The sequence below is a fragment of the Thamnophis elegans genome, chromosome 14, assembly GCF_009769535.1.
Source record: "Thamnophis elegans isolate rThaEle1 chromosome 14, rThaEle1.pri, whole genome shotgun sequence".
In the NCBI taxonomy this organism is placed as follows: Eukaryota; Metazoa; Chordata; class Lepidosauria; order Squamata; family Colubridae; genus Thamnophis; species Thamnophis elegans.
This window is the reverse complement of record NC_045554.1, coordinates 12339664-12483842: the sequence shown is the minus strand read 5'-3', so window position 1 is coordinate 12483842 and position 144179 is coordinate 12339664. Positions and strand designations below refer to the sequence as shown.

General features: G+C 43.4%; 3 protein-coding genes across 4 annotated transcripts in view; 2 read left to right on the top strand and 1 right to left on the bottom strand.

Moving 5' to 3' along the window:
- Positions 1 to 10906, top strand: part of LUC7L (LUC7 like) — a 21979-nt gene extending 11073 nt beyond the window's left edge. Inside the window, 5 exon segments of the mRNA XM_032231429.1 lie at positions 1624 to 1712; positions 2856 to 2885; positions 3592 to 3762; positions 9139 to 9189; positions 9191 to 10906. Coding sequence (XP_032087320.1) covers positions 1624 to 1712; positions 2856 to 2885; positions 3592 to 3762; positions 9139 to 9189; positions 9191 to 9374 — 525 coding nt within the window. The 3' untranslated portion in view covers positions 9375 to 10906.
- A 12989-nt stretch (positions 10907 to 23895) lies between these two features.
- Positions 23896 to 60795, top strand: NLRC3 (NLR family CARD domain containing 3). The gene is given in 26 exon segments (XM_032231029.1): positions 23896 to 23963; positions 27953 to 28077; positions 28080 to 28219; positions 28221 to 28287; positions 28290 to 28333; positions 28336 to 28459; positions 28462 to 28515; positions 28518 to 28589; positions 28592 to 29122; positions 29125 to 29330; positions 29332 to 29693; positions 32727 to 32813; positions 35756 to 35839; positions 37735 to 37818; positions 39206 to 39289; positions 40767 to 40850; positions 42094 to 42177; positions 43844 to 43927; positions 45459 to 45542; positions 47407 to 47490; positions 50503 to 50586; positions 52525 to 52608; positions 54102 to 54185; positions 56961 to 57044; positions 59847 to 59930; positions 60267 to 60795. Coding segments are annotated over 26 exon segments (3063 nt in total). The 3' UTR covers positions 60358 to 60795.
- A 1051-nt stretch (positions 60796 to 61846) lies between these two features.
- Positions 61847 to 119430, bottom strand: CLUAP1 (clusterin associated protein 1). 2 transcript variants are annotated; one of them, XM_032231233.1, is made up of 13 exons: positions 119275 to 119430; positions 114927 to 115038; positions 112134 to 112218; positions 107557 to 107736; positions 104367 to 104462; positions 94366 to 94449; positions 91625 to 91758; positions 89330 to 89471; positions 78679 to 78751; positions 68758 to 68865; positions 67008 to 67063; positions 63956 to 64012; positions 61847 to 62116 (listed from the first exon to the last, which is right to left on the bottom strand). In XM_032231233.1, the coding sequence occupies exons 1-13, from the start codon at positions 119294 to 119296 to the stop codon at positions 61964 to 61966; spliced, it is 1302 nt and encodes a 433-aa protein (XP_032087124.1). In that variant the 5' UTR covers positions 119297 to 119430; the 3' UTR covers positions 61847 to 61963. The 2 variants fall into 2 exon arrangements, with proteins under 2 accessions (XP_032087124.1, XP_032087123.1); XM_032231232.1 differs by lacking the exon at positions 63956 to 64012 and having other exon boundaries at positions 119275 to 119429.
- Positions 119431 to 144179: the final 24749 nt, after the last annotated feature.

Sequence of the window (144179 nt, the reverse complement as noted above, 5' to 3'; positions counted from 1 at the left end):
AAGATTAATAGTAATGCAGACTTAGTAATAGTTTGACAGTGTTGAGGGAATTAGGTTTTAGCAGAGTGATGGCATTTGGGGAAAAACTGTCCTTGTGTCTAGTTCTGGTGTGCAGTGCCCTATAGTGTCGTTTTGAGGGTAGGAGTTGAAACAATTTATGTCCAGGATGTGAAGGGTCTGTAAATATTTACAGCCCTCTTTTGACTCTTGCAGTGTACAGATTCCAATGGAGGGCAGTTTGGTAGTTTTTTTCTGCAGTTCTGATTATTCTCTGAAGTCTGTGTCTGGTTTGGTTGCAGAACCAAACCAGGCAATTATAGAGGTGCAGATGACACTCAATAATTTCTTTAAAACTTACAATGGCTGACTAGCCATGCCAGACAATCCTACAGAGTAGGGAGAATTTTACATACACAAGATTAAGTTCACGGGTGTGTACCTTGATTTTTCTCTGCCAAGTAAAATTCTTAATACTGTAACGGACAGATCGATAGCTCTTTCTCGATTCTGTGGGTGGTGATGCATGGCCGTTCTTCGTTGATGGAGTGATTTGTCTGGTTAATTCCGATAATGAACGAGACTCTGACATGCTAACTAGTTATACGACCCTCCATTTTTTTAAAATACTGTAACGTATGTGTGAATTGACCTCATTGATACGAGATGCTCTATGTAGTTCCATGGTTGTCATCAAGTAAAGGTGAGTCAGAGCTGTTTATTGGAATTAGCGAATTTGTCCCTCCTGTTTAATTATTGTTGCCTTTTTCCATGGGATAAATCTGTAGGTTGAAATCAGAATCTTTATCATTATCAACAGGGAAGTCTTATCTATTATTATTCTAAATAAACACTTCCGGTTCGTCTCATTTTGAGGGGATGCTTTTAAGGTACTGTATATTATACCAACCCTTTGTCAGGCAATAAACTTGTAAAATCAGTGTGTGGTTGATGCATCTGTCACTGTTTTGCCTCCAGTTTTGGACTCTACAAGCTGAGAGTGAGACGCATTATGTTCTTTGGTAAAGAAATTAAAGATTAATCAAGGTTACATTAATGTTGGTATCAAAATGCTAGTCTCTAGCAGAGGATTCTGAGGTTTTTGGGTGCCTCAAAAACTGAGGAGTTTTTCATGGGTCATTTTCTTCATGCTTGAGTATTTGATATTTTGGCAAATTATTCTCACATGGGTGCTTTTTTCTCCCATTACTTCCTGCCTTGATATTAATACGTTGCCGTTTTCAAATTAATCTCGGCAACTCTCCTAATTTGCTTATTGGTTGTTAGGTAAAGGTGTTAGTCTGAAGGTTTGATGAGAACATTATCTTACTTATTGAGATTTATGGACTCAATATATTAGAAATACATCAGGTATATAATGTCGCAATGTACTGAGATAATGATGTGTATTCAGGGAGCAATCTTAAATAGTTTTTACATACTAATTTTTGGTGCTATTTTTAAGTAGCTGAATTACTTTTCTAACCCTTCCTTTTGCTACTGCTTTTAAGTTTAATGTGTCACTTATTATTTGGGGGACAGAGGATGATGTCACCAATTGTCTTTGAATGACTCCTCCTTGCTATCTGTGGGAAACATTTGACGACGTTTCTTGTCTCGTTCTAGAAAACCGTAGCTGAAAAACAGGAGAAGAGGAATCAAGACCGGTTGAGAAGGAGAGAAGAAAGAGACCGAGAAGAACGTGTGGGACAACGGTGAGGAACTCACAGGAGAAGCATGCAGCTTCCTGACACAGTGAAATAATACAATAAAATCAGAGTTGGAAGGGACCTTGGAGGTCTTCTAGTCCAACCCCCTGCCTAAGCAGGAAACCTATACCGTTTCAGACAAATGGCTATCCAACATCTTCTTAAAAACTTCCAGTGTTGGAGCATTCACAACTTCTGGAGGCAACTTCTGTTCCACTGATTAATTGTTCTCACTGTCAGGAAGTTTCACCTTAGTTCTAGGTTGCTTCTCTCCTTGATTAGTTTCCACCCATTGCTTCTTGTCCTGCCCTTGGGTGCTTTGGAGAATAGCTTAACTCCCTCTTCTTTGTGGCAGTCCCTGAAATATTGGAACACTGCTATCATGTCTCCCCTAGTCCTTCTTTTCATTAAACTAGACATACCCAGTTCCTGCAACCGTTCTTCATATGAACCCTTCTTCATAAGAAAGAGGTCTTCTGCTGTGCTAAGAACTCAAAGAAGCAACACAGTAGAAAATGGAGCTATGTTTGGTCCCCAGGCAGTGCAGATCTATGTTGGAACCTTTGGCCCTATGAAATCATTAGAATTTGGAAGTAGAAGGAAGAACATAAAAGTTCAAGCAGATGTCAAAGTAACATCTTCTTGACAGAAAATGTTGATAGAAGTAATAGGGCTGCTTAATAGAAGATGAAAAGTATTGATTAAACATGTCTTTCTCTGCTATTTAGAATTTACTTTATCATGATAATTCACTATTATCATAGAGCCTCGGTGGTGCAGTGGTTAGAGTGCAGTACTGCAGGCTACTTCTGCTGACTGCCGGCTGCCTGCAGTTTGGCAGCTCGAAATCTCACCAGGCTCAAGGTTGACTGAGCCTTCCATCCTTCCGAGGTGGGTAAAATGAAGATCCAGATTGTTGGGGGTCAGAGGCTGATTCTGAAACCACCTAGAGAGGGCTGTAAAGCACTATGAAGCAGTATTTAAGTCTAATCCTATACTATTGCTATCCTTTGCCAAATTCATTCTCAACCTTTTCAGTGTTACCTTCTGGGGTCTTAAGAGTGTTTGATGCTTTTTAGAGTAAAGAATCCTGCTTGCATACTCCTCCAGCCCCTTTTTTTAAAATCAGTGTTGCTCCTTTTTTTCTAGATCTGGATCAAGAAATCGAGATCGCAGAAGGTAAGAGAGCTTGTATGTGTATGAGTGAGGGTTACGTATGTTCGTGTGTGTGTGTGTGTGTATATGTGTGTGTGTGTACGTATACACACACACACACACACACACACACACACACACACACATTAAGGTGATGGTCCTTCATTCCATTTGTACCAAACAACTTTTCTCATAAGGAATAATGTAGGGAGTCACAAGGCAGTAAAACCATCAAGATCTCACTTTTGTGTTGAGTACCAAACAACGAGTACCAGGACAAAATGTGTTGAATACCATACTCAATGCATTTCAAAGCCGTTGAGTACCAAGGCACCACTGTACTTGGTGCTTTGGTACACAATGTACAACATTGACTAGTTCCTTGTGTGATAAAATACAGGCAAGCACTTGTTAGAGAAAACTCAGGCATCCGCACGAGTTCGCCCAACCTGTAGCGGAAATTGGTGGGTGGCCCTGCCTATCCGCCCTGGGTCTTTGGCATCCCATTCAGGCCCTTTTTTAGACAAAAGCCAATGCGTGGAAGGCTGCGTGGAGGTGGTGTGCACGCTCACATTTGCAAACTGGTAGGGAAGGTAACTGAATACCACCCCTGGGCATAAATAATATGGCACTGTATATGAAAAGAAACTGAGGTCCTCCGGTCACTCTTAATGGAAAACTGATGTGGGTGGATTTACATCTCCCCCCCTCCCCCAATCTTCCCGCGCAGATCGCGATCCCGAGAGCGGAGACGACGACGTTCCCGCTCCCTTTCCCGCGAGAAGCGAAAATCCCGTTCTAAGTCTCGGGAACGGGAGAGGCACCGGCGCCACCGCAGCCGTTCCGGAAGTCACAGTCGGGGTCACCGACGTGGATCCAGAGACCGGAGCTCCAAGCATAAGTATGGCCAGCATTACTTACTGCCGCTTTTTTCTGGGAAGGCTTGTTTCGCTTGGAGTTTAGCTAGAGGAAACACTTTAAAGCTGAAAGGAAACCAGGATACGTTTAGAAATAATAGTGACTTTCCAAGGCCCCCCATGGAATAGGTTGAAAGAAGCAGGAAAGGATGGGCTCTTGTTTCTTCCTTCGTGAATAAGAAAGAATAGAATATTGTAATGAAGGATAGGATAGGATAGGATATGGAATGAATAGAACAGAACAGAACGAGATTCCATCCACTTCAAAGACTGCAAACTCCAGCAGCCATTTTGAACTCTTTGTAAGTCCTGTAAGTCCTGTTTTCCCCAGTGTAAGGGAAGACTTTCCTGCTTCTTCCAAGCACTTTTGCTTCTGCTAATGGCATGCTGCTCACTTAGGGAATAATTGACATATTGCAATGGGAAGATAATTGCAATATGCATTTCTAAAAATGTTCAGAGAGGCATGTACATGGATGCACAAAAGTAGCCCAAATTGGCAGTCTCTTGCACAGAAAGACGCTACTAATTTGATAATCCAAAGTTTAATCCAAATTAGGAACAAAAAGATTCTTATATTTTGAGAGGGACAGGGTGCCTCAGTAGCTAAGACGGTGAGCTTGTCGATTAGAAAGGTTGGGGTTTTGGAATCCCTAGTGCTGCGTAATGGAGTGAGCTCCCATTACTTGTCCCAGCTTCTGCCAACCTAGCAGTTCGAAAGCACGTAAAAAATGCAAGTAGAAAAATAGGGACCACTTTGGTGGGAAGGTAACAGCACTCAGTGCACCTTCGGCAGTTAGTCATGCTGGCCACATGACCACATGAGATGTCTTTGGAAAGTAGAAAAATAGGAACCTTTACCTATTGTTTTTAGAGATAATGTTGGAAAGGATCTAGTTTGTAGTTTGCTCCTAATAATTCCGTTTAATACTTACCATTCTATCCCTTAACAGAAGGAAAAGTTTAAGAGAAGTAATTTATTTCCCAGCATACAAGTTAACCCCACTCCTTTGAAAATCTTGTTGACCTAATGATAAGTGGATTTATAACCTCACCCATTAGAAGCGTGAGTGAAAATATAGGGTATTTATATCCCTTTTCTTTGCACAGGAAAGGAGGATTGAAAACTAGGGATATTATAAAATGTGTGGAAACGGTTAACTCGTGGTTGAGATACTAAATTCATTTTTTAAATCTGTCTTAAACATGAACAATAAAAAAGAAGTTTGGACAATTAGGAAATGAGGAAGACCCTGTAATTACTATTACTCTAAAGAGCAGGTAAGGGAAGACTTCAGAAAACATGAATGTACTATAGCTCATAAAGAAGAATTGCATGGAGAATATTTTCTGAAAAAAATGGGAAATGCCAGAAACCTGGAGAGAAATAACAGATTGCAAATACTCTCTGTTTCTTCTAAATAATCATCTGCTCCAATTTCTTAAAATTCAGCATCTTCGAAAGAAACAGTATCTGGCAGATGCAAAAGTACATGTATATAAATCATTATATTTATGGATGTGGAACTGTTCATGTCCTTTTTTTGCTTTTGCAATAGAGATGTAAGTCGATTTTGCATTCCAGAATCCGAAAGCTTTAGTCAAGGACTGGAGTTGTTTGTCGGGAGGAGAACTTTGTTTTAATTTTATGGGACAAAGTTATGCCCAAGTCTTAAAGACTGCTTTTCAGGTAAAGCTTTGAGAGCAGAATACCTTTGTTTTCAGCTTAGGTCCTCAGTTTCAATGTAATGAGACACTGGAATAATTCAAAACGTGTGAGAATTCTGTATCCTGTAAGGTCATCTTCCCCTTTAGATACCTTCATATCATCATCTTTTAAGGACCCCATCATCCCTTGCATCGGGTGGAGTCTGGGCAACTGAATGGCTGAGTGCTTACTGGCCAGATGCCCTTCCTGTCACCAATGCAGAGTTGTATTCAGCAGTTATATTCTCATTGTGCCCAGAGAGAGAAAGAATCTGCCTCTACCTAGGATCAACTCACAGCCTCCTGATTGTGAGGGGAGAGCTCCACCTCTAGGCCCCCTTTTAGATACTTCATATGCTAGCTAGAAATGATGGGATTTATCCTAATTCATTTGGAGACCCATCCTGCTGGAGAAGTCATCGATGATCTTTGAATTAAGACTATCCCGCAGTCACAAAGGAACAATTTCCATTTGAAGTAATCCTCCATTTAACAACCCAGCACTCAAAAGAGGGACTCCTCGGAGTGTCAACATCCCCCCCCCCCCAAATCCTGTGATCCAAATTGGTGCCCTTGGCAAGCAGGATGTGTTTCCAAAGGTGGCAGCAGCATCCCAGGATCATGTGATATCCTGTGACCGTATCAGGCACTTTCCGACAAGCAAAGCCAATGGGGGAAGTTGGATTTGCTTAACACCCCCGCATTCACTTAGCAACTGCAGTGATTTGTTAAAAAACTTGGTAGAACTGTGGTTGTAATATTGGGTATGGCTCACTTAATGGCCACCTTACTTAGCAGTGGAAAACCTGGCTCCAGTGGTTGTCGTAAGTTGAAGACTACCTGTAACTTCATACTTTGTGTCCTCCCACCTTTTAGAGGGATGCGGTGGCTCAGTGGCTAAGATGCTGATTTTGTTGATCAGAAAGGCAGTTCAGTGGTTCGAATCCCTAGCGCCGCATAACGGAGTGAGCTCCCATTACTTGTCCCAGCTTCTGCCAACCTAGCAGTTCGAAAGCACGTAAAAAATGCAAGTAGAAAAATAGGGGCCATCTTTGGTGGGAAGGTAACAGCGTGTCTGTGCCTTCGGCGTTTAGTCATGCCGGCCACATGGCCACGGAGACGTCTTCGGACAGCGCTGGCTTTTCGGCTTTGAAACGGAGATGAGCACCGCCCCGTAGAGTCGGGAGCTACTAGCACATATGCAAGGGGAACCCTTACCCATCTTTTAGCAGTGGACAGGTGGCACATTCCAATCCCAAGGGGTAAGCCAGGATTGAGAGAAAAGGGAGATTGCTGACTTGGGTGAGGTTCATGGAATCAGTCCAGGTCAGGGGTGTCCGACTCAGGCCCGGGGGCGGATCCAGCCTCTGGGGTGCTTAGATCTGGCCCAGGGGGGTCATCCTGTAAACAGCGAAGGACTGGCCTGCGGAGCTCCGTTTTCACTGGGTGTAGGAGGCCGTCACGGCCGAAAATGAAGCTCATGAGCCCGTTTTCGCTGGCAGAGCGCTTGGGCCACCACAGGAGCCCCCAACACAAGTAACGTCAAGCTGGCCACACCCACCCTAGCCATGCCCACCCCCCGCCCCAAGGTCAAACACAACCCTGATGCGGTCCTCAATGAAATCGAGTTTGACACCCCTGATCCAGGTTTTATCATCTGCTTCTCCTATCGATTGAAACTGTAGCAATCAGGCCGGCATTGAAGTCAGCCAGCGCTAGCCGTTAGCCAGTTCACATCGGCTGAAGAAGGAATCTTAACCACCTTCGGAATTATTTTTCTTCCTGTTGTTCCCTCCTCCCCCCTTCCTCTATTTGAACACTAACATCATTGTGCTTTTCTCTGGGTGGCAGTATGGATTGGACTCAGAAGGAGAGGGCAAGTGGCTTTATTATCGTAAGGGGAGAGAGAGAGAGTTGGGTCATTCATAAAATGGCTTACCTAACCATTCCTTGACCGAGCCAACCTTGGAGAGCTCCTTTGGTAAGCTGGGTTTTAGGGTCAAGAGGGGGAAGCTGCTTATCTATTATAGCACTGGTTCAGTGGTAAAATCCAATTTCTTTTACTACCAATTCTGTAGGCATGGCTTGGCGGGCGTGGCAGGGGAAGGATACTGTAAAATCCCCATTTCCTCCCAATCACCTGGGACTCGGGAGGCAGAGTATAGATGGGGGTAGGCCAGCCAGAGATGGTATTTGCCGGTTCTCCGAACTACTCAAAATTTCCGCTACCAGTTCTCCAGAACTGGTCAGAACCTGCTGAATTTCTATGGAGAACAGGAACCTTCAACAGGAGATTGAAGGAGAACAGTGTCTCACTATGGAGATTCTCAGTCATCCAGGGGTCTCCAACCTGGTAACTTTAAGACTTGTTGACTTCCACTCCAAGAATTCTGGGAGTTGAAATCCACAAGTCTTGAAAGTTGCCAAGGTTGGAGACCCCTGATGCAGGTCCTAGTTGCCACAAAGGTGTCTCTCTCTTTTTTTTGGTCTTCAAAAGGCAACTGGACTGTGTTTTTGAGGAATAGGACAATATTTTGCTTTTCATCCAGAAAGCTTCAGTTGAACTGATGAAGCTTCTTGGATGAAAAGCAAAAAGCCTTCCTCAAAAACAGTCCAGTTGCCTTTTGAAACACACCCCCCCCCCCAAAAAAAGGGCACCTTTGAGACAGTGTCTGGTACAGATTGAACGAAACGGAATCTAAAATGTGGTAGCAAAGAACAAATTATAGTATGGTCGGGACCAGAGAAGTTGAAGAATGGGTCATAATCTTTAGAACTTCATAACATTCCTCTGTTTGATGTGATGCAGAGAAAGGGGGAGGGAATCTCCTTGGTGCTAAATCGCCATTAAATCTTAGGATATGAATGAATTAAAACAAGATTGAATTGTGTTTAGTTCTTCAGCAAGGCTGGCTGGTAATCCCAACAGTCTTGGGAACAACATTAATTGCCAAATCTCACTTTGGAAAGGATTATGATGCTCCCTTCTGTTCAGATTCTTTTTTTTTTTCATGCTTCTCCTTATCGCCACTTTTTTAAATTTCCTGGACAGTGACTGGTTCCTTGATAAAAGCAAAATAAGATTTATGTCTTAACTTTTCAGTGAACGTTTTAAGGAATTTGCTTTTGACTTCCTGAAATAAAGAAATTGCTTTTGACTCCATCCGTGGCTACAAAGTTGGAGGGTTAATTTATAGCCCAATAAATCCCTGTCCCGGAGAATGTCATCATTTAAGAATTGGCGTCCTCTTAAATCTTGATTTTGAGGCATCCTTGTTGATGCACAAAAGCCGACCAAATGTAGAGAGCCTGAATTATTTGGGAGCGTTCTTCTATGATTCACCTATTCTTTTGCGATGCTTGGCCATTCCTTTGGGGATGATGTGCTACAAAACCAGCCTTTGGATTCCTACATCCTTTTGAGACCAATTTACATAGCTTGTGTGCTCACTATGGATTCATCACCCCTTCCCACCTGTCCATAAAAATGTGATTTTCCCCCCTCCCTCCCCCTCAACTAGCCAGATCCAGAAAGGAGAATGGACAGAGAAATCTACAGCCCCTTCTCTTGGCCACCTTTGGTATATATTTAGATTGAACTGCATTGCCTTTGTAGCGGATCCTTTTATGACGTTGCTCGCTTTGTACTTCAGATCCTCCAGGGATCGGTCTTCCAGAGAGAAATCGCGGGACCGGGAGAAGAAAGAAGAGCGCGTCTGAACGGCGGCACGAGAGCACCAATGGCAAATCTCACTCCAAGAGGTCGGAGGAGAGGGAAGCCGGAGATCTGAATTTCCCTTCTTGTACTGTAAATAGTCTTGGAGAAGCATTCTACACAGCCCAAAATCTCTCATTTATATTAACGGAAGACAGCACATCCTTTTTGTAGTTCTGAATTTCTATCGTTTCCGCAGCTAGCAATGACAGTTCCCTGCCATTGACCGAAGCTTTGTTTTTATTAAGCCTATAAACAAACCCAGCAGCCAGGAGGGGGTCCATCCAGATTAATACTTTAAGCAGAACGCAGCTGCTGCTGGGAAGCGATCCTATCAGAAGGATTGCGGTCTGCTTTTAAAGGGGGGGGGGAATGTACCTGCTCACTTTAAAGCATCACTTGCATTTCTGTTGCAAAGTTTTAAGTTTATACCCAAATTGAAAGACCCTCAGAAATGGTGGTGCCTTTGGCCTCTCTTCCAAAACCCCTTCATTTGGGGGACCTCCACTCCTGTATTTCAAACATCCCACCTCTCTGTAAATAAGTCAGCGGTTTAATGGGCATGCACCCTTTGTCATTTGAGGGGCAATTGCTCCCAGCTGGATAAGGCTTTCGTTTTGGGGTTATTCTATCTCTAGTCTGGTGAAGTTTAACATGGCATTCTAATTTAATTGAACCTTTAACTGGATGATTTGACCCCTGCTCTGTTCTTTGGTGTAGTTTTCTCAGCTTGCCTACGTTTCAGCCTGTTCACTTACTGAATTTGATTCGCGTGTCCTAATTTGTCACTTAACAAGGAGAGCCTCATCCATGGCCCTGTCAAGAGGTGCCCTCGCTGGGCAGGGGATTCCCCCCCTCCCCCCAGAAATGTATTCAGTTGGTGAACAAATTGTGTAGTGCTACAACTTAGGAGCTGCGCTTTCCATGATAAATTTAAGCGTTGGTTGGAATAAATCGGTGGGATAATGGACCATAATCTATCGCTCTGCTTTGCTTGAGAGTTACAAACACTTGAATTTTGACAAATGACCACTGCAAGCAGAGAAAAGTTAATAAGCAGTCGCCCCCTGGTCAACTGGGGAAAACGTGTGTTCCATTTCTGTACCTCCTCCCCTTCGCCCCTTTTTTTGGCTTCCCCCCCAAAATTGCAGAGATGAAATGGGATTCTCCTAACCCTAATGCACAATTTAGAGTTTTATTTGCTGTCGCTGCCGCTTTTTCCTGATAGAGCCACCCAGGCGTGGATCTTCTTCGTGCATAGCGTATCGATCGGATACAAGAAGCAGCAAGCAGAGGTAGATCGACTGTGCGGAGAGGACCTCCACCTCTGATGAAAGGCTCCCAGAGCCACAGAGAGATGCCACTGGGATTTTAATCTTTTTTTTTTCCCAATGCCATTGGGATTTTTTAAAATCTTAAATGCACCCCCCCCCTCCCCGGAAAGGTTGATGGGTCCAGGAAAAAAACCGGCAAGACAAATCACGTTAAATGTACAAAGCATTAGGAATCCTCCACCCCCCCACCTCAGGATTTTTATCTTCGGTATTTGAGCAGTTTGATCTGTAACAGCACTTTCCCCTTCCCTGCCCCCTAAGTCCTTCCCCTCCCCGTGTCTTTTGAGGAGTTTTGGTCTTAGTGACAAAGATGTAATTCAAGTGCTGATGTCCTGCCAGTCTGATTCACATTAAAAGCTTACCTTTGTGGCTTGGCGTGGTCAGTGATCTATTTGAGGGTTACATCGACGTTCAAAACGTCTTGGGAAAAACAAAAGCCCTAATGGCATCAGCACAGAGTAAGAGTAATGCGCCAAAGCACATACGATGAGTGTCTCTAGCCCATAAGATGCTCTCTTTGTATTTATACATTCCTGAATTGTGACTGTTAAGTAAGCTCCCAATTGAGAGCGTACGTTCAGAGAAGTGTTGTGAGAGTTCGGTTGGAGAACACACAAACCAGCATACAGAGACACTGCAGTTTAAATAGGCTTTTACTTTTGTGGAAATAGAGGTATCAGAGTCCATCAAACAGTCCAAGTCATACACGGATAAGACAGTCAGTCATCAATGTCTTTCAGTTAAGGGATAATCCAAATAACATAGTCCATAATCATACAAACAGTCCGGTACTAGTTTGCTAGCAGTTGCAAAACTTACAATAGCTCACAGCACTTTCTAACAGCCAGCTTCCAAAACACTCAAATCAGATCAGCCCAGCATTTAACATTACAGACAGCTAACAGTCATTCTGGCTCCCTCTTATGGCCGATTGAGGAAAACAGCAACCAATCACATTTTAAAGTATGATTTAAAGAAACAAGTGTAGCATTGTTACATGATTTTATATTGCCACCCCCGTTAGATTATATTCCTAGCAATGACCACTTGGTAGAAGGCTGGCTCAGTATTTTTGTTGTGTTATAACAAAGACCAGCTGTTAAAATGGGCTGTTGGTCTGCCGTACCACATAGAACGGGGGTCAGCAACTGGTGGCTCTGGAGCCGCATGTGGCTCTTTCATTCCTCTGCTGTGGCTCCCTGTCACTGGTTGGCTCCACAATTGATAGAGCTTTTGGTTAGGACAGGTAGAGGAAAAAGGATGCTGCACTAGGAGGAGACTCTGGTGGGGGAACCAGACCTCCAGTCAGCAGAGGAAAAAGGATGCCACACTAGGAGGAGACTGTGTGGGAAACCAGACTTCCGGTTGCCTCCAGAATTGAATAGGGAGCTTCCAGTTAGGACATTTGTAGCTCTTTGAGTGTTTAAGGTTGCTGACCCCTGACGTAGAACATCTGTATTAGAGCTCTCTGTCCTTGGCAACTTGAAGATCTATGGACTTCAACTTCCAGAACTCGCCAGCCAGCCAGCATAGCTTGCTGGGGAATTCTGGGAGTTGAAGTCCACAGGTTTTAAAAGTCGCCAAGGTCAGATCCATATAAAAAGAGTTTTGAGAGTTGGAAGTAGATTGGAAGGAGAAAGCTACCACTTCAACTGAAAAACATAAAAATTCCACTTATCTTGGTTCCTGCCGAAACACACACCTAACACAAGCTTTATGTGCTTTTCTTTTGTTCAGAGGATGAATTAATCATTCCACTTCCATTAGATTGGCAAGCATCCTGGCATGTTAAATTTCAATTAAATTCTCTTTGAAAAGGAATCCTTTCCTTTGTATTGTTGCTCATCACGGGCATCGCCCAGGTCTGCTAAACTCTGCATTAGCAGCTCTTGATCTTTGGCCCCAGTGATGATCTCACGGCTCCATACTACGTATTTACTACAAGGCTCCTGAAAATAACCAATGCTCCGAATTGATTTGGGCAATATTCCGAGCAGATTGGTTCGTCTTGATTTTGGTGACTCGCCTGTTTTTCCAGATGAGATTGGGGCTGATTTAGATATTCCAAACAAGACAATCAATTTTTTAAACCATTTCACGTAATGGAATCTGACTGATTTGTCAAACGCCAAAATTTTTGTCTGGGCTTCATCAGCTCTGTTACTACGCATTCGATCAAGGGTTTAAGCGCCTGGTTTCCTAAAATTACCAAACTAGTGTGTTCAATATGGAAGTAAACCTGAATACTTTCGGTTTTCATTTTGTGTTTTAACTACTGAGTCACTGTTATTACGAAGTTCCAGAAACAACATAGTGTAACCTTCCTTTAAACTCTAAGAAGGTGTAATAAAAATTGGTGTAATGTACTTACATAGATCCTCTAAAGTTCGTAAATTTTGTTATCAACTATATCCTCTTTTTTAAGGCAAAGAATCTGTATCAACATTCTGGGGTGTTGTGGCCATGGATCTGACAGCAGATTCAGACAGTTGAGGATTTGTGGGGAACATGGGCATCCTGGAGTCTGGGGAAGGCTCTGATAGGGCTTTGCGGCCAAGTAGAGATGGGGCCAGGGCCGTGACAGTTATCAGCTGCCTTCAGAGTCAGACATCAGTGAGGCAGACGACAGCTGGAGCCTGTTCCCAGTGTGTGCATGTGCAGAGTTGCCAGACAAAGGAAACAGCTAAGGAACAAGGGTCAACTTGGAGTAAGGCCACAGGTGGATGAGATGCCCCTCCCAGAGGAAATAAAAGAGGAGCAAAGGGAGTGGAGTTTGCAGGAGGCAATTAGTTTGCTTAATTAGTGTGAAGATTTGTCCGAGACTCTTGTACAGGTTTGTGTTTGGAAGATATCAGCCTGGCAGCTCTCCAAGCCTGATAAGTCTGTGTTTGAAATTCATCCTTGAAAGACTGTTTGCCGGACTTTGCTGGATGTGAATAGAGGAATTCACATTAGCTTATAAACGGGTTTTGTCAGGACACAGAGTCTGCTTCATGATTTGGTGAAGCCTAAGTCAGAACAGACACACAGGAACCAAGTTGTGTCTATTATAAAAGGAAGCCTCTCATCAGATGAAATCAGATCCGGAGTCCTTTGAGTTTGGGATTCTGGATTGACCCAGGCTACTCCTCACATTTAGATGTTCCATCACAGTCTCCTACTTTAAATCCAAAGGATGGGAAACAGATTAGACAAGAAATAGAATATTTCACCTAAGAAATATTGGACACTAGCCGATAAACTGGTGTTGCCCCACGTATTTGTTCAAAAGGGTAAACATCTGCTTACCAAGTTTGGTTGAAATTGCTTGAGGCATTCCGAGTTATGCTGGAATATACACTCATACAAACACAGGCATTTGGAAGTTCCTTGAGCTCTTAACTCGGTGCCCGCCACCCTTTAATGCCCAGTGTGGTATATTGGATTTCTAGTGTGCCCCTTGCCTTCTTGGCTAGAGATGACTTAGAACAGCTCAAGGCATCTCAGATCCGATGTGTCAGTGATTTGCAGCAACAAATTGCTCTCTAGCGTTCCAGCAGGTGGCATTCAAGCCTTGGCATGTCTACCAAGTGCAAAGTGGCATTCTTAGTTTTAATATGCCTTATCATAGCCCTATGTGGGCCTGCTATGTCTTATTACATAATAAATATATTTGAAAAGGTAGTATTAAAGATTGTTCTGATCAGCCCAGATATGGAGACATAACATGTGACCTTCACCCTAGTCTTGACTTCTCAATAGTTTCCTGGATAGACCATGGTTGGCTGGACTTGACCTGATAAACCAAGACACTGCTAATTGTGACAAGTATCAATGACCTGTTTATTTATGGCAAGCAACCAAAATTATAGAGCTTTGTTTGCTGATGACCTTGTTCATCCAGTCACTGGGGAAAATAGCATAGTATACAGTATTTTTGGAGTATAGACGCACCAAGGTTTTGAAGAGACAATTTTTTAAAAAAGTTTTGGCACTCTGCAAACCTCCCAAAATGGCCCATTTTTTTCCAAAAACGGGCATGAATAGCCTTTAGGAGCTTGTAAGTGTTCCTGGGGTGTGGTGTCAAATCGAGAAAAAAGCCCGTTTTTTGATTTTTAAAAAGGGCATTAAGAAGCTTATAGAGTGCTCCTGGGGGCTGGGGGGGGGACAAAATTGAGCAAAACACGCCCCATTTTTTGCTCATTTCTGCCCACCCCAACCCCGAGGAGCTCTCTGAAAGCTTCCTACAAGCTATGCACGGCCATTTTGGTGAAGGCAGAGTTTTGGGAGGCCAAAAATGCTGTATTCAGTGTATAAGACACACCCAGATTTTCAGCCTCTCTTTTGAGGAAAAAGGTTTTTACTCCGAAAAATATGGTATATAAGGTAAAGGTTCCCATCGAATATGTGCCAGTCGTTCCCACTCTAGAGGGCAGTGCTCATCTATTTTCAAAGCCAAAGAGCCACCACTGTCTGAATCTCCGTGGTCATGTGCCAGCATGACTAATGCCGAAGGCGCACGGAACACTGTTACCTTCCACCAAGGTGGTTTCTATTTTTCTACTTGCATTTTTATGTGCTTTCGAACTGCTAGGTTGGCAGAAGCTGGGACAAGTAACGCGGAGCTCACTCCATTACACGGTGCTAGGGTTTTGAACTGCTGAACTGCCGACTTTTTTAATTATTTTTATTTTTATATAACAATCTATTTTCCATTAACCAGTGTGTCGTCTGGGTATACATATTTTGTGCCAACATTCAAATATACAATCTTTCATAATTTAATCTCATTTTAGCTTTTTCCAATTCCTTAAAGTCTAATATTATAATAATCCCATTGTAATTTTTAAAATCTATTAGTTATATTGACTATAGTACATTTTCTATACTTTAGATAACTAAAGTAAAGCAAACTACTTTTACTATTAATCCTTATTATTCTCTAACCCCCGGTAAAACTGCCAACTTTTGATTGACAAGCTGAACGTCTTAGCCTCTGAGCCACCGTGGCCAAATAGGTAGTACTTGGTGGCCTGTGTCGCTGAATCTGCAGTGACCCTGGTCTGCCATGCCCGCAAACTGGTTCTTTTGGTGCCATAGGCGCTGCTATCTTGTTTGGCATTTGCGCATGCCAGAAGCATTTTTTTAGTACTGCGCATGTGCGCGTGGCGCATCCCTGAGCGAACTAGCAGTAGCAGCAGCTGAAACCCACCTGCCTGGTCCCTCTAGTGCAGTGTTTCTCAACCTTGGCAACTTGAAGATGTACGGACTTCAACTCCCAGAATTCCCCAGCCAGCGAATGCTGGCTGGGGAATTCTGGGAATTGAAGTCCGGACATCTTCAAATTGCCAAGGTTGAGAAACACTGCTCTAGTGGACTGACAACTGCTTTCTCTCGTAACCCACCCTCCCCCCCCAAAAAAGAGAAGAAACCCCACTCTTGGTTTACTCCATGATTATTTTTTCCAAGCCTCTGTTCTGATCTAGGCTTCCCAAAAGCATGAAGCCGACTCCTCGTCCTGATAAAAACCCTTTTATTTAGTTTAAAGTGAATTCCTCTCCAGCAAAGTCCCAGCAAACAGTCTTTCGAGAGATTCACAACTGCAGGCTGTGATCAGGCTTGGAGAGCTGCCAGGCCGATATCTTCCAAACGCCACGCTGTAGCAGCAATTACTTGGCAAGGAGCCAGGAATAGATCTTCACCCTAATGAATTGAATTGTCTCCTGCAAACTCCCCTCCCCTTTCGTTCCTCTTTAATCCCCTATGGGAGGGGCCATTCACTGTCCACCTGTGCCTTTACTCCCAAGTTGACCCCTGCTCTTTAGCTGTTCCCTTTTCCTGGCAGCTCTGCGCATGCGCACAGTGGGAACAGGCTCCAGCTGTTCATCTGCCCCACTGATCTCCGACTCTGAAGGCAGCTGATGACTGTCGAACGGCCTTGGCCTCATCTCTGCCTCTGACGCAGAGCCTTCATCAGAGCCTTCCCCAGATTCCAGGACTGGCCCAGGTTCCCACACAACCTCCTCACTGTCTGAATCTGCTGCCAGATCCACTGATTGCTGGCTGGCCGCAACAGCCTCCAGCGCCTGCACATCGAACAGCTAAATCTATTTTCACCCTTTTAATATCTGAGTTGTTTGGGTTTTCCCCACATTCACAACAGTCCTAATTTTTAGAGATATCACACTTGGCATGTTAATAAGGTTTTTCTAACTGGCAGCTGTCAGTTTACCTGATTGGAGACCTTGTCATGACACTTCATTTCTTACCTTTCCTAAGCTCAGATGAATCAAATTGGGTGGCTGATTTGAAGTATTCAGGGTTTTTTGTTTTTTTTTACCCCTTGCTTGGTTATAGAATTGAAAATGTCCGTGCCTCCCCCTTCTTCTTCTTCTTCTTTGAATGTGGTTTTCTGCATCCTGTCTGCAGGCTGATTTGATGCAAGGACTCTCATGCCACAAGTCTGTAACCATCTGAGCAAAGTGACAAGGAGACAAAATAGTTGACGTAGGCTGCATGGATGGATGGGAAAAAGAGAAAGAAAGAAAAGAAAGAAAGAAAGAAAGAAGGGAGGGTTAGATAAGTAAAGAAAGAAAGAGAAGGAGGGAGGGATAAGAAAAGAAGGAAGGAGGGAGGAATAAGAAAGAAAAAGAAAGGAGGGGAGGGATAGATGAAAGGAAGAGGGAGAGATAAGAAAAATAAAAAGAAGAAAAAGGGAGGGAGGGATAGATGAGAAAAAGGAGGGAGGGGTAAGAAAAGAGAAAAGAAAGAAAGAAAAGAAAAAGGGTGGGATAAGAAAAGAAAGGACAGATGGATAAGAAAAAGAAAAAGGAAGGAAGGAAGAAAAAAGAAGGAGGAAGGAAGGCAGGAAGGATAAAGAAAGAAGGATTAAAAGAAAGTGAGAGAAAGTCCTAGGATGAGCAAACATTTTCAGAGTACACAATATTCAACATAATTTGACTTCAAACTCATTGCTTTTTAATGCTCAATGCTAGCCTTAAATTGAGTGATGTTTATCAGTTCAATTGAGGACTGGGCATGCTACAAACTCCCCTTTTTTTCCACATATGAATGCATTCTCACTGTTGAAAACGGAAGAAGCCATTTTAAAACAAGAAGGACGGTGGAAACCACAGCATAAGTTCTAAAATCAATTTACAGCCATATTTTTTTAAAAAACCCAAATAAACTACTTCACCCTCTTGGGAGACGTAGCTTCAGCTACTTTGTGGCCTTCAACAATTGCTGACCAAAGATTGACACCCTGGTTGAGCCCAGAATTATTTGGTTAAAGGGGTGGCCATACACAGTTGCAGAATAAATAAATAAAATTTCTAGCATTCCTATCACTGGGTGTTGAAGCACTAGCACATCTGGAGAATGCCAGAGAGGATAGCAATAGCAATAGCAGTTAGACTTATATACCGCTTCATAGGGCTTTCAGCCCTCTCTAAGCGGTTTACAGAGTCAGCATATTGCCCCCAACAACAATCCGGTCCTCATTTTACCCACCTCGGAAGGATGGAGGCTGAGTCAACCCTGAGCCGGTGAGATTTGAACAGCCGAACTGCAGAACTGCAGTCAGCTGAAGTAGCCTGCAGTGCTGCATTTAACCACTGCGCCACCTCGGCTCAAGGAAGCCGATTGAACGTTATTAGTCACAAAGTCATGTCTGGCCCATCGCGACCCCATGGACAACATTCCTCCAGGAGCTTCCTGTCCTCTACCATCCTTTGGAATCCATTTAAGCTCACGCCAACTGCTTCGGTGACTCCATCCAGCCACCTCATTCTCTGCCGTCTCTTCTTCTTTTGCCCTCCATCGTTCCCAGCATGAGGCTCTTCCCCAGGGAGTCCTTCCTTCTCATTAGATGGCCAAAGTCTTTGAGTTGCTGATTAAATACCCAATATCTAATACCTACTGTGTTTCCCCGAAAATAAGACAGGGTATTATTATTTTTCAGGTGCAGGAGCCCTCTTAACCTCGGCCCGCAGATCAGCTGATCCAGAGAGGGCTGGAAGTTCTGCCTCTGTTTCTGGCACACTCTTGCCAGCCCTAGCAGTGCTGGGCCTGCTGCTCTTTTGTGGGCTCCACTAAGAGAAGGGGTGCAGTAAGTAGGGTTTGTGGTAGTGGCCTATGTGAGATGGATGGCAGGTGCATGTGGGGCGCATGAAGCACATTCCCACCCCTTTCCCCTGCAGGAAATACACCATATTGCCAAAAGTATTTGCTCACCCATCGAAATAATCAGAATCAGGTGTTCCAATCACTTCCATGGCCACAGGGGTATAAAATTAAGTACCTAGGCATGCAGACTGTTTTTACAAACATTTGTGAAAGAAGGGGTCGCTCTCAGGAGCTCAGTGAATTCCAGTGTGGAACTGTGACAGGATGCCACCTGTGCAACAAATCCAGTCGTGAAATTTCCTCGCTCCTAAATATCCCACAGTAAACTGTCAGCTGTATTATAAGAACGTGGAAGTGTTTGGGAATGACAGCAACTCAGCCACGAAGGAGTAGGCCACGTAAACTCGTCCAACATCAGTGTGTGACCTCACAAATGCGCTCCTGGAAGAATGGTCAAAAATTCCCATAAACACACTCCCGAACCTTGTGGACAGCCTTCCCAGAAGAGTTGAAGCTCTTATAGCTGCCAAGGGTGGACCAACGTCATATTGAACCCTATGGATTCGGAATGGGATGTCACTTACAGTAAGTTCATATGCGAGTAAAGGCAGGGGAGCGAATACTTTTGGCAATACAGTGTAGCTGGGACCAGCTGCGCAAGTGTTTAAATATTTTAGGGGAGGGCTTATCTTCAGGGGAGGGCTTATTTTAGCGCATGCACTCAAAAGCCCGATTGGGCTTATTATCCAGGGAGGTCTTATTTTTGGGGAAGCAGAGTATTTCTCTGAAGCATGTCTGATGATTACCAAATAACAGGAAAGTAGAGGTTAGGTTGGGGTAGCCAAACCATGTAGCTGAACTTCGACATCTTGTTGGTAACATCTGGTTCCCGCACAATTATGTATCATCAGGCCAAACTGATTGGCCTTCTGTGTCTGAACCTAGGGTCACCAATTCCTTAAAAAAATGTGAATTTTAAAATAATAGCAATAGCAGTTAGACTTATATACCGCTTCATAAGGCTTTCAGCCCTCTCTAAGCGGTTTACAGAGTCAGCATATCGCCCCCACATCTGGGTCCTCATTTTACCCACCTCGGAAGGATGGAAGGCTGAGTCAATCTTGACCCGGTGAGATTTGAACCGCTGAACTGCAGATAACAGCTGAAGTGGCCTGCAGTACTGCACCCTAACCACTGCACCACCTCGGCTCTTAACCAGATAGCCATCCATTCATTATACCAACCTGAAAGGAATTGAGTAGTTTTTAGCCCATGGAGGAGATGATTTTTTCCTTGTTCCAAAAGACAACTGGGACTGGTTTCACCATACTAACTCGCTCTGGATGGATACGGTTGTGAAATGAAAAAAAGGAAACTGGATAAAATTAAAAACAAAAAACTTTGGCATGAAATTCAAGAAAAAAATAGTATTTCCAACCTATTAGATAGATAAAGATAAAGGTTCCCCTCACACATCGGTGTTGATTGTTCCTGACTCTAGGGGGCGATGCTCATCTCTGTTTTAAAGCCAAGAGCCAGCACTGTCCGACGTCTCCGTGGTCATGTGGCGGCCATGACTCAACACCGAAGGCGCACAGACGCTGTTCCCTTCCCACTAAAGGTGGTTCCTATTTTTCTACTTGCCTTTTTTACGTGCTTTCAAACTGCCAGGTTGGCAGAAGCTGGGACAAGTCACAGGAGCTCACTCCATTACGTGGTGCTAGGGATTCGAACTGCCGGCCTTTCTGACTGACAAGTTTCACCGAGCCACTGCGTCCCTAGATAAAGATAACAGCGTGTTAGCAACTTCCTAAGATCCTTTCCATAAATGGAAAAAAAGAACCTGTTTCAAATAATAGAGGGTTGTTTTTATTAAGAGTAAAATGTCTTGACCTGCACATGTCAAAACCACTGGAAATGCTCTTGCAAATATGAAATGGGTGTAAGCTGTGCCAAAAAATATTTTTTTTAAAAAAAATTGAGCAATACCCCTTCAAAATGAATGCGCTACACTGATGATGTTACATATTTGGGTAATGAAACATCTGCAAGAAAACCACCAAGCTCAGAGAGCATTAAGGATTCCAGAGTTCAGTCTTGAATTACAAATATTATCTCCTATGGGCACTGGTACTATATATAACAGAGAACAAACCTCACTCTCTCTAGCACTGATGAGGTTATCTAGTTGGAGAGTGAAATGTCTGCAGGAAAACCACCAATTTGATATTATCAATGGATGATAGATAAAAGTGAACAGAGGGCCCAATCAAACAATGTAAAATTCTTAATAAGTGAAGATGAAGATGAATAGGTAAAAGATAGAAATCATAAATGGGGAAAAGATTACTTTCTTAACTTGGGAACTATTCTAAAAATGGGTATAAAATAGCAGCAGAAGTTAGAAATCTAGATGTATAAACAAAGATGAAATAATTTGTGTAATTGAGTAAGGAACATTGAATAAGTAGATAAGTAAACTGTATAATTATTTTGAAATTAATGGCTGCAAATCTGATGTTTCCTTGATGTTTGCAATGTTAGATATTATTAATAGATTATAGATAAAACCGAACAGAGGGCTTAATCAAATAATGCAACATTTTCAACAAGGATAAGGGAAGATGAATAGGTATTGAGAATAATAGTCACAACTATTGTGTATATGATTTACTATCTGTATCAGAGGTGCGTTGCTTCTGGTTCAGCCCAGAACGGGCAAACCAGCAGTGGCGGTGGCGGGAGGCTCCGCCCACACACCCACACAAGCAGAGAACCAGTAGCATCGGGATTTGCAACACGCCTCTTATCTGTATTCAATAGTGATTGTTGAGGTGTACCCAGACAGTATACTGTTATTGTGAATATAGAGATTTTATACATAGCCAAGAAAATCATACAATAAAAATATATTTTAAAAAAGAAGAAAACCACCAATTCTGGAGAGCACTACAGAATGACAGAATTGGAAGGGACCTTGGAGGTCTTCTAGTCCAACCCTCTGCTTAGGCAGGAAACCCTACACCACTTCAGACAAATGGTTGTCCAGCATCTTCTTAAAAACTTCCAGTGTTGGAGCATTCACAACCTCTGGAGGCAAGTTGTTCCACTGGTTAATTGTTCTCACTGTCAAGAAATGTCTCCTTTGTTCTAGGTTGCTTCTCTCCTTGATTAGGTTTCCATCTGTTGCTTCGTCCTGCCTTCAGGTGCTTTGGAGACTAGCTTGACTCCCTCTTCTTTGTGGCAGCCCTTGAGATATTGAAAGACTGCTATCATTCTCCCCTCATTTTTTCATCACACTCGACATACCTAGTTCCTGCAACCATTCTTCATATGTTTTAGCCCCTAATCCTCTTGGTTGCTCTTCTCTGCGCTCTTTCTAGAGTCTCAAATCTTTTTTTTACATCGTGGTGACCAAAACTGAATGCAGGATTTCCAGTGTGGCTGAAGACCTCCCCATTCAATTCCGAGCCACAAATATTCTCTGCTATCGGAATCATGGCTCTGTTTCAATTGATTGGAGGTTGATTTTTCACATTTTTAAAAAAAGGTGGTTTCTCTTCTCTTTTTGTTTTTTTGTTTTGTTTTTGGCCACGGTCTGCTAGCATCCACCAAGACAGACCTGTGGTTCGCTCTCTGTCACGTTGCTCTTCGGAAGCCACCTCACTGCACCAGGTTGTCTTGTAGCCTATGCAGCAAACAGGAAGGAAGATCGAATTAGACCCCGCAGCACAGGAAGAGGTGAAGAAGAGTGAAACTCTGAACTGAACCAAAAAATAAAAAAATCATTAAAAAGAGATAATGCAACGTTGCTGGAATCATGTCGGCAATCCAGTGACAAGAAAAGCTGTCATTTGCAACACGAGTTAGTCTCGTCATAATTTTATTCTTGGACCGAGAACATCCCAAAAGAGACCTAGATCTACCTTTTATCATAAAACTCTCGGCCGTTGGAAGCCGCTGATCCAGACAAGATATCTCTGTTCAAAACCAGATCTTCTAAACAAGGAACTTGTATGCAAAAGTGAAGCACTCAAATACAGAAGTTTGGCTCTCCATAAGCTGGAAGTTGGATTTAAAATGAAAGTTTTGGGGAGTCCCAGAGGAATTTCAAGAAATGTAAGTATTTAAGGGGACTGGGAAATTAAGTGTCTGTGCCTATATGTACCAGTAGTCCTCAATTTACGGCATTTCATTTAATGACCATTCAAAGCTACAACAGCACTGAAAAAAGTAGACCAGCTTTATGATCTTCACACACAGGATGGTTGCAGCATCCCCATTAATCATGGGATCAAAATGTAGAAGCTTGGCCACTGACTCATATTAATAACGGTTGCAACATCCGGGGGGTCATGGTCTCCTTTTGCGACCTTCTGACAAGCCAAGTCAATGGGGAAGCCAGATTCGTTTAACAACTGTGTCACCAACTCAACAACTGCCGTGTTTTTCACTTAACAACTGTAGCCAGGAATGGTGGTAAAATGAGGCAAGATTCTCACGGTGCTGTTGGCCAGACAGTGTCGGCTAGTGACCCCCAGGGGGAGACCCTTCCCTGTGGGAGCGCCTTCCCTCTGGAATGAGCTGCCCCTGGAGCTTCGTATAATCCCCGACCTCTGGTCCTTCCGACGCGCCCTAAAAAGTTGGCTTTTCCAGCAAGCCAGCCTGGCCTGAACAAAACAAAATAAATTATTGATCACTTTTAATTTGAATTTGAATTTTTTTTTAAAAAAAATGTCATTGTCAATTTTAATTGGGTTTGGGATATTCTATTTAATTTTTTTTTAACTTTTGTATTATGTGTTTATTTTAATGTTGTACACCACCCTGAGTCCTTGGGAGAAGGGCGGCATATAAATCTAATAAACCTAAACCTAAACTTAATGAGCGTCTCACTTAACAACAGAAATTTCGTGGTCATTCGTGGTCATAACCTGTATTTTGGAGATGGGTTTTTAAAGAAAAGAACAGGAGGAAGCAAAAACTATTTTAAATTTGTCTGCTGATAAGGTAGCCAAAAGTCACAAGAAGAAGAAGCTAGGCCTGACAATGGTGTAGCCAAGACTTGGCCTGTTCCTTCAAAGCTTAAAACAGTTGTGCATCTTCTGACAGCAGTCACACCGTAGTATCTTGTGGCCCCTGATGTGCAGATGGGACCTATGGGATGGACAACCAGTGAGGGACACTTTTGTTAGGTTTTGAATGTCATACGACAGCAAGGGAAGTGGCTGAAAGATGTTTGCCAGGAAACCTTCATGGCTTTGACTCAGCATCACAAGAATCAAATCCTGGGGAAGCCTCACAAAATGGAGAACGAGAATCGGTAACGGTGTTTATGATACAAAAATGCAAATTCGTTTTCGTTTTGGGAGATCTGAATCCTGTCCTGCCACCATTTGGGTTGACGGGCAGAGCTTTTCAGCGGAGGAGTTTTTATTTTTAATCCCCCCACCCAGAAGAGATGGGACTATCTGAGTCATCATCCTTTTGCAGACGTGGGTTTTTTCCCCCCTCTTTCGTAGGAAAGTTTAATCCTACACATTCAGGCCATTTTTCAAGATGATAGCAAAGCACGCAGAGGACCGATGCAGAAAAGAGGGACATTGCATCAAAATGAAAAAAAAGAGAAACAATACAATATAATAATTTTCAATAGCTCATTTTTCTTTTTCCTTTCACTCTCCCGAGCCACTAGTGACGGAAGCATTTTGCTTTGCTTGAAATATTAGAGATTGTTGTCCCAAAGGGGCTTTTTTTTCAAGAGGCAACTAGACTTTCCCTGTTTTTTTTCTTTGAAGACAATTCACTTCTCATCCAAGAAGCTTTTTCAGCTTTAAAAGATAGGGAGGAATGGAAGGATTTATTCTCCTTGCAGACAGCTGGTCATTTGCATCCTTTTAGAGCAGTGTTTCTCAACCTTTGCAACTTGAAGATGTCCGGACTTCAACTCCCAGAATTCCCCAGCCAGCATTCGCTGGCTGGGGAATTCTGGGTGTTGAAGTCCAGACAACCTCAAGTTGCCAAGGTTGAGAAATACTGTTTTAGAGGGTCCTTGAAGCACTTGGAGGTTTATCTGTGTACTGAGAGTCACCTGAGTTAATGCTCCTGGTTCCCCGGTTCTCTGAAACGTTAGTCCAGATGAAGGGAAATGGCCTGAAAACTATTGTTTACTAGAGATGGCAAATGTGAGTTTAGGAGACAGGGAAGGAGTGGAAATTGGTATGAAACAATGGGAGGTGATTAGAAAAGCAAGTAAGGTCATTGGGAGGAAAAATGAAAGGCGTTTTCCAGCCAATTCTGCTCAGTGGAGCATTTTGCCAATTTATTGTCCAACAGGGTAATGATTTAAAATAATCCAACTTCTCAACATAGGTGTCCCACAACTAAGCAGCGCAATGAGGATGTTGCATCAGCAATTGCTGAGCATTAGGACAAGGCTGTTTTAGTATGAAGATGGCAATCCTGAATATTTTTCCATCTCACGAGTAAGGCCCAGAGGTAGCTGACATACATCTTGTCTTTGTTCCTGGAGGCAACCTTGATAGATAAAGATGGGCAGCTGGGATTGATCAAGTCCTTTTGTTCTCTCAATGTTTTGATTTCTTCCCATAAGGCACCACCCAGATGATAAATTTGGGTGCTGCTATTAGGACAACAGTAGGACATACAACAATAGAAATGTTGTTGTTAGTTGCAAAGTCGTGTCCAACACATTGTGACCCCATGGACAACATTCCTCCAGGCCTTCCTGTCCTCTACCATCTCTGGAGTCCATTTAAGCTCACACCGACTGCTTCGGTCCATCCATCCATCTCATTCTCTGCTGTCCCCTTTCTTTTGCCCTCCTTTTTTCCCAGCATGAGGCTCTTCTCCAGTGAGTCCTTCCTTCTCATTAGGTGGCCAAAGTCTTTGAGTTTGCTCTTCAGGATCTGGCTTTCTAAAGAGCAGTTGGGGTTGATCTCATCTAGGACTGACCGGTTGGATCGCCTTGCAGTCCAAGGGACTCGCAGGAGTCGTCACCAACACCAGAGTTTAAAGGCCTCCATTCTTTGGCGCTCGGCCTTTATAAAAATAGAGAGAAGAAATGGTGATGTATTGAAACGGTTGATTGTTTTCCCTCCTGCCTTAGCAATAATCTTTTTTTTTCCTCCTTCAGAATCATGGATAAAGTAAGACTTCCCACAGGATCCATCAAGTAGACAGTTTTGAAGGGTGAACATGGTGGAATTTGTCTGCTACATGCAGTCAACACTCTATTGCAGCTAATGATCCCAGCAAATCCCTGATGGATGGTGAGTCTTACCAGGGGATACAGTCTTGCTCTATTTTATTACAGTTGGGTGCACAGTCGGCCAGATGTTTAGGCTGGATTTGGCATTTTTGCCCAATTGTTGAGTTTTCCCCAAAGATCTGGGATAGGCAGAAGTTTTTGATGGTGTTAAAGATATCCTCGCAGGACATGAGCTGTTCCAGATAAAGCTGCCTTTTGTAATTGACTAACAGGATTTTGTCAATTGCAAAAAAACAGCTTGGAATCCTCCTCCTCCTCCTCCTTTTCCTACTTCTCCTTCTCCTTCTCCTTCTTTCTCCTTCTCCTTCCTCCTCCCTCCTCCTCAGTGGTGGGATTCAGCCAGTTCACACCACTTCGGGAGAACCGGTTGTTAACTTTCTGAACAGTTTGGTGAACTGATCATTGGAAGAAATCATTAGGGCAGAGAACCGATTGTTAAATTATTTGAATCCCACCACTGCTCCTCCTCCTCCTCCTCTGCCTGTTATGAAAAATACTTTTGTATATGAGTCATCTGGACAGTTTTTCATCTGAACAACTTTTAGCAAAAAAAAAAGGAAAAGACTTTACTCCATGGGACCACATTCAAGATGCTTCAACCACTCCTGGCCTTGTATGGATATTGGTTAGGGTTCTTCCCCATATGGGAGATTCTAAATATAAAGAAAAAAATAACCAGAACTTTCATTTCCCTTTGAAGCCAACACTGATACAATTGTCTTCAGTCCCTTCAGTTGAGAATTTTGGATGGGATTACTATTATACTTGGAACATGGTGGCTCAGTGGCTAAGACACTGAGCTTGTCCATCAGAAAGTCAGCAGTTTGGTGGTTCAAATCCCTAGTGCTGCGTAACAGAGTGAGCTCCTGTTACTTGTCCCAGCTTCTGCCAACCTAGCAGTTCAAAGCATGTAACAATGCAAGTAGGAAAAACAGGGACCACCTTTGGTGGGAAGGTAACAGCGTTCCATGAGTCTTTGGCATTGAGTCATGCCGGCCACATGACCATGGAGATGTCTACGGATAGCGCTGGCTTTCGGCTTTGAAACAGAGATGAGCACCGCCTCCTAGAGTCAGAATGACTCAGCACATATGTGCGCGGGGAACCTTTATCTTTACTTTACTATTACACCTTTCAAAGCCTTAAATATCAGGTGACTTAATCTGCACTTTCAGTGCTGAGCATCATACTATTTGATCCATAAAAAAGAAGGAAGCATTTAGAAGAGAGCACTCTCTTGAGCCTTATTGAACTATAGCAGTGATGGCAAATCTTTTCTGTACAAGTGCCCCAATCAGAAAAATGCCTGCATGCTTGTGCATATGCGTGCGCCAGAGCCGAGGTGGCGCAGTGGTTAGAATACAGCACTGCAGGCTACTTCAGCTGACGCAGTTCTGCAGTTCGGCTGTTCAAATCTCACTGGCTCAGGGTTGACTCAGCCTTCCATCCTTCCGAGGTGGGTGAAATGAGGACCCGGATTGTTGTTGGGGGCAATATGCTGACTCTGTAAACCACTTAGAGAGGGCTGAAGCCCTATGAAGCGGTATATAAGTCTAACTGCTATTGCTATTGCTAGAATGCCAGAATTTGAAGACCAGCTGCCACTGCGGGCCATGCCTGTTTCTTGGCCATTTTTCAGGCCCCGGACAACATCTGCGGAAAATGGTCCAGAAAACAACCGAAAGAGGCCTGAAAATAGCCCCGGAACATGCCCAAAAACGGCCTGAAAAAAAACCAGTTTTGGGGGCATTCTTCGGGCCATTTTCATGCCATTTTCCAGGCCACAGTGAAGACCAGCTGCCTGGTGTGCTGTGTGAAACCAGACAGATCAGTGTGCCCATAGAGAGGGCTCTGCGTGCCACCTCTGGCAGTCGTGCCATACGTTCATCACCATGGAACTATAGGAAGGTTTTCAACTTAGGGAAGGTCATTTGTGGCCAATTAGACAAATACTCCAATTCCTGACATGACATTCCTGAATCTCTGGTCACTTGATCATCTTCTTCCTTCTTTCTTCACAGAACCAATGTCCAAAAGCACACTGAGGGTCTTCAGACCTGGTGTGGCACTAATCCAGAACTTATCCCTTTGGAGAGGGTGACCGATCTCCTCCTCGTGGAAGGGCTGAGCGATCTCCAGCAGAAGCAACTGATTTCATCCAGATCGAAACCACCAACGGCTTGAGGAACATCTCCAAAAAGATCTCCCTAGAGAAGCTCTTCCTGCCTCTCTCCAAGCTCAGCATGCCTCCACGGGTCTTGATGACAATTGGTGTGGCGGGGATCGGCCAAGAGCACCTTGGTCAAATTATTTGTCCACGCTTGGGCCAAGAGAGAGATAAGCAAAAAGTTCACATTTGTTTGCCTCTCACTTTTCGGGAACTGAACGCTTACGGAAAAGCTCTCGGCCCGAGAAGCTGGTCAGGCTGGCAGCCCCCCACTTAATGGACCTCAGCCTTCTTCCCGTGAGCAGTGCCAGAGTCCTTCTGATCCTGGATGGACTAGACGAATTCAAGACCCTCCTGGATTTTCCAATGCAACGGTTTGCACGGACCCCCAGAAGGAGATCCAAGTGGACAACCTACTCACAACATCATCCGAGGCCACCTGTTGCAAAAGATGTCCATCTGGATTACTTCCCGGCCAACGGCAACCAGCCAAATCCCGGGGGTCTGGTGGACCGGTTGACTGAGATGCAAGGTTTCGGAGAGACTGAAATAAAAAACTATTTAGGTCACATGTTCGGTGAAAACCAAAGCTTAGCGGACAGTGTGATGCAACATCTCAAAAGCAACAAGTCCTTGTATGCCCTCTGCACTGTGCCAGCGTTTTGCTGCATCTGCGGCTCGTCGATGGGCTATTTCCTAACGAGTGCTGCTGATCGGCCTCCAGAAACTTCAGCCATCCCTAAGACGTTGTCAGAAATCTATTCCTATTACTTTAAAATATTGCTGTGCAGTGATTGGCAAGGGAAACAGAAGGAAGTCCTCCGGATTGAACCAATGGTGAACAATGGCAAGAAGATGATGAATGGGCTGGGGCGATTGGCCTTCTACAGTCTGATCAAGAGAAAGTAAATGTTTGTTGAGCAGGATATGAAAGCTTATGGAGTTGACCTCTCTTCCCTTCACTTCAGCTTATCCAGTAGGATCCTGCTTAAGGAAGAGATCTCGTTTTCTAGCATCTACTATTTTCCCACTTAACGTTTCAGGAATATCTAGCGGCTACTTATTATTATTCCGTGGCCAAGCGTGCCCTCTTTGACCTCTTCGTTGAAAGTGGCATGTCTTGGCCCAAGCTGGGCTTTGTCAACCATGTTAAAAATGCCATCCAGAGATCCTTACAATCCGAGGATGGGCACCTGGACATTTTTATACGCTTCCTTGTTGGTCTCCTTTCCCTCGCCGGTAAACAAAGTCTTGTCCGATTGGTTCCTGGTGAGGGACGAACACCACAGCTACCAGAGTCATGTGGTGGGCCTCTTCCAGAATTTCCTGGCCGTGGACCAAGTTGTCTCCTGCAGGACTGTGAACCTCGTGCGGTGCTTACACGAGCTTCAATACACAGAGGTAGCTGCCAACATTGAGGAGGCCATGAAAACCGAGAACCTAGCTGGAATGTTGACCCCAATGAATTGCTCTGCCTTGGCTTACGTTCTCCAGACATCAGAGGCGTGTGTGGAAGAAGCCAATCTCTCCAATTGTCTCACTTATCACATCTTGCAAAGTCTTCTCTCCCAGCTGCTTTATTGTCGCAGTCTCAGGTAGGTCTTATCCAGGGTTGAAATGAGATGAGGCTCACCAGAGCTTGATTATTTAGACAGTTATTAGAAATCAGGGGTGGGATTCTGCCGGTTCAGCCTGGTTCGGGCAAACTGGTATCTCCGAAGATCCGAACCGGTTTGCTCCCATGAGCAAGTGGGCTCGCCCATCTGCCGACCTGCCCCTGCACTTTACTTACCTTTCTCTTCTCAACTGTCTAGGGATGGGGTGACTAAGATGCTGAGCTTGTCGATCAGAAAGGTTGGCAGTTCGGCAGTTCGAATCCCTAGCGCCACGTAACAGAGTGAGCTCCCATTACTTGTCCCAGCTTCTGCCAACCTAGCAGTTTGAAAGCATGTAAAAATGCAAGTAGAAAAACAGGGACCACCTTTGGTGGGAAGGGAACAACATTCCGTACATCTTTGGTGTTGAGTCATGCGGCCACATGACCACGGAGATGTCTTCAGACAGCACTGGCTCTTCTGCTTTGAAATGGAGATGAGCACTACCCCCTACAGTCGGGAATGACTAACACATATGTGCAAGGAGAACCTTTTACATATCTTCTCAACTGCGTTGCACGGAAGAGTAGATTGCCATGCCTCAGCTGTTTTCTTTCCCAAACAGTAATCTGGAAGTTAAGTCTTCTCTACACTGTGCATGCAAAGCGCATGCTCAGCAAACCAGTTGTTAAACCAGTAGGATCCCAGCCCTGTAAATAAGAGGCACATCCTGTTTTTCATTCAGGAGTCCAATGGTGGTTGCACAAAGTTCTCCCCCCCCACCTTGTGTTTTCTCCCACAACAGAAACCTGTCAGCATTCCAAATACCATCCAGGATCAAAACAGAATTCAAGGCATAGCTTTCATCAAAGTTCCAATTTAATAAGAGAGACATGTTGGTACAAACTGTGGAAACCCGAATCTGAAAGCTTCCTAAGTTTTCCACCCAGTTCAAAGTTCAAGACCTTGCCCCCGCACCCACAAGTCCATCACATAGTCCAATCTTCCTCTGCCACGCTGGCATTCTACCTATCTAGTTCCGGTCAGGTGCAGAGGTGCAGAGACAAAAGATGACCTTGGGCTTCTCGAAAGGAATGTTTTATTTGATAGCAACACATTCTGCTCCTTACTATTCCCCCAGCCCTATTCCCCACTAAGAAACTGCATAGTCAAATAATAGAAAGTGTGACAGGCCAAAGATCCTAAAAGGAATATGACTGGAGGCCTGACAGAACTTTCGCCACGACACCATCACAATGGAAATGGCCCAACGTCCCCATGGACCTTCCATGGTTGGGTGAATTAGGACTTGGACCTCCCCTCTTCTCATTCAGTACTTTACTCCCTTCCCCATAACGCTGTCAGTGCATCCAATTGAAAGCAGAACTCCGAGGCAAGGAAATTCCTCAAAGAACAATTATGGGATACATCATTTTGGCGCAATTGGTGAAAACCTCCTCTGAAGGTTCCCACGGTTTTCATCCAATTCAAAAGTGAAAGTTTCCCCTCCCCACTCCAAGTCCTCGGTCGCATGGTTCAATGGAACTGCTGGCCGGTTGCTTGGATACTTTGTTCTTTCTCTCCCCAGCCACCTGTTGGAATGACCTTGGTTCCCACAAGAAAATCTTTTGCTTTGACTGCAAATCCCCAGTTAACGGTTTCCCTCCCCCCTCCCATCTAAGGGCAACCCTGAGCCGCAAAGATGGCCCCATCCAGGTTCGCTTCAGGGCTGCTAACAGCTTTTTGGATTGTTTCTGGGAATTTCTATAGCTCGAGGTCCAAAAGTGCATTTTTTTTTTCCAAAAGAGAACTGGACTTGTTTTTTTTTTGTTGTTGTTTTTTTGCTTGAAAACATTTCACTTCTCACCCAAGAAGCTACTTTGGTTTTTTAGTTCAGAAGCAGCTTCTTGTATAAGAAGCGAAACATTTTCAGATAAAAAAAACTAAGAGAGTCTAGTTACCTTTTCGGGGGCGGGTGGGAAATATTTAGGACAACCATGACCTGGATGATGGAGAATCTCTGTAGACATCTGGCTGAAGACAACTAGAATTTCAATCTCCCTGCTCTGTCCAGTCTTCATCTTCCTTTCAAACCAACAATTCAAGATAGGTTCAAGACAGATTATCGCCTAGGTTCACACCAGTGGTGGGAATCAAAGTTTTTTTACTGCCAGTTCTGTGGGCATTGTGTGGCATTCATGGCTTGATGGGAATGGCAGGAAAGGATACTGCAAAATTCCAATTCCCTCCCCATTCCAAGGGAAGGATACTGCAAAATCTTCATCTCACTCCACTCAAGGGAAGGATACAGCAAAATCCCCATTCCCTCCCCACTCCAGGGGAAGGCTACTGCAAAATCCCCATTCCCTCCAACTCCAGGGAAAGGATACTACAAAACTCCCCATTACTCCCAACTCCAGGGAAAGAATACTACAAAATCCCCATTCCCTCCCACTCCAGGGAAAGGATACTGCAAAATCCCCCTTCCCTCCCCACTCCAGGGAAAGAATACTACAAAATCCCCATTCCCTCCCCCCCACTCCAGGGAAAGGATACTGCAAAATACCCATTCCCTCCCCACTCCAGGGAAAGGATACTGCAAAATCCCCATTCCCCTCCCCACTCCAGGGAAAGGATACTGCAAAATCCCCATTCCCTCCCCACTCCAGGGAAGGATACTGCAAAATCCCCATCCCTCCCAACTCCAGGGGAAGGATACTGCAAAATTCCCATTCCATCCCGATCAGCTGGGACTGGGAGGCAGAGAATAGATGGGGGGGGGCCAGCCAGAGGTGGATTTACTGGTTCTCCAACTACTCAAAATTTCCGCTACCGATTCTCCAGAACTGGTCAGAACCTGTTGAATACCACTCTGGCTCACACCCACCCCAGCCGCCTTTGGTCAAATGTTCTCACAGCCACTGGGAACACTCCACCATTTCTCATCATGGGCCTAAATAACCCACCCATTTCTTTCTTCTCCCCACTAATGAAAAATGCTTTGGTCCCCCCCCCTTTTTTTCTTCCCTGCAGGTTGGATTGCAACCAGTTGAAGGACCGTGACAGGACCTTCTCAGCCAGCATGCTGAGTGTTAAAGACTGTCAAATTCAGAGAATCAGGTATTTCTCATCGAGAGGACAATTTTCTCTCTGTCTCCCTCTCTCTTTCTCCTTCTCCTCCTCTTCTTTTTCTCTTTCTCTTTCTCTCTCTTTCTCATTCTTTATATTCCTTTCTCTTTCTCCTCTCGCTACCTTCTTCTTTTCTTCTCTCTCGTTCTTTTTTCTCTCTCTATCTTTCTCTTCCTTCTCTTCTCCTTCTGCTCTTCTTTTTCTTTCTCTCTCGTCTTTTTCTCTCTCTCTCTCATTCTTTCTCTTCCTTTCTCCTTCTCCCCTTCTCCTTCTTTTCTTTCTCTCTCTTTCCTTCTCTCTCATTCTCTCTCTTTCCCCTCCTCCCTTCTCCTTTTCTCTTTCTCGTCTCTTTCTCATTCTTCTCTTCCTCCTTTCTTCTTCTCTTCTCTCTCTTTTCTCTTCTCTTCCTTTCCTTTCTCTTTCTCTTTCTCATCCTTTCTTTCCTTCTTCTCTCATTTTCTCTTCCTTTCTCTTTCTATTCTGCTCCTTTCTTTTTCTTTCCTTCTCGTTTTTTCTTTCTCTCTCTCATTTTTTCTCTTCCTTTCTCCTTCCCCTTCCTTTCCCTTCTCCTCCTTCTCTTCTCTCTCATTCTCCCTCTTCCTCTTTCTCCTTCTCCTCCCTTCTCCTTCTTTTTCTCTTTCTCTCTCTTTCTCTCTCATCCTTTCTTCCCCCCCCCCCGATTGAACACGAGCATTTTATATTTCTGTTTCCATTCTTGGACATTATTAGCAGCTGTCATAATTATCCCCTTCGTGGGGAAGAAATTATCCTTGTTTTGGGATGAAAAAATCATAGTCTCACCCCCCCCCCCCAACATCTGACAATAAGACTGCAACCTCATAACAGAGATGGAGGAGATGGATCGTTTCCTGCTTCTCCTTCCTTGGTCTTTCAGAGATCCTATCTCTGTTGATTTCTAGCAGTGTCAAATTGAGACAGGACACATTTTTTGCAGCTGTCACTTTTCTTGATGTTCCAAGGTTTTTATTACTTGTAAGACAATAAAGAACAAATATTTAATAATGCAGTTTCCTTATGATTGATGACAATTGATATCTCCTCTGACATGATAATTTGAAGGAGAAGACTATATTTTTAGGAATAATTTCTTATAGATAGGACCGAGCGATGGGGGATCGAAAATGACTTACAAACAATTGCGTTGCAGTTGCCTCAACTGAGGGCGACATTCTTTTAGATGGGGTGGGAAGAAATATCCAACTGGTTCCATTCCAAGCTGGGAGAAAAGGCCTTGGAGACAAAATGGAGGGTAAAAGATGATTGGAAATAGGGTCCATTTATTGATGAAGCAGATTCTGGGCAGCTGACCACATGGAGTTGCGAGTGTGAGGGGTTTTGTACCTTCTCTTGGCTTTTGCACTTGAGCTTCCTGTTCCTGTGCAAGAACACACATTCTATTGGCTGTTGACAGACTCCCATGGGGCCATGCATGGGTTATGTAGAGGTCATAGCTGATTCTATAGGCAAAGTACAAAGCCCAGGTGTTTTTGTCTGAGCTAAGTTTGGTTGACGTTTCTATGGGTGATGCAATGACTGAAATACCCTTTGCAGATTGCGCAATGTAGTGAGCTCTGTATCTTCTGCAAAACGGTAGTGGGCTAATGCTATTATGCCCTGAAGGCCTATGGCCGAAGATCTTTTGTTTTGTAGATAGGCTGGCACACTCTTTCTTAATGGGCACAAAATATCTGCTTGGGGGGAGGATAACCATTTGTCTGAAGTGGTGTAGGGTTTCCTGCCTAAGCAGGGGGTTGGGCTGGAAGACCTCCAAGGTCCCTTCCGAGTCTGTCGTTCTATATCATTCTATTCTATCAATTTTCCTCTTGCATTTTTTTCTTTTCTTTTTTACATTAACTATAAAAGGGAATTTAAGCTAAGAATCGGGGTTTCCTCTTTGCATGAGAGGAATCCTTTTGTCTGAATATTCTGATAAATTGTAATAAAATGATCTTCCTGCCCTGATTTGTCTCATTGGAAAATATGCATGCCTAGGCACCAGACTAAAAAGCTCTATTTGGCCTTCACTAGTGAACTGGTGATCTATATCTATATCTATATCTATATCTATATCTATATCTATATATATATCTATATCTATATCTATATCTATATCTATATCTATATCTATATCTATATCTATATCTATATCTATATCTATATCTATATCTATATCTATCTAATCTATATCTATATCTATATCTATATCTATATCTATATCTATAATCTATATCTATATCTATATCTATATCTATATCTATATCTATATCTATATCTATAATCTATATCTATATCATCTATATCTATATATCATCTATATCTCTATATCTATATGTCTATATCTATATCATCTATATCTATATCTATATCTATATCTATATCTATATCTATATCTATATCTATATCTGTCTGTCTGTCTGTCTATCTATCTATCTATCTATCTATCTATCTATCTATCTATCTATCTATCTATCTATCTCACCAGTTCACTAGTTAAAGGGAATGTGTGTCTGTGTGTGTGTGTGTGTGTGTGTGTTGTATTTGTGCTGATAAATAAATAAAGGGAGACTAGTATAGATCTATTTCAAGCTATTTAGCTCTCATCAGCTAGCCATACCCTTACTGGGATTTGAACCTGGGCTGTGTTACATATTAGGCAGTTGTGTTAGCCACTCTTTATTTATCAGCACAAATACAACACAAATGTAACAAAAAAGGCAACATTAAAAATAATGGCTTTCTGTCTGGATGAGCCGATAGACAGAGAAAGGAAGCAGTATGCTTCCTCCCATATTTGGGCATACCAGGGGTTGTGACACAATAATAAATATATTGGATATATTATATATAATATATCACCAGTTCACTAGTTAAAGGGATTTTAACTATGTTTTAAATTACTTGTTTTTTCACAGCTTAGCAGAAAACCAGATTGGTACCAAAGGAGCCAAAGCTCTGGCTAAATCCCTGAAGGTCAACAGGAGCCTTTTAGCTCTGGAGTAAGTATTTGGTGGGATTAAAAAAACACCGTGGTGCTATGAAGGGTCGGCAACTGGCTGCCATTGAGTTGAGCCTGCCCCAACAGAGAAACCTCTATCATCACCATAATCCCTCGCAGGGCAAAATCTGGGCAACTGAATAGAGCTGAGTGTTTACTGGCAGTATGCCCTTCCCTGTCACCAATGCGGAGTTTCATTCAGCAGATATATTCCCATTGTGCCCAGAGAGAGAGAAATATCTGCCTCTAACTAGGATCGAACTCACAGCCCCCCTGATTGTGAGGGGAGAGCTCCACCTCTAGGCCACCACACCATTCAACAGGGAAACCTCTGTCCCTGCTTAATATTTGTCATATTTTTTTTAAAGTATTTTAAATTTTAAATACTTCCAAGCAATATTCCCTCTAATTTTTTTTCAGTGTGAGCAGAAAAGTATAGTGTTTGAGTGGCACATTTTCATGCCTGAGCACCTGAATTTTTTTCACAGATGTCACCTAAGACAACAATGAAATCAGTATTATTTGAAACTCAAAGTTATGTTTATTCAAGGTACCTGCTTGTGTTATATAATATCAGTATCACTTAACAACGCTCCTGCTTAGCAACCAAAATGTTGGCTCAGAAACTCTGGCATTTGAAGCACAAAGTCTTAAAGCTGTGTTACAAGAGCCTTTGCACCCCTAACCCTTTAGGGAAAAAAACCCCAGGGGTCTTCAAACCTGACAGCTTTAAGACTTGTGGACTTCAACTCCCAGAATTCCTCCTCCAGTCATGTTGTGGCGATGTCATCTGCATAGATCTGCTCCATCTTCGGGGGCAGGGCTGCCGCTGAAGATGGCAATGAGCCCCCGCCACTACTAGAATAACTGTTGCTGCCTCCTCCTCCTCCTCAAACAGCACCACCACATTTGCTGCCCGGCGCTGCAGCTGAGATGAAGCCGCCAAAGCTCCCGCTGGTGCCCACACCCATGGCAGTGGCGGTGGTGCCTCCCCCTCTGCTCGGAGTACCTTAGCTGGGCTCTGCGTTACCCCTGACGCTGCCTCCACCTCCGCCGTGCTTTTGAGAAGCCATGAGGCCTTTTTTTTCCTGCTCCCGCCCCCTCCACCGCCTTCCTACTAGCTCCCACGGCCTCATGGCTCCTCAAAAGCATGGCGGAGGAGGAAGGGGGAGGGATAATGCGGGGCCCAGCTCAGGTGCTCCGCGTGGAGGGGGAGGCATCACTGCCATGAGCGGGGGTGCCGGCGGGAGCTTTGGCGGCTTTACCTCAGCTGCAGCTTCGTGCGGCAAATCCGGCAGTGCTATTGGAGGAGGAGGAGGAGGAGGAGGCAGCAGATATTCTGGTGGCGGCAGGGGCTTTGGGGGTTCATTTCAGCTGCAGCGCCGGGCTAGGATTGACTGCCCACAAAGGACCTCCCCGGGCTTGTTTTGCTGAACACGGGGCGACTGATGCCAGTTTGAGCGGCCGTGGCCAGCGCAAACTACCGTCAGTCGCTCCGTGTTCAGCAAAGCAAGTCTGGAGAAGTCCTTTGAGGGCGGCCAGTTCTAGCCGCCTGCAAAGGACTTGCCCGCGTTTGCTTTGCTGAACACAGGGCGACTGACGGTAATAAGCGGCGCAGCCGGAGCCTAGGAGGTCCTAGGAGACAAGCTGTGCCGTGTAAGCTCCTGCCACCATCCCCGCACCTGTGGTAACCCTCAATTTTCTGAGGCCCCTCAGCTTCCGGAGCCTGTGACTGAAATCACTGCATGGCAGTTAGAAATTGCTGCGCGGTGCTTTATTGCCACGTGCGCGGCCACGCAGCCGCGCACCTTAGAGGGAACAGTGCTTCCAAGATGATAGCAGAATCCGGAGATGATCAGTGTGTGCCGCTAATTTTCCTCTCTTTCCCTCTGTTAGTCTCCGGAGCAACGCCATCGGGCCCAATGGAGCGAAGGCGCTGGCTGATGCCTTGAAAAACAACCAACACTTGCTTTCCCTAAAGTAAGGTCAACTCCTATTTTCTTGGTCTTGAACCCTCAAGCCTTGAGTAGGTGGTCCTCAACATATGACCACATCTGGGAGCAGAATTTCCATTGCCAACCAAGGCAGATGTTAAATGAGGATGCCCATTTTTTTTATTTTTTTGTGCCATGGTTGTTGTGAATCCTTCAGTTGTTAAGTGAATCCAACTTGCTCCCTTGACTTTGCTTGTCGGGAGCTGCGGGCTGGGAAGGTCACAAATGACGTGACCCCAGGAGGATGTGGCAACCATCAAAAATAGAGGCTGGTTGTCCGGTTTGATTGGAGGACCATGGGAGGCTATAGCAATAGCAGTTAGACTTATATACCACTTCACAGTGCTTTACAGCCCTCTCTAAGCGGTTTACAGAGTCAGCCTCTTTTCCCCAACAATCTGGGTCCTCATTTTACCAACCTCGGAAGGATGGAAGGCTGAGTCAATCTTGAGCCAGTCAGGATCGAACTGCTGGCAATTGGAAGCCTGCAATACTGCATTGTAACCACTGGGAGGGAGGGAGGGAGGGAGGGAGGGAGGGAAGGAAGGAAGGAAGAAGTAGCAATAGCACCTAGACTTATATACTGCTTCACAGTGCTTTACAGCCCTCTCTAAGCAGTTTACAGGGTCAGCACATTGACCTCAACGATCTGAGTCCTCCATTTTATCCACCTTGGAAGGATGGAAGGCTGAGTCAACCTTGAGCCAGTCAGGATCGAACTGCTGACAGTGAGCAGTGAGTTAGCCTGCAATACTGCGCCACCACAGCTTCACAGCTCCATGACGGTTGTAGGTGGGAGGACTGGTCATAAGCCACTCTTTTCAGCAGAGTTGTGACTTTGCATGGTTCCTAATTTAGAATTTAGAGGGGACGCGGTGGCTCAGTGGCTAAGATGCTGATGCTCGTTGATCAGAAGGTCAGCAGTTCAGCAGTTCGAATCCATGCCCCATATAACGGAGTGAGCTCCCGTGACTTCTCCCAGCTTCTGCCAACCTAGCAGTTCGAAAGCATTTAAAAAATGCAAGTAGAAAAATAGAAACCACCTTTGGTGGGAAGGTCACAGCGTTCCATGGCCCTTCGGCGTTTAGTCATGCCGGCCACATGACCACGGAGATGTCTTCAGACAGCGCTGGCTCTTCGGCTTTGAAACGGAGATGAGCACCGCCCCCTAGAGTTGGGAACAACCAGCACATATGTGTGAGGGGAACCTTTACCTTTATCTAATTTAGAATTTAGAATAGAGCTGGAAGGGACCTTGGAGGTTTTCTAGTCCAGCCCCCTGCTCGAGCAGGAGAACCTATACCACTGAATGGCTGTGTGTTGAGGGCTACTTTGATGCTTGACCTTCTAACCAGGCCGTTCTCTTCCTCCAGCCTCCAAAGCAACATGATCAAGGACAAAGGAGCAGCAGGCCTGGCCGAGGTGCTCGCCAGCAACCAAACACTGACGACGCTGCAGTGAGTTTGTCCCATCGTTGACCCCATGGCATCGTTCCCACCCTGTCCCTTCCTGGGCAACATCCGTTGGCTGAGGAATTCTGGGAGTTGAAGTCCACAAGTTGTAAAGTCCCCTGCTCTGAAGTAGGGCTGAGAGGTCCTGATTCCCCCCTCTGGCTCTTTCTGGCAGTGATGGATGAATGACGTTAGCTGGCTGGGCTGCTTGTTGCTATCCAAAGCAGCAATTCTGCAGAGAGGCCCCTTAATCTGCTTTTCTCCTCCTTGACACCATGTTGAAAGAGCCGGTTTTGGTCTAATGGTTTAAGGCAGCAGGCTAGAAAGCGAGAGACCATGAAAGGTGGTTAGGTAGGTTAGATGACTTTGGGCCATTCTCTCCCTCTCGGCCAGAGCCACTTTACCGGTTTGCTGTTGTAGGGAAAATAGGAGGACGGAGGATTAGGTATGTTAATGGAAAAATAATAAAACTGGGATACAGATAAATGCATAGGGATGGATGGATGGACTGACAGACAGAAATATATAGATGATAGACAGATAAATCAAAGAGATAGATGGATAACCATTTGTCTGAAATGCTGTAGGGTTTCTTGCCTCAGCAGGGGGTAGGCCTAGAAGACCTCCAAGGTCTCTTCCAACTCTGCTATTCTATTCTATTCTATTCTATTCTATTCTATTCTATTCCTGATTCTTTATTCTAATATTCTATTCTATTCCTGATTCTTTATTCTATTCTATTCTATTCTTCATTCCAATATTCTATTCTATTCCTGATTCTTATTCTATTCTATTCTATTCTATTCTTCATTCCAATATTCTATTCTATTCCTGATTCTTTATTCTATTCCTGATTCTTTATTCTATTCTATTTTATTCTATTCTATTCTATTCTTCATTCCAATATTCTATTCTATTCCTGATTCTTTTTTCTAATATTCTATTCTATTCCTGATTCTTTATTCCTGATTCTTATTCTATTCTATTCTATTCTATTCTTCATTCCAATATTCTATTCTATTCCTGATTCTTTATTCTAATATTCTATTCTATTCTATTCCTGATTCTTTATTCTAATATTCTATTCCTGATTCTTTATTCTATTCCTGATTCTTTATTCTATTCTATTCTATTCTATTGATAGATAGAGATGGATAGACAGACAGAAACAGACATATAGATGACAGATAAATAGAAGGGATAGATGGATAGCTAGCTATTTAGAGGTGGGTGGGTGGGTGAATGGATGCATGGACGGACTGACAGAGACAGACAGACAGACAGACAGAGAAATGATAGAGTGAAAGCAAGAGAGAAACAGAGTTGATGACATGCCCTCCTCAAATTAGAAAAGACCCCCTCGTGACCCTAAATATCTATGGCCCTCCCTTCAAATTGGCCCTCTTCTGATGTAGAGAGTCCCTATTTAGGACAGTGCCCCATCTCTGGATCCATTCACGGTGTTCTCCTTCTCCTTTCCCAGCATCCAGAAGAACGAGGTAGGACCGCAAGGCTCAAAGCAGCTGGCCGAAGCCCTGAAGAGGAACTGGGGGCTCAAGGACCTCAAGTGAGGAGTGAGAAACAAAATGCTTCCCCTCAGCCATGGATGTGGCAAGAGAGTCGGGGCGGGGGTAGTTAACCATAGAGGTCGGCCATTTGTAAGATGGCTGACTGGTCCATGGGGATTTGTAGAGGGAGAAAATCATGACAGATGCCTTTGATGGGGATCAGGACATCACACACCTGTTGTAGGAATCAGACCACACATGAAGACATCAGAAGGGCTGTGTTTTGGAAACAGGATGTGCTGAGATTGAATCCACTCAGTCAAGCACCATCTTCTGCCTTTTGCTGGTCAAATCTACCCAACTCACTGGAGCAGGGAAGCAGGGAGTACCACAGATCCCTTTTCCTAAGCAGGCCCCTCTCATATGACCAAGAGGAAGGGCCTTCTCCGTAGTGGCTCCCTCCCTGTGGAACATCCTCCCTGTGGAGAAAATATTGCCCCCCATTTTCACACTCTTTCACAGGCCCTGAAGCCATGGCTCTACATGCTTGTATGTGTGTGTGTGTCAAGGGTGGGTTTCCAATTTTTTTTTACTACCGGTTCACTTGTGTGTGGGCATGCGTGCTCGTGCGACGCTTCTGTGCATGCACAGAAGTGTCTGGGTGGGTGGGCGAAGCTTCCCGGCGCTATTACCAATCTGGGCTGACCCGGTAGCAACTCACCTCTGGTGTGTGTGTGTGTGTGTGTGTGTACATACACATACTAGGCAAAATCAATCTTCAACTATAACGCGGAAGCACACATGGAGAGAGAGACAGGGCCTCTCTTATATAGACAGCTTCTTAAAGTGACAGTAACCCTGCTGACTCATTCTCACTGCATCATCTCATTTTACAGCCTTACAGCAGCTATTAAATCATCATTACCTTAACAGCAATATATATGTATACATGCTAGCTGTCAACAGACCTGGAGACTCCAGGGAGGGATGGAGCCCATCAAGTGGCTTATTTGATTGATTGTTGTTGCCGAAGGGGTTGGGGGTGGGTTGTTGCTTTTTTAAATTGTATTTTTATTGAGTTTTTATCTTTGTAAACTGCCCGGAGATACTAAGAGTTAGTTGATTTTCTTAAATCAATCAATCCCTTTCTCCCTTTGCGGGAGAATAACTCTATCCATCAGATGGAATGGAAAAATCAAGCTTATGAGAACTTAAATTTATAATCATTTTTTAAAGTGTCCTCCTACAGGTTTAAATCAACCGGTGTCTTATTAGCTTCCATTCATTGCTCTTCTTTTATAGTTTGTCGGGAAATTGTGTTGGCGACCTGGGTGCGGCGGCTTTGGCTGAAGGACTAAGGTTGAATCACACCCTTCTAACCTTGGAGTAAGTGGCTCACCCTGCTGGTCTCTATCTGATGGGGTGACATTTTTCTCTGGCTTGGAAAGAGACTACAATTTTGTCTAGTGGTTAAGGCACCAACCTAGAAAGCAGGAGACAGTGAGTTCTAGTCCCATCTTAGCCATGAAAGCCATCTGGGTGATTTTGGGCCAATCGCCAGGCGACCAGGAGTTCTAGTCCCACATTAGCCATGAAAGTCAACAGGGTGACTTTGGGCCAGTCACCAGGCAACCAGGAGTTCTAGTCCCACTTTAGCCATGGTGGGGTTTCTACCTGGTGGGGTGACTTTTTCTCTGGCTTGGAAAGAGACTACAGTTTTGTCTAGTGGTTAAGGCACCAACCTAGAAAGCAGGAGACAGTGAGTTCTAGTCCCACCTTAGCCATGAAAGCCAGCTAGATAATTTTGGGCTGATCACCAGGAGACTGGGCATTGTAGTCCCACCTTTGCCATGAAATCCAGCTGGGTGACTTTAGGACAATCGCCAGGCGACTGGAAGTTCTAGTCCCACCTTAGCCATGAAAGCCAACAGGGTGACTTTGGGCCAATCACCAGGAGGTTGGGCATTGTAGTCCCACCTTAGCCCTGAAAGCCAACTGGGTGACTTTGGGCCAATCACCAGGAGACCGGGAGTTCTAGTCCCACCTTATCCCTGAAAGCCAGCTTAGTGAGTTTGGGGCAATTACCAGGAGACCAGAAGTTCTAGTTCCACCTTAGCCATGAAAGCCAGATGGGTGATTTCGGGTCAGTCATTCTCTCTCATCCCAACTCACCTCACAGGATTGTTGTTGTTGTGGGGAAAATAGGAAGAGGAAGATGTGTTGAGTACGTTTGCCCCTTCAGGTTGTTTGTAAAAATAAAGGTGGGATATCAATAAATATATATAATTGGGACTAGAATTTCCATTGCTAAGCAAGGCTGCAGTGAAACATGCTCAATTTTAAGCCCCCTCCTTTTGCCAGGCTTATTAATCACTGCGGTCTTAGGTGAAAAAAACATCAAGTAGAACATGAAGAATACGAGTAAGAAGTGATCTAGCTAGCACACCTTTCTCGTTTTCTGTTGTGGCACGCCAGTGGAGCTGGCAGCAGATTCAGACAGTGAGGAGGTTGGGGAGGAGCATGGGCCAGTCCTGGAGTCTGGGGAAAGGCTCTGATGAGGGCTTTGTGTTGGAGGCAGAGAGGAGGCCAGGACCGTATGCCAGTTATCAGCTGCCTTCGGAGTCGGAGATCAGTGAGGCAGACGAACAGCTGGAGCCAGTTCCCAGTGTGCGCATGTGCATAATTGCCAGACAAAGGGAACAGCTAAAAAACAGGGGTCGACTTGGGAGTAAGGCCACAGGTGGACGGTGAATGGCCCCTCCCAGAGGAAATAAAAGAGGAGTGAAAGGGGAGTGGAGTTTGCAGGAGACAAATAGTTCATTCCTGCACTCTTGTCAAGTATTACGGCGTCTGAAAGATATCGGCCTAGCCACTCTCCAAGCCTGATAAAAGTCAGTAATTGTGAACTATCTTGAAAGACCGAGGAAAGGACTTTGCTGTAGAGGAATTCATTGTAAATGAAATAAAAGGGGTTTATCAGGATGAGGACTCGGCTTCATGCTGCTGGGGAAGCCTAGTCAGAACATTTTCCCATGATTCGTGTCTATTTCAGCCTCCAGAGCAATTCCATCAGCGACACCGGAGTGACAGCGCTCACACGGGCTCTCTGCTGCAACCAAGGTCTCACCAGCCTCAAGTAGGTCCATACTGGGATGCGCCCATCTCTAGCTCCCACGAAGCCTTCTGACCTTTCCCTACAATTCTAAAAGGAGGGATATTTAGAATATATCACTGGCTCTGACTGTTTACCACATTGGTCCAAGTCAGCAGTGATGCATTTGTGAGGTCCTTGGTGCTCTCTGAGTTTGATGGGCACTGATGATGTTAGCTAGCTTGGTAATGAAACGTCTGCAAGAAAACCACCAAGCTCAGAGAGCACCAAAGACCCCACAGTTAAATCCTGAACTATAAATCTTCCCTTCTTTTGGCACACTTACACTTATAATATTATACCTTCCCAAAGAGAGGGGTGGGAAATTTTCGGTGTGTGAGTATGGTGGGGGGATTGTCATGTGTGTTGGGCCTGGTCTCTGGGCATTATGTGAATTTTGTTGTATGGGTATAAGGTGTATGTCAGGGGTGGATTCTGGGTTGTGTTACTCCCGGTTTGCTTTGTGTGCACATGCACAGTAGCAAAAACCAAGATGGCGGCATCTATGGGGCCACCGATAGAACTGGTTTTGGGGGGGATGTCTAGCCGAGTTACTACCTATTCAGCCGAACTGGTCCGAATCGGTAGGAACCCATCTCGGGTGTATATACGTGCAGTGCAGTAGTGGGTTTCAATTTTTTTTAGAACCTCTTCTGTAGGTGTGGCCTGCTTTGTGGGAGTGGCTTGCTGGCCACGTGACTGGGTGGGATTGGCTTGCTGGCCATGTGACCGAGTGGGAGTGGCTTGGCAGTCATGTGACTGGATGGGTGTGGCCAACTTGTAAAATGTGGTGAAACTTACTTAACAACACTCTTGCTTAGCAACCAAAATGTTGACTTAGAAACTCTGGCATTTGAAGCACACAAGTTTTAAAGCTGTCCAGTTACAAGACCCTTGCACCCCTAGCCCTTTAGAAAAAGTACCCCAGGGATGTTCAAACTTGACAGCTGTAAGACTTGTGGATTTCAACTCCCAGAATTCCTCCTCCAGTCATGTTGGCTCAGGAACTCTGGCAATGAAGTGTGCAAGTCTTAAAGCTGTCAACTTACAAGACCCTTGCACCCCTAACCCTTTGGGGAAAAAACCCCCAGGGGTGTAGAAACTTGACAGCTTTAAGAGTTGTGGACTTCAACTCCCAGAATTCCTCCTCTCGCTCTTCATCTTGATGATGTGCGGACGGGCGGGGGGAGGGAGCTGGAACCGGTTCTAAACGGCACTGTAGATTTGTGGAACCTCTTCTATAGAAGAGGTTAGAAGTGGCAGGAACCCACCCCTGTTACAGTGACACTAAAGTATTCTAGGAGATTATCAGATGCTCAGGATATCTGGATGATTCATGCCTACTTCTTCATACCCTTGTTGGGGGCGTGTAAATAAAACAATTAGCTTTTAAATCATCACAAAAGGGAATCGTAAGGATGCAGATTTCCCTATCCTCTTCTACGTTCTTAAGTCAGACTGGAGTGTCATACCAAACAGAGGTAATAATGGTTTTCTCTTCCATTTTTTAAAACAGTCTGCGGGAAAACTCCATAAGCCAAGAGGGAGCGCAAGCCATTGCCCATGGTCTGAGGACTAATTGTACCCTGAAGAATCTGGAGTGAGTTCCTTCTGTGTTCAACTTTACATGTCTATTTGTAATGAAGGTTACATCCAACTCACTGCGCAACAAGAGTTACACTAATATCAGAGAAATGGCAGAATAGAATCATTAAAGAAAGGACACAAAAGAAGGAACAGAATGAAATGTGAATGGCAGAAATTAAAATAGTATTTTATTTATTTTAATTCTCCTTTTAATGATCCCATAACCCCTTGCATCGGGGTGGAGTCTGGGCAACTGAATGGAGCGGAGTGTTTACTGGCCAGATGCCTTTCCTGTCACCAATGCGGAGTTTTATTCAGCAGATATATTCTCATTGTGCCCAGAGAGAGAAATATCTGCCTGTACCTAGGATTGAACTCACAGTCCCCCTGATTGTGAGGCGAGAGCTCCACCTCTAAGTCACCACATTGCTCATTTTATTTATTTTAAATAATTAAATTGAATTGTAGAATTGTCCTCCAGCGAGTTGCCCCATGAGAAGTTGGCTGTGAGTTATCCTGCAGTGAGTTGGCCATGGCGAGGTGGCTGTAGAAAGTTGGCCATGGCGAGTTGGTTGTAGAAAGCTGGCCATGGCGAGTTGGTTGTAGAAAGCTGGCCATGGCGAGTTGGCTGTAGAAAGCTGGCCATGGTGAGTTGGTTGTAGAAAGCTGGCCATGGCGAGTTGGCTGTAGAAAGTTGACCATGGCGAGTTGTCTGTAGAAAGTTGGCCATGGCGAGTTGGCTGTAGAAAGTTGGCCATGGTGAGTTGGCTGTAGAAAGTTGGCCATGGCGAGTTGGCTGTAGAAAGTTGGCCATAGTGAGTTGGCTGTAGAAAGTTGGCCATGGCGAGTTGGCTGTAGAAAGCTGGCCATGGCGAGTTGGCTGTAGAAAGTTGGCCATGGTGAGTTGGCTGTAGAAAGTTGGCCATGGCGAGTTGTCCTATTCTGTGCACCGTAACTCGCTATTTGTACTGAGGATGTGTTTTATTGGCTTATTGGGACACTTGATCTTAGGGGGAGGCATTGTTCAAAAAGTTCTATTGTGGGCCCAAATGCAAAGAGCAAAACCTTTTGTAACAGCACCATATTAAAACTTTTGGATGCTGGCTATTTAATGATTACTTTGATAGTGTTGGAAGAAATATCTGTCTGGTTCATTTCCAAGCAGGAGAAAGATATTGGAGACAAAATGGAGGCTGGAGGTTGATTGGAAAGAGGGTCCATTATTTATTGAGGAAACAGAACCACGTTTGTGGCTCTGGGTCAGCTGGCCACATGGAGTTGAGTGGAGGGGTATTTATACCTTCTCCTGGGCTTTGCACTTGAGCTTCCTGTTCCTGTGCAAGAATGTGTATTCTATCGGCTGTTGTCCCATAGGGCCATGCACAAAACCTAGAAGTTTGTCTGAGCTAAATTTGATTGAAGTTTGGCTGATGCAATGAAAGAGGCAATTGCTATTGTGGCAGAGGGCTAACCCTACCTTCGTTCAGACCTTGCTGCAGGGACTTTGCTTATGAATAGAACTACCCAGATCTCAATAAGCACTTTCTCTCTTAAGTGCTGGCATCTGCTGAGGGCCATCAAGGGGGGCTGCTTTCTGTCTCCAAGGGCATGTTTCTCTATTTCTCATTCAGGGAAATATAATATTCTGCCTTTTAAAAAATATTTCTCAAAATATTTCATTCTTCTAGGAGAGGCGTGGGTGCTAACTTTCTACTATAGTTTTGAGAGCCATGTTGGTGTTGCAATTAAAGGCATGGGGCTAGAAACCAGGGAGCCATAAGTATATTACATTATTTTGAAATAACCCCCGTGAAGCTAAATCTTCAATGGGATCCGTACATCTTTCTAACCCTCCTTTCTTTGGGTGTTTCTTCCAGCTTGGCAGCCAACTTGCTTCATGACGAGGGGATCCACGCCATTGCCCAGGCGTTGAAGGAGAACCAAGCCCTCACTTCTCTGCAGTGAGTTATGGCATTTATGCCAGGGTGGCATTTGCGGTCTTTCTTGGCCTGGCCTCATCCTGGCTTTCAGGGCCTTGGCATCTTCCGAAATGAAAAACCCAAGTGCAGGACATCAAGCAGGGATGGAAGCCCCCGAGCAGCTCTTGAGTTTCCTACTCCAGGGGAGTATACAAATAGTGCGGTGGGGATGAGATCCCCAGCATAATCTCTGCCTATTACAAAAAGGTGGGAGTTATCCATAATCTCTTGCAGTTTGAAGCTCGTTGCCCACTTGCAAAGTTGCTTCCTCAAAATAGTTTGTTGTGAAAGCGACTGCTTGTGAAGGCTCCTGGATTGGGGCTCAAAAGCGGAATCAATATGCTCCGTCCCATATTTGGGTAGAACAGATTGCCTGATTAAAAAAACACTTACAGCATTTTTCGGAGTATAAGACGCACCTTAGTTTTGGGGAAGGAAAATAGGGTGGGGGGGAATCCTGCCTACCAGGTATTCATCTGGCTAGTCCTTGGCCTGGTCAGCTTCAGCACATTAATTCGCTTGCTGGTTTTGAGGTTGGGGGTGATGGGGGCTGTCTGTCTAAAGCACAGCTGATATAAAAATAAAAAGTTTTACAAAAAAAATAAAATGAAGCACAGCTGATTGTCAGAGGGAGCAGCAATTAGAAAAGCAGGCAAAGCAGAGAAGATCAGTGTTTGGGCTGAAAAACAGCTTCAAAAGCACAGCTGTTCCTCTTTTTTTACAATTTTTTTATTTTTACTAAACAAATACACACATCTCATGCATCTCTTCCACAGTCATTACTTACATTCATATCAAATGTCAAAGTTCTTGATGAGTCTTACTTTCAACATATCATAGTTCTCATTTGACTGAAATTGTTTTAGTGTCCTTTTGCCCAGAATAATCCATAGTTAAAAACACAACCACCTAATGGCATTTCATTAATTATTACAGAGTCATCCAGTAGCTTTAAACCTTTACAACATATTCTAAACAAAAATTAGTTGACAAAATTTCTAAGCCCTTTCCCCCCACCACAAATCACTGTTTACAATTTGTGTCCAGGTTCCTTTTGTTATGGTAGTACGTACATACATACATACATACATACATACATACATACATACATACATACATACACACATACACACACACACACACACACACACATATATATATATATATATGTGTGTGTTTTTATTTGTGCTGATAAATAAATAAAGGGAGACTAGTATAGATCTATTTATATATATATATTTTATATATATATATATATATATATATATATATATATATATATATATATATATATATCTGTATCCCTTATCCTTATCATTCCATTGTTAGTTGTTATAATTAATATTGGTTAACAAAAATCCTTTACTGTTATACCTATTTTCTTCTCATCAAACCAACATATATGTATACCTTATTGCCCTTATCAATTATTTATTTAACATAACCATCTATAAGTTACTAAATTACTACTTACTAATTATAAAACTTAGTTAATTTTTTTGTTATCTACTTTCATATATCCAATAACATTACACCTTTATAACATATTCAAAGTAAGAATTAATTAATTAAATTTCTAAACCTTTTTTTCCCAAATCACTGTTTGCAATTTATATCCAAATTCCTTATATTAAACCAGTACATATATATGTTGTTAACTATATCTCTTATCATTTCATTATTATTGTTATCATTAATATTTGTTAACGAAATCATTTATTACTTATATCCAGCTTCCTCACCTCCAGCCAACATAGAAATTATACCTTGTTACCATTATCAACTATTTATTTAAGCAAGCAATCTAAAAATTACTAAATTCCTACTTACTGATCATCAAACAGCTATTTTTTTATTATCATTTTTCATATATGTTTCTGATAAAACTTTTCTCTTTAAAACCATTTTTTCTCTTTTTTCTTCTTTTGTGCCTTGAAATTTGGGGCAGAGCTCCGGACCATCGAATTCACCCCTCCAAACTCCCATTTTTTCGCTTTCAACCACTTTCATTTCAGAAATCAAATCATTAGTTTTCTTATCTTTGTGTTCATTTTTCTCTTCAGTTTTTGGAGCTCCATCTCCCTCATTTTTTTCTGGTATAAACTCTATCTTCTTGCCAATTCTCCAAGTTACCTCCAATAACTTTTGAATTGCATCCCAAATCTTTTGCAAAATTAAAGTTTCCTCTTCTGAAAATTGCTCCATGTTTCAAATTGAAAATTACTGCCGCTGATCCTCTGAGGGAGCTCCAGAGACTAAAGCAGGCAAAGCGGGGAAGGGGTAAGAGAAGGCAGCAGCTGTTCCGGGTAGCCATTTTGGGCACCACGCGTCGAGCATTTGGAGGCTGAAAACGCAATGAGCAGAGCCCAAAAACACAAGCCATTGTTGGTGGCAATCTCTTTTATTTCCTCTGGGAGGGGCCATTTACCTTCCACCTGTGGCCTTACTCCCAAGTCGACCCCTGTTCTTTAGCTGTTCCCTTTGTCTGGCAGCTCTGCACAGGGGTACACTTGGAATAGGCTCCAGCTGTTCTTCTGCCTCACTGATGCCTGAGTCTGAAGGCAGCTGATAACTGTCAGACGGCCCTGGCCCCCTCTCTGCCTCTGACACAGAGCCCTCATCTGAGCCTTCCCCAGACTCCAGGACTGGCCCATCTTCCTCCCCAACCTCCTCACCCTCCGAATCTGCTGCCAGATCCACTGGCTACTGGTGGCCCACAACAGTCCAAGGAATATTGGTTAAGAGACAAAAAGTTGTTTTGGCTCTAATATCTCCCCCCACCCCGCCAAAAAACAATATTTCCTTCATTTTAAATAACTGTAATTCCAAACTTCACTCAAGGGAGGATTTGAGGAAAGGACTTTAGAAAAAAATATGGGGCAGTCACCCTCTCCCTTTCCATGCCAGGGGACCAATTCAGACCCACAGCATCCCTATTCTGAACTGACACGCTCCAGAATTTGCCTTCTTTCTGATTTTTCTCTCTTCTTTTAGCTTGCAGTGGAATTTCATCCAGGCCAAAGCTGCTAAGGCCCTGAATCTAGCTTTGCAATGCAACAGGAGCCTGACCATCTTGGAGTAAGTTTTCATCTAAATTCAGATGAACCATTTTTGCAATGACTGGGGTGGGCGGGGTGGGTGGGAATCCACTTTTCTAAAATATCGGGATTGATGTAAACATGTGAGAATTGGGTTGCTGCAGGATACTTTGCGATGACTCTGCTTTAATTACATATTTACTATTTTTAATCTCTATATAAAAGGCAAGTAACACTCACTCAACACAAAATCTCCAGAACCATAAAGCCTACAAACTTGAAATTTGGCACGTATGTTCCTCTTGGCTTCTAGGTGCTTGCTAAGAAAGGATTTTTTGAAATGACCATCAGATCATTAGTGTATCTAATATGGTAATTAACACTCTCTGATGCTAAGGAGTTCTACTCCTCCTCCCTACCTGAAAAGAACTCTGTTCAACTGCCAGTTGCCTTATATTAACACGCTCTAATGCTAAGGAGTTAGAAATTCTACTCCCCCTCCCCACCTGAAATGAACTCTGTTCCAACTGCCAGTTGCCTCATATTCTGTTACCTCAGTTCAAACTGGCAAACATTCCACTCCTTCACTCAGGAGCGGTCTGGGGCTCCTTACAGTACTAAATGTCAGTACCTCACCAAAATGTCCATGCCTTCCACCTATGGAACTGCTTCCGAACTCAAGGCGGCGAGAGCAATATTCCCTTATGTGTTTCAATCACCAACCATCCCTGAGCCAACAGATTGTGAACCAAATTTCTCCTGTACAGCCTGATCACAAAGTTTCATCGCAAAGCACAGGTATCCAGCTAGCATTAAATATTACATATGCCATCAATGCCACATTCAAGCCTGCAACCATCTTTTCCACATTGAGAAAGCCTCATCTGGACCGAGTCAATACACCCAACCATAAACCAATGAAACAGGCAGGGGGTTGCACAGCATATTAATCCACAAAGCAAACTAGCCAAGGTTAAAACTCACCCAAGTTCAGCTTGGTGTGAAGGCAGCCATTAGAGCATGAATGAGTCTGGGTAACCGTCAACTAAGTTGGTGCTTCCACGTTGAATCCTCACCAAAGGCCTACGTTGAACAGAAATGAACAGAAGTGGATTTGATTTGGTTCAAAAGAATTTTTGGCTGGCCAGGTAGGTATATATGGACTCTCCCATACGCATACTTTATGCAAAAATAGTTTCCAGTCAACCCTCAACGTAGCGTTTTTTCCTCTAATCCAAAAGAAGTCATCGCCGCAATCTTCATCTGCTTCAAAACTGTTCTTCCATTGCGGGTATTATCAAACTTTTGAGCCTATAATAAGTCGAATCTCCACCACCCTTGAGCTGTGACGTAAACTAGTCCTTTGCATTTGAAAAAGTTTTTTTTTTAATTTCATATATCTAACCACAAGTATGCCATTACATTTAACCAAAGGTGATTTTGCATTATTCCGTATTATATCATTCCCTCTTGCCATCAACCCACAACAGCTATCATTTGCTCTTCTGCCTTCCATGCACTATATTATACCCGATTTCATTGCCGCCCTATCACCTCTCCCTCTCTTCTCCTCCCTACCTCCTTTCTTCCCTCTGCCATCCCTCTCTTCTCTACTTCCCCTTCCTCTCTCTCTCCTCTTTCCACTCCTTCTCTCTCTCCTACTTCTCCTCCCCCTTCTATTTCCCTCTCTCCTATCCCTTCTTCTTCCCTACCTCCTTTCTTCCCTCTGCCTTCCCTCTCTTCTCTACTTCCCCTTCCTGTGTCTCCTCTTTCCACTCCTTCTTTCTCTCCTACTTCTCCTCCCCCTTTTATTTCCCCCTCTCCTATCCCCTCTCTTCCTCCTTGCCTCTACTTTTCTCCTTTCCACTCTCTCCAATTAATTTGCATGGTGTATTTCAGCGTCTGAGCACACTTTATTTAATATTGCTGGTATTGATAATTACATTCCAATAAACATTTTGCATTTATTGTCTCTCAGTTTGCAAGAAAATGCCATTGGGGATGAAGGAACGGTTGCTTTGGCCTCTGCCCTACGGGTGAACTCAACGCTGGAAGCTCTTTAGTAAGTTTCTTTGCTACCTAGGAGGGCAGCACATCAGTTAAAAGAGAGGCAGGCGGAAGCATTGGGTGGATGAGATCAGCTCCTGATGGCCCAACTTCTGGGCTCAATTGTGATCTTAATTCAAGGACTCCTTGTATGTTTAATGGCTGTGTTGTGGCCCGCCAGCGGCCAGCAGAGCTAGCAGCAGACTCAGACAGTGAGGAGGTTGGGGAGGAACATGGGACAATCCTGGATTCTGGGGAAGGCTCTGATGAGGGCTCTGTGTTGGAGGCAGAGAGGGGGCCAGGGCCATCCAACAGTTATCAGCTGCCTTTGGAGTCGGAGATCAATAGGGCAGAAGAACAGCTGGAGCCTGTTCCCGAGGTACGCATGCACAGAGCTGCCAGGAGAAGGGAACAGTTAAAGAACATGGGCCGAGGTGGACAGTGAATGGCCCCTCCCATAGGGAATAAAGAGGAGCAAAAGGGGAGTGGAGTTTGCAGGAGACAAATAGTTTGCTTAATTGGTTCGTGAGTCTAAAAGACTTCTTGCCAAGTATAGCATTGCGTTTTGAAGATATCGGCTGGCAGCTCTCCAAGCCAGATAAGGAATTCACAGTAGCTTAATAAAAAGGGGTTTTGTAGGGACAAGGAGTCTGTTTCATGGTTGAGGTTAGAACAGGCTGATGATTTATCTGTTATTTTGTTATTTCCAACACCAGAAGAGTTTAATGAACTACAATTAGATTCCTTCTCTAAACTTGAGGTCATCAAATCCCAGAAAACTGGCAGTTCTTTTGTGAGTGGAAAAACATCACATTAAAATATTAGACTAGAATAGAATAACAGAGTTGGAAGGGACTTTAGAGGACTTCTATTCCAACCTCCTGCTTAGGCAGGAAACCCTACACAACTTCAGACAAGTCTAATTTAATTATCTATTGAATCTAATTCTATTATCTTTTGAATAGGGCTTTCATTTTCCGCAGGAATTTTATAAGTGAAAAGACCAGCCAGGAACAGTTTTGATCTCACAAGCTTCTCCTATGTGTTTCATCTTGTTTATATGGAAAGCAGAGAGGACAGAGGTCCAAATCATGTTGACATCAAAATTCAGAATCATGAACATTCTAACCTTTCCTTCTTTTGACCATTGATCCCACCTGAGTTCCTGGATGCTCTGGTGAAAGGTAGAACCTTGGTACTCTCTGATCTTGATTGTTTTCCTGAAGATGTTTCCTTACCCAACTAGGTAACATCATCAGTACTAGGGAGTTTGGGGTTTCCCCTTGTTTATATACAACAGCTTGACCCGGCATATCTCCACCAACCCGTGCTTCCTCATACTGACAACATTACCTAATTCGGTAATGCAACATCTTCAAACCAACCACCAAGCTCAGGGAACATCAAGGACCCTGAGCTACAAATCTTCTCTTATACTGAATTGGTGCTTTGCCAAATGGCAGGCTGGCATAGTTCGAGCCCTCTTAAAAGGTGCTGATCTGTTTGCAGCCTGCAGGTGGCAGCAATCGGGGTGAGTGGAGCCACAGCCTTGGCCGAAGCATTGGTCGTTAACAAGAACCTTGCCATCTTGGAGTAAGTAATCTCATGTTATTTCCCACGAGGGATATCGTCTTGTGTGAACAACGCAGGAACTAGAAAGGGGGAAATTATTACTGTATTTTTTGGAGTATAAGATGCACCTCCCCCCTCCCCCCCAAAAGAGGGTGAAAATTTGGGTGCTGAATGTAGCACCACCCACCCCCACCAGAGGCAAAAAACGGGAGGCATGGAGGCAGCAATGGTCTGTGGCAATCCCTGCAGCCTGGAACAGCTGATTGGGGGAGGATTGGATTGGATTGGATTGGATTTATTCGATTTGTAAGCCGCCCTATTCCCCGAAGGGACTCAGGGCGGCTGAACAAAAACCAAGGGAAGGGGAACAAATACGATCCACCCACCAATCCGTTGTGTTGAATCAGGCTACAATAAGTGCTGAAGCTGTCCTGGCTTGCTCAGGGTTTACAGCAGCAATCACATTCAGAAAGCACACACAAGTAACTGATTCAGCAGGATTCAAAATAATAATAATATACTGTTGTGGCCTGGCAGGAGCCGTTGGAGTTGCTGCCAGACTCTGACAGCGAGGGGTCTTATGAGTCGGCCTTGGAGGAGGTGGAGGACCCTGGACAGGGTGTCAACTCTGAGCAGGGTGAGGAGAGACTGGTTGGCCACCAGGTGGCGGCAGAACATTGGATCAGAGGGAGTGTTCAGGAAAACACTTGGAAGTTGTTTCAGGATGCACCCCGTTGAAAGGTTACTCAACGGAAGAAACAATTGCGTAATTGTAGGAGATGATTGTGCTTAGCTGATGCTGATTAAGATCCTCTCCTGATTATAAAAGGGACTGTTTGTGCCATGCCCTGGTTGCAGGAGTCAACGTACTCGTTCACATTAACGAATTAAGAGAAACCAACTTGGAGAAATAGGTTTGCTGTGAGAAGCCTGTTTGCAGTGCGACGTATGTTTATAGGACTTTTTGCCAGAGTGATTATCTCTTTGTTTATTTTGGGCTTGCAGTCAACAAGAGTCTGAACTGATTAAAACATTCTTTCGTATGTCTGTTTTGGCTTTCGTTCCTGGACGGAGAAGGGGGGGGGGGTCAAAACAATATACCATACAGGTTTTCCATGGTAGAAGTCAATACAAGCAAAACACAAGCAGTTTCACTTTCAGTTCTCGGCTAAGCCAGGCTCCATCCTGTCCCCTTGTTGCAAATTTCAGAGTCCATATAGCTCCCATTGGCTGACTTAGCTGCTCTGCCTATTTGTTGGCTGATCTGTTGACCATGTGTCAGCTGAACACCAGGGATGCTGGTAGGCAGAGGTAGAATTTTTCTTATTATTATTTTCCTCCCCAAAAACTAAGGTGCGTCTTATCCTCTGAAAAATACGGTAATTTCAATTTTAAAAGATTAAAAACGTTCATGGCAGGAGATATGTCCCGCCAGTGTGATCTTCGGTGTGCATGTTGGTCCGAGGGTGCGTGTTCGGTGTGCATGTTAGAGCCGAGGTGGCGCAGTGGTTAGAGTGCAGCACTGCAGGCTACTTCAGCTGACTGTTAGCTGCAGTTCAGCGGTTCTAATCTCACCGGCTGAAGGTTGACTCAGCCTTCCATCCTTCCGAGGTGGGTAAAATAAGGACCCAGATTGTTGGGGGCGATATGCTGACTCTGTAAACCTCTTAGAGAGGGCTGAAAGCCCTATGAAGCAGTATATAAGTCTAACTGCTATTGCTATTAGTGAAAAAGACAGAGAGTTGTTTGAATGGGTGCCGGCATTCACAGTTAATAGGGAGAGACCCCTATTTTTTTCCATAGGGTCTTTATTTCTAGCCAAACCAGTGCTCTAAACATCTCCAAACTTCCTTCGAATCTCCAGGCAACTCCTCGTGCTGTTCTAGCCAATGATGAAGTTGTTGAACATGAAGTTTCCATCTTTTTATTTGTGCTCTTTGAGGTGTAGTGACCATCTCCTTGACTCGATCTAAAAATCTGCTTGATTTCAATAAGGTGCAGAGTGGGAATGGGGGATTCTGCTCATATATCTCAGACCCTAGCACAGTGATGGCAAACCTTTCTGAATGCCCAAACCAGAATGCCTGTTTTTTGGCCATTTTTCCAGGCTGGTTTTGGCCAGAAAAGGACGCAGAAATCGGCACTTTTTCGGGCTCCAGCACCCGCAAAGACCAAAAACTGGCCAGTGTGCATGTGTGCGCTAGGGACCTGAAGAGCAATTGGCAATGGCGCGCATGCCCACAAAGGGCACTCATCACAGCCTTAACAGGTTGGCTGAGTCCATCTTCACCAATCTGCTGCTCACCCAAATGTGATGGGTTGCAGTTCCCATCATCCAACTGGGAATTGCTGAGATGGCTGAGCATTCCTTGGAAGTACCCTTAAGAAAGAACCAGGTTTCTCAACCTCAGCAAATTTTAAGGTGGGTGAGGAATCCTGGGAGTTGAAGTCTACGTATCTTAAAATTGCTGAGGCACACCACTAGAGTCTGTGCCAGCCTTGCCCAATTCAAGAGTTCGGTCTTAGAACCCTCTGAAAATCTCTGAAACCTATTTAGATTTCAGCTGTCCTAACTTCTCACAAGATTCATTTATTTATTCATTCATATATATTTAATGGTGTTTCTTGGATACCACCTGGGAACATTGGGGAAGGGGATCATTCCCTGCCTGGATTATGGGGATGGGGTCTCTCACTCTCCCTTTCTATCTCAGAGATGGGTGAATTGCTCCATCGAGCTGTAGCCTCCTCCTCCTCCTCCTCCTCCTCACGGTTCTTCCTTACTTCTGATTTCAGCCTTAGAGGAAACTCCATTGGTTTGATGGGAGCCAAAGCCATGGCCCACTCCTTGAAAGTTAACAGCACCCTCCGCAGATTGAAGTAAGTAGCACATGTGGGAAAGGCTGCTTGTGAAGAATACTTACTGTAGGCGAGGGGTGTCCAACCCTTGGCAACTTTAAAGAATTAGGGATTTCAACTTCCGGAATTCCAGAATTTTTAAGACTGATTGATGACTTGTGAGCTTCAACTCCCAGAATTCCCCACCAGCATGGCTGGCTGGGGAATTCTGGGTGATGAAGTCCACAAGTCTTCATATTGCCAAGGTTGATGTATGCTATTGCTCAAAATGGAAGCAACCTCTTCTGTATCTCAAAGAATTGGGCTTCCTAGCTTTGACGGCAAGTTTCAGCTACTTTAGGGTGTGTATCCTAAGAAAATGAGTTCCAGGTGTAGCGATAAAGGAAGAGACAGACATTGCTATTTCTGGAACTTAAAATATATTATCCATTTAGTTTTAATTAGCTTCTGTTAACATTGTGTAAAAACTACCATTGAAAAGACAAATCTCTCTTCAATGGTAGTTTTTACACTCTGACAATGGTAGCGGAGGCTAATGAAAGCTAAGTGGATAATACATTTTAAGTTCCGGAGATCGCAAAGTCTGTCTGTCTGTCTGTCTCCCTCTTTCTGTCTGGATGGTCTCCTGGGGTGAGCCGATAGACAGAGAAAGGAAGCAGTATGCTCCCTCCCATATTTGGGCATACCAAGGATTGTGACATAATACATACATACATACATACATACATACATGTTTGTATGTACGTATGTATGTATCTGTCTCTATATCTATATCTCTATATCTCTCTATATCTCTCTATCTCTCTATTTCTCTCTATATGTATTTATATCTATCTATCTATCTATCTATCTATCTATCTATCTATCTATCTATCTATCTATCTATCTATCTATCTACCTACCTACCTACCTACCTACCTACCTACCTACCTACCTACCTACCTACCTATCTATTCTATTCTATTAGGGACGCAGTGACTCTGGCTAAAGACACTGAACTTGTCGCTTGAAAGGCCAGCAGTTTGGCAGTTCGAATCCATAGCACTGCATAACGGAGTGAGCTCCCATTACTTGTCTCAGCTTCTGCGTGCGCCTTCGGCGTTTAGTCATGTGGCCACATGACCACGGAGTTGCCTTCGGACAGCGTTGGCTCTTTGGCTGTGAAACAGAGATGAATACCATCCCCTAGTGTCAGGAATGACTAGCACATATGTACAAGGGGAACCTTTACCTTTACCTATATATATTCTGCTTGGGTCAGACTGAAATGGTTTTGCATTTATTATCCAGACAAAGAAGCAGACAGAGCCTACTCTAACCAATAAGGTACCTATCATCTACATGAAACCGCTGGGCGAGATCATTCGGCGGCACGGGATAAAATACCATCAGTATGCGGACGATACCCAGCTGTATCTGTCCGCCCCGTGCCAACTCAATGAAGCGGTGGACGTGATGAACCAGGGACTCAAAGCCGTTAGGGACTGGATGAGGGCCAACAAACTCGTGCTCAACCCGGATAAGACCGAGTGGCTGTTGTGTTTCCCTCCCACTAATTTGGCAAATATTCCATCTCTCAGGCTGGGGGGGTCAAACATTATACCCCTCAGACAGGGTCCGCAACTTGGGAGTCCTCCTGGACCCACAGCTGACTTTCGAACACCATTTATCAGCTGTGACCAGGGGGGCATTTGCCCAGGTTCGCCTGGTGCACCAGTTGCGCCCCCACCTGAACCGGGAGGCTCTCACAACAGTCACTCGTGCCCTTGTGACCTCTAGGCTGGAGTACTGCAATGTGCTCTACATGGGGCTGCCCTTGAGGAGTATTCGGCGACTTCAGCTGGTCCAGAATGCAGCCGCGCGAGCGATTGTGGGTGCACCCCGTTTCACCCACGTAACACCTATCCTCCGCGAGCTGCACTGGCTACCTGTCGATCTCCGGATACGCTTCAAGGTGCTACTCGCCACCTATAAAGCCCTCCATGGTAGTGGGTCTGGGTACTTGAGAGACCGCCTACTGCCGATCACCTCCACACGACCCATTAGATCTCATCGTTTAGGCCTCCTCCGAGTTCCATCTGCTGGCCAATGCCGACTGGCCACCACGCGGAGGAGAGCCTTCTCGGTGGTAGCCCCGACCCAATGGAACGATCTCCCCGTGGAGATTCGTACCCTCACCACCCTCCAGACCTTCCGCACAGCCCTTAGAATCTGGCTATCCCGTCAGGCCTGGGGCTAAAAATTGTAACCCGCCCGAATGGTATGAATGTTGCGTTTTAATCATGTATTGTCTTATATGTAAAAGTTTGTCTTTCCCCCCCCCTTGGATTGTGAGCCGCCCTGAGTCCCCCCAGGGAAAAGGGCGGCATACAAATAAACAATTACAATTACAATCATCAGGAAGCTGTTACATTTGTAAAGTACAAGACTTATCAATATTTCAAGAGTGTCGTATCTTTGCTCCTAAACCAACTGGCTGCCTTGAAATGTCTTAAGCTTAAGGAAGTGCCTTAAGCTGAAAGAAAGACCTTAAGCTCAAGGAAATGCAAAACAGGACTGGTGCATTGGTGATTTTTTCAAACACGGCTTTAGAGTTGCATTAGACTTTCCTTCAGGCGTAAGTCTTGATCAGTTCTTAGTATTGGTTTGGTGCTCCTCAGGATCTTTCTTAGAAAATAAAGCTACGTGTCAGATCAAAGACTAAAACACAAATAGAAAATGGCGAGACATGGGTTCTCTCCGCATGCTGAGCAAGACCCAAACCATGTTAGAACTTCCTACCTGTGCATAGACAGAGCCAGATGTTTCCCGGTTCTCGTTCAGCCTCCAGGAGAACTCCTTGGGCATGGATGGGGCGATCTGCATTGCCACGGCACTGACAGGAAGACACAACCTCACCTACATCAAGTAAGTACCTTTGGTGAACTAGAACAGCCTTTCCCAAGGGGGTCCCTACTGGAGAGGTTGGTCCAGAAGCTCCAGAAGTAACTACTGCCATGCTTATGGTGAAGTGAAGGTCATGTGGAGTTAGGCTTTCTGAAATGATGGGTTTGGTCAAGATGGGGCAGAAGGGACTGAATGACAACCACCTTAAGCCAATGGCAGAAAGCAAGCACTGAAGGTACAACCCACTCCTCATTCCAACCTGATGCAATTGGATAGCTGGTCAATCTGACCTCAAGCGGAGTTTTTGTGTTGGAGTGGCCCCCTCTAAAGCTTCCTTCTTTTTTGTTTCTCCCACAGCTTACTGGGAAATAAAATCGGCGAGTCGGGAGCGAAGGTGATTTCCGAGGCCATCCGAGCAAAAAACCCTAGCTGCGTGGTAGAGATATAAAGCACCATTGGGACTACGTTGGAGGAAGAAGGTGGCGTTTCGCGTGCCTGGATGGACACCTTCCCTGTGCCCATTTGACTGAAGGCATGGTGAAAGGATGGGTGTCCTTGAAGGCCCGGGATAGACCTGAAGGGGAGATGCAGCCATGAAACTGAGATCAAAGAGAAGCCCGACTCACTCTCAACCAATCATGAGCATCCTTGATTTTTTGCTCTTGAGGAGGATGCTTGGATGAAACAGCATGACCAAAGCTGATTTGAGAGAGGCCGGTAGATTGATTTTGGAATTATGGTATTTTTTGGAGTATAAGATGCACCTTCCCCCCCCCCCCCCAAAAAAAGAGGGTGAAAATCTGGGTGTGTCTTATATTTTTTTATCGTTTTTGCCACCACCACCCTCCAGCCTCCAGGAGCACTCTACAAGCCTCCCAAAGCCTATGCATGCCCTGTTCTTTTGCAAAAAATGGGCCCATTTTCATGAAAAATGGGCAATTTTTTTGCTCCCCCCCCCCTGGAGCACTTTGCAGGCCTCTCAAACTCTCTGCATGTCCCATTTTTCACAAAAAAACGAGGCGTGCGGAGAGTTTGGAGAGTCTGCAGAGTGCAAACACAGTTTTTTTTAAAAATTGCCTCTTCAAAATCTTGGTGTATCTTACAGTCTGAAAAAGACGGTACGTTTTCTTGACTTTGTCAACTTCGCGCAAAGATAACAGAGTAAAGACAAGGGAGAGGAAGTGAAGAGCATTTACTGGCAAAATACAGGAACGTTACAGTCAAAATCAGAAGGAAAGAAGACGGTCATTGCCAATCTAAGAGTTGCGAATCAATGCATATGTCAGTACAGAACAAAGTTCACACTTCCTGGCTTGAGCAAAATGGTCTATCAAATGCTTCCATGAATCTGAAGAGAGACGCTTCTACAGACGGACCAGGGATGGGATTGTATATGATTAATTCAGTTAAAATAAACTCTTATTTTTCCTAGAGCTATTTTCCCTCTCCCTCTGATGAGAGTTTCCTCAATGGACCAACTTGGAATTGGATGGATCAATTAGCTTCAAGGACAAATGGGAGTTCAAACAACTGGAGAAGCTCAAAACCCTTCAGCTTCTTCTCCTCGGAGGGAGTTTTCTCCACTTAGCTCAACTGACAATTTTGCCTTGATCTTTTGACCAAAAAATAATAAATATTATTTTTCATCTGTCCCAGACAGTTGGCTTCTTGAGGGCTCAACTGCAATCTGTAAAGTAGAGACAAATTCAGGCTCATCCTAAGTCATCCTAAACTGCTCTTTGATACAAAATTTTGTTTCTAGACTGTTTCTAGAAGGGACTTCCATGGTGTGTGTGTGTGTGTTGCATTTGTGCTGATAAGGCAACAAGGCAACATAAAAAACTGGCTGTCTGCCTGGATGGCTCCTAGGGTGAGCCGATAAACAGAAAAGGGAAGCAGTATGCTCCCTCCCATATTTAGGTATACCAGGGTTTGTGACACAATACATATATATATCTCATCACTCTCTTGGACAGCTTGCCCTGCCTCAACATAGCCTCATCACACAGATAAGTCATGGGCAAGTTGTCATTCGTCATCCCGGTTGAGGTTCCTCAGAAATCATTATCGCTCTCCTCCAGTGGCTCCGGCTTCCTGACCCTCCGATTGGCCTTGGTGGGGGAGATGTCCATGCTGTCATCTTCCAAATCATCATCGTCATCATCGTCATCATCATCCAGGTCAATTTCACTTTCCTCTGAGTCTTCCTGTAGGAAAAAGTGTGCTTGGTTATCTGATATTTAAAAAAATACACACCCTGGTCTTGAAGAATTAATATAGATAATATTTATCCATTAAGAATGAATAAACACAGTTGCTACCCAGTTAAATAATCTATGGTCGCTTTAGTTTATTGGGAATAAAAGCTGCAATTTTAAGGAATGTAGTGCTCTGTTGATGTGTTTGAGAGAGACACAGCGAGGCCTGGAGGAGGATCCTTGTCCCCTCTAAGGTAACCTTGCCATCCTCTGAAAATTACAGTTCTACGGGGAAGTACAATGGAAAAAAGGAAGCTTTTGATGGGAAAGAAACAGATTTATACTGCCAAACTTGTCTTTCCATTTTTTTAAAAAAAAAACAGAAACAAGAATATTACACTTCCTGATTCTCACATCCTCTAGTACAAGGGTGTCAAACTTGATTTTATTGAGGGCCGCATCAGGGTTGTGCTTGACCTTGGGGATCATGTGGGGGCGTGGCCAGCTTGTGTCAGGGGCACCTGTGTTGGCTCGAGCACTCTGCCAGCAAAAATGGAGCTCCATTTTCACTGGCAGAGGGCTGCACGAGGCTGGAGCAGCCAAAAATGGCTCCATTTTCACTGGCAGAGGCACCTCGGGAGGATCCTTCACTGTTCCCAGGGTGGCCCCAAGGGCCAGATCTAAGGATTCCGCGGGCCAGGTTTGGCCCACGGGGCCTTGAGTTTTGACACCCCTGGCTCTAGTGGGTTTCACCAAAACACAATTGAAACCTTAATAGGTTGCGACAACCCAGGAAAATTAGGGCTAAATATGGTTTGACAAAAGTACTCCCGAGAAAGTACACTTGCTTCTTAGTTCTGGGATGACTTCCTTTCATGAGCCCCAGTGGCACAGTGATTAGAGTGCAGTACTGCAGGCTATTTATGATGCCTGCTGGTTGCCTGCAATTTGGCAGTTCAAATCTCACCAGACTCAAGGTTGACTCAGCCTTCTATCCTTCTGAGGTGGATTAAAACGAGGAGCCAGATTGTTGGGGGCAAGAGGCTGACTCTAAACTGCGCTGTAGAGGGCTGTAAAGCACTGTGAAGTGGTATATAAATCTAAGTGCTATTGCTCTTTTCCCCTTCCTTCCTTCCTTCCTTCCTTCCCTCCCTCCCTCCCTCCCTCCCTTGGTGCACAGTGGTTAGAATGCAGCATTTCAGGCTAACTGACCATTGCCAGCAGTTCAATCCTGACCGGCTCAAGGTTTATTCAGCCGAGGTGGGTAAAATGAGGACCCAGATTGTTGTGGGCAAGAGGCTGACTCTGTAAACTGCTTAGAGAAGGCTGGGAAGCACTGTGAAGCGGTGTAAAAGTCTAAGGGCTATTGCTATTAGATCAAAGTGTCTCAATCTTGGTGAGCTGAAGATGGATGGACTTCAACTCCCAGAAGTCCACCCATCTTCAGCTCACCAAGATTGAGACACTTTGATTTAATAGCAATAGCATTCGATCAATAGATCTAATAGCAACAGAATTCTGAGAGTTGAAGTCCACTCATCTTGCAAGTTTGCCAAGGTTGAAACACACTGCATTCGATCCAAACCCACCACCACCACTACCTCCCTTGCTGGTGGTCTCCAGACACAAGGTGAAGTTGGGGAGAAGCTGCTGTGGCTGTCCTCCATCCCTAGCAGATGGCATGCCAGCTCTCGCGTCTTACCTTCATCCCTGTCCTCCCATCGCCAAGGGCTTCTGATGGTGAGCCAGGACCCCAGGAGCAGAGAAGAGAGGCAAGGGGTATTGTGGGCAAGGGAGGAGGAGGAGGAGGCGGCACAGGGTGTTTGGCGGGTCGGAGAGACAACGCACCTTCGCCTTGGCTCGGGAAGCTTTGCGCATTTTGGTTCGGGCTTGGGCTGCCCCGATCTTTGGGAGCAGCAGAATGCGAGGCCACGCAAGATGGAGGTAGGAAGAAATTAAGAGGAACGACACCAGAGAGGGTTAAAAAAAAGTGTGAGTGCAAAAGGCAGCAAATAGAAAAGAGAATTCACATCCGAACAAGGCGGGAGGAGACAGCTTTAGCAGAGTGATTGGCTCAAGCAGGACGGGACCAAGCTCTAGAGCCTCTTCCCTAGGCCTTTCTCCCCTCCTCCACTCCACTTCCCATTCTCCCTTCATCTCTCCCACCTCCACTTTTGCTGGCAGAGGCACCTCGGCTGATCATTTGCTGTTCCCAGGGAGGTCCCGTGGGCCAGATCTTAGCATCCCAGGGGCCGGATCCAGCCCCAGAATCTTGAGTTTGAGACCCCTGCTTTCTGCAGAGTCTGCTATTTGTGGGTAGTTGCTGATTTTACAGACCTGTGCTTGCTAAGCAAAGTGGCGAACCGCAGCCAATTCTACGAATATTTTTTTTGCCATGCTTGTTAAATGAATCACTGCAGTTTTTAAGTGAATCAGGCAATCGTTAAGCAGATCTGGCTTCCCCCATTGACTGCTTCTCGGTGATGAAGGGAATAGAATAGAATAATACAGTTGGAAGGGACCATGGAGGTTTTCTAGTAAAACCCCCTGCCTAGGGAGGAAACCCTACACCACTTCAGACAAATGGATATCCAATATCTTCTTAAAGACTTCCAGTGTTGGGGCATTCACAGTTGTTCCACTGATTAATTGTTCTGTCAGGAAATTTCTCCTTAGTTCTAAGTTGCTTCTCTCCTTGATTAGTTTCCATCCATTGCTCCTTGTCCTGCCTTCAGGTGCTTTGGAGAATAGCTTGACTCCCTCTTCTTTGCGGCAACCCCTGAGATATTGGAAGACTGCTATCATGTCTCCCCTGGTCCTTCTTTTCATCAAACTAGACATGCCCAGTTCCTGTAACCATTCTTCATATGTTTTAGCCTCCAGTCCCCTAATCATCTTTGTTGGTCTTCTCTGCACTCTTTCCAGAGTCTCCACATCATTTATACATCGTGGTGACCAAAACTGGATGCCATATTCCAAGTGTGGCCTTACCAAGGCATTATAAAGTGGTATTAACACTTCACGTGACCTTGATTGTATCCCTCTGTTTATTCATCCTGGAACTGTGTTGGCTTTTTTGGCAGCTGCTGCACACGGCTGGCTCACATTTAAACTTTGGAGTATTGCAACCGTCACAAATACTTGTTGGTTGCCAAGTGCCTGAATTCGGATCTTGTGACCACAGAGATGGAGCGATGGTTTTAAGTGGGAGGACTGGATGTAAGTCCCTTTTTTTTAGTGCTGTTGTAACTGTGAACAGCCGCTAATGGATTGGTTGCAAGGACTTTCCGTATTGTAGAGCAGCCAATGATAAGGGCCATGTTTCTCATTTCTATTCACATTGGAGTCAAAAGGGCATCTTATACAAATATAAATTGGTATAAATATAAAAATTCAGCCCAATCCTGAATGCCCGGAGCAAAATAAAAGCCATGGGACTAAGGAGTAAATTGCAAAATTTAAGTATTAAAATAAATTCAGGCCCATGCTATTAATTCTGGGAAATAGGTAGTTAGTGGTCTTTGAAGATATTATACTGCAAAAGCAGTTTATTCTCAGTATTCATGAGCACTTTTAATCAGAGCGAATTATATAAATCATCCAAAAGTTCATTCACAATCCCAGATGCTTTTAGTATGCGGAACACACGTTTATTTTGAGTAGACAGGTAGTCCTCGACTTACGACCACAATTGAGCCCAACCTTTCTGTTGTTAAGCGAGACATTTTTTTTCAAGGAGCGTCGCCCCATTTTACAACCTTTCTTGTCACGGTTGTTAAGTGGCTCGCTGCTGTCGTTAGAGTAGTAACACGATTGTTAAGTGAATCTGGCTACCCCCATGGACTTCGCTTATCAGAAGGTTGCAACGGGGGAACGCGTGACCCTGGGACGCTGCAGCCATCATAAATATGAACCGGTTGCCAAGCCTCTGCACAAGTCGTAACTGTGAACAACGGCCATCAGTCACCTTCATCAGTGCCGTTGTAACTTTGAACGGTCACTAAGCGAATCGTTGTAAGTTGAGGACTACTGTGCTATACAGATGAAGCATCAGCTACAGAAATCATAAGATTTATAGTGGAACACACTGTCTTCAGATTATTCGCAATCCTAGTTTACCCTCCCCAGCCTCTGATTTAAATAAGAAGGTTCAACCTTGCCCAATTTAAGTAATTAATGAATCCAATTTAGAAACCACCCACCTGCCTTAAAGAGGGACTCGGTGGGTGTACAAATAAAACAGTCAAACATAAAAACAACTACCATATTTTTCGGACTATAAGACGCACCGGTGTATAAGGCGCACCAAGATTTCGAAGAGGTAAGTAAGAAAAAAATGTTTTGGCCTCTCTGGCCCCCAGGAGCACTTCGCAGGCTTCAGCAGGGCTGGGGGAAGGCAAAAACGGGGGCATTTCCCCCTTCCCCCAGTCCTGGGGAAGCCTGCAGAGTCCTTCTGGGGGCTGAAAGGGGGGGGAACGCCTCCATTTTTGCGAAAAATGGCTTCGAGAGACCAAAAATGGCTGTATTCATTGTATAAGATGCACCAACATTTCCACACTCTTTGAGGGGAGGGGAGAAGGTGCGTCTTATAGTCCGAAAAATACGGTATATACATTTTAAACAAGAGACACTGAAAAGCCAACATTCAAAAGTTCATTAAATAATGGTTACTTTAAACCCGGTAGTAACTATGTGCATAAGATTTTAAATGGGTTTTGGTTTAAGGATAAATAAACGCAAAACTGCAGTGGTGGGAAATGAGCGGAAACCTTTTCCCGCTTTCCTTCACACAGGGAAACCATTAAAATAACCTTTGCTTCTAATTTGCAAAAAAAAAAAAAATGCATGTGAACTTATGTTTCAACATTAGCGTGGGATTTCAGCCACAGCCACGACTTACCTCGTCCTCCGTGTCACCCCCGTGCATGGTTCCAACAAGCCGCTTGCTCGGCCGCCCTGAAACACACAATTATTTGTCAGGAAGTGTAACGAAAATATTAAGCCAAGCTCCGGCAGGACCATCGATAAATAAACAGGTACCGCAGGTGGCGTGCAGAGCCCTCTCTGCAGGCGTGCCAGGCATCGCCCCAGCTCAGCTCCACTGGCCATGTGCATGCGCCTCCCTCCGGCCAGCTTGTCTTGAGGTCTCTGCCGCGCATCCATAGGGGGTGGGTGAGGCGCATGCACTGGGGGGTGCTTGCATTTTCATTTTGCGGCCTCATGCCCCGTTTTGAGCCAAGGTGGCGCAGTGGTTAAATGCAGCACTGCAGGCTACTGCTAGATCAGCAGGTCAGCGGTTCAAATCTCACCGGCTCAGGGTTGACTCAGCCTTCCATCCTTCCGAGGTGGGTAAAATGAGGACCCAGATTGTTGGGGGCAATATGCTGACTCTCTGTAAACCGCTTAGAGAGGCCTGGAAGGCCTATGAAGCGGTATATAAGTCTACTGCTATTGCTATTGCTATTGCTATTTGGCTTCCAGGTTGGTGCAGGAGGCCTTCCAAGTTCAAAATGGGGCGTGGGGGGGCACACCCATGCATGCACAGGGGGCGTGCGCGCATGCGCGGGGAGGCTCCATTGCATTATGGGTATGGGCACGTGACAACAAAAAGGTTAGCCATCACTGACATAGATGTTTCCATCGTCAGTAGAGCTATCCAAGGTAGAAATGTTCACACCTGTCAGAATGGGCCCTTTTTTGGTGGGATTCTGCCCCTCCAAAGGAGCACCTTTTCCTTTGGCTCAGGTTGAATTTGGTAAGATGGGCTTAAACTGAAGGAAACTGACTTGGTCTAAGACTGTTGGTCGTCTACTTTCAAAAAGTTTTCACTGTTAGCATCTGAGGTTGTGGGTCCTTCCACCAGGAAACAGGGAATGGGTGTTTTATTCCTGAACAGTTGTTGGTGGGGGGAGCATGTGAAAGAATGCTACAGGTTTTACACACACACACACACACACACACACACACACACACACACACACACACCAGCTTTGGGGTGAGAAAGATGCTCAAGAATATCTTGGCTTAACTCTTCTTGACCTAAGAGAAAAAGAAACTGTGGAGCCCTTGATGTTCTCTGAACTCGCAGGCGTGTCATTACCCAACTAGGTAACATCATCCATGCAGGAAGGGAATGCATCAAACTTGTATATTAACAGAGAGGAAACCCCCATAGCTTTCTAACACTGATGATATTACGTAGCTGGGTAATGAAACGTCCTCATGAAAACAACCCAGCTCAGAGAGCACCAAGGACACCACAGTTCAACCCCGAGCAACAAATATTCTTTTCTATTGAAACAAGAATCTGCCGGCTTTCCAAAATACGGTCACTGTCGCCTCTATAATAATAAATAAAGAGTTTTATCGTATTTCTTGTAGAGTTTGTTTTCCTGGCTCGTTCTCAAAAGGCTGACAGCAAAGCACACATTTTTAATCCCTGTAAATTCTCTTCCTTTTGGATTTCATCTGGAATTTGGAGAAAGGCCAGCTGTGTCTAAAATCACCTCTGGAATAAGGCACTCTTTAGCATTTAAAATCTGGAAACCCTTTCTTTTTTTTACGCTGGTACAAACTGACATTGCTTTATCTGTTCAAAACCATTTTTTGAAAGCCGTTTGGGAAGGGGACAGAGGAGCAGATGGACCCACCGTGCATCAGCATCTCCATGGCTGTGTGTTGCTTGATCAGCTGCCGGTCTTCCAGGTCACTGTCCGATCCTTCATCCTCATGGATCTCCATGTCTGAGTCATCGTGACCTGCATAAAAACGAGAATCCCTTCGAGTTCAAAACATATGAAGAACGGTTGTAGGAACTGGGCATGGCTAGTCTAGGGAAGAGAAGGACAAGGGGAGACAGGAGAGCAGCCTTCCAATATTTGAGGGGCTGCCACAGAGAGGATGGGGACTCAAGCTATTTTCCAAAGCACCCAAAGGCCAGACAAGGAACAATGGATGGAAACTGATCAAGGAGAGATTCAACCTGGAAATAAGGAGACATTTTCTGACAGTGAGAACAATCAACCCACAGAATGTTCAGAAGTTGTGGGAGTTTCGTCACTGAAGGCTTTCAAGAAGAGACTGGACTGTCATCTGTCAGAAATGGTGGAGGGTCTCCAGCTTGGGCGGGTATGTGTGTGTTGGACTAGATGACCCACAAGGTCCCTTCCAACTCTGTTAGTATGCAAAGGATACTGAGACTCTAGAAAGAGTGCAGAGAAGAGCAACCAGGGTGATGAGGGGAGTGGAGGCTGAAACATACGATGAACAGTTGCGGGAACTGGGCGTGGCTAGTCTAGGGAAGAGAAGGACCAGGGAGACAGGAGAGCATCTTCCAATATTTGAGGGGCTGCCACAGAGAGGATGGGGGCTCAAGCTATTTTCCAAAGCACCCGAAGGTCAGACAAGGAATAATGGATGGAAACTGATGAAGGAGAGATTCAATCTGGAAATAAGGAGAAATTATTTGACAGTGAGAGCAATCAACCCATGGAACGTTTAGAAGTTGTGGGAGCTTCATCACTGGAAGCTTTCAAGAAGACACTGAACTGCCATCTGTCAGAAATGGTGTAGGGTCTCCTGCTTGGGCAGGGGGCTGGACTAGATGTCCCACAAGGCCCCTTCCAACTCTGCTAATGTGTTAAAGTTATTATCTGCCAGAGAGGCAGGATGAGGGTGTCACCCTTTGAAAGAACAAAAGAGACTGTCAGGCCACTAAGAGGCTGCTGCGCGGTGATAAGGAACACGGAAGCAAGTCCCTTTTTTTAAGTGCTGTTGTAACTTTGGACAGTCACTAAACAAACGGTTGCATGTTGAGGATTAACTGTAGCAAGAAAAGAAAGCCACGGCTTTTTTGAATTTGTAATCGAGGATGACCTTCTCAGATTGTAAAACAAGGGCGAATGGAAGATTGCACACAATGCAAAAGGTTCAAAAAAACCCACCCCAGGTATATCAACGGGATGAATTCTGTTAATTTTGCCATTGCTATTATATATTCCCCAAAAATCCAGTTTCCCAGTCTTGGCAAAACTGTCCCTTTTTCAGTGCTGAGCCAAAGCTATCCTTGCAGTCAGAAAAAAAGCATAGATCTTACTGAAGGTATTTTTCCTTCTTCAGTAAGATCAAAAAATGTGAAAGAATGCAATAAATGTTGGAAATAAAAATGGTGACGGTTCACAAAGATCTCTAGGTGCAAATGGGAATACATACCATTTATATAGCAAGGCAGATGAAGTAGGAACGCTTACATGGATTACTTTCTTTAAAGAGGAAAATATGTTTGTATTTGGACATCACTTCTGGAACTTGTGCTTGTGAAGAAGAAAAAAAGGAAACTGATCTTGATTTTGTCGGCTAGAAAATTTGATGTTATAGAAATGGCTAGTTATGTATTAAATGTGGAAAAGCAAAAAGTTGAGCCTGGAGTGTGTTTATCTTGTACTGAGCTAGGAAGGGTTGGAAATCAATGCCCCCTTTTCTTTCTTTCTCTCTTCCCTCTTGAATTTCACACCCCCTTTTCCCCATTCCCTTCCCTTCCCTTAATTTCCCATTCTCTTTTCCTTTTATTTTGTATTTTATATCATAATATAAACCTTTACCACCTTTAAAGCCCTCCATGGTAGTGGATCTGGGTACTTGAGAGACCGGCAACTACGCGGAGGAGAGCCTTTTCAGTAGTAGCTCTGACCCTTTGGAACGATCTCCCCGTGGAGATTCGTACCCTCACCACCCTCCAGACCTTCCGCACAGCCCTCAAGATCTGGCTATCCCGTCAGGCCTGGGGTTAAAGATTATAGTCTGTCCCCACCCAAATGATGAATGAATGTTGCTTTTATTTTAATTATATGTTATTTATATATGTCATTGTGTGTCTTCCCCCCCTATCTGTTGTAAGCCGCCCTGAGTCCCCCCAGGGAAAAGGGCGGCCTATAAATAAATTTACCATTTACCATTTACCATTTAATAATGAAAAAGAAAAAGCATGTATCTTATTAAACCATGATTGTCAAACGGGGAAATCAAGAAACCCAGGCAGTTAAAAACAAATTAGCAGAGTTAAACTTAGTGAAACTTAGTAATAATAGATATAACTAAATAAATAATTGATAATGATAATAATGTATACAATGTGTAGTGTTATGATAAGTAATAATTGGATATGAATATTGAATAATACCCATGAAAGGAAGATTAGAAATCCCTTTGGATTTTATACAAAAGTCAATTAAAAAAAAAGAATCAAGCTAGATACAGTTAAGTTTTGATTATTAAGGATAAAATGTTATGATACAGGATATAGTTAAATAAAGGAGGGATGACGATGACAACTTATATATACATGAGTATAATATAAGGAAACTAGATGAAAACTGCCAACAGCGATTTGGAAAGGAGGATTAGAAAGAAGGATTAGAAAAGTGTTTAGCTAGAATAGGACATAAGGATTCAGTGTTATGGGAGGATTTTAGAAATATTAAATGAAATGCCAGTATGTGGTTATGTATTAAATTTTGGTATAGTTTATGATGAAGGATGTTTAATTATAGTCAAACATAAATGGAGGTATAAGGGTAACATGTATAAATATTTGAGTTAAAATACTTGAGTTAATATGAATTATGCTTGATGACTGTGGAAGAGAGGCATGAAAACCTTTTGTAACCAACTGATACACTTTCTACAGTATGTATGGATGAGAATTTTTTTTATGTTGTTTCTTATGTTTAAAAATAAAAAATGCAAAAAAAAACCCCAAACCAAATTAGCAGTAGATATGGATCAATGGAATTCAAGGTGGGCTGGACTTAGATTTCGTGTGGGCGCAAAGGGACGCAAGACTGATGACGTGTTGGGCCCCTCCCTCATCGTCAGCCTGATCATCTCCTACAATGATATTCTTAATTCATTTGTTCTGGAACAATTCCTAGTAGGAGTGGGGGGAGGGGGAAGCCTGAAGTTTCAATTCACTTTCCCTTTAAAAACTTTTGAGTAATGTTGTGTAATTCCTTTTTTGGATACTTTTGATTTTTTCCCCCTTCTTCTTCTTCTCCACATGATGAACACGTCAGACAAATTGTCCTGTCTGTATCAGGCCGAGTGAGATCACGCCGGGCATTTTTCACGCACTATCTTGCACTGATTATGTTTACAAATTCCAGCAGGAGCTTTGCGGGCAAAGATCCATGCCATCTTCTTGCCTGCCTGTTGTTCATCACGAAAACAGAAGGTCAGCCTTGATAAACCCCAGATGCATTTGCTGTCAACTGACCTGTGTAGTCTCATTCACTGATTCACATTTACACAGGTCTAAGCACTGGCATTTCGGCTCAGTTTAGTCTGCCAAGAAGCCCCTGGGGAAGAGCCAAGCAGCTCCCAGCCATTGCTGCTCCTCCCTCCCTTGCAAATAAGCAATGCTATCCATTTTCTTGCCCTTCTCAAAGCACCCTAAGGGGACCTGACGAACCGCTGGCTGCCCCCTATTACGCGAGCAGGAGGGTTATTCATCCCCAGGTTTTCAATTATACACGCCAAAATGGAACCGTTTCCCACAGAAAACAAAACACGGGATCTCTCATCTCTCTCTCCTTCTCTCTCGTCTCTTTCTTTTTTCTCTCATCTCTTTCTCTCTTATCTCGATCTCTTTTCTCTCTCTTTCTCATCTCTCTTTTCTCTCCCACTTTTCTCTCTCACTTTTCTCTCTTTTCTCATCTCTTTTCTCTCTCTTTTCTCTCTCATCTCTTTCTCTCTCATCTCTTTTTTTCTCTCATCTCTTTCTCTTTCATCTCGATCTCTTTTCTCTTTCCCATCTCTCTTTTCTCTCACTTTTCTCTCTTTCTTTTCTCTCTCTTTCTCTCTCATCTCTTTCTCATTTCTCTCATCTCTCTTTTCTCTCTCATCTCTCTCATCTTTTCTCTCTCTTTTCTCTCTCTCTCTTTTCTCTCACTTTTCTCATCTCTCATCTCTTTTCTCTCATCTCTTCTCTCTTTCATCTCTCTATCACTTTTCTCTTTCTCTCTCATCTCTTTCTTTCTCATTTCTCTTTCTCATCTTTCTTTTTTCTCTCACCTCTTTCTCTCTCATCTCGATCTCTTTTCTCTTTTCCATCTCTCTTTTCTCTCTTTTCTCTCATCTCTTTCTTTCTCATCTCTTTCTTTCTCATATTTCTCATCTCTGTCTTTTCTCTCTCATCTCTCATCTTTTCTCTCTCTTTTCTCTCTCTCTCTTTTCTCTCACTTTTCTCATCTCTCTCTCTCTCATCTCTGTATCACTTTTCTCTCTTTTCTCTCTCATCTCTTTCTTTCCCATCTCTCTTTTCTCTCTTATCTTTTTTCTCTCATCTCTTTTCTCTCATCCCTCTATCACTTTTCTCTTTTCTCTCTCATCTTCTTTCTCATCATTTCTCATTCTTTTCTCTCTTATCTCTTTTCTCTCTCATCTCTTTTCTCTCTCATCTCTTTTGCATCTCTTTTCTTTCTCTCATCTATCACTTTTCTCTTTTCTCTCTCATCTCTTTCTTTCTCATCTCTCTCTCTCTCTCTCTCTCATCTTTCTCCCTCTCCTTATAATTAGAACTGCAGAAAAAACAATTGCTACCAACTTGCCTTCTATTGAGGACCTGCATACTACACGAATCAAAAAGAGGGCTGTGAAAATATCTACAGACCCTTCGCATCCTGGAGATAAATTGTTTCAACTCCTACTCTCAAAATGATGCTATAGAGCACTGCCACCAAGACAACTAGGCACAAGAACAGCTTTTTCCCTAATGCCATAAACTCTGCTAAACAACTAATTCCTACAACACTGTCAAACTATTTACCAACTGTATTATTATTATTATTCTCCTGCTTCCTCTTACCTATCTCCTTCTATAACCTTGTTGCTTGTATCTTTATGATTTATATTGTTTAATTTAGTTTCCTGGTTAGATTTATGTTGATTGCTTATTTAGTATCCTATGACGATCACTGTGTTGTATCTTATGATTTATGATGAATGTATTTTTATGATGATTATGATCATAATTTATCACTTATAGCTTTATGTACACTGAGAGAACACAAATTCCTTGTGTATCCAATCACACTTGGCCAATAAAGAATTCTATTCTATATGCCCCTTTTTCTGCTTCTGGCAAAGAACAAAATGTGCTTTGCATCTCCAGAGAGCCTGCCTGTTTCCTTGGACGGCGGTGCCCTGGTACTCCGATGCTGCTCTTTGCTGGAGCTTCAAATCTGTGAGACGTTCCTTTGAATGGCCAACTCTGGAACTTAGCCCCCCCTGCCCCAATCCTTACAGCATTTTGCTAACAAATAAACAACCCAAAAGGATGTCTGTGATAAGAAGGAGCGGTGCGGGAGCCGAGATAATGATTGCACCAGGGGAAAATTTCAAATCCGGCACTTGATGTGCCTGGTTTCCTTGCACTTCTCTCAGAGCCTTATTTCGTGGCCTTAGGCAAATGCTAATTTTTGATTGTTAGTCTAAGGCGATGGGGATGAAATCTGCCAAACCTTCTTAAAATGCAAGAACTCTGAACGGGTCTCCCATCTGCCTCTTCTCCCCTAGGCCTGTTAGTGCTCTTCATTTAGGATTTTTTTCCCAGCAGAAATATAAGTAAACCAAGCAGACTATTTCTTTGCCTACCCAAAATGGCTACAGCAGGGGTGTCAAACTCAATTTCATTTCAAACTCAACATCAGGGTTGTCTTTGGTCTTGGGTGGGCTGAGGTGGGCATGGTCAGTTCAACGTCACTTGAGTCGGGGTGCCGAGTGCTCTGCCGCTGAAAACGGGCTCCTGAGCTCTGTTTTCAGCTGCAACGGCCTCCTGCTACTCTCTGCGAAAGGAGGGTCTCACATACCTCTCCAAACTCTGTTTTTGCTAGCAGAGGCACCATGAGCTGGTCCTTTTGTTGTTTCCAGCACACCCCGCGGGCCAGATCTAAGCACCCGGCAGGCTGGATCTGGCTTCCAGAGCCTTCAGTTTGACACCCCTAGGCTACAGTGAAAGAAATATTAAAGAAATGAGGGGTAAGAAATGGGAAGAGCTCAGCTCCAAGGAAGGAAACTATTCACCCACAAATTCAAGGATATTTCCTCAAACCTTTAGTTAAGACATTCAGAAGCTTCACTTGGTAGATGTTTGTGCATTTGCAATAGATCACTTGACAAAGTTGGACACCCTCTGATATAGACTGAATATTTATTTTCCAAATTTATGTGCGTGCAACAGGTTGAGATTTGAAAAAAGAAACATTTCATCTCTATCAGGGGTGTCCAACTTGGACCACTTGTGGACTTGTTGGTTGAGGACTTCTAGGAGTTGAAGTCTACAGATCTTAAAGTTGCCAAGGTTGGATACCCCTGATCTAAAATATATCAAATTCCTTACAATCTGTTGCCCCTCTGAATGCACCGAGCTACAATCTCCAGCTTCCCTGCCAATATTTCCAGGGTTTTGCTATTTAAAATCAAGCTTCAAAGAGGAAAGGGCCCTTGGACTTCATTGTGCAGGACAGTTGTCCATTTAGATCGAACAAACCAGTTTGAAGCCGGTCATTAGTTCTGTAACTTACAGAACAGAATACAGAACAACAGAGTTGGAAGGGACCTTGGAGGTCTTCTAGTCAAATCCCCTGTTCAAGCAGAAGATCCTAGACTATTCCAGACAAATGACTGTCCAGTCTCTTCTTAAAACCTCCAGTGATGGAACACCCACAACTACTGGAGGCAACACTGTCAAATTATTCACCAAGTCTGCATGGCTATTACTATTAGTCTTCTCATCATTCCTATCACCCATCTCCTCCCACTTATGACTGTGTGACTGTAACTTTGTTGCTTGTATCCTTACGATTTATATTGATATTGATTGTTTCCTGGTTGCTTATTTGTACTCTATGACTATCATTAAGTGTTGCACCTTATGATTCTTGATGAATGTATCTTGTCTTTTTACGTACACTGAGAGCATCTCCACCAAAGACAAATTCTTTGTGTGTTCAATCACACTTGGCCAATGAAGAATTGTATTGTATTGTATTGTATTGTATTGTATTGTATTGTATTGTATTGTATTGTATTGTATTGTATTGTATTCCATTCATTCCAATATCCTCTCCTCTCCTCTCCTTCATTCCACCATTCTATTCTTCATTCTAATATTCTATTCTATTCTATTCTACTCTCATTGTTAGGAAGTTCCTCCTTAGTTCTAGGTTGCTTCTCTCCTTGATTAGTTTCCACCCATTGCTTCTTGTCCTGCCCTCAGGTGCTTTGGAGAAGCACCTGAGGGCAGGTGCTTTGACTGCCTCTTCTTTGTGGCAACCCCTGAGATATTGGGGAGACTCCTATCCATCTCCCCTGGTCCTTCTTTTCATTAAACTAGACACACCCAGTTCCTCCAACCGTTCCTCATGTGTTTTAATCACCAGTCCCCTAATCCTCTTTGTTGCTCTTCTCTGCACTCTTTCTAGAGTCTCCACATCTTTTTTTACATCGTGGCGAGCAATCCTGGATGCATTGTGATCACTTCAGGTAATCCTGATACTATCAGCATAGAAACTTTAGTTTCTGTATCATAGAAAAAAAAAAGGCATGGAACCGAGGAAAGCCACAAGCCAATGGAAAATCAACAAGAATTATAATATATGTCTTAATTTCCTTAATTGCTCCCCTAGAGACCTTCTGTTCAATTCTAGTTCACTCTGCTTGGCAGATATTAAAATTGCCCAGGTGATTTATCCACAGGGTCTTTGCTGACGTCTTATTTAAGATGAGTCAAAAGGGTTGGAGAAAATCCCAGATAAATTATTCCAATCTACCACTAATTTTTTCCAGTCAAAAGCTATTATGTTAATAATTTATGCTGTTACTTATTATAAATATGTCCAGCTTAATTGTATCCTGCTCGAAGGGATATGTTCCAACAGACAGATTTGATCAAGGAGTGACAAGGAAGAAAGAGGATTATCCGTTTTTCATTCCAGATTTTAAGGTGTCTCTTGCAGGAAATAAATCAAATCAAAGGTTGAGGGAATGAATGAGAATTAACAGATGCAGCTTTTCACTGTGGTGTTTTAGATCACAAATGTTTAGGCATGCAAAAACAGGACTTGATAAACTTTGTGGTGAGAATAGCAACTTTGGTGGACTCATCTATAAACCTGGATTACTTAAATGGTTAATTAATTGACATGAGCTGAAATAATGTTACTAAAAGGTCAAGTTCAATCCTGACTAGATCCAGAAAGTGAGATATAGCAATAGCACTTATATACTGCTTCACAGTGCTGTACAGCCCTCTCTAAGTGGTTTACAGAGTCAGCCTCTTGCCCCCAACAATCTGGGTTCTCATTTTACCCACCTTGGAAGGATGGAAGGCTGAGTCAACCTTGAGCCTATCAGGATCAAACTGCTGGCAGTGGGCAGAGTTAGCCTGCAATACTGCATTCTAACCACTGGGAAGGAAGGAAGGAAGGAAGGAAGGAAGGAAGGAAGGAAGGAAGGAAGGAAGGAAGGAAGGAAGGAAGGGAAAAGGAAGAGAAATAGCACTTAGACTTATATACCACTTCACAGTGCTTCACAGCCCTCTCTAGGTGGTTTACAGACTCAGCCTCTTGCCCCCAACAATCTGGGTCCTCATTTTACCCACTTCGGAAGGATGGAAAGGCTGAGTCAACCTTGAGCCTGGTGAAATTTGAACTGCAAAACTGCTGGGAGCCAGCAGTCAACAGAAGTAGCCTGCAGTACTGTACTCTAACCATTGTGCAATCGAGGTCTATCTGTTCAACGAGCAATGACTGTACATTTCCTTGCTGACGTATCTTCTGCAAGCTGAAATTTCCAACCTAAGTATATTGGATTAAAAGCCAAATGTGTCATCAGAAATCCCAGGGCTTCCTGTGGTCCTCAAAAGCTTTGAGGGAAGCCCAAAGAATCACTTTAAAAGCCAACACTTTTATCATTTGAGAACAATGTGAGAGAAGGCGAAAAATGTTCAATGAACGTGTTTCATTTAATTGCCTTTCTGCTAGTTGAAATAAGAGTGGTGGTATAGATGGAGGGGTGTCACAGGTGTGATGGAATGTAGTCTGGATTCCCAGATGGGAAGGGCTGCTTCCCCGAGAGCAAAGAGGAAGTGGAACTTGGATTGTCTGGTAGTCAGGAAGAAGGCAAAGATGGATACTCCCTAGCAGTTCATAGAGCTCGTCTATAGTTATGCAGATAGTTTTAGTCTGTCTCTCAGCGAGCAACAATAAAGAAACTACTTGGAAGTCGCTGAACCAGTGGTGGGTTCTGGGCGGTACGGCTCGGTACGGCCGTACTGGTGGTAGCCGGGAGCAGCAGCCACCGTACCGGAACGGTGGCTCGTTTGGCTCACCTGCATTCCTTGCCTGTTTTTGAAGCAACTGTGCCAATTGCGCAGGTGCGCAAAGCATGCGCAACCTCCACCGAGCAGCTGGGTGTTGCAGGGTGGTGGCATGCGCCTGTGTGCGCAGTGTGCTTGCCTGACTAGAACATCCAGCCCTGTGCGCAGCATACCAGTTGCAACGGGATCCGTAACTCACTTCCACTCTTCAGCAAACGTTTCTCTTCCTCCTTCAGCTTATTTTGCATCATGCGCAGGGTATTTTCTGCTTCCTGTAAGGGAAGATCAAAATTAGGATAGTCACTGCTGGAGAATCCCTCGACTTAGGAGACAACCAGGATGGGAGAAAAGGCTTTGGAAAGACAGCTTAGGCCCAGAAATTGAGAACTGATATGCAGTCTCAGGTTCCACCGTAAGAAAGAATATTTTTTTTAAAAAAAAACACCTTACAAATGTAGTGAGGAAAGCATGTTGGCTAAGCCTAAGAAGAAGGGGGGGAAAACTTCAGGCACTAGAGACATAATTAAATCCCATTTTTATTATTTCAGGGATACCTGAGAAAATACAGTATTTTATCTTTGTGGCTGGAATATTATAATTGCCTTTGGGATTAACCGAATAGTATAACCACCAGCATTTAAAGGGAAGAAATATGTTTAAATTATTGAATTTCAAAAAGAGCCCCAAAATAGCTTTATGGTGCTCTGTAATGCAGATCTGAAGTTTCATATTAAATATGTCTTAGTTATGTGTTTAACGCACACATATTCACAGTCAAACACAAAGACACATGGAAGGATATGTCAATGTCAGGAAATGGCTACTTAGTTCTAGGTTAGATCTCTCCTTGATTAGTTTCCACCCATAGCTTCTTCTCCTGGCCTCAGGTGGTTTGGAGAAGAGATCGACCCTCTCTTCTCTGAGACAGCGCCTCAAGTACCAGAAAATACCTATCATGTATCTTAACCCTTCTCTTCATTAGGATAGGCCTGGGATCGGCAATCTTAAACACTCAAAGGTCGTAAACAGAAGTCCCCTGTTCAATTCTGGAGCCGACCGGAAGTCCGGTTCCCCCACCATAGAGTCTCCTCCCAGCGTGGCGTCCTTTTTCCTCTGCCAACCAGAAGTCCGGTACCCCCACCATAGAGTCTCCTCCTAGCGCTGCATCCTTTTTCCTCTACCTGTCCTAACCAAAAGCCCTATCAATTGTGGAGCCGACTGGTGACAGGGAGCCGCAGCAGAGGGATGAAAGAGCCACATGCAGCTCCAGAGCCGTGGGTTGCTGACCCCTGGGATAGGCAGTTCCCTTTCCTCCCTATGTGTCTCATAAGTCTCCTGGAGTAGAAGACCACTAAAAAAATTCCCCTCTTGCCTGAAAAACAAACTTTAAAAAAAAAAATCTTGTATGCCTCCGTTTTCTCCTGTTCATCTTCGATCACCGATTAAATCCACTTTGCAGCATGTTTACGGTTTGAGAGAGATGGGCACTTAACATCGATTAGCCTCTGTATAATACCTAAGTAAGCTCTTAGACTGAAAAATGGGAGACTTAACTGAGAATACAATTTATCCTTCCTGCAAGCAAAGAAACCTACCTAGCTGTCAAATGCCACATTTTCTAGCTGTGGGAATGGAAACTTACAGGGAAAAATTCAAGGAATTTTTGCCAGGGAGATTCAAATTTTTAAGGTTGCAACTGCTTCTCTGTGCTTTACCAAGGTTTGGTATGTGATCCTAGCAAAAGGTTTACAAGGTAAAGGTAAAGGTTCCCCTTGCACATATGTTCTAGTTGTTCCTGTCTCTAGGGGGCGGAGCTCATCTCCCTTTCAAAGCCGAAGAGCCAGCGCTGTCCGAAGACGCCTCCGTGGTCATGTGCCCGGCATGACTCAACGCCGAAGGTGCACGGACCACTGTTACCATCCCACCAAAGAGGGTCCCTATTTTTCTACTTGCATTTCTTACGTGCTTTCAAACTGCTAGGTTGGCAGACCTCCCGTAACAGGAGCTCACTCAGTTAAGCGACGCTAGGGATTCGAACTGCTGAACTTCTGATCGACAAGCTCCGCGTCTTAGCCGCTGAGCAAAAAGGCTTATAGGAGGCTGTGTTTTTTGCCTGACAAGTTGACGATATATCAAATTACACTGACATAAAACAAGGATGTTTGACTCCATTGCATTCACATGAAGCTTTTCTTTTTTTAAAGAAAAACAGATCTATAGTTCTCACGGTTCAAGCTTTTGATCTGGGATGGCACGGCGACGGTATGCAAATAAACAAACACGATGCACAAAAAGCTGAGTGGGATGGTGTGTTCTCTGCTCCACACATCACAGGCATTTGCCTTGGCAAGTCCATTTTTGCTCAGGGGCGCGGGACGACGATAAATATCCTGAAATCTGTCTCCCTGCTTCCAACCTAACGTTCTGCAAAGTGATGGGATCACAGCTTTGTAGAATTAACAACCCAAACTTTAAGTTCTGGGCAGAACTGATCCAGGTATTGAAGGGGGAAATTCAGGTTGTCTCTGGTATAAATCATATTATCTGTTTTCCTTCTATCTTGGTCTTGCTTTAATTTGCACCACAGGAGGCTTCCAGCTGGTGATGAAGCCAAAGGATCTTTAGCAATCAATGTTGACAGGGCCAGGATGAAAATGTTCATTTATTTCTATTGATTATGTACTAATTAATAGCCTGTTGAATATCCTAGACCTCTTCTCTTCAGTCTTTAAGCTGAGGAGGGGGAGGAGAAAAAAAAACTCTTGGAAGCGCTGAGGTAATAAATCATTTTACAGAAAATTATAAAAGGAGAATGCAGATCCTGGAAGTTGGATTAGACTGGAGTTTGAATCGCTATCTCCCAAAGAAGGTTGGAAAGCTGAAAAGAAAGGCAGCTGCAGAATAAAAAGACCAGTTAATGAGGTTGATCAACACCAAAACTCCGCAATGCACGATCTTATTTATTCCACAGGGTTCTTTACAAAGCTGCCTTCACAGCTTTGGTGATTCTGCAGTGGTGTCCTGGTGCCTTCAAGTCACTGCTGGACACATCCATAAAGTCTGCATTGCCTTGTTCTGTTCTTCCAACGTACAGAAGCTGTGGCTCCTTACAGATGACAGATTAACAGAGTTGGAAGGGACCTTGTAGGTCATCTAGTCCAGCCCCCCGCCCACCCAGCCCAAGCAGGAGACCCTACACCATTTCTGACAGATGGTAGTCCAGCCTCTTGTTGAAAGCTTCCGGTGAAGCTTTCCCACAACTTCCAAAGGCAACTTCTGTTCCATTGGTTGATTGTTCTCACTGTCAGAAAATCTCTCATTTCCAGGTTCCATCCATTCTTCCTTATCTGGCCTTCAGGTGCCTTGGAAAATAGCTTGACCCCCCTCCTCTCTGTGGCAGCCCCTCAAATATTGGAAGATTGCTATCATGTTTCCCCTGGTGCTTCTCTTCCCTAGACTAGCCAGGTCCAGTTCCTTCAACCATTCATCGTATGTTTTAGCCTCCAGTCCCCTCATCATCTTTGTTGCTCTTCTCTGCACTTTTTCTAGAGCAGTGTTTCTCAACCGTGGCAACTTGAAGTCCTCTGGACTTCAACTCCCAGAATTCCCCAGCCAGCTATGCTGGCTGGGGGATTCTGGGAGTTGAAGTCCACAGGACTTCAAGTTGTCAAGGTTGAGAAACACTGTTCTAGAGGATCAACATCTTTTTTATAGTGTGGTGACCAAAACTGGATGCAGTATTCTAGGTGAGGTCTTACTAAGGCTTTATGGAGTGGTATTAGTGCCTCCCTTGATCTTGATTGTATCCCTCTGTTAAGGCAACTGAGGATTGCATTGGCTTTTTTGGTTGCTGCTGCACACGGCTGGCTCATATTTAGCTGGTTGTCCACTAAGACTCCAAGATCCCTCTCCCAGTTGGGCTCCCTTGTGTGTTCCTTCTGCTCTACAAGAAATTGACCTTCTCCTTAGAACCCTACTTGACACAACTAAAGTTAACTTCTGAATCAATGTTATAAGCCATGGCAGTAAGGGTGAGTGGTTCCCCTTCCTTTTGTTTTGTGTTTGGGTGTGCCTCTTTGTTGACTCCTGGCAACTTCCTGGACAAGTCCCTGTGTCAGCTCCGGCCAGCTCAGAGGACTGGAGCTGCCATTCCAGGAAGACTGGGCCAGCTGCCAAGACTCACCGTCCCACCTACACAAACTGAAGAAATTTCTGCTAACAATCCATGATTAATTGCCAGGTGGTTCCACTCTGGGTCACAAGGTGATGGGGGTGCTGCTTATCTTAATTACCAATGTAGCTATAGAAGGTGGTGGGAAGCACAGGGTGGCAGCTCTGACAATTTATTCATTGCCTTAGTGCTTTGTTGGTCAGTTGGTGCCGAAGGAAGAATACAAACTGCATTTACAAACCATTTCTGTGTTTGGCTGGTTTCATTAACCCTTCGGAACCTGACAGTTTGTCAGTTTGTCAACTTCCAATTAAAATATATATACCAGGGGGCAAGAACGTCTTAGCTGATGCCCTCTCCCGCAAACTATCCTGCAGTTTCCTTGACAAGGTTTCATTGCCTTCTTCTTCCTACGGCTGAATCAGAGGTACTGCCCAAGGTCATCCTTGTAGCCTAAGGTGGAGCTAGAACTCATGGTACCCTGTTTTGTAGCCTGATGACTTCGCTAGACACCAAAAGAGCTTCTTTGCTGAGGGAACCCCAAATATTTGAACTCGTAAAAGAGGAGGCAATCCCTAGGCATAAAGATTTGTGGTGAACACTGCCACTCGCTCTGCAATCCTTGGCTTTATCTATGTCAAAAGTGGGCAGATACAACTGGGAAGATTGAGCAGGCAAAGCTAAGTGACTGAGGTCCCAAAAGTGCTTTTTCAAAAGGCAGCTGGACTGCATTTTTCTGGAGGAGAAGGAGGAGGAAAATGAAGGAAGAAGGAAGAAGAAGAAGAGGAAGAAGAAGGAAGAAGCGGAAGAAGGAAAAAGAAGGAGAAGGAGGAGGGGCAGGGGGAGGAGGAGGAGGAGGAGGAGGAGGAGGAGGAGGAGGAAGAAGAAGAAGAAGAAGAAGAAGAAGAAGAAGAAGAAGAAGAAGAAGAAGAAGAAGAAAGGAGGAGGAGGAAGAAGAAGAAGAAGAAGAAGAAGAAGAAGAAGAAGAAGAAGAAGAAGAAGAAGAAGAAGAAGAAGAAGAAGAATTAAATAATTTCGCTTCTCATTCAAGAAGCTTGGAAACTTCATCTTCTTCCTCAAGGAATAAAAATTCCTTAAACATCCTTAAACATAAACATTTAATCTAAATGCTCTTTAATTAAAGAACATTTAATTAAACGTTAAAGGCCTGGTGACTGAAACATATGAAGAATGGTTGCAGGAATTGGGTACGGCTAGACTAGAAAAAAGAAGGACTAAGCGGGAACATGATAGCAGCATTCCAATATTTAAGGAACTGTCACAAAGAACAGGGGGTTGATCTATTTTCCAAAGCACTAGAAGGCATGACAAGAAACGATGAATGGAAATTAATCAAGGAGAGGAGCAAGCTGGAATTAAAAAGAAACTTCCTAACAGTGAGGACAATTAACCAGTGGAACAGCTTGCCTTCAGAAGTTGTGGGTGTTTCATCACTGAGGGTTTTTAAGAAGAAACTGAGACAAACATTTATCTGGAATGCTACAGGGTCTCCTGCTTGAACAGGGGGTTGGACTAGAAGACCTCCAAGGTGCCTTCCAGCTCTATTGTACTCTATCCTTAAAACATCCTTAGCACTTTCATCAAAATAGTCAAAGATAAGGTATACCAGAAGAGCTGATACTTCTTGCTTCTTTGCAACCCCTGGTAAGCTTCCCTTCCCCTAAACACTCCAGAGCTACTCTTCGTATCCTCACAGTTCAATCCAGAAGGGCCTTTTAAGTTTTCACAATCCTTCCTCATTTGACATGCAAGAGCGAGAAACATTAATCTTATGCAAGAACTCAACAGCGACAAGCACAGAGGTCCAGGGAAGAAGACAACGGAAATGTCAAATTCCAACTCATAAGAGTTTATCCCTTTTTTTTTGCTTGAACATAATGTATCCTTGGACACAAAGAGCTTTACATTTAAAATTATGTCTGGGAGAGAAGGCCAAGAGGTATGGGAACAAGATGTAAATGCTGGTAAACCGAGATTTAGGATTTAGGATTTAACTTTATTTGTATGCCGCCCTTTTCCCTGAGGGGACTCAGGGCGGCTCACAATTCAGGGGAAGGGAAGGACAAAACAAGTTATACACATGAAGACAATACATCGTTAAAAAGCACAACAGTCATACTATTCGGGTGGGGTTGAAGTCTTTAGCCCCAGGCTTGTCGGGACAGCCAGGTTTTAAGGGCTACGCGGAAGGTCTGGAGGGTGGTGAGGGTACGAATCTCCACGGGGAGTTCGTTCCATAGGGTCGGAGCAGCCACCAAGAAGGCTCTCCTCCGGGTAGTTGCCAGTCGACATTGACCGGCTGATGGAATTCGGAGGAGGCCTAATCTATGGGATCTTATTGGCCTAGTGGAGGTGATTGGCAGTAGGCGGTCTCTCAAGTACCCAGATCCAATACCATGAAGGGCTTTGTAGATGACAACTAGACCTTGAAGCGCACCCGGAGATCAACAGGCAGCCAGTGCAGCTCGCGGAGGATAGGTGTTACGTGGGTGAAACGAGGTGCACCCACGATCGCTCGCGCGGCTGCATTCTGGACCAGCTGAAGTCACCGAATACTCTTCAAGGGCAGCCCCATGTAGAGCACATTGCAGTACTCCAGCCTAGAGGTCACAAGGGCACGAGTGACTGTTGTGAGAGCCTCCCGGTTCAGGTAGGGACGCAACTGGTGCACCAGGCGAACCTGGGCAAATGCCCCCCTGGTCACAGCTGACAAATGGTGTTCAAAAGTCAGCTGTGGGTCCAGGAGGACTCCCAAGTTGCGGACCCTGTCTGAGGGGCATAGTATTTGACCCCCCAGCCTGAGAGATGGAACACTTGGCCAATTAGTGGGAGGGAAGCACAACAGCCACTCGGTCTTATCTGGATTGAGTACAAGCTTGTTAACCCCCATCCAGTCTCTAACAGCCTCAAGGCCCTGGCTCATCACGTCCATCGCTTCATTGAGTTGGCACGTGGCGGACAGATACAACTGTGTATCGTCCGCATACTGGTGGTATTTTATCCCGTGCCGTCGAATGATCTCGCCCAGCGGTTTCATGTAGATATTAAAAAGTAGGGGGGACAGGACCGAACCCTGCGGCACCCCATATATTAGGGGCCTAGGGGTCGATCTCTGCCATCAGGGAACCACACTGTTTTCGGTTGTTGTTGTTTGTAGAAGAATCATTAAGGGACTGCGATGTGTTACCAATGTACGTTCCTTCATAATGAGTCCTTTCCTTCAGTGGCCCACTCTTTGCAAAGCTTTTCAATTGGGGACATCTCCAATTAAATTCAAGTATGCTTCCATTGTATCCGAAATGACTTCAACAGGTTCTCCTATTTATTTGCTTACTTTTCTCTCTGGAGCGGGTGAAAAGTATGAATTGTAATGATTCAATAAAAGCTCATTTGCTATTCTCCTGATGCGTTCAAAAGTTCTAGTGCATTAGTTTACTTTGGTGAGTTGGTTGAATGCATAGGCTTTATAGGAATACGCCGTGGGATAAAAACACACAGGAACATTTTGCCATGCTTGAAAAAGTTTGTCAGGCAAATTAATTCTGACAGAGGACTTTGTTCAGCATATGGGGCTTCGGAAAGCCAGCTAAGAGAAATCATACTATCTTAGAATGTCACAGTTGTCTTCATGCATATCAGAAGCGACACATGTGCATCTGGGACAAGCCGATGAGGAGTTAGGGCGGGAGAGGGAATTGTGAACACCGGAATTGCAAGATCTTATTTCATGCACATTGTTTCCACTGGTTCTAACACAGAGCCTTCCATGCAACTCCCTTTTTGTAACCCTGCAATTCCTTAATTCAGGGTAGAGCCAGGGTGACTAGATGGACATAAGCATTAGAGCCTTCAAATGCAACATTATGGGGCCTGGAACGGACCCAAAACGGAACATGTGGAGGCCAAAAATGGGGCTTATAGAGGCCCAAAATGGGACGTGTGGCAGCAGCAGTGGGTGGTGGTGATCCGAGCAGCCTGGAAGAGCTGATTGGCAGTATTCTGGAAGACCAATCCAACCGCCAATCAGCTGCTCATGCTAAATCAGGCTGCGATAACGTGCTGAAGATGACCAAGCTGTTTGTTGTTTGCTGTAAGGACATTAGCCAAATGAATACCAATGGATGCTGGGAGGCAGATTTTTTTTCTTGTTTTCCTCCCCAAAAGCTAGATGTGTCTTATAGTCCGGAGCATCTTATAGACTGAAAAATATCATTTTCTGTAAGTCAGTGAGAGTGAGTGGATGGCCATATCAATTCTCTAAGTAGTCCTTGATTTATAACCCCAATTGAGCCCAATGTATCTGTTGCTAAATGAGACCATTGTTGTGAGTTTTTCTCCGTTTATGACCTTTCTTGCCACAGTTGTTAAGTGAATCAAGAACCACTGTACCAATGTTGTTGTTTTTTAAATCTGCAGAGACCAAAAAAAGAATAGGCCTGATTACACACTTAGATACTGAAATGCAATTTCTTTTCCTTGGCCTTTATAAACAGGAAAAGAAACTTTTCAAAAGCTTGTTGTGTGTAATCCAGAGGGTCTCAGTGAGATGACAAAATATTTGCTCAATCTTTGATTTTCTTTTTCAATTAAAAATGTAATCTATCCCATATCACCAGCTGTGGTATAAGAGCAAAGAACACAAAACATTGTATTTGCCAAGAGTTTTAGGGATTAGATCACCTTATAAACATTCATTTCTCCCCCCAGGCAAGGAGAAAAAAAGTACAATTTCTTATAAACACTCCAGGAAAACAAACACATAACCGAGTATCTTGATCCTCTCAAGAAATAGAGGCCAGAGGATATTTTCTTTGCACCAGGTTTACTAAAGTGTTTGCTAAACTGGCAAAAAAGGCAAATCAGAATGCCAGCAAAGGTCCATTACAAAGATTGCAATTTAATTTCTAATTACTTTGTTAATATGAAGAAGGAGAGAATGATTAGAAAGGACTGTAGTGCAGTTCCAAAAAGGTGCTGAAATAAATGACTTCCCAGCATTGGCAGTAAATAAATTCTGGAAAATATGCTGAAAAGGTAAGCAATTAGTAAAGCAAAAAGGGGGAAAAAAACCCTATTTTTTCAAACACATGGCCATCTAACCTCATTTTAAAGACATACTGGGATGAAGATTCCAAAGTGCCTTTAAGTTCTTTGAAGGAAGCACCTGAAGTTTTAATTGCAAATTTCTTCTATAAATGCATTGGTTCATTCTATACATTCTTCTATAAATGTATTGATTTATAAAGTTACAACTAACATAGAAGAAAACCACAAGAACAGAATTTGTAAAGTTAATTTAAACAACTCAACTGAAGAAAATAAGCACAATATTATAGACCAACTAATTATAATAAGAATTAAGGATATCTAAGTTTATGTAAGAATACAATATAAATATATTAATGTCTGTATTTTGTGCCTGCATTTTGTTTTCTATTTATGGTTCCCAATTGGAAAGTTGAAACTATAATGCACACTAGTGCAAGGTTAAAAGTATTAGTTCCCTTAGTTTATAAAGGACTATATTGCTGTGAAATTAAAATGCAACTATGTAAAGTTTAATGTGCCAAAGATGTATCTCACTGCAGAAAGCAAGCTATTGGCTTGGACAGGTAAAGTAATTAACCTACCTATTCCCAAAGCATTTCTATAGTTCCTTAAAATGTCTGTAAGTCATTTTTTTAAAATAAAAAAGACGAATTACGTTACTAGAGTCCAGTGCATGGGTCGATGGACTTTACCATAATGCTGGGGAAAATGGGCTCATAATTACAAATGACTCTACTGTAACTCCATTTATTCACAGTGTCTCTCATCACCCAGGTGGGATTTTTTTAGAGGTATCGTACAATTTTATTTTTATGGATCTTTGGCTAATCTTTAACAAGAAGGCAGTTTTCTGGAACAAATGAAAATCAATATCTTGAGGATTACAGAACACAGACAGATGGCTATCCAACATCTTCTTAAAGACTTCCAGTGTTGGGGCATTCACAACTTCTGGAGGCAAACTGTTCCACTGATTAATTGTTCTAACTGTCAGGAAATTTCTCCTCAGTTCTAAGTTCCTTCTCTCCTTGATTAGTTTCCACCCACTGCTTCTTGTCCTACCCTCAGGTGCTTTGGAGAATAGCTTGACTCCCTCTTCTTTGTGGCAGCCCCTGAGATATTGGAAGACTGCTATCATGTCTCCCCTAGTCCTTCTTTTCATTAAACTAGACATACCCAGTTCCTGCAACCCTTCTTCATATGTTTTAGCCTACAGTCCCCTAATCATCTTTGTTGCTCTTCTCTGCACTTTTTCCAGAGTCTCCACATCTTTTCTACATCATGGCGACCAAAACTGAATGCAGTATTCCAAGTGTGGCTTTACCAAGGCATTATAAAGTGGTATTAACACTTCATGTGACCTTGATTCTATCCCTATGTTTATGCAGCCTAGAACTGTGTTGGCTTTTTTGGCAGCTGCTGCACACGGCTGGCTCCTATTTAAATGGTTGTCCACTAGGACTCCAAGATCCCTCTCACAGTTACTACTATTGAGGAAGATACCACCTATACTGTACCTGTGCATTTTGTTTTTCTTGCCTAAATGTAGAACTTTACTCTTTTCACCATTGAATTCAGACTAAAGCAGTTCGAGTGCAGAAATGCTCACCTCAAATCTCTCCTGCTCCATGCGGTGTTGGTCATCCAGCTGCTGTTCCAAGTAAGTCAAGTTACGAAACTTCTCCACAAAACAGCTGTATTGTTTCTGCAACTCCTCCTCAATTTTCTCATATTCATCCATAAAGGCTGGGCTGGTAAGGACAAGGAAAGCTGGGTTGATAACATTGCAGTAAGCCATGATTTATTTAATCGTGATTTATCGGTTATAACTACCATATTTTTCGAAGTGTAAGATGCACTCCCCCCCCCCAAGAGGCTGAACATTTGGGTGCATCTTATACTCCGAATTAGCCCCGCCCACACCCCAGCCCCCACTTTTCTGCCTCCGTCGTCCTCTTCCTGGCTGTAGAGATTGCCACAGACGATGGATGGCATTTTTGGAGCTTCACGCCTCGCATTTTCAGCCTCCAAACGCTCCGTTTGAGACCCATTCAAGGCTGCTGGGATCTCCAGAGCACATCGCCGCTGCACTAATGTGCTGAAGTTGACCTGGCTAAGGACTAATGACACTAGACAGATGCATAGGTAGACAGAATCCCCCCATTTTCCTCCCCCAAAACTAAGGCGCATCTTACACTCTGAAAAATACGGTAGCTTGGAGATGTTTCATTACCCAAACAAAGTAACATCATTGGTTCTGTAATGTTATCTAAGAGCTGCAGTCCCCAACATTTCTGGTTTGGTGGATCGGGGGGATGGTTCCGTGTGAGTGGCAGGCATTTCTGCAAGTAGAGTACATACATGTGCTTACCCACCACATGTGTGGCTTGGTTCCAAAGAGATCATGTCCTGGTTCTGGGGGTCTGGGACCCCTGACCTAGAGCACTGATGATGTTACTGTCAGTCCTGCAGCGGTTCCTTTAAGAATCTTTGGCCTGCCACACTCTTATTAAGGGGGGGGGGGATAACAAGGGGTAGAATGTGTTGTTTTCAAAATAAAAAATTCCTTTCTAGAAGCTCAAGGTCATCTTTTGTCTCCGCACCTTTGCACCTGATCAGAAGCAGTTGGGCGTAGGTGCTAGCGTGGAAGAAGAAGATTGGACCATGTGATGGACTGTGGGTGTGGGGACAAGATCATGAACTTTTAACTGGGTGGGATTCTGATGTCACTTCCAGAATTGGGATTCCATAGCACGATGGCAACATGCCTGTCTTATTAAATTTGAACTTTAAGGATAGTTTTGCCTTTGACTCTGATTTAATTCTGCATGATATTTGGAACGCTGGCATTTACCTGGTTTGGGTAATGAAACGTCTGCAAGAAAACAACCAGCTCAGAGAACAACAAGGACCCCTCAAAATATAAAGTCTGGCTGACAAGCAGCCACCAATTCTTCACTGCGCAACATCAGGCTGATCTGTCCCGAAGGCAGGAAACATGGCTGGCATTCCTGGGGGCTATGACGTCTGTAGTTGATGCCTCAATGAGTTTGTGAGGTACCATCAGTTGCTGAAAATAAATTGCCTGCTGAAACGATCCCCCCCCCTTTTTTTTACAAAAAAATAAATCATTTGTGGTGGATTTAAAAGTTGTCACAGTGAAAAGCTTAAGCCAAAACGATTGAGTAAAGCTCTGAGCAGCCTATGCTTGTTCATTTGGAAAGATGGTAGGGTAGGATAGGACAGGATAAAAGACAAGACAAGAGATAAGAGATAAGATAGATAAAACGAGATGAGATGAGATAACTTTTATTGTCATTTTTTATTGAGAACGCACTGGCACACATTAATTCTGATGCCCGCTCTCAAAAGAATATATATATGTATATGTGTGTACATACATACATACATACATACATACATACACACACACACACACACTCATACACAAACAAACATACAGGCACATCATATACATATGCTATACATACACAAACAAACTAACATGTCTGTCTATCTATCTATCTATCTATCTATCTATCTATCTATCTATCTATCATCTATCTATCTATCATCTATCTATCTATCTATCTATCTATCTATCTATCTATCTATCTATCTATCTATCTATCTATCATCTATCTATCATCTATCTATCATCTATCTATCTATCTATCATCCATGGGTAGGTGGGTAGGTAGAGGTAGATTATAGATAGAATATAGAGATCCATCCATCTATCTATATCTATATTCTGTCTATAATCTACCCCTACCTACCTACACCCACCCACCCACCCACCCACCCATCCATCCATCCATCCCTATATTCTATAATCTACCTCTACCCCACCTAACTTCTACCTCTAACTTTTAGGAGGAACCGAGAGGACCTTGGCTCCTACCGAACACTCTGCAGGGTTTGCAACCGCTTGTGGTTTCTCTCCAGCTCCGATTTCCTCTTTTCGATCTTGGCCTCCAAACTGGCTTCATCGGCAGCCACGTTATTGAGCATGTCATTGGTTTTCTGGACTTGCTCCTGGAAAAAAAAAATCAGAAGTCGCACGTAGGTGAGGGGAGCTACCAATTCTATTGTAGGCTACCCAGAGTGACACCTGTGACTCTACAGTAGGTGGGTGTGAGATGGGCGAGAGTAAGAAGGACAAAGACGAAAAAGCTCCTTGATATAAACTCGAGAAGGAAGATATGGAGAACCATCTTAAAAATCCTCAACTTACAAACACAATTGAGCCCAGAATTTATGTTTTTAAGTGAGAAATTTGTTAAGTAAGTTTTTGTTCTGACCAAGATTTCCTTAGAAAGCAAGAAGCAAAACCTTGGTCCTGACCTCTTTTATTTACATGACTGTGAATTCCTTTCATTCACAGTCAGCAAAGCTTTAGCAAACAGTCTTTCCAAGGAATGTTTATCAACACGAACCTTATCTCGCTTGGAGTGCTGCCAGATAACTAGTTTCCAAACAGAGAGCAAGGCAAAACTTGGCACAGAGTCTCTTATAGTCACAAACAGAACTTTCCAGACCGAATGAACAAACTGTCTCCTGCAAAAGCCCACTCCCCATTCATTCCTCTTTTGTTTCCTATGGGAGGGGCCAATCACCTCTCAAGTCGACCCTGCTTTTTTAGTTCTTCTTGTTTTCTGGCAGCTCTGCGCATGCGCACATGGGACACAGGCTCCAGCTGTTCCTCTGCTTCACTGCTGTCTAACTCCCCCCTCTGCCTACAATGCAGAGCCCTCGTTTTGAGTTTTCTTCAACCCCCGGGACTGGCCCATTTTCCTCCCCGCCTCACTGTCCGACTCTGCTGCCAGCTTTGCTGTCCGCCGGCGAGCCACAACAGTTTAGCCCCATTTTATGACTTTTCTTGCCCCATTTGTTAAGTGAATCACGGCAGTTGTTAAATTAGTAACGCAGCTGTGAAGTGAATCTGGCTTCCCCATTGACTTTGCTTGTCAGAAGGTCGCAAAAGGAGGATCACACGACCCCCTCAGGACACGGCACCCGTCATAAATATGAATCCATTGCCAAGTGAGTGTTGAATGGAAACAAAAGGTGAGAAAGTGTAAGAGAAAAGAAGAGAGATGCAGAAAAAAAGGAAGGAGGAAAAAAAAGTAGTTGGCTTCCGACTTTTTTCAGTGGGATAAAATATAAAACAACTACAACAACAACAACAACAATCTTACAACTTCAACCTTTGCCTTTACATTTCCAAAATGTTTCAAGCCGTTTCTATAAGTACAAAGTCATTCTACTCCTTCCAATCCTAAAATCAAGGATTCGGGTTTTTTTCAACCATTTTCAAGTACTAAGTCCAGACGTGGTTTCCAAGTGGACACAAAAGATAGGTTCTTCTCTTTAATTATAACAGTTGGTTTTGCCATCCCCGAAGGTAATCGAAACTTGCATTTAACCCTCGAGGGAAATTTATTTACATTTAGTGTTCCTCTACAGAACTCCTTGACCAGTTTGTGCTGAACAAATGAGAGTCTTGAGGAACAAAGAGTGAACGAAGCAAAGGAGGGTCAGGATGGAAAGTTGTCCCACCTTTTTTTGTGTGTGTGAGTCTTTTCCTTAGCAACAAAAGAAAGCAAACATATTTTACCCTTTGAAACTGCCCTGTTTAATGTTCAAGGACCTTTAAAGAAAAGATTTTATTGATTTTCTATTGTTTACATTTTGTTAGTGCTTAATAAACTTTGTGTTGTCAGACAACAACCCTGACTGCTCTTTAGAAGGCCAGATCCTGAAGATGAAACTCAAATACTTTGGCCACCTAATGAGAAGGAAGGACTCTCTGGAGAAGAGCCTCATGCTGGGAAAGACTGTGCTGTGTAAGGAAAGACTTGGCACAGAGTCTCTGAGATTCACGGACAGATCTTCACACTCCTGAAACAAAGGAACAAATTGTTTCCTGAAAAAGCCCACTCCCCTTTCGCTCCTCTTTTATTTCCTATGGGAGGGGGCATTCACTGTCCACCTGTGGCTTTACTCCCAAGTTGACCCCTGTTCCTTAGCTGTTCCCTTCGTCTGGCAACTCTGCGCATGTGCACACTGGGAACAGGCTCCAGCTGATCCTCTGCCTCACTGCTGTCTAGCTCCGAAGGCAGCTGAGAACTGCCAGACAGCTCTGGCCCCCTCTCTGCCTCCGACACAGAGTCCTCATCAGAGCCTCCCCAACCTCCCCGACTCTGCTGCCAGCTCGGCTGTCCGCCAGTGGGCCACAACAAGTTTTTACCCCATTTTACGACTTTTCTTACCACATTTGTTCAGTGAATCAAGGCAGTCGTTAAATTAGTAACACAGCTGTGCAGTGACTCTGGCTTCCCCATTGACTTTGCTTGTCAGAAGGTCGCAAAAGGGGTCACTGCGCACATCATAAATATGAATCCATTGCCAAGTGAGTGTTGAATGGAAACGAAAGGTAAGAAAGTGTAAGGGAAAAGAAGAGCAGAACAGAAAAAAAAAGGAAGAAGGAAAAAAAAAAGTAGTTGGCTTCCGATTTTTTTTTCAGTGTGATAAAATAAAAAATAAAAAAGCTTTATACTGTAAGTGGGCCACAACAGTTTTGGCCACTGGCAAGTCACAATACTAACAAAGCCTCTGCGCTGAAAACCCCCTCATCCTTACCAAAATGTCTTTGATGGCAACGCTCATCACTTTCTCGGTTTCGTTGATCTCAAGAGGTCTTCCAATTGCTTCTGTTCTCAGTTCCTGAGAGGGGAAAACAAGAAAAAGAAACAAAATGAAACAAAAGCGCAAACAAGGACAAAACCCAGAAAGATATTGTTACGGACATTAGATATGTTTTCCCCCCTTTCTTGGCAGCAACTATGGATTTAGGAGGAGAATCGATTCCCAAATGTAGGAAGCCTTGCGAGGAGGAAATGAGAATTTGCTTTAATTGCTATCGTTCATCTTCCAAGCTGGCAACCCTCTTTGGTGTAATCTCTTTGTTAACAGATAAAAATCTAGTCCGTCGACATCCATTTAAATGATGCTTTATTAAAATGAGATGGGCCAAAAGACCGAGGAGTAACATATACGCTCCCCTGGCTTTCAGAGGAGGCTCACGTGTCACGTCGAGAATCGTTTTAGAAGTCACCGGTTGGGAATGCATCTTAATTAAGCCACAGTTTTACTAACCATGGTTTACTGATCAAAGCAATAATAGCTGCGATTCCATCATTATTAGGAGCATTGCAGGTAGTCCTCAACTTACGACAGAGGTCATTTTGTGAACGTTCGAAGTCACGGTGGCACTGAAGAAAGTGATTGAGTCACATGTCTGACCGTTGCAGCGTCAGGTGATCAAAATTCAGACACTTGGCAATTGTTTTCATATTTATGACGGTTGAAGCGCCCTGGCGTCACGTGATTCCCTTTTGCGACCTACTGACAAGCACAGTTAAGGGGGAAGCCAGATTCCCTTCACAACTAACTAAGAGACTAACTTGCAAACTGAAGTGATTTGTGTAACAGCGGTGGCAAGCAAGGTCGTAAAATGGGGCAAAATTCACTTAGCAACTGTCTTGCTTAGCAGTAAAAAATTTGGGTTCAATTGTGGTCGTAAGTCAAGGACTACCTGAACAACTTGCCTCCAGAATTTGTGAATGCTCCAACACTGGAAGTTTTTAAGAAGATGTTGGAGAACCGTTTGTCTGGTGTAAGGTTTCCTGCCTAAGCAGGCGGTTGGACTAGAAGATCTCTAAGGTCCCTTCCAATTTTGTTATTGTACTGTATTGTATTCTATTCCCTAACTCCTATTTTATTTTATTCTACTCTAATATAGCATGATGTAGAAAACAGGTGAGAAAGGGAAAACCTCTTTGTAACAGTTTTAAAAGCAAAGACACATTTCCCCCCCCCCCCAGCACTCTATTCAAGCCTCCTAAAAGCTATTCACGCCCTTATTTTTTATTTTTTTATTTTTGAGAAAAAAACTGGGCCATTTTCATGAAAAATGGGCTGTTTTCGGGAGGTCTGAAGAGTGCAAAAACTTTTTTTTTTAATTTGCCTCTTCAAAACCTTGGTGCATCTTATACTCCGGTGCATCTTATACTCTGAAAAATATGGTAATTGTTCTCACTGTCAGGAAATTTCTCCTTAGTTCTAGATTGAGTCTACTTTAATCATCTTCTCCCCATTGCTTCTTGTCCTGTTCTCTGGTGCTTTGGAGAAGCAGAAGTGGACAATCCACAGCCTTAGCTTAACTTCAAACTTCCTTTGAAATCAAACTTCCGATAAAAGCTATCGTATTTTTCAGAGTATAAGACGCACCACGGTATAAGACGCATCAAGATTTTGAAGAGGTAAATTAAAATCTAAAAAGGTTTTTCCCCTCCTCGGCCCCCAGGAGCACTCTGCAGGCCTCCCAAACCCTCTGCATGCCCCATTTTTTTGTGAAAAAAGGGGCATGCAGAGGGTTTGGGAGGCCTGCAAAGTACTCCTGGGGGCTTGGGTGGGCAAAAACATCCTAATTTTGTGAAAAATGGGCCCGTTTTCACGCATTTTTGCCCTCCCCAGGCCCTAGAAGCACTCTACAGGCCTCCCAAACCCTCTGCGTGTCCATTTTTATGAAAACTGGAATGCGCGGGGCAGGTTTTCGGGAGACCAAAAATGCTGTATTCAGTGTATAAGACACACCCAGATTTCCACCCTCTTTTTTTGGGGGGAAAGGTGTGTCTTATATTCTGAAAAATATAGTAACTGCCTCCTTCCCACCAACTTGCTGCTGGAGAGATAGAAATGAAGAAGGAAAAGGGAATTTCTGTTTAATGGAGGAAGTTGCCAATTTTAATCCTAAATGTGCCCCATTTGGCCTATGTAATCGTGTTGCCTGTATTAAAAATGATAAACGGAGGCGATCCAGCTAGAAGAGGATATGAGAAAGATTGCCAGAAGCCACCTTCTCAGTGTGTTATTAGTTCTGACACATGGTTGATCATAGCTTAGATGTGAAGTGAAACATGTCTATCTCAAGGCTTTTTCAAACGTTTGCGCTGTTGTGGTTGTGGAACAGCTTGGTCCCCATCCTGATGTGCTTTAGATGCCCCCAATCCTATTGGTCCTTTTTTAAAGGCTCAAAAACCTGGCTGTTCCCCACAGGCACTGCACTAGATTCTGGAGTACGGTCCAGAATTAGCATCCTTGGTTGCCAATTTGCATTGATGAATTGAGAATTGATGGCCACAGGAAGAATCAATAAGTGAAAGCACAGGAGGGGTCTAGCCAGAAATCTTGGAACCTAGGCAGTGGAAGAGGGTAGCGGTGGAAGAAAACCGAGCCTGAACAATGAAGAAACAGATGTAGACAGAGATAAAGATTCAAGAGAGAAATCTGGGAGACAAGTCAAAAAAAGCATAGCAATTAAAGTATTGAAACGGGCAAGAGACAATGGATTGATGATTTCTCTTTTTTGTTGTTCCGATTTGCTTTTGCTTTTCTCTTTTCTTTTTTTAGGTAGATGACATGATTGGAAGTTAACTAAGATAGAAAGGAAAAGTCTTTTAGTAAAGGGTGATGCGATTAAAAGCTAGAATAAGGGATAGAAATAAGAGAAGGGGGAATATGTGAATACATCTTCATATAATAAAATAAAAGTAATAATAAGAGAAAACATGGAATAATTGAATAATGACAGATTGCCACCTAATATATGTATCATTATTAGAAATATATAAGTTGATTGAATGTAACAATTATCATTAACTTTATTAGTTTTATTTGTAGGAGAATATGACACCCAGGTGCCACACTGTTCGCGCATTGATTTGATATATTTGTAAAAAAAAAATTGGAAAAAAAGAAAAGAGAAATCAGTAAGCGGATGAATGAATACATATATCAATGAAGTGCAGAACACACAATCAAATCCTGCCTCTCATTGCTTTGAGTGTAACAACTAGTGAATTTTGTGTTGCTTGTATTGGCTGTAAAGAGGCATTATTTGTTAGTACATTTCATTTTACTCTTCTCATGAACTCTGTTTACATCTGCAGGGATTTTTCTCTTTGAAAGTTGCTGCAGAATAACACCAGCTGACAAGTGAGCTCAAAGCAACGGGCAGCAAGAATTTCGGAATGATGAATGGAGGATTGCAGCTTCTGAATCTTAATTTGATTGGCCAAATCACAAGTGGGCAGAGGGCACTCTTTGAACATACAAAATCTTCTATGCTTTCTTAGCGTATCACAGATGCAAGAAAAAAACATTTTTATCTGCAGGAAATGCCCATTGCAAGCAAATTAGGGGAGTGTTATTAGAATTATACTAAAACTCCTGACAGATCCATGGTTGGGAATAGCAGTCCTATTCAGTTCTACCCTGGCAGTAGCATTCATTTCTGAAATTTGAGAGTTGAGCAAAAATATTCATTAAACGAACGGTTATAAATCAAGGATTAGCCATGCTCAAAAATGAGATTATTACTATTAATAAATAGAATAGAATAGCAGAATTGAAAGGGACCATGGAGGTCTTCTAGTCCAACCCCCTGCCTAGACAGGAAACCCTACACCACTTCAGACAAATAGCTATCCAACATCTTCTTAAAAACTTCTAGCGTTGGAGCATTCACAACTCATGGAGGCAAGTTGTTCCACTGATTAATTGTTCTGTCAGGAAATTTCTCCTTAGTTCTAAGTTGCTTTTCTCCTTGATTAGTTTCCACTCATTGCTTCTTGTCCTGCCTTCAGGTGCTTTGGGGAACAGCTTGACTCCCTCTTCTTTGGGACAACCCCTGAGATATTGGAAGACTGCTATCACGTCACCCCTAATCCTTCTTTTCATCAGACTAGACAAACCCAATTCCAGCAACTGTTCTTCATATGTTTTAGCCTCTAATCCCCTAAACATCTTGGTTGCTCTTCTCTGCACTCTTTCCAGAGTCTCCACATCTTTTTTACACCATGGCAACCAAAACTGGATTCAGCATTCCAAGTGTGGCCTTACCAAGGCCTTATAAAGTGGTATTAACCCTTCACAGGATCATGATTCTATCCCTCTGTTTATGTAGCCTAGAACTGTGTTGGCTTTTTGGGCAGCTGCAGCACACGGCTGGCTCCTATTTAAATGGTTGTCCACTAGAACTCCAAGATCCCATTCACATTTACTACTATAAGGGAGGTACCACCTATACTGTACCTGTGCATTTTGTTTTTCTTGCCTAAATGTAGAACCTAGAAAAACAGTATTTTTTGAAGGAGGCTAAGTGCTCCTTTCTGTTTGCGTTATTCTGCCACATCCACTCATTAGAAACCAGGAGAGCATCAATGTAGCAATTAATGCTGATGAGCGAAAGCAGAAAGTCATTTTAAAGCAATTAACATAAATTCAAAATATTCCGCAGAGATGCCATTGGCCTTTACGCATTCAGGAAAGAAAGCTAACATCAAATGAAACAGAATCGATACCCAGCATGGCCACAGGGAATTCCTACTCCCAGCACATCTGGAGCTCACCAAGTTTGAAGATAACTATATGGGGAACGTGGGACCAATTTGAAGGAGAAAAAATAAAATTGATCATCGGAGTGGAAAACAAGACCTGGGAGGGAAGATTGATGGGATTTCAAGGCTTGTCAGTGCGTCCTAAGAACCGAATCTGACATTTCATTCACCTCTTTCAAGGTCTTCCAGATTTCATGCTTCTGTACAGCAGTTGTTTTAGGTTTGATGTCCTAAATGGCCAATTTAATGGCTGTTCGTTTTAAAAACCAAGGAATACTGAACTGTCATAATAGTAAATAGCAAGAACACTTAGGCTTCACAGTATTTTACAGCCCTCTCTAAGCAGTTTACAGAGTCAGCATATCTCCCCCAACAATCTGGGTTCTCCTTTTACTGCCCTCAGAAGGGTGGAAGGCTGAGTCAACCTTGAGCTGGTCAGGATCGAACTGCTGACAGTCGGCAGAATTAGCCTGCAATACTGCTTTCTAATCACTGTGCACGGTGGAAGGACGGATGGACGGAAGGAAGGAAGGAGAAAAGGAAGAGCAATAGCACTTAGACTTACATGCTGCTTCACAGTGCTTTACAGCCCTCTCTAAGTGGTTTACAGAGACAGCCTATTGCCCCCAACAATCTGGGTCCTCATTTTACCCAGCGAGGCAGAGGAATAGGCTCTCCCTGTTCCCAGTGCCTGCATGCGCAGAGCTGCCAGAAGGCAAGAACAGAAGGGATGACTCGGGAGTAAAGTTTGGAGGTGATTGGCCCCTCCCATAGGACATAAAGGAGGAGCAAAGAAGTACCACCTTTGGTGGGAAGGTAACAGCGTTCCGTGCGCCTTCGTCGGCCACATGACCAAGGAGATGTCTTCGAATAGCGCTAGCTCTTTGGCTTTGAAACAGAGATGAGCACCGCCCCCTAGAGTCAGGAACAACTAGCACTTATGTGCGAGGGGAACCTTTACCTTTTAAGGTCTTATAAGAATCAATCAAACCTTGGTGTGAAACAAACTGTCCTCCGTGGGTTTCAAAACATCTGAAACCAGGGCATTGAATATTCTACTCCTGCGCTATCTCAAGACGAAAAATGACAATTTAACTACATTATTATTCCATAATGTCTTTTGTTGCGGGAAATCAATTCACATACAAAGGCATCAGATGGAAACAGAAATAAGAGCCCCAGACTTTAATGATCTGGGAGCGCCGATGGAAGACAAGGTTGATTGCATCTAAAATGAGAACTATCCCCAACTACATCAATTTTGTTCCCCAGAAGAGAAAGAAAGTTATTTATTCCTCAAGGAAATGCAAAATGTAGGAAAACTCTTCTTGAACTGCCTGACAAGGATGATGAGACGGGTATATGTGTCGGAAGTCTTTAATATTTACAGGATTATCCCCAAGGTGCATTCCATGGATTTTTTCTTTATAGAACCATGCCTGAGGCTGCTGAAGACTAGATCAGTAAAAGAAGCTCAGCAGAGAGCAATAATAGCTCTGCTTGAACATTTCCTGCCTTGGTAGGAGCTCCACATCTTCATTTTAATTAATTGCCTGGAACGCAGAAGGAGGGGTGGGGGAAGGCACTGATCATTAGGAAGAGAACGTTTTTTTTAAAAAAGCTTGTTTAATCCTTCTCAGCGATTTTCACACAACAGATCTGTGGGCTCTTTTTCTTTCAAAATGTCCTGTGGACCCTAATGAAGCAGAAGGAACTCTGGTTTTCTTGAGACAGAAGAGGATCTTCTCCCGCCAGAGTAGTGTTTCCTCAGCCTTGACAGCTTTTAAGAGGTGTGGACTACAACCCCCAGAATTCCCCAGCCATTACATCTCCTCTTCAGCATGTGACTGAGAGAAGGATGAAATTTAGGAGAGGCAGAAGGGACGCCGTGTTGTTTGAAAATGGACAGAGCTAGAAAGGTGGAAAGCCACAGAACAATAAGGAGAGTTTATGGAGGGACATCACCCTGCCAACAAAAGTGCGTCTAGTCAAGGCTATGGTTTTCTCAATTGCAATGGATGGCTGTGAAAGTTGGACCATAAAGGCTGAGAGCCAAAGAATGGAGGCCTTTGAACTCTGGTGCTAGAGAAGACTCCTGCGAGTCCCTTGGACTGCAAGGCCATCCAACTGGTTAGTCCTGGAGGAGATCAACCCTGGCTGCTCTTTAGAAGGCCAGATCCTGAAGAGGAAACTCAAAGACTTTGGCCACCTAATGAGAAGGAAGGACTCAATGGAGAAGAGCCTCATGCTGGGAAAGATGGAGGGCAAAAAGAAGAAGGGGACGACAGAGAATGGAATGGCTGGATGGAGTCACTGAAGCAGTTGGCGTGAGTTTAAATGGACTCCAGAGGATGGGAGAGGATGGGAAGGCCTAGAGGAATGTTGTCCATGGGGTCGCAATGGGTCAGACACAACTTCGCAACTAACAACAACAATGGAGAGTCTCAATCATCCAGTTCATGGTTGTCCCAAAGCTGCTTTTTCCAAAAGGCAGCTGGATTTTCTTGGTTCTTTTTCTTGAACAGAATAACAGAGTTGGAAGGGACCTTGGAGGTTTTTTTTTAAAAAAAAATAGTATTTATTGGTTAAACATTTTTTAAAATAAGACATATAAATACAGCTTTAAACATACAACACCCACCCACCCACCCCCGTGACAGTCATTCACAGCCCAACATTTTTTTCTTCCTCATTGTTTAGTCTCTAACCAGCATCTTCTTGTTACAAAATTCAGGGATCTATTACAATACCCACGTTCACTTTTAGTTCTCATTGTTAACAACTGCTATTTAACTTTCCCAGTTTTAAGTCCCTGCTGTTCTCTTTGTCACCCACATATACCATAGGTTCCAGCTAAGATAATGTTCCGTTTCTTCTTTGTCCCTCAGCCAACCCGTCATTCTGTCCATTTCTGCACACTCATAAATCTTTTTAATTATGGCATCTTCCGATGGTATGGTAGATTTCCAAAATTGCACATAGGTTATTCTTGCAGCCACAATTATATGTAGGCTCAAATGCCATATAGATTTACTCGTGTTTTCTGGTTTTATGCTTAGTAAAAAAGTCTCAGGTTTCCATTCCATACTTGCCCCGGTAACCTCTTTTAGCTAGTTTTGAATCCTTCTCCAGTATTTCATGGCCTCAATACAGGACCACCAAATATGGTAGAATGTGCCATCCCTTCTTCCACATTGGAGGTCTTCTAGTGGAGGTCTTCTAGTCCATTGTTTTTCAACCTTTTTTGTGCAAAGGCACACTTTTTTCATGAAAAAAATCACGAGGGACACCACCATTAGAAAATGTTAAAAAAAATTAACTCTGTGCCTATATTGACTATATAGGGTGTTTTTCCCACGGCACACCTTACACTATGTCACTGCACACTAGTGTGCCACGGCACAGTGGTTGAAAAACACTGTTCTAGTCCAACTCCCAGCTTAAGCAGGAAACCCTATACCATTTCAGAGAGATGGTTATCCAACATCTTCTTAAAAACTTCCAGTGTTGGAGCATTTACAACTTTTGGAGGCACATTGTTCCACTGATTAATTGTTCTCACTGTCAGGGAAATTTTCCTTTGTTCTAGATTGCTTCGCTTTTTCATTGGTTTCCATCCATGGCTTCTTGTATTGCCCTCTGGTACTTTTGAAAATTGGTTCACCCCCCTGTTCTTTGTGGCAGCTTCTTAAATATTGGAACACTGCTATCATGTCACCACTAGTCTTTCTGAAGAATTGAAGAAGCTTCTTGGATGAGAAGCGAAACATTTTCAAAGGAAAACACCAAGAAAATCCAAAATGCCTTTTGGAAAAAGCACCTTTGGGACAACCATAAGGACAATTGATGTTCCTCGATTTGTTACTGAAAAGTAGCCGCGTTTTGGGCATTGTGTGCCTAAGCAGATATTAAAAATAGAAAACTCTTTTTGGGTGCAAGTAAGGGACAGTTCCTTTAGGGGCAGTTTAAGAGACAAATTAAGGGAGAGATTAAGGGATACGGTGGCTCAGTGGCTAAGACGCTGAGCTTGTCGATCAGAAGGGAGGCAGTTCAGTAGTTCGAATCCCTAGCGCCACGTAACGGGGTGAGTTCCCATTACTTCAGTGATGGGTTTCAATTTTTTCTTTAGAACCTCTTCTGTAGGTGTGGCCTGCTTTGTGGGAGTAGCTTGCCAGCCATGTGACTGGGTGGAAATGGCTTTCTGGCCATGTGACCGAGTGGGAGCAGCTTGCAGTCATGTGACTGGGTGGGCATGGCCCAACTTGTAAAATGTGGTGAAATTCACTTAACAATGCTCTTGCTTAGCAACCAAAATGTTGGCTCAGAAACTCTAGCATTGAAGTGTGCAAGTCTTAAAGCTGTCAAGTTACAAGACCCTTGCATCCCTAACCCTTTAGAAAAAAAAAACCCCAGGGGTGTTCAAACTTGACAGCTTTAAGACTTGTGAACTTCAACTCCCAGAATTCCTCCTCTCGCTCTTCATCTTGATGATGTGTGGACGGGCGGGGGGAGGAAGCTGGAACCAGTTCTAAACGGCACTGTAGGTTTGTGGAACCTCTTCTATAGAAGAGGTTAGAACTGGCAGGAACCCACCCCTGCATTACTTGTCCCATCTTCTGCCAGCCTAGCAGTTCGAAAACATGTAAAAATGCAAGTAGAAAAATAGGGACCACTTTAGTAGGAAGGTAACAGCATTCTGGGCATCTTCAGTGTTGAATCATGCTGGCCACATGACCATGGAGATGTCTTCAGACAGCACAGGCTCTTCAGCTTTGAAACAGAGATGAGCACCGCCCCCTACAGTCGGGAACGATTAGCACGCATGTGGGGTGGAACCTTTACTTTTAAGGGACAGTTCAAATGTTTCTTTGTGAGATAGCTTATGACTGAAGAAACAAGGAATGATATAATCTGTTTAGAGTTAGCCTAACAAAGAGGAGTTAAAGCTCAAATGAAAGATGATACTAACTTTCTTTAAGTTTATTTTAGAACATCTTTGTTAAAGATTTATACCCTGTATTTGTTCTGGGAAGTCCGGGGGGGGGGGGGGGGGGAAGGTTGGGGGGGTTCGGTGGGGAGGGCAGGGGGGGGGGAGGTAGACATTTGCAAAAGTTATTTTTTCTAAAAAATTTCCATAAAAAATAAAAATAAAAAAAGTCAAATGTTTCTTTGTGGACTTACCCTGAGCATCACTTCTTTGCCCAACAAGTCGTACAGAGACGCTCCTTTCGAAGTGATTTCTGAAGCGAGCTGCCTGGCTGTCTTCAAATCGCTGATCTAAACGGACATTGGGAGAAATCAGAGTTTGCCTTTCCAAAAAGGGGTTAATAGGGAGGAGTGGAGAGGGAATGCTTCTAACTAAAGCCGTATACTGAGGGTGGCAGTCTTTTTGCAAGCGCCTGTCCTCCAAGTAGATTAATAACCGCAATCATTTGTGCAGGTGGGCTTCAATGGACCTGAATAATTTATTAGTTAGCGAGCAGTAAGCTGGGTGTTAACGTTACTTTCGCTGACCTTTTCAATTTTGAACTGCACAAAATTCCAAGCAGGAATGTGCTCCTGGGCTGGATCAGGGGTGGGATTGAAACATTTTAGCGACCGGTTCTCTGCCCGGTTGCTGGGTGGGCGTGGCCTGGTCAGTTTCTTGCACCATGGAAGTAGAGGGGGGGCGTTTTCACCCTCCCCACACTCCGGAGGCTTTCCTTGATCCTCTGGGAGGGCAAAAACGGCCTCCCCTGGCCTCTGGAGGACAGAAATGAGCCAGTTTCTGGACTTCTGGTACGTCCAGTAGGCCCGTTTTACACCCTCCCAGAGCCTCTGTGCGGGTCGTGCACTTACCTGGCATCCAAAATGGGCTGCATGGAGACTCCTGGATGGGGAGGGGAGGGTGTGTGGGGTCAGCTGGTCCTTGTAACTACCGGTTCAGTGAACCCAGGGGTGAAATTCAGCAGGTTCTGACAGGTTCTGGAGAACTGGTAGCGGAAAGTTTGAGTAGTTCATAGAACCGGCAAATACCACTTCTGGCTGGCCCCAAAGTGGGGAGGGAATGGATATTTTGCAGTATCTTTCCCCTGCCACGCCCACCAAGCCATGCCCACAGAACCGGTAGTAAAAAAAAATGGATTTCACCACTGGGCGAACCAGATTAAAATTAACATCCGATTTGCCCGAACCTGCCTGAACCAGCTGAATCCCACCCTTGACCCCATCCCTTTCTTACCAAAGGTCACCAGATGCTATTTGCCCTACATAACACCATTCACAGAAAACACAATTGACCTTCTCAGTGAGGAAAGGATGCTTGCAGACATTCAGGCCAATTCTCACAACTTTCCCAGATGTTTCCACCAACCAGGTCACTTTCTTCTTGTAGAGGTCAATATACATCTACCTAATATACACATCTTTGGATATGCCTGCTGTTTTTCCAAGCCAAGAAGACTTCCAACCAACCAACCAACCAACTCACTCCCAGAATTCTCAGCAATATTCAAACTAGACTAAGAAATTCTAGGAGTTGTCCCCTACCCCTGGAGGGCAACCAGGTGGAGGAAGGCTGAACATACCAAACCACCATGTTTCTCCGAAAATAAGACCCAACTGGAAAATAAACTCTAGCATGATGCTTGTAATATAAGCCCTACTCCAAAAATAAGCCCCAGTTAATTTTGTCACGCAAATGCATTTAGTACCATATTTTCCCCAAAATAAGACGTAACTGGAAAATAAGCCCTAAGGCCTCTTTTGGAGCAAAAAATAATATATCATACTTTCGGACTATAAGACACACTGGAGTATAAGACGCACCATGAATTTCAAGAGGTACATTTAAAAAAAGTTTTTGCACTCTGCAGGCCTCCCAAACCCTCTGCACGCCTCTTTTTTGCAAAAACAAGGGGGGGCGGGCATGCAGAGCTTTGGGAGGCTTGTAGAGTGATCCTGGGGGGCTGGGGAAGGGGCAAAAACAAGCAAAAACAGCCTGTTTCTTGCTCATTTTTGCCCTCCCCAGCCCCCAGGAGCACTCTACAGGCCTTCCAAATCCTCTGCACATCCATTTTTGCAAAGGGGGCGGGGTTTTGGTAGGCCAAAAATGCTGTATTCAGTGTATAAGACGCACCCAGATTTTCACCCTCTTTTGGGGGGGAAAGGTGTGTCTTATACTTTGAAAAATATAGTAAGACCTGGTCTTATTTCAAATAAAGGAAACATGATATATAATACAATGCTTTTTTTTCAGATTTGGCTTATCGTGGGTATATAGTACTATTTATGATGTAGCCTGATTCCAAACTCAAGCAATCATGATTTAGTCAATAACCTATGTTTAGAACAAAGCATAACCCAGGTCAGTATGTTTACTGGATTTGGGCAGTAGCTCTGCTAGCAGAATCTTCCCCCATCCTTGCAGTTCCACAATTGCATTCAGAGCTGTTTTATTCCAAATGAGGGGGGAAATCAGCCTTTTAAAACAAAAACAGTGTCTTCTTTAAACAAAGTTTGTGTGAACTTGTGGTTAGGTGGGTAGAGATGCAGGATATGTGTACTTCAATGATTATACATAGGGCAAGACCCAATCCATTTTAAAAAGAATTTATCATATTTTTTGGAGTAAAAGACACGCCGAAGTATAAGACGCATCTAGCTTTTGGGGAGGAAAACAAGGGGAAAAAAATCTGTCTCCGCCTCCCAGCAATTTGCCTCCTTGCAACAAACAGCAAACAGTACAGAAGATATACACTGTTTGTGGTGTTACATTTCAGACTATTCTTGTACAGATGCTGTTAAAATTGATGGGGCTTTCTGGAAGTATACGTTATTCTCTGCTATTTAAAAGCACTGGGCCTCTTCAGATTAAGCATTTATTTTAAAAAGCTACTTCATTTTGTTAGGATGTCTAGAACAACAATAAAGCAGTCTTTAAAAAATAAGTCTAATAATTTGAACATTCTATAGGCATTTATAGTTACTGACTTATCTCCTTGCAGCAAACAGCCTGATTAGCACAAGAAAAAAAAAATCTCTCTCTGCCTCCCAGCAATTTGCCTCCTGGAGCAAACAGCAAGTTTCACTTTCAATTTCAGCAGGGGCCTCCCGATCATCACCTGTTTCAGGCTGCAGGGATTGCCATAGCCTATTGCAGCCTCCGCAAGCCCCATTTTCCCCGTTTGCTGCAAGGAGGTAAATTGCTGGGAGGCAGAGGCCAAATACATTTGGTATTTAAGATGCACCCAAATTTTCACCCTCTTTTAGGGGGGGAAAAGGTGCGTCTTATACTCCAAAAAATATAGTACGTATCACTTAAATGATGCTTTAAGCCTCAAGAGGAAAGGCGAGAGACAGCGCATAAAAGAAGAAATTCAAAGTCCCTTACTCTGGAACCCAGATCAAATTTGAATTTGCCAATGTCTTCTTCACCCGTAGCTGTGGTTTCCATCCCTTTGCTCTTCATGGCGTTGTAAAGCACTGTGGTGATCTTCAGCAGCTCCTTCACAGCATAGCCATCGGCTTGGTAAAGCTTCTTGGTGTTGAGTTTTATGTGAGCTTTGGTGGCCTGTTGGATGAAGGAATGAATGCTCATCTCTCTCTCTCTCTCCGCATATGTTTATATCTCAGGATGAAGCAGTTCATAGCTATTTATTTCCCAAATGATTTCTGACTCAGGAAATTAAAATATATCATTGCAGGTACTCAATCACTGGAAGATGGTCATTTGTCTGGAATGGCATAGGGCAGGGATGTCAAACTCAAGGCCTGGGGGCAGATGTGACCCATGGGATGCTTAGATCTGACCCACAAGGCCATCCTGGAAACAGCGAAGGACTGGCCCACAGTGCCTCTGCCAGTGAAAACTGAGCTCAGGAGGGCTGCATCCCGAGTTCTGTTTTCGCTGGTAGAGGGTTGCAGGAGGCTGTCGCAGCCGAAAATGGAACTCGGAAGCCCATTTTCACTGACAGAGCGCTTGGGTCACCATAGGCACCCTTGACACAAGTGACATCAAGCTGGCCACGCCCACCCTGGCCACGCCCACCCCAGCCCCCCAAAGTCAAACATAAACCTGATACAGTCCTCAATGAAATCGAGTTTGACACCCCTGGTATAGGGTCTTGTCAGAATATTCATGAACTGGCAGAGACATGGTAACGAGGTCAGTCAATGAGGCTTATTTGGAAACAGAAACTTAAGTAGAAGTCTGGGCGTGGCTTAACTGTATTAAACTCTGAGCTCTGAAATGAAACTAGTCTGGACTTGTCTGCTCTCTGAATTGAAACTGGAAACCAGTCTCTCCTCTCTACCACGTTGGAAGAATCTGCTTTTGGTATTGTACATTTATTCATGTAGTATTATGTATATAAAGGAGTTAATGAATCCTGCTGCATCAGTTATCTGTGTATGCTTTCTGGATTTGATTTTTGCAACAAACTCTGACAGCTCTCCTCCCTGGGCACGGGGTTGTACAAGAAGATGCCTCTTCCAACTCTATTTTTCTACGCCCAACGTGCCTTCTGACTAAGCGCTACAATTACTGGGATCTATAGGCTGCTTTCAAATATTGTTTTGCAAGAGCCAATTTTCACTTGATGTATTTATTTCTTTTCTCCAGATAATTTGAGGTAGTATCCATGGCAACCTTTTCTCCAATGTTATTCCTGCATGAACTAACCTGTGAGATAGGTTGAAGTGAAATCATACAGAAGCTGTGGCCTTCCTGTCTCTTGCATAACAGGGGAACAATTCAAAAAAAGAGCTGCCCAAAGAATTAAGGATATAGAAGCACAAAATGATATAGCTATCCAGATGAGCAGCTGGTGATGGCAGGCTTGCCCACAGAGAAGGCTCTGCGTGACACCCCTCGCACGTGTGCCATAGGTTTGCCATCACGGGGCTGAGCAAATACAAACACACTTTTCAAGTAGACTACTATCTGAAGTTACAACGGCCAAAATATCTTAGGGAGATATTTGTGCGAGTGAGATTCGAACTGCTGGACACAATGGTCAGATATGGGAGATTCCATTCTATACCCTCCAATGAGCATCTCTGCATTTGCAAAACGGCAGAGGTAGAAGGCCAGGCTCACATCCTATTGGATTGTGCCTTGTATAAGAGGGTGAGAGGCAGGTGCCTTGGTCCATATATCAAACAAAGGACCTATTGGGATCCCCACATCAAAACAACTTACTTTATGTACAGTCGGAACCTGAAAATAATATTTGACGGAAGCAAAATGGCTCGGTTGAGATCGCCATACGTGAGACTGATTGGGATAGATTGTAAGTGTGACACTGAAATATAATTTTATGTCCTTTTATCCTATTGTCAGGCCTGCAGTCATATTTTGTCATATTCCTTTTAGGATCTTTGGCCTGCCACACTCTCTGTTATTTTACTATGTTGTTTCATTAGTGGGGTAATTGGGAGGGGGTATAGTAAGGAATATAATGTATATGTGTTGTTGTCAAAATAAAACATTTCTTTCTAGAAACTGAAGGTCATTCTTTGTCTCCACACCTCTCCAGAAGTGGATGGGTGGAGATGCCAGTGTGGCAATGGAAGATAGGACCATGGGATGGACTTGTGGGTGTGGGGGCAAGAGCATGAACTTTCAACTGGGTTGAAACCCCAGGAAGTTTTCAGATTTGGGTATTCCACAGTTTGTACCAATATGTCTTTCTTAATAAATTGGAACTTAGAGCAATGCTTTGCCTTGGACTCCGATTTAATTTTGGATGATATTTTATGTATTTGTGTATTAAATTCTATTGTATCTTATCCTATAACTATTTTTATTTTACCATACTCTTATCTTAAATTGTTTGTATAAGATTTTATTGGTGATATGTGTTTGAACCCTGTGCTTTGATATGGCCTATAGTTAAGCTATCCTATCATAGCAGCTTTGGAAATCATAATTTTCATAATCTCTGTGGCTAAATACAGCTTCTCTGATTCCAGTCCTATACCCTAACAATACATCAAAAATGTTTTATCCCAAAACGGAAGTAGATTTCAGTGAGGATCCTATAATTGTAATAGAGTAACACAGGCAAGAAAAAGCATGCTTGAGCAATGATTCATCCCAACTTAGCAAACGCCGTCTGGACCAGCCAGTTCCTAATTAACCAGAAGAAAAATTCTGCAGAGGAACTTTAGTGCTCTAGTTCACTAAGGGTGAAATTTACAGCTGATCAGTTCTTCAGTTAATTGGCACATCAATTTTGCCCATACCATGTGGCTTCCTGCAGCATTCTTGTTGTTAACGGGAGCACTTGTTTGAAAAGGATTATGCTGTTTCAAAAGCTCTTACAAGATCCACAATGCAACCCAGATCCATTAAAGTGTGATTATTCTATTTGGGTTTTACTCCCTGGTTTATAAGGCATAGGTCAATCCAATCAAACATCTCCTCCCCCGCCCCCCCCGCCCCCCGGTGTGTGTGTATCTATATCTATGTCTATATGTATGGGGACGAGGAGCCCAAGCTGTGTTTGATAAGGGAAGAAGGAATAGGAGCATTGATTCACATGCCTGATGTAAAATCAACAAAGCTAATTACAGGTGGGAAGCGGGTGGATGGGCCTATCACACGCGCAATGGTCAAATTGATTAACATTGTATAAAGGCAGGTATCGCTTTAGTGGCTTTTACACTCTGACGATGTTAGCAGTGGCTAACAAAAGCTCAGTGAGCAATATATTTTAAAAGTTCCGGAGATCGTAATGTCTCTTTCTTCTATATCTATAGCTATAGCTATAGCTATAGCTATAGCTACAGCTACAGCTACATGTATGTTCCAGCATAACTCTGGAACGCCTCGAGCAATTTCAACCAAACCTGGTACACAGATGACTTGTTCTCTGGAAACAAATACTGTGGGAGTAGGACACCCCTAACACCCTTCGGAGTGTGTGTTCTGTTACGATACAACCCGTTGTGCCTTCAAATGGCTTCAACTGTGCTACCGTAAAATGGCTTCTACTATACAGTGCAGTGAGTTGCCATGGTAATGGCTCCACAGTACTCCACAAGGGGGCTCCCTCTGGTAAGGGGGAAAATCCAACATTACAAATTATGTTTGGTCTGGACATTTCTCCCCTATAAATAAATAACCCGGACAACGCCGGCTTATCAGCTAGTATATATAAGCGAACTAATTGTCTCCTGCAAACTCCAATCCCCTCTCGCTCCTCTTTTATTTCCTCTGGGAAGGGCCATTCATCGTCCACCGACCCGTTCTTTAGCTGTTCCCTTTGTCTGGCAACTCTGTGCATGTGCACACTGGGGGCACGCTCCAGCTGTTCATCTGCCTCGCTGATGTCTGACTCTGACGGCATATGTGTGTGTGTGTGTTTTCTGAGGTTTTCGTGGGTGTTTGTATGTTGGTTAATCGGGTTTTCTCCCGTGTAAAATTGGAAGTGTCTTGGCGATGTTTCGACGAAGTCTCATTTGTCATCTTCAGGCTGGTTTTATATATATTACTAAAACTTCTAATATATTTTGGAAATTAAACAAGGAATGTGCATCCCTGGGAAAAGCCAATAGGGAAGGAGGTGAAAATGTTCCTTCTCCCCAGTACTATTTACCAGCCTACCTATCTGAGCGTTGATGAATGTAATCTCTACCCCAGGCAGACAGTCATCAGAGATTCAACACATCCGTTGCATCTCTTCCCATGTAACTCATCTTATACTAAGAGACTCTTCAGCATTATTAGTCCCAGGGCTTATCATCAGCTTCCGTTTCAGCCAGAGAATTGAGATCCAATTTTCAAAACACAGGGCTATTTTAATTCCCTCCCTCTCCTCCCTCCTCCCGTGTATGTGTGTGGGTGTGTTTGTGTGCGTGTGTATCTGAAGTGTTTTCATTCAAAAATTAACTGGAGAGTACTCTGGTATTAAATTTCACATTCTGTATTTGACCCTTCAGGGACATTAAATAAATAAAACTCACCATAAACTGAGCAACAGCCTTAATGAAAAAAACTCGGTCCTGCTCTGTTTCAACATCGGAAGGGATATCAGTCTGAGGCTCGTATCTGCAAAAGGAAATAAGACACAGAACTAAGCATTTTGGGTTTTACCAATTAGATAGATTTGTTGTTACAGGAATGGCTAGTTTATAACATTATGTAAAAGTAAAAAGTTGAGGTTGGATGTTAATGCCATATTCTGCTGCACAAAAGTGAATTTGCTGCATCGGAAGTCAATTTCTTTCTTTTTTTCTGTTTTCCCTTTGCTTCCCCCCACTCTCCCCTTCTCTTTTCCCTTCCCTACGATTTACTTTTGTATTTTCTTTGTATGCTATATAAGATGGCCCAGTAGTTAGAATGCAGTATTGCATCCTAACTCACTGCTCACTCCAGTTCAATTCTGATTGACTGAAGGTGGACTCAGCCTTCCATCCTTCAGAGGTGGGTAAAATGAGGATCCAGATTGTTGGGGTATCATACATTCTAGTACTCATAAACATAATATTATTACTCATAGTTATTACATTTCATTTTCATTTCATATTGTTTAAACATATCTAATACTACCACCATTCAATCTCTGAACCTCCCTCTTATTATTATACATATCTTGTTATATTAGAATACATATATATATATTGTTGTTCCCCTCTTGTTTCTATTTCTATTCTAACTTTTATTCATGTCACCATTGTATTCAAAGATGTTTCATTTCTGTCTTCCATCTTTCACCTGCTTTATTATTCATATTTCCCTTATTTAACTCTTCACATCTGTATAGAGTTTCATCCTTCATTCTTTCATTGTTCAATGTTTCAATATACAATTCTAATATCAATCACAGTATCATTTGAACATATAGGTAAATGTAAAGGTTCCCTTCGCACATATGTGCTAGTAATTCCCAACTCTAGGGGGCGGTGCTCATCTCCGTTTCAAAGCCGAAGAGTCAGCGCTGTCCGAAGAGGTCTCCGTGGTCATGCGGCCGGGATGACTAAACACCGAAGGCGCACGGAACGCTGTTACCTTCTCACCAAAGATGGTTCCTATTTTTCTACTTGCATTTTTACATGCTTTCGAACTGCTAGGTTGGCAGAAGCTGCAACAAGTAACAGGAGCTCACTACGTTACGTGGTGCTAGGGATTTCAACCGCCAAACTGCCGACCTTTCTGATTGACAAGCTCAGCATCTTAGCTACTGAGCCACCGCGTGTAGATCTATTCATATTCCTTCCATTCATCCAATTCATGTAATTCCACTTTTAATACACATGCTTATGTTGAAATATATTCTTTTATTATCTAATTACTCATTGTTTAATGTTATTATTAATATTTAGTTTAGACTTTCATGATAACCTTTAATATCACCGCAGAGGGGCAGGAGAAAACAGTTACCTGAAGACTATTTTAAACTCAGAACTGAATAAAGCACAAAGCTATCTTGGCTCTTCAAAAAAAAAAAAATACAGGTCTTTCTAAAAGAAAGCTAATTCTTTTGACATATTTTTGAGTTCTTACTGGAACAATTCCCAAGCTGAATCATAGTAAACTCTTTTGCTTAATCTTCAAGGCAGAAGAATACAACTTTTTATGGGCTGAGGATCACAACTGGATTTTGAGTGGTGTGATAGCAATAACCCTTAGACTTACATGCCACTTCACAGTGCTTTACAGCCCTCTTTAAGCGGTTTGGAGCAAGGATCCCCAACCTTTCGGACCTCAGGACCACTAAATTAATAGATTTTAAATCCCGCAGTCCCCAACCTTTCGGACTTCAGGACCACTAAATTAATAGATTTTAAATCCCGCGGACCACATATTAGTGGTGGGTAATGACCGGGTGGGTGGGCATGGTTAGGTGGTCATGTGAGTGGGTGGGTGTAGCCAACTCAATGTCACTCACATCGAGCGGTGCCTCGCCAGCCTCTACTCGCCCCTCCCTTCCCAGCCACTCCTCGCCTGCCCACCCGAGCTCCTTAGGGCCCTAATAGGAATCAGTTGTTGGAACTAAGCAACCACTATGAGAAAGAATTGGCAAAACAGCTCAGTCCAAATTGGATCTGAGAAGGAGGCTCAGCAGAAGCACTTCAATGAGGACTATGAGCAGAGGCTTTCCAAGCAGAGGGAAGACCTGCGGGAGTGCAAGGCCAGGTACCGGCACCTGGAGGCTCAGTGGGCTGAAATGGTCAGCCAGCTCCAGGCCATGATGCAGTCCCACTGGAACGAGGCCCTCCGGCTCTTCGCCACCAGCAGTGCTTCCCTCCAGCCTTCGCCCAAAGCCCCATACCAGGATGCCGAAGCAGACATCAAGTCAAAATATCTGCCCCCCTCTGACCCACACAAAAAGACCCCAAAGGGGGAGACTCTGCAGCAATACAAGCATTCATTGCATGTATCCAGCCCAAGGGCCGTAGTTTGAGGATCCCTGATTTTCCCCCCCAATATATCTTACCGAAGTCTTTTTAATCTATTAGAGGAAAATTCCTCTGATGTTTAATTTCAAATGCAAAACAAATTGAACGATATTTTAATCTCAAAAATATGTTTGAACTACCACAGAGAAATAACAGATGGTTTAAACTGACAATCAAGCATCAATATTTTTTAAAGCATTGAATATATTTTGGTTGCAACCTTTTTTCTCCCCAACTGGAAACCTTCCAGAATACTTCCATTTCCATTTTAAGCTCTTTCAGAAAGCTCCAAGCATTTTACAAGAACTGTGAGTGCAGTTGCTGATATTTATTTTCAAATTAAAGCTAAGTACCAACCTTTTTACCAGCCAAAGGAGTATTTCTGAAACCAGCATGAAATTTGGAGTCCGAAAATTTTCCATTGAGATAAGCCGTGGATAGCCCAGTGCCCTCATCATCTCAGTAAAATCTTTGGCAAAAAATAAATAAATAGAAAACATTTAATAAATTCAAGTACATTACATCTTAACTTTCTTCTATGCTGGAATAGGAAAATTGCACTTGATATTCTGCTACTAAGAGATATTCAGGAAGTATACAGATAGTCCTTGACTTACGACCACAATGGAGGCCAAAAATTCCATTGCAAAACAAGATGGTTGTTAAGTGAGTTTTACTCCATTTTACGTCCTTTCTTGCCAGAGTTGTTAAGTGAATCACTTCAGTTTGTAAGTTAATAACACGGTTGTTAAGAGAATCTGGCCTCTCCATGATTTTGCTTGTCAGAAGGTTGCAAATAGTGATTATTTGATGACCCCAGGATGCTGCAATTGTCATAAATAAGAGCCAATTACCAAGCGTCCAAATTTTGATTATGCAACTAGGGAGATGCTGCAACAGTCACAACTGTGCAAAACAGCCCTAAGTCACTTTTTTCAGTGCTGTTGCACCTTCAAATGGTCACTGGACAAACATGTACACAAAAAGATGGACTACAAACCTATAAATAAATTCACACATATGCTCTAAAAATGCTTGGAAACTGCCAACTACCCTGTTTCCCTGAAAATAAGACCTCCCCGGATAATAAGCCCAATTAAGACTTTGGAGTGCATGTGCTAAAATAAGCCCTCCCCCAAAAATAAGCCCTTCCCCCAAATATGGCAGCAGCCATGGGGTGACCACGCTCGCCACCTCCTGCAGAGGTGGATTTCTGCCCGTTCCAGCCAGATTGGGCAAAACGGTAGTGTGGCAGTGGGAGGCTCCGCCCGCCCACTTGGATGCTTCTGCACACGCACAGAAGTGCTGCACGTGCACACAAGCAAACCAATAGTAAAAAAATGGAAACCCACCACTGCACCTGCTCCTCAAAAATAATAAGACCTCCCCGAAAGTAAGGCCAAGTGCTTATTTCGAGGGTCAAAAGAAAATAAGACCCGCTTATTTTCGGGGAAACACAGTAGCTTGGAAGAAGGAATCAAACGAGGGCCTAGCTTGGAATCAATGCATAGCTGCAAGCGACATAAATTTGACCTCCCCCAAGATCCATGAAGTCTTATCTCCCAGGAGAAGACAAGCACTCTGAGAGATTTTTGTAATATAAATACCATGCTTTTCATGTTGGGGACACCGTTTTAAGCGTTTATGGGTTGAAAGGCTTAGTCAGTAACGTCACCATTGCCCGGGGGACACCCGGGGTGACTCCTTCCTTATCCCGCTCAAGGAGCTGGAACAAATGATGGGAGCTCATACGGTCAGCATCACTTGGGTCTCGAACGTGGGTTTCCTAACTTCCAAACCAGTGTCCTAACCATCCAAGCCACCACCTGTCTGTAATGTAGGCAGTAGACAGTAAAGTTATTGGCTTTGTCTATTCAAGACTAGTTATAGTTATTGATTATTGGACAAAGATTAGAATTTAAACCAGAACTATTTTTACTAGGAATCATAACAGAAGACTATAGTAAAGGATCAGTATATTTAATACTACACATCGTAACGGCAGTGAGAATGGTATACACTCAACAATGGAAAAATCAAAATATACCTTTGGAAAGGGAGATAATAAAGAAAATATTTGTTTGCGCAGAAATGGATAAATTGGCACTAGAATTAAAAAACAAAGGCGAGTCAGAATATTATGATATATGTTTTACCAGTGGTTGGAAACAAGAGGTGGGAGTTGGAACAAGAAATAACTAGGATCTGTGAACACAGAATGTGTTGTAATATATGGGAATATAAATGAATATATTAGGTAAAATAAGAATATATAATTAGTAATGTATGAAGACAATGTTACTTGTATGTTATTTGTTTTATATTTTAGTGTGTTTGGCAGAGATAACGCCAGGGTGTTACTTGTATGTTATTTGTTTTATATTTTAGTATGTGATTGGACACCGTGGCACGACAAAACCGCGCTCGTCAAAATAGCGGTGATAAAATCGCATCGCTAAAGCCGCAACGTCATCACCGCGTGTCATCACCGCCGCGACAACAGCGCGGCGACAGAAGGGCGCTTTAAAACAGCGCGGCGGCAGAAAGCGGATTTAAATTAAGGTAAGGGTTAGGATTAGGTTTAGGGGTTTGTTTTATGGTTAGGTTTATGGTTAGGTTTATGGTTAGGTTTAGGGTTAGGTTTAGGGTTAGGTTTAGGGTTAGGTTTAGGTTTAGGGTTAGGTTTAGGGTTAGGTTTAGGTTTAGGTTTAGGGTTAGGTTTAGGGTTAGGTTTAGGATGCTGAGTGCTTGGGAATGCGCGGATTTGCCCTCCGCGATTATGTCATCGCGGTAGGGTCGCGTTTTTCCATAGCACTTCGAACGGCGCGAATTAGTCTTCGCGCTTATGTCTCCACGGATAAGGGCTTCGCGGATTTGTGGTGGAACCATTGGACACACAAGGAATTTGTCTTATGCTCTCAGTGTACATAAGAAAAATAAGATACATTCATCAAGAATGAAAGATGCAACACTTAGTGATAGTCAAGATTACTAAGATATCAAATCATACTAGGAAACAAATAAAAACAATATAAATTGAAAGATACAAGCAACATGGTTATAGTCATAAGTGGGTAGAGTTAGATACTAGGAAGGAAGAGAATAATAGTAATACAGTAATACAATAATACAGTAAATTATTGACAGTGTTGTGGGGATTAGTTGTTTAGCAGAGTGATGGCATTCAAGGGAAAAACTCATTGTGTCTAGTTGTTCTGGTGTGCAGTGCCTTATCGTTTTGAGGGTAGAAGTTGAAACAATTCATGTCCAGGATGTGAGGAGTCTGTAGATATTTTCACAGCCCACATTTTATGATCCACATCTTAAGACAACATAACGAAAGGCTGACATAATCCTGCTTTTCATAAATGGGCAAAAACTGCCCACAGCGCATCACACTGTCTTATTTTTCATACTCCTGGTACTTATGCTGAAGCTTATGACTAATTCTGAGTCACCTTTTCTAACAAACTCTATTTTCATTATACAGAATTCAGCCGCCAGCCTGCCGCTATCTTCACTTCGTTTCCATTTGTTGGCATGCCGCTTCAAAGCATAGCATGAAGACTGATTTATGCTATGAAGCCTCTGCTGCTGCCCTCATCAAGTGTCTTTTGCTCTTTCCTTGGGGGAAAATCCCTTTATAGGTTCATTGCCTCCCGTTCTGTCTTCCCAGAGTTCACGCACTACACTAATCCATAATGTGGTTTGTTTCCTTTTTGCCTTTACTGCCTTGTTCGTTTCCAGCTTTGATGATTGGTATAAACCACAGTTTACCACAGTTAGTGAATTCATGTTCTGGTTTGTCATTTTATTCAAAACACCAAGATCTGACATGATGTGTTAAAACCCACCCACCAAATCAGGTTGTTTTTTTTTGATGGACAGGCCCAAGGGTGTCCTTTCACAGAAGAAAATTATGTTGTTGCAATGACCGATATTAAGCTTAGCATTAAATCCCACCCCATCCATTTATCTGCTGAATTTCTGTTTGTCCAGATGCAAGCCACTATAACCAATCTTTATTGTGTGTCCAATCAAATTTGGCCAATTAAGAATTTTATTCTATTCTATTTACTCTACTCTACTCTACACATTATTATGGATACTTTTAGAGACCATACTCTCTCTGTCTGTCTGTCTGCCTCTCTCTCTCTCTCTCTCTGTCTCTTTCTCTCTGTCTCTTTCTCTGTCTGTCTGTCCCTTTCTCTCTCCCCCCTCTCTCTGTCTCTTTCTATCTCTCTGCCCCCCCCTCTCTCTCTCTCTCACACACACACACACACACTTAGAGACAGACAGACAGACAGACAACGATGATGGCTGGGGACTATGGGACTCGGCATTATCTTTAAGCTTCAAGGGGAAAAACACCTTTTGTTATTCTGGATGCCTGCAGGTGACCCATAGATGGCAGCAGTGAAGCGGATTTGCCTCGCGCTTCTTTGCTGCCATCTGTGGTCGGGATGATTCTTGCAGGCCGGTTATGCTAGCTTGCCCTCCTGGTACTCCCACCTGCCAGGGTTGTTGTGTGGATCAAAACGGAGGGAGGGGCAGTCACATACGCTGCCCTCAGGTCTTTGGTAATGGGGTGGGTGTGGGAATCATGGCGCCCCGCTCGGGTGATTAAATAACGGAATAAATTAGAGGGGGCTCGCTTGGGATTCTACATCGGAGCGTCCCACCCCCATCCTCCCGTTCGACTCACTCCGGAGATCGCGGAAAGACATAATGACGTGCTGCAAGCCCGTCGGCCGATTCGGTTCGTCGAGTAAACTTCAACCAGGCTTCGCGGCAGAGTAGGCCGCGCTGCTTACGTAGCCATAGCAACGGGGGCGACGGCGAGCGGCGGGGCTCAAGCGACGCGGAAGGCGGAGCCGCGGCGTCGAACGCCCTGCGGGCGGGGAAGCAAATGGGAGTCGAGGAAGAAGGCGGGGCTGGCTGGAGTGGGATCTGCGCTGCCCAGGCGTTTAATGGGAGTGTTTTTAAAGACGCGCCGAAAGCAGAGGCAATAAAACAAAACAAAGCAAAATAGAAAAGAACTTGGAATATGAAGACAGTCATCTGAAACAGCATTATTCCTGAGATTAAGGTGGCTCTGGTCCTGCCCCAGCTTGACCTGAGCGTGTCACTGGGTACGTGATTTGTTGAAGTCCATTTGGTTGACTTGAGAATAGAATAGAATAGAATATGGAATAGGAATAGAATGGAATGGAATATGGAAACAGAATATAGAATAGGAATAGAATAGAATAAAATATGGAAATAGAATGTAGAATAGGAATAGATTAGAATAAAATAGAATAGAATATGGAAACAATATAGAATAAGAATAGAGAAGAGTAGAATTGAATAGAATAGAATATGGAAATAGAATAGAATATGGAAACAGAGAATAGGAAAATAGAGTAGAATAGAATAGAGGAGAGGAGAACAGAAAAGAACAGGAATAAAATAGAATAGAAAATGGAAACAGAATAGGAATAGAGTAAAGTAGAATAGAGCAGAGCAGAGGAGAACAGAATAGAACAGAAAGGAAAGAAAATAATAGAATAGAACAGAATAGGATAATCAGGAATAGAGTAGAATAGAATATGGAAATAGAATAGGAATAGAGTAGAGTAGAATATGGAAATAGAATATAGAATAGAACAGAATATGGAAACAGAGAATATGAAAATAGTAGAGTAGAATAGAATAGAGCAGAGGAGAGGAGAACAGAACAGGAAAGAACAGGAATAGAATAGAATATGGAAACAGAGAATAGGAATAGTAGAATAGAATAGAGCAGAGGAGAACAGAATAGAACAGAAAGGAAAGAAAATAATAGAATAGAACAGAATAGGATAATCAGGAATAGAGTAGAATAGAATATGAAAATCGAATATAGGAATAGAGTAGAATAGAATAGAATATGGAAACAGAGAATAGGAATAGAGTAGAATAGAATAGAGCAGAGGAGAACAGAATAGAACAGAACAGGAAAGAATAGAGTAGAATAGAATAGGAATATTAAGATAATATTGAGATTAGTTGGGTTGCTCACACACAGATTGAGGTTGTTCGTATTGTGATTTTAAAGGCAGTTATTCCCCCAGAGTTGCTCTTCCTTTATAAATCGAACGATAGATCAATAGGCCCAACCCTGGTTAGTTACTGAGCCCAGAAAATGTCCCTCCTTTCATTTCAGCACTGGCAAGTGGACAGCGCCAATTTCACTACTGGCCATCCATTTTCTAAAGTTTTTTTTTCCAAGAGACAACTGGACTTTCTGGTTTGTCTCTGAAGACATTTTCATCCAAGAAGCTTCTTCAGATGAGAAGCAAAACATCTTCAAAGAAAAAAAAACCAGAAAGTCCAGTTGCCTGTAAAAAAAAATACTTTGGGGACAACCATGACCTGGATGTCAGAGAATCTCCATAGACATCCATTTTCTAGTTCCTCCAGAAGGTTCCCAGTGCCTGGGGTCAGCTCCTAGAGTCAACATCTGGATTCTGCCCAATGTTAAAGCCAGTCTTAACATTTCTCATTTATTCATTTGTTCAATATCTATGGCCACTCATATCAGTCAATGTCTCCGGGTGGCTTATAGTTCATACAATATATTACGGTCAAAATTTTCCAACACTTATTGTTGTATGATTGGTCTATTCTAGTAATGATTGTGAGAGGTATATACCATTTAATAAAAAACATTTTATAGCAATTGTCTCTGAATTATACTGCAAGCTGTAAGTCAGAGAAAATTGCTTTGAAAAATGTTTTGTATAAGCATTTGAAATGCTTTTACAAAACCCAGCTTATGTAGGACATTCATACAAATTGTTATTGAAGAAGAACAATAAAGTGGAATAAATTAAAAACGTTATGATAAAGTGGATGTAAAACAAAAATAATTACAGTATAGCAGTGGGCAAAAAACTATAGAAACAATCATTAAATCATACTGCATTTTAATGATTTTTCTATAATTCTTTTCTGCTACTGTACTGTAATTATTTTTCATTTTACATTCACTATATCATGATGTTTTTAATTTATTCCACTTCATTGTTTTCCTTCAATAACAGTTTGCATGTATTTCCTAGTCAGTGATCAGGATTTTGTATAATTATTTCAAATGCTGTCATCTTTTCTGTTTTTCATTGCTTTGTGACATTTAGAATGCAAATAATAGGCAAGTACAATGGTATTTATACAATAGGAACTGGAAGCTATTAACACGGCAATGGTTAAATTAAATTAAAACTTTCCATATAGAGAATTTAAATTCAGTCATATTTCTCAAAGTTCTACCTCCTTGCTTGAGTTCACTTTTTCTTCTTCCAGCAATTTGTACTTATCTCAACCAGGGTAAATTTCTACCTTAGTTAAGGAATTCTTGCTGTACATAGGAAAAGAGCAAGTGGAACTGGGGTGTGGAGTTAAGTGCACCATCAGTTCAGAGTCATTACATTGCCACAAATGGCCAAGCCCAATCCATCCTTCAATCTGTTGACCGTTATCTGGTGACAATTTAGTACTGAACTATATTCTTGTGTGCAGACCTGAAGAAATCTTCTGTGCTGCTAAGTAAGAGCCATGGTGGCTCAGTGGTTAGAATGCAGTATTGCATGCTAATTCTGCTGGCTACTACATATGCACAAGACTCTGATCTATTTTAATGGTCAAGGCAGATTGATGCTAGAGGGTCAATTCAAGGGAGATCTGGATCTAGGTCTCTTGTGGGAGCTAAGCAATTCCAAACTGATGATGTTTTTGACCCCTCCCTCCAGCTCAGCCTGGTCATTTCCTTACATCACTGTTGTGGCCCACCAGGAGCTGTTGGAGCTGCCACCAGACTCCAACAGCGAGAGGCCCTATGAGTCAGCTTTGGAGGATGTGGAGGACCCTGGACAGGGTTCTGACTCCGAGCAGGGCACAGAGAGGCTAGTTGGCCACCAGGAGGTGCTTGAGCCTTGGACCAGTGGGGAGGACACAAGGGAGTTGTTCCTGGTTGCCTGGCACCGGAGAGCTAATAGGCGTAAGGAACAGTTGTGTAGTTACAGCAGGTAATTGCACTCATCTGGTGGTAATTAGGCTCCTCTCCAGACTATAAAAGGAATGCTTGTGCATAAGCCCCTTTTGCAGAAGTCAACGCATTAACTAATGTTGGAGAACTGTAATGTTAGCTTGGCAGGCTGGATTGCTGCCAAGGCTTGTCTGTGCTGGATTGCTGCCAAGGACCTGTCTGTCTGTTAATAAATTCCGTAAAGTATCTTTGGCTCGGCGTGCTTTGGTGTGGGGCGAGGAGGGTTAGAACACATCACCATGGCCCACATGTTGGTCACTTGGCAACTGGCCCACACATATAACATTTGCACATCTCACGGTCACGTAACTGTACTCTATATGACATTTTTGCCCCAAAGTAGCATTTACTTCCTGGTTTTAGGCAAAATCAACCCATAGCAAGCCATTGGTTTGCTTAATAACCAGGGTATTCACTTAATGACTGCTGCAAAAAGCTTACAAAATTGGGTCGGTCACATGGGTGACCCATTTTACAACGATCATGAGTTATGACCAGAATGGATAGGCTCCATTCTATTCCATTCCATTCCAAACTCTAACTCTTATTCTATTATGTTCTGTTCTGTTCAGTTGTGTACTGTTCCGTTCCATTCCTTTCCTTTCCATTCTAAACTCTAACTCCTATTCCATTCTATTCTCTTATTTCTTTCCACCGTCAACCAAATCTTTCCAGCTCCAAAAGTGATGAATCACCCATCCCATCCTTCACAGACTTCAAAAGTGCTTTTTCCACCCAAATCTAGCTCTTCCTGTGATTCTTCACAGCAGCCAATGTTTTTTTTCCCCCCTTTTGGTGCTTCAACGACACATTTTCCCAATACAAAGAGCACTGGTAAGGCTTTTGAGTGGGAGGAGGACATAATAAGAGCCCACTGGTTGCTGTGTTATTTTTTTGTGTATCACAAGAGTAATCACCACTTGAATGAGAAGGAAAAGCTTGTTTGCACCAATACAAAAGTGCAGAATTGCCATGCAACAATTTCACTTCCTTTCCTAGATGTTGAACGTTGGCAACATCCTATATAAATAACAGAGATGGTCTTTTTTTTCCTTCTTCCTCCCCTCCGTTAGAGAAATTATGGTTGACACTCCTGGCCTACAGGTGTGTCTTGACAGCATTATGGGCCCTGACAACAACTCACAGGAATAAAAATGTAAATTGTCAATAAAATTAAACATATTTTATTTGTTTGTTTGTTTGTTTGTCAAACATGTACAAGATAACAAGTAGAGGTAGGAACATAAACATGAACAAAGGAAGTAAATAAAGATAAATGGGGACAGTAGGACAGGGAGTGTAGGCACACTGGTGCGCTTATGCACGCCCCCTTTACGGACCTCTTAGGAAAGGGGTAAGGTCCACGGTAGACAGTTTGAGATTGAAGCTGTTGGGTAGGGGGTTGAGGATGTAACAACAGAGTCAGGTAGAGCATTCCAGGCGTTGACCCCTCTGTTGCTGAAGTCGCATTTTCTGCAATCGAGTTTGGAGTGGTTTACCTTGAGTTTGTATCGATGTTTTCCCCGTGTATTATTGAAGCTGAAATAGTCGTTGGCAGGTAGGATGTTGTTACAGACAATTTTGTGCACTATGCTTAGATCGGACTGCAGGCGGCATAGTTTCAGGTTGTCCAAGCCCAAAATTTCAAGCCTGGTGGCATAAGGGATTCTATGGTGAGTAGAGGAGTGGAGGATTCTTCTTGTGAAATACCTCTGAATAACATTTTATTGGCATGTTAGTATTAATTTGAAAATGCAGTAAAATGAAATAAATACGATGCTGTATTTATATGATACAAGCGGCATTGAAGGGTTAACATACACTGATTAGTATGGGGCCCCTGTACTTGTGGGGCCCATGGGCAAGTGCCTATCAGGCCCATGTGTTAAGACAGCCCTGCTGTCCTATAATTAATAATATACAGAGAGGCTCATACTGTACAGAATGACTCATTCCTGGGATAGATGAACTTGCTGAAGCAACCTTTTTTAAATATACTGGTGTGTGTGTCTGTGTCTGTGTCTGTGTGTGTGTAAGTATGTGTGTGTGTGTTTTGTCAAAGTGCCTGGTATACCCAAATATGGCTCAGATGGTAAGTGAGGATAACTTGTGGCTTAGAGGTTAATATAACTGCCTAACATATAAAAACAGCCCGTTTGAATCCCAGTAAGGGTATGGCTAGCTGATGAGAGCTAAATAGCTTGAAATAGATCTATACTAATATCTCTTTATTTATTTATCAGCAAAAATGCTGATATATATATACATATATACATATATACATATATACATATATACATATATACATATATACATATATACATATATACATATATACATATATACATATATACATATATACATATATACATATATACATATATACATATATACATATATACATATATACATATATACATATATACATATATACATATATACATATATACATATATACATATATACATATATACATATATACATATATACATATATACATATATACATATATACATATATACATATATACATATATACATATATACATATTTATGCTGATAAATAAATAAAGGGAGACTAGTATAGATCTATTTCAAGCTATTTAGCTCTCATCAGCTAGCCACACCCTTGTTGGGAATCGAACCTGTGCTCTATTGCCTCTTAGGCAGATGTGTTAACCATTGAGCTACAGAGCTCAATTCCTTATCAGCCAGCCAGGGTGAGAGGTATATATTTAAAGTCACAACCCCTGGTATGCCCAAATATGGGAGGAAGGTCACACTTCCACTCTCTGTCTTCAGCTCGTCACAAGAGACCATCCAGACAGAAACCCAATATTTTTTACTGTTGCCTAAAAGGTGACGAGCCCAATATTTTTTACTGTTGCCTAAAAGGTGACGAGCCGAAGACAGAGAGTGGAAGTGTGACCTTCCTCCCATATTTGGGCATACCAGGGGTTGTGTCTTTATATATATATAAAGTAAGGATATGGCTAGCTGATGAGAGCTAAATAGCTTGAAATAGATCTATACTAGTCTTCCTTTATTTATTTATCAGCACAAATAAAAACACAAATATAACAAAGGCAACAGTAAAAATATTGGGTTTCTGTCTGGATGGACTCTTGTGACGAGCCTAATGACAGAGAGTGGAAGTGTGACCTTCCTCCCACACTTGGGCATACCAGGGGTTGTGACTTTAAGTATATATATATATATATATATATATATATATATATATATATATATATATATATATATATATATATATATATATATATATACACACATACACACACACACATACATACATACACACATATATACACATCCATACACATCCATACACACACACATACATCCATACACACACACACAGAGTATGTGTGTATATGTATATATGTATATAAAATAATATAATTTTAAGTTATACATTTATACTGTATGTGAACAAAGTTGGTTCTGGGTATCATTCATATTAATCCAATTCACAATAACAATATTAATAATCTCTATCACATTTCTCAAACATGAGTAATCCTTATTATATGGTTCAAACATATATATTCAAAAAAAATCCCTAACTCCTCATCTTTATCTCTACCTTCATCTCTATCTTTCTTGTTCTATCTAAACATTTCTCTATTATATATGAACAAATTTCATATTTGATACATATATATATATATATATATATATATATATATATATATATATATATATATATATATATATATATATATATATATATATATATATATACACATACATACATACATACATACATACATACATACATACATACATACATACATACTTAAAGTCACAACCCCTGGTATGCCCAAGTATGGGAGGAAGGTCACACTTCCACTCTCTGTCATTAGGCTCGTCACAAGAGGCAATAGAGGGAGGCAATGGAGCACAGGTTCAATTCCCAAAAACTTGGGTATGGCTAGCTGATGAGAGCTAAATAGCTTGAAATAGATCTATACTAGTCTCCCTTTATTTATTTATCAGCATAAATATAACATATATATATATATATATATATATATATATATGTATGTATGTATGTATGTATGTATGTATGTATGTATGTATGTATGTAGGTAGGTAGGTAGGTAGGTAGGTAGGTAGGTAGGTAGGTAGGTATATATGTATATATGTATATATGTATATATGTATATAATATATATGTATATATGTATATAATATATATGTGTATATACATACATACACACACACACTATATATATTGATCCAATTTCCGCTGACATTGTTAATAATCCCTATCACATTTATCAAGTTTATATAAGCCTCATTATATTGTTTATACATCTCCTCTTTAGTACTACTGAAGCAACTTTCTTAAATAGCAAGCATCCCTATCATATTTCTGTGGATTTGCATGACAAAGAAGCAGCATTTTCTCCCAATTAGGATTCAGTCTGTTAGCTAAAAGGATTGTGGAATGAAACATCTTCTCTCTTTCAGGCTTATGATTGCATTATAATGACACACCATCTGCTCCAACTGTAAACAGGAGGCTGATGAAGAGACTGTAGGCGCTACCAGAAGTTGAATGTTGAATGTTGATTTTATTTATATGCTGCCCTTTTCCCCCGAAGGGGACTCAGGGCGGCTCACAACTCAACCAGGGAAGGGGGATACAAACAAGAATTTAAAACGACATAAAAAACAATGCATGATTAAAACACAACAGTCATACCAATTCGAGACGGGGGCAACAGTTCTTTAGCCCCAGGCCTGTCGGAACAGCCAGGTTTTAAGGGCTTTGCGGAAGGCCTGGAGGGTGGTGAGGGTTCGAATCTCCACGGGGAGTTCGTTCCAGAGGGTCGGAGCAGCCACAGAGAAGGCTCTCCTCCGAGTAGTCGCCAGTTGACACTGGCCGGTGGATGGAATTCGGAGGAGGCCTAATCTGTGGGATCTAATCGGTCTAGTGGAGGTAATTGGCAGCAGGCAGTCTCTCAAGTAGGAGAGGTTAAGTGGGATGCAAAGATCTCGGTGGCGAATACTTCTGAAGTGGTGCGTGTAGAAATGGGCTTGGAAGACAGGAAAAAGAGCTGCTTGCTTGATGCCCAAAAGCCAGTTGGGCCAATCATCAGGGGGTGGTGAGATCTAGTCCCGCCTTAGGCATGAAAACTGGCTGGGTGATTTTGGGCCAATCACCAGGAGATGATGAGTTCTAGTCCCGCCTTAGGCATGAAAATTGGCTGGGTGATTTTGGGCCAATCACCAGGAGATGATGAGTTCTAGTCCCGCCTTAGGCATGAAAACTGGCTGGGTGATTTTGGGCCAATCACCAGGAGATGATGAGTTCTAGTCCCGTCTTAGGCATGAAAACTGGCTGGGTGACTTTCGGTGTCAGATCCCCAAAATACTCCCATTCAATTGGGAGGAGGGGAACCTCGGAGTTAAATCATTAGCTACACCTGAAACAACTGAGTTTTACAACTTTACAACTGGTTTCCTGTCACCGGGAGACTGAAGGTCCCAATATCTCTGGAGGGATGTTTATGATAGCCATGTGGGATATATAACTTTGATGTCTATCTAGAGATAGCCATGGGAACGTGTGCTTTATTGACTCCCAGGGCAGAAGAGTTAAGGACGCATCTTCACACTTGTGTATTGGCCAGAATCTGCATTCGGACGAAGGGGAGGGGGTCATTATCAGCTTAATCCCATTTGCATGGCCTAAAGGTTTTCAGATGCTGCTTTGCTTCTAATAGTTTGCATCCTGACTGATTAAAGGTTCCTTTTGAAATAATCCGTTTCAAGAGTCTTTACTTTCTCAAATTAGGAGAGGAGCCATTACATTCGGCCAATCACCAGGAGATGATGAGTTCTAGTCCTACTTTAGGCATAAAAGCAAACTGGGTGATTCTGGGTCAATCGCCAGGAGATGGTAAATTCTAGTTCTGCCTTAGACATAAAAGCTAACTGGATGACTTTGAGCCAATCACAAGGAGATAGTGAGTTCTAGTTCCACCTTAGGCATGAAAGCTGGCTGGGTGACCAATCACTAGGAGATGGTGAATTCTAGTCCTAGCTTAGGTTGAGAGCAATCTCTCTAAATCCCTTCATTTTTCATTACTGTTGCAAGTAATGAAAAGTAAGTGAGCCCAGCAGGACAGACCACTGGAGACTTGGCTTAAGCTCCCCAAAACTGGGAAATCTAATACTTAATTTCTAATACTTACAAATTCACCAAGGGCAGTTTTAACTAATCGAATTTGTGCACACTAAGGAACCAGCTAGGACAGAAACCATTGGAAATGCAAAATCCAGAATAGATTAATACAAAGAAATAATAACCTCTGTGTGTTGGGGGGGGGGAACAGCCACTCAAAGAAATGGTGTAAATTAAACCAAGAGAAAGCACATCTCCTCCATCTTCAAGATGTTCATATCCTGGGGCAGGAAAAGGCAGGTGGTAGATTGCTTTCCCTCTGGGAAATAGAACATGTGTGTCCTTTTCATTTAAAAATAAAAGCAACAGAAGAATGAAATAGGAGGAAGTACAGCTTTAGACTTCTCCAAAGGTTTTACAATCCTCCAAAGTTTTGTTTTGTTTTGTTTTCCCTTTGCTCCAGACAAAGTTTATTGCCAACAAAGCAAGCATCACAAATGAGTTAGAATATTCAACAGCTATATCTATGGGTCGTCAATATACCCCTAAGAGAGGGTGAAAATTTGGGTGTGTCTTATACACCGAATGTAGCCAAAAGCGCAAGGCACAGAGAAAGCGATAGTCTGTTTCAATCCCTGCAGCCTGGAACAGCTGATTGGGGGTATTCTGGGAGGCCGATCCACCCGCCAATCAGCTGCTCATGCTGAATCAGGCTGCAATAATGTGCTGAAGCTGACCTGGCTGTTCGCTATTTGCTGCAAGGAGGTGTGAGAGTTTGCAGCAGCAATCACATTCAGAAAGCACACACAACTAACTGATTCAGCAGGATTCAATACCTTCTCTTTATATACAATACAATACAATACAATACAATACAATACAATACAATACAATACAATACAATACAATAGCAGAGTTGGAAGGGACCTTGGAGGTCTTCTAGTCCAACCCCCTGCCTAGGTAGGAAACCCTATACCATTTCAGACAAATGGCTATCCAACATCTTCTTAAAGACTTCCAGTGTTGGGGCAGTCACAACTTACGGTGGCAAGCTGTTCCACTGATTAATTGTTCTAACTATCAGGAAATTTCTCCTCAGTTCTAAGTTGATTCTCTCCTTGATTAGTTTCCAACCATTGCTTCTTGTTCTGCGCTCAGGTGCCTTGGAAAATAGTTTGACTCCCTCTTCTTTGTGGCAGCCCCTGAGATATTGGAACACTGCTATCATGTCTCCCCTATTCCTTCTTTTCATTAAACTAGACATACCCAGTTCCTGCAACCATTCTTCATATGCTTTAGTCTCCAGTCCCCTAATCATCTTTGTTGCTCTTCTCTGCACTCTTTCTAGAGTCTTAACATCTTTTCTACATCGTGGTAACCAAAACTGAATGCAGGATTCCAAGTGTGGCTTTACCAAGGCATTATAAAGTGGTATTAACACTTCACGTGATCTTGATTGTATCCCTCTGTTTATGTAGCCTAGAACTGTGCTGGCTTTTTTGGCAGCTGCTGCACACATAATATAACACATTAGGTAAATATTCAATACCAAAAGCAGGTTTTCCATTGTGGTAGTTCAGCAGAGGAGAGAAGTTTCACTTTCAGTTTTAGTTTCAGATATCAGCACAGCATGCAGCTTTTAGTACAGAAGAAGCCACGCCCAGGCTCTTTGCTGTCTCCTTCCTTGTTGCTCACACAGCAAATACTGTTTGTTTCCAAACAGCCCTCAACTCTCTCACACACTGACAGGATGCTAGCCAGATGAATACTCATAGGCAGAGGCAGAATATTTCTTTTCTTATTTTCCTCCCAAAAAACTAAGGTGCGTCTTATACTCTGGTGCAACTTATGGTTCGAAAAATACAGTTAAGTCATAAAGATAGTAAAAGGTACAAAAACTTGCAAAAGAAAATGCTCAAAACTTTTCGACGGTGCCCAGAAAACTTCAATAACAGGAGAGCAAAAATACAGATTCTAGTCAGTTAAATAATGCACTTGGAACTTCTCTTAGTTTGCAGCACAGAGTCCAGCTGTCAAAACAACAAGCAGACGATGAACAGAAAATATTTTTTTAAAAATCATGGGTAGCTGGTAGACTGCACTGCCCCAAGACACAAGGATTGGTAGGTGGCTTGGACATTTTGAAAGTTTAAAAAGAAAAAAAAGATCTTTTAAAGTTTAAAAAGAAAGATCTTTAGCAGAACAAAGACAGTGCTGTGTGAAGGTTTGTTCCCTGCCGAACAGAATTTAATTTCCTTTTGTTGGAAGAAATGTCCATCTGGATTCAGTTTCAAGTGGGGATAAAGGAAACTGGAAACGTGGTGGCTGTTTCAAAAGATGGTTTTTAATGGTGGACAGGATCATGTGGTTTGAGATCCTGGGCAAAAAAAGGGAAGACATGCTGAGAGCACCTGGGTTTTATCCCCTCTCTGGGCTTTTGAATTTGAGCTTGTGTTCTGATTGGTTGTCAGACTCCCATGGGGCCATGCAGGGGCAATCGTGGCACGACAAAACCGCAAAGCCCTTATCCGCGGAGACATAAGCGTGTTGCTAAAGCCGCGACGTCATCACCGCACGTCATCACCGCCGCGACAACAGCGCAGCAACAGAAGGGCGCTTTAAAACGGCGCCGCAGCAGAAAGCCGATTTCAATTAAGGTAAGGGTTAGGTTTAGGGGTTTGTTTTAGGGTTAGGTTTAGGGTTAGGTTTAGGTTTAGGGTTAGGTTTAGGGTTAGGGTTAGGGTTAGGGTACTGAGTGCTTGGGAATGCGCGGATTTGCCCTCCGCGACTATGTCATCGCGGTAGGGTCGCATTTTTCCTTAGCGCTTCGAACGGCGCGAATTAGTCTTCGTGCTTATGTCTCCGCGGATAAGGGCTTCGCGGATTTGTGGTGGAACCAGGGGCAATTCTGTAGGCTGTCCTGAGTCCCAAGCTTGGTTGACTCTTGCTGGGTGTCAGCCTCTGTTTTGCTGCTGGCTTTCCGCTGCCATTGAAACTGGGATGGAGGGCATGGTATTTGGGTGTGGCAATTAATCTGTGCAGGAGGACTGTTAATTGGGACTTGTTCTCACCATCTATTGCTCATGTGGCAAGGAGGGGAGTTTCCTGCCAAGGCCAACTGTCCGCCATACCAACCTGATGATGCTTTTTGGAGATGTCTCCCACCTGACAGCTGTGGTGATATTGGATTGGACTATGGACTGGGGTTACCAAGGGGAGGGGAATGGCTCATGTATTGATATCTACTGCTTGCGCGCGCTTTTGCTCAGATCCAGCTTTGCTTACCTTCTATTTACTTATAATCAGTAAAAGTACTCTTAATTCTGCAAAATGGAGTTGAGTGGTTTCTTTCTTGGTTATTAAGTGAAACAGCCCTGACACTGGGTGACGATGTAATAAAAGGGCTTTGGGATTCCTATGGTGGCTCTACCTGAAGGAGGTAGATCTTTGTTATGCGGAATAGATTGGCTCAGGCCTTAACGGCCCATTGACAAAAGGGGGCGTGAGTTTCTGCCTCCCTTTTAGGGAAAATATGCTACTCTTTTAATATTTTCAAAAATATCTCATTTTCCTAGGAGAGGGGTGGGTGCTAACTTTTTACACTTTTGTGCTAGCAGCCTCTCCGATCAAAATAGATAATTGAGGAGCCATCCCGAAAACCACAACACACATGGGTGGAGATGAAATTGCCTGATGGTTGCTCCATCTGCAGGTCTCAATGGGCAATCAAAATCTACTGGTTTTGATCTACTATCAAACTCTCTGCAATTTAGCGTCTTCCTCTAGAATTATAGAGTGATCATGAGCAATGCCATTTTCGCCAGAAAAATAAAACAAGTTATTTGGCAGATAAATGTTTCAGTCTTCCTCAAAGATGGTTTGTGAAAAGGAAGTGCAAGGGAAGAGTGGAGGTAGAATGAAGGAGGCTTGTGGCTCTGAATACATGGTCATCTCATTGATCCAGGCAGGTCCACTTAGGCAAGAAACATTCAATAGAGGTTTCAGTGATTAAATGTTTCAGTTCAATTATTTTTTTAATCAGACGAGGACATCAATTCATCAAGCAGCAGGTAAAGTAATGACGGGGCTGCAACTTAGGGTACAAAATATTAATTAGATGCCAGTCTTACACTTTTAGATGATGAGGGGCTGGAGATGAGGTGGGCTCTTTTTCCCCTTGGCACCCCTTCCTCAAATGCCAAGCACTGCTGATTCTGCAGCATCCTGTAAAAATCAACATAAATAATAATCTGCCTTCCATTGAGGACCTGCCCGAGTCAAAAAGAGGGCTGTGAAAATATCTACAGACCCTTCGCATCCTGGACATAAATTGTTTCAACTTCTACCCTCAAAACGATGCTATAGGGCCGTGTGTCAGCGTTCCAAATCTCATCCAAAATTAAATCAGAGTCCAAGGCAAAGCACTGCTCTAAGTTCCAATTTATTAAGAGAGACATGTTGGCACATCTGTGGAAAACCCGAATCTGAAAGCTTCCTGGGTTTCCCACCCAGTTGAAAGTTCATGATCTTTCCCCCACACCCACAAGTCCATCCCATGGTCCAATCTTCGTCTGCCATGCTGGCATTTCCACCCATCTAGTTCCGGTCAGGTGCAGAGGTGCGGAGACAAAGAATGACCATGGGCTTCTAGAAAGGAATGTTTTATTTTAACGACAACACATTCTACAATTCTACTCCTTCCTATTCCCCCTCCCAATTACCCCACTAATGAAACAGCATAGTCAAATAAGAGACAGTGTGGCAGGCCAAAGATCCTAAACAGAAAATGACTGCAGGCCTGACACCATGTTAGCAAACCTATGGTGCGCATGCCAGAGGTGCATGCAGAGCCCTCTTTGTGGGCACACGCAGTGTCTGCAGCTCGTGGCACGACAAAACCATGCTCGACTAAAGCGCGCCCGATTAAACCACGTCACTGACGTCATCAACAGGGCGACAACAGCGAGCGCGGAGAAAGAAGGGCACTTTAAATAGTGCTTTGAAAGCAAGCCGATTCAACTTAAGGTAAGGGTTAGGTTTAGGGTTAGGTTTAGGGTTAGGTTTAGGTTTAGGGTTAGGTTTAGGGTTAGCTTTAGGGTTAGGTTTAGGGTTAGGTTAAGGGTTAGGGTTAGGGTTAGGGTTAGGGTTAGGGTTAGGTTAAGGGTTAGGGTTAGGGTTAGGGTTAGGGTTAGGTTAAGGGTTAGGATTAGGTTTAGGGTTAGGTTAAGGGTTAGGTTTAGGGTTAGGTTTAGGATTAAATTTAGGGGGGTTAGGTTTAGGTTTAATTTTAGGTTTAGCGTTTGCAGCGTGCTTCTGTCTCCGTGCTGTTGTCGCCCTGTGATGTCAGCTACGTGGTTTCGTCGAGCGCGCTTTAGTCGAACGCGGTTTTGTGGTGGAACCCCTCCAGCTACTCTTCTGGTTTCTGGCACGCATGTGCCAGTTAGTCTTTGCAGGCACTGAAGTGCCAGAAAATGGCCAAAAAACCCAGGCTGTTTTCTGGGCCATTTTCAGGTTGGTTTTCAGACTGTTTTTGGCCAGAAAATGGCCTGAAAAACAGCCTGAAAATGGCCTCAAAAATGGTCAGCCTGTTTTGGGGGCCATTTTTGGGCTGGTTTTTTTGGCCATTTCTGTCCTGAAAAACAGCCTGAAAATGCCCCCCAAAAGACCAGGTTTTTGGCAGTTTTTCAGGCTGTTTTCTGGCGCTTCAGCACCCACGAAGACCAGCTAGCCAGCACGCAAGCATGCATGTTCTGGTTTGGGCATTCGGTGCCCAAAAGGTTTGCCATCACTGCTATAGTGCACTGCACACTGGAACAACTAGACACGAAGATAGGTTTTTTTATTTTTATTTTTGTTTTTATTTCTTTGGTTTGTCAAACATGTACGAGATAACAGGCTGGGGAATTCTGGGAGTTGAAGTCCAGATGTTTTTAAGTTGCCAAGTTTTTAGAAGCATCATTCTAGGGCAGTGTTTCTCAACCTTGGCGACTTTCAGTCCTTTGGACTTCAACTCCCAGAATCCACCCAGCCAGCTATGCTGGCTGGGTGGATTCTGGGAGTTGAAGTCCACAGGACTGAAAGTCGCCAAGGTTGAGAAACACTGTTCTAGGGAGTCCATTGCCCACAGTTATCCTTTGACTCTACTGCATCTCTGCTGCGGAGATTGTTTCACAAAAAATAAAAGCTGAAAGCCTTGGCAGATTCCCCTGACCGTCTCTATTTACTCAACCTTTGGCTAGCTAAGGAACTGTGACAGATGAAGCAATTTTACCTCCTGGCAGTTTTGCTAATATCATATATAGGTCGTCGCCCCTTTTATTGGAAGTGTTCCTCCCTTAGCTTCCGTTGGGTCTCCTGGATTCTGCAGAGCTTTCAAAATAGAGAGATAATAACGCATTCCTCTGATGTCAATGAGAGCCGATGGGGTTGATCGCGTAACCAAACAACTATATTCAAGTGGAAGGAACCTCTGTATTGCAGGGGTCAGAACAGGCTGAGAAGAGACCTGCAGACCACTAACATCCTGGACATAAACTGCTTCAACTCCTCACCTCCGGATGGCGCTATAGGGCATTGCATGCCAAAACAACTAGATACAAAGACAGTTTTTCCCCTCCTGCCATCACCTAACACCTAATTCCCACAGGGCTAAGAATATTTAGCATGTTGTATGACTGCAGTATTATTATTGTGGCCTGCCAGTGGCCAGCAGAGCTGGCAGCAGGTTCAGACAGTGAGGAAGTTGGGGAGGAAGATGGGCCAGTCCTGGAGTTTGGGGAAGGCTCTGATGAGGGCTCTGTGTCAGAGGCAGAGATGGGGCCAGGGCCCTCTGACAGTTATCAGCTGCCTTCAGAGTCAGACATCAGTGAGGCAGAGGATGAGCTGGAGCCTGTTCCCACTGTGCGCATGCACAGAGTTCCCAGATGAAGGGAACAGCTAAAGGATAGGAGTCGACTTGTATTTGTATTTTATTATTTGTATGCCGCCCTTCTCCGGGAGGACTCAGGGCAGCGAACAATTCAAGGGGGAAAAAAAGGGGGAACATAAAAGACAAAATACAAGTAATAAAAGTAGACAACAGTCGCACAACCATACATGTCGAGAGGGGAGGGAACTCATCACCCCCAGGCCTGCCGGCAAAGCCAGGTTTTGACGGCTTTTCGGAAGGCCTGGAGAGAGGTGAGGGTCCGAATCCCTGCGGGGAGTTCATTCCAGAGGACTTGGGAGTAAAGCCACAGGTGGACAGTGAATGTCCCCTCCCATAGGGAATAAAAAAGGAGGGGTGTTTGCAGGAGACCATTAGTTCATTCTTGCCAAATATTGCAGGCGTCTGAAAGATATTGGCCTGGCCACTCTCCAACCCTGATAAAGGTCGATAATTGTGAACTATCTTGAAAGACTGTGGAAGAGGAAAGACTTTGCTGGAGAGGAATTCACTGTAAATTAAATAAAAAGGGGTTTATTAGGATGAGGACTCGGCTTCTGGGGAAACCTAGGTCAGAACAATTATTATCCTCATCTTCTCTACTACTACCCCGTCTTATTGGTATAATTGTTATGATTATTATCACTCTGTTATTCTGCATGTATCCTGAGAACTTCTGCATGAGACACAAATTCCCTTGTGTGTTTAATCCCACTTGGTCAAACCAAGCATTCAATGAAGGAGATGTAGGTCACAGGATGGGATGCTCCTTGTAGAATATGAACATTGTAGGCATCTTCTCCTGCATTTTCTCAAGGATTGGCATGGGGCCCATTTGCTTCCTAAAACATTGCCCAACATGAGTGCTTGGCTCATAAAAGTTCACAGCAGCAAATTCTTGCAGGAGTCCAAAGGGGGACATAGAACATCAAATAATAGAATTGGAAAGGACCTTGGGGGTCTTCTAGTCCAACCCCCTGCTCATGCAGGAGACCTTATACCATTCTTGACAAATGGCTGTCCTGTCTCTTCTTTAAAACCTCCATGGATGGAGCACCCACAATTTCTGGAAGTAGGTTGTTTCCCTGGTTAATTGTTCTCACTGTCAGGATATTTCTCTTTAGCTCTAGTTTGGATCTCTCTTTAATGATCTTCCATCTGTATTTCTTATTTTGCCCTCAGTTGCTTTGGAGAATCAACCCAGGGCCTTGGCTTAGCTTCAAGCTTCCTTTGACAATCAGACTTCTGATCAAGGCTAACTTTTAGAGAGAAATAAAGAAAAAAGGGCAGTTTCTCACAAAAATGGTTGCACAGAATTTGCCTCCCTTGCTCAGTTCTGCTATAATGAAAGACAAGCGAGCAAAAGCTAATGAGGGAGGCAGTGGACAGCAAAAACAAAGAGCTGAAGGAGAGAGAGAGAAAGAGAGAGAGAGAGAGAGAGAGAGAGAGAGAGAGAGAGAGAGAGAGAGAGAGAAACACTAACCATTATTACTGCCATTGTTTGGAATGAACTTTGATGCTGAATCTGCCGTAAATCCATCGCTTTGTTATGTGGGTGTCTTGCTTTTCTAATTGCTAATTGTTGCCTTGGCGAATCCATCATTTCTTCCTGGAATGTGACATGTGGGGATAACAATTCAGCCTGTCCATGCTCCCAGGTGCCTTCCAATAACAGTGCAATGACATTTATAAATCAGAGGACTCTGCTCTGGATAGCAACCACGTGGGTGGAGAGAAAGGGGGAGAGATTTTTTTTACTGGATGGATCAAAGGAGATTAAATGTGGTCACCACCTCATCTCTTCAACAGCAGGCTCAAGGGATGTATCCCCGCAGCCTCCAGAGAGGACATTAAAAACATCGGCTGACTGCCGGCTGACTGTAATTTGGCACTTCAAATATCACCAGGCTCAAGGTTGACTCAGCCTTCCCGCCTTCTGAGGTGGGTAAAATGAGGACCCAGATTGTTGAGGTCAAGAGGCTGACTCTGTAAACTGCTTAGAGAGGGCTGTAAAAGCACCGTGAAGCTATATATAAGTCTAAGTTGCATTGCCATCACATGACCCCGGGACACTGCAACGGTCATAAATATGAGCCAATTGCCAAGCATCCAAATTCTGATCAGGTGACCATGGGGATGCTGCAATGGTCGTAGGTGTGGAAAATAGTCATAAGTCGCATTTTCAGTGCCTTTATAACTTCATACTGTCACTAAATGAATGGTTAAGGGCTACCTGTGGCTTCAACTGCTAAGCCAATCATTATCTTGTTTAACTCCTTAGATAGCGTGCAAGCTGGGAATGCTAGCTAACGTAAACCCTCCATTTGAAGGATCGAGATCGGTCATCTCAACCTTGGTTATATTAAGACGTATGGACTTCAGCTTTCAGAATTGCCCAGCGAGAATGCTGGTGTCAACCCTGAAGCTGACTTGACCGAAGCCATTTTGAAGCTTCAAGTGTTGCCACACTGGAGCTGAGGGATAGGGAGAGGGGAATAGAGATAGATGGAGTTTTGTAGCCAAAGCAAAATACTTCCTCCTGGGAATCAAGGTCATTCCCATAGGTGGCCAGAGAGAGAGGAGGAACGAAGTTACCAGGCAACCAGACAGGGTTGTGATTGGACCATGTGACTGATTGTTTTCAGAAAGTGGCAAACTTTTACTTTTAATTAGAGGAAAACTGTGGGAAACTTCAGAGCCGGTTTTCACCAGATCGGTGCCAAGATGATATATCCAATAAAACTGTTCTTTGAGGAATTTACCTACCTCGGAGGTTTTTTTGCTATGGGTCTATTACTTCACTGGTTCAGCAATTCTGGGAGTTTGAAGTCCAGGCTATTTAAGGAATTCTGGGAGTTTGAAGTCCAGTTATCTAAGGAATTCTGGGAGTTGAAGTCCAGGCTATTTAAGGAATTCTGGGAGTTTGAAGTCCAGGTTATCTAAGGAATTCTGGGAGTTTGAAGTCCAGGCTATTTAAGGAATTCTGGGAGTTTGAAGTCCAGGTTATCTAAGGAATTCTGGGAGTTTGAAGTCCAGGCTATTTAAGGAATTCTGGGAGTTTGCAGTCCAGGCTATCTAAGGAATTCTGGGAGTTGAAGTCCAGGCTATCTAAGGAATTCTGGGAGTTTGCAGTCCAGGCTATCTAAGGAATTTTGGAAGTTGAAGTCCAGGCTATCTAAGGAATTCTGGGAATTGAAGTCCACCCATCTCAAAGTTGAAAAACACTGATCCAAGAAGATGTCCAGAGGAATTCACCAGAATTTAATTCTATTAGGATAGACTGCTGACTGTCATCCTTGGCCTGGGGGAGACCAGGATCGAGATTTAGCGAATGGAAAAATCATCCGAACGATTGAACAGCGTGTCTTTAATCATTTCCACTTTCTGTCACATTAGCAAGTATAATTTGACAGCAAAAGCTGGAGCGGCTTTGGGGGCGAGCAGTGACTTTAGGGAGTTGAAGTTAGTCATCTTGGCGTGAAACATGCAGAGAATTGGAAACTGTGTAAACTAAGGTGACCAAATTTTCAGATTGGTAAAGAGGGGGCCGGGGGGGGGCTTGATTAAAAAATTTATATTTTGTCAAAAGGTCACACAAGGCGATTACATGACCCCAGGACACTGAAAGCATCATAAATATGAATCTGTTGCCAAACATCAAAATTTTGATCACGTGACCATGAGGATGCTGCAACGGTCGCTAAGTGTGAAAAATGGTTGCTAAGTGTGAAAAATGGTCATCAGTCACTTTTTTCAATGCCATTGTAACTTTGGTCACTAAATGAACTGTTTGAAAGCTAAAGCTAGCTTGCATTATAATGCCTTATGCTAACTTACATTTTCAAGAGAGAGAAGCTAAACTCCTTATTAGAATTGAAATAGAAATGAGTAGAGTAGAGTAGAGTAGAGTAGAATAGTTTATTAGCCAAGTGTGATTGGACACACAAGGAATTTGTCTTCGGTGTACATAAAAAAAAAATAGAATACATTCATCAAGAATCATAAGCTACAACACTTAGTGATAGTCTCTCTCTCTCTCTCTCTCTCTCTCTCTCTCTCACACACACACACACACACACACACACTCCTCCTCCTCTGGATTCAATGGGACTTTTAGAAAATCCCCCTTCCTGTGCACACACTCCCTCTTTCTCTCTCCCTCTCCCTACCCTCCTCTGGATTCAATGGGACGTTTAGAACATCCCCCCTCCTCACACACTCCTTCAGCCTCTTTCTCCCCTCTTTCTGGATTCGCTCCAAAGTTTTTAAAATTACCTCTTCTATAGAGACCAGGTTATCAGCCACGTGAGACATACGCTGTGTTTCTATGGCACAATAATCCCCTCCTCAAACAACACGCAATGCCAATTTAGAAGCCCCGAGCAGCCGAGGCGAAGCAGCAGTCCAGGGCGGGGGCGGGGGAGAGGCTGACCTTGGACAGCCTCGGAGGCAGCTGCTAGCTCCGAGAGAGAGAGGAAGAGAGAGGGGCTGCTCAAAGCAACAGAAGAAGAAAAAATCCGTGAGGGAAGTCCGCGGTCTCCACATGGAGTAAGTCTTCTCCTCCCTCAGCCATTGGCAACAGCTCCCAGGGACACGCGGGCAGGAATGCGCTCATCTCGAAGAAGAATATACGCTCCCAGTTGCTAGGAGAGCCTCGGCGGCTGGAGGCTTTTTCGTAACTTTAAAAAAAATTGGGACTTTAAAAAAAAAACCCGGGACGCGGGACAAATTATGAAAAAGCATGACTATCCCGCCAAAAGCGGGACGTCTGGTCCCCTTAGTGTAAACCTCAAAGAGAGGGACCCTATTGTACAATTCTGGGCCCGTCTGCTGAAGAAATAAGGCCACAGTTTTGCAGAACTTTTACTCCAAGGGAAGGACACATAGGATCCAGGGGTGGCTTGCTGCCGGCATTACTGCTGATTCGGCGTGCGCGCATGCGCTATTTGCACCTTAAAAGGTCTGTGCATGCGCATGTTAGAAAAGGGGGGGAAATTACATTTTTGCAATGAAGATTGTTCTGCGCATGTGCAGACCGGGAAATCAAGATGGGGCTGAGGACGATAGAACTGGTTCGGGGGCATGGCAGGCCGAGTTACTACCTACTCGGCTGAACTGGTCCGAACTGTTAGGAACCCACCTCTGATAGGACCCCACTCTAATTTATGTGTGTTACTCAGGAGAAACTCTGACAGCATTGAAAGATATCTATGCCTCAGAGGATGGAATAGCATTGAATAACAGAATAACTGAGTTGGAAGGAACCTTGGAGGTCTGGACTAACCTCCTGCTCAAGCAGGAGACCCTATACCCATGATGGCGAGCCTAGGGCATGCATGTCACAGGTGGCATGCAGAGCCCAGCTCCACCATGCATGCCCATGTGTCTCCCACCAACCAACTGGTCTTCAGGTCTTTGCCACACATGTGCGGGGGGCAAGACCTTCCCCGATCTCCACAGGTCCCCCCCCCCCATCGGTGTGCTCTGCCTTTCGACTCCCATTTTAACCTGGAAGCCAAAATGAGGCATGAGGGCGCCACATGAGCCCCCCTTCCCAAGCCCTATTTGGGCCTGGAAAGTCTCCTGCAACAATTTGGAAGCCAAAATGGGGTCCAGGGGGTGCTGCATTGTATTTTGGGGATTGAAGCAAGTACAGTGGTGAAATTCAATTTTTTTTTACTACCGGTTCTGTGGCTTGGTGGGTGTGGCAAGGGAAGGATACTGCAAAATCTGCCTTCCCTCCCCACTCCTGGGGGGAAAGATATCACAAAATCCCCACTCCCACCCCACCCCACTCTGGGGCCAGCCACAGGTGGTATTTTCTGGTTGTCCGAACTACTCAAAATGTGCGCTACCGGTTATCCAGAACCTGTCAGAACCTGCTGGATTTCACCCTGAGCACACACATGTGCATTTGTGTCCATGCATGCTTTAGGCACTCAGGACCAAAAAGGTTAACCCTCCCTGGTTAACCTTTTCATTCCCTTTTTAGACAAGTGGCTGTCCAATCTTTTCTTAAAAGCCTCCATTGATGAAGCACCCACAACTTCCGAAGGCAAGTCCTTCCACTGATTCATTACATTCACTGCAGTGGTGGGTTTCAAATTTTTTTAGAACCTCTTCTGTAGGTGTGGCCTGCTTTGCGGGAGTGGCTTGCCAGCCATGTGACTGGGTGGGCGTGGCCAACTTGTAAAATGTGGTGAAACTCATTTAACAACGCTCTTGCTTAGCAACCAAAATGTTGGCTCAGAAACTCTGGCATTTGAAGCACGCAAGTCTTAAAGCTGTCAAGTTACAAGACCCTTGCACCCCTAACCCTTTAGAAGAAAAAACCCCAGGGGTCTTCAAACCTGACAGCTTTAAGACTTGTGGACTTCAACTCTCAGAATTCCTCTTCCAGGCATGTTGGCTCAGGAACTCTGCCATTGAAGAGTATAAGTCTTAAAGCTGTCAAGCTACAAGACCCTTGCACCCCTAACCCTTTAGAAAAAAAAAACCCTGGGTGCTCAAACTTGACAGCTTTACGACTTGTGGACTTCAACTCCCAGAATTCCTCCTCTCGCTCTTCATCTTGATGATGTGCGAATGGGCGGGGGGAGGGAGCTGGAACCGGTTCTAAACGGTGTTGTAGATTTGTGGAACCTCTTCTATAGAAGAGGTTAGAACTGGCAGGAACCTATCCCTGATTCACTGCCAGTAAATTTCTCCTTAATCCTAGGCTGGTTAGTTTCCACCCATTGCTTCTTGTCCTGCCCTCTGGTGCTTTAGAGAAGAGGCTGACCCCCTCTTCTTTGTGGCAGCCCCTGAGATATTGGAACACTACTTAAGTCATGTAACCCATAGGGTGTTCATAGAAATTTTCCTCTCCAATTATTTTTTTTTACTCGCTGTGTAGCTTTGAACAACTTGAAATGTATTCATGTGCTTTGAAGTAATTAAGGGATCTCAGCAATTCCTCCCTAATGAAAAATGTCATTTTTCATTAGAATGTGTCACAAATGTTCTGTCGTGGTTAAAAATTACATCTCAGCCCATCCTCAGCTCTAAACATGGATACCAGCAAGAAGGGAGTTTAAAAACAACAACACAGCAACCACAATCAATTGATGCAATTGAAGCCCTCCCAAAATGGACACGGCTTTGATCATCTTCAGAGGTGGTACTCAGCAGGTTCTGACCAGTTCTGGAAAACCAGTAGTGGAAATATTGAGTAGTTCGGAGAACCAGTAAATGCCGCCTCTGACTGCCCCCGCCCCCATCTATTATCTGCCTCCTGAGTCCCAGCTAATCAGGAGGAAATGCAGTATTCTTCCCCTGGAGTGGGGATGTGTAGGAAGTTATCACCCAGCCCTCCCCCAGAAAAATGAAATATCCTAGGAAATATTGAAAAGGCACAATATTTCTCTGGATGTGAAAAGAAATAACCATGTTTTAAAAGACAGAATAGCTTCCTGTAGCTTCCCGCCCATCCCCACTTTGTCAATGGGCCATTAAGAAGGCCAAGCTAGTCCACTTTACATAATAAAGGCTTCTCCACTTCAGCTACAGGGAGATGGGATTAAAGCATGATAATATTGACCACATGGCATCTGACCACTGACCACATGGCATCTGAGAACTCAACCAAACCTGGATTCAAAACGCAGCCTAGAGAGTTGCCCCTGCATGGCCCTATAGGAGTATGACAACCTATCAGAATACATTTCTTACACAGGAACAGGAAACAGAGAGGCGGGACTGAACAGGTTATAAAAAGCCTAGCAAGCCCCTCCCTCAGCCCTTCTCTTCTTCTCCACCAACATTGAAGCATGTGATCACCTTTTCTGTTCAGGACTCAAGCCATGTGGTCCTGTCCACCAATAAACCATCTTTCCAAGCAGCCTCCATGTCTCCAGTGTCTTTTTCCCCACTTGGAGCTGAACCCAGAAGGACATTTCTTTCATCAGAGGGAATGGGGATTTTGCAGTATCCTTCCCCTGGAGTGGGGAGGGAATGGAGATTTTACAGTATCCTTCCCCAGGAGTGAGGAGGGAATAGAGATTTTACAGTATCCTTCCCCTGGAGTGGGGAGGGAATGGAGATTTTGCAGTATCCTTCCCCTGGAGTGGGGAGGGAATGGAGATTTTACAGTATCCTTCCCCAGGAGTGAGGAGGGAATAGAGATTTTACAGTATCCTTCCCCTGGAGTGGGGAGGGAATGGAGATTTTGCAGTATCCTTCCCCTGGAGTGGGGAGGGAATGGAGATTTTACAGTATCCTTCCCCTGGAGTGGGGAGGGAATGGAGATTTTGCAGTATCCTTCCCCTGGAGTGGGGAGGGAATGGAGATTTTACAGTATCCTTCCCCTGGAGTGGGGAGGGAATGGAGATTTTACAGTATCCTTCCCCTGGAGTGGGGAGGGAATGGAGATTTTGCAGTATCCTTCCCCTGGAGTGGGGAGGGAATGGAGATTTTACAGTATCCT

What these genes read in the sequence shown, in the direction of transcription:
- CLUAP1 (XM_032231233.1), bottom strand. Translation starts at nt 119,296, where the DNA reads ATGTCTTTCCGCGATCTCCGGA. An exon ending in CAAACCCTGCAGAGTGTTCG is followed by an intron (nt 89,472 to 91,624) that starts GTAGGAGCCAAG and finishes TGTCCTTACCAG; the next exon opens with CCCAGCCTTTATGGATGAAT. An exon ending in CATGGAGATGCTGATGCACG is followed by an intron (nt 67,064 to 68,757) that starts GTGGGTCCATCT and finishes TGTGTGTTTCAG; the next exon opens with GGCGGCCGAGCAAGCGGCTT.